Genomic DNA, 109,058 nt, shown 5'->3' with positions numbered 1-109,058 from the left:
AAAAAGAAATAGAAAGACAACAGAAAAAGAAATAAAACGATAATAGAGAGAAAAAAATTTTTTTAAAAATAAAAAATAAAAAAAACTATACCTCAGATGCAGCTTTATTCAGTGTTTTAACATAATTACATTACAATTAGGTAGTATTGTGCTGTCCATTTCTGAGTTTTTGTATCCAATCTTGTTGCACAGTCTGTATCCGTTCAACTCCAATTACCCATTATCTTAGCCTATTTCTATCTCCTGATGGTCTCTGTTACCAATGACATATTCCAAGTTTATTCTCGAATGTCGGTTCACATCAGTGGAACCATACAGTATTTGTCCTTTAGTTTTTGGCTAGTCTCACTAAGCATAATGTACTCTAGGTCCATCCATGTTATTACAACATTCATAAATTTATTCTGTCTTAAAGCTGCATAATATTCCATCGTATGTATATACCACAGTTTGTTTATCCACTCGTCTGTTGATGGGCATTTTGGCTGTTTCCATCTCTTTGCAATTGTAAATAATGCTGCTATAAACATTGGTGTGCATATGTCCGTTTGTGTCTTTGCCCTTAAGTCCTCTGAGTAGATACCTAGCAATGGTATTGCTGGGCCATATGGCAATTCTATATTCAGCTTTTTGAGGAACCACCAAACTGCCTTCCACAGTGGTTGCACCATTTGACATTCCCACCAACAGTGGATAAGTGTGCCTCTTTCTCCGCATCCTCTCCAGCACTTGTCATTTTCTGTTTTGTTGATAATGGCCATTCTGGTGGGTGTGAGATGATATCTCATTGTGGTTTTGATTTGCATTTCTCTAATGGCCAGGGACGTTGAGCATCTCTTCATGTGCCTTTTGGCCATTTGTATTTCCTCTTCTGAGAAGTGTCTGTTCAAGTCTTTTTCCCATTTTGTAATTGGATTGGCTGTCTTTTTGTTGTTGAGTTGAACAATCTCTTTATAAATTCTGGATACTAGACCTTTATCTGATATGTTGTTTCCAAATATTGTCTCCCATTGTGTAGGCTGTCTTTCTACTTTCTTGATGAAGTTCTTTGATGCACAAAAGTGTTTAATTTTGAGGAGCTCCCATTTATTTCTTTCTTTCTTCAGTGCTCTTGCTTTAGGTTTAAGGTCCATAAAATCGCCTCCAATTGTAAGATTCATAAGATATCTCCCTACATTTTCCTCTAACTGTTTTATGGTCTTAGACCTAATGTTTAGATCTTTGATCCATTTTGAGTTAACTTTTGTATAGGGTGTGAGATACGAGTCCTCTTTCATTCTTTTGCATATGGATATCCAGTTCTCTAGGCACCATTTATTGAAGAGATTGTTCTGTCCCAGGTGAGTTGGCTTGACTGCCTTATCAAAGATCAAATGTCCATAGATGAGAGGGTCTATATCTGAGCACTCTATTTGATTCCATTGGTCAATATATCTATCTTTATGCCAGTACCATGCTGTTTTGACCACTGTGGCTTCATAATATGCCTTAAAGTCCGGCAGCGTGAGACCTCCAGCTTCGTTTTTTTCCCTCAAGATACTTTTAGCAATTGGGGCACCCTGCCCTTCCAGATAAATTTGCTTATTGGTTTTTCTATTTCCAAAAAATAAGTTGTTGGGATTTTGATTGGTATTGTGTTGAATCTGCAAATCAATTTAGGTAGGATTGACATCTTAACTATATTTAGTCTTCCAATCCATGAACACGGTATGCCTTTCCATCTGTTTAGGTCTTCTGTGATTTCTTTTAACAGTTCTTTGTAGTTTTCTTTGTATAGGTCTTTTGTCTCTTTAGTTAAATTTATTCCTAGGTATTTTATTCTTTTAGTTGCAATTGTAAATGGAATTCGTTTCTTGATTTCCCCCTCAGCTTGTTCATTGTTAGTGTATAGAAACACTACAGATTTTTGAATGTTGATCTTGTAACCTGCTATTTTGCTGTACTCATTGATTAGCTCTAGTAGTTTTGTGGTGGATTTTTTCAGGGTTTTCGACGTATAGTATCATATCGTCTGCAAACAGTGATAGTTTTACTTCTTCCTTTCCAATTTTGATGCCTTGTATTTCTTTTTCTTGTCTAATTGCTCTGGCTAGAACCTCCAACATGATGTTGAATAACAGTGGTGATAATAGACATCCTATTCTTGTTCCTGATCTTAGGGGGAAAGTTTTCAATTCTTCCCCATTGAGGATGATATTAGCTGTGGGTTTTTCATATATTCCCTCTATCATTTTAAGGAGGTTCCCTTGTATTACTATCCTTTGAAGTGTTTTCAACAGGAAAGGATGTTGAATCATGTCAAATGCCTTCGCTGCATCAATTGAGATGATCATGTGATTTTTCTGCTTTGATTTGTTGATATGGTGTATTACATTAATTGATTTTCTTATGTTGAACCATCCTTTCATACCTCCAACAACCTACTTTTAAGACTTGGAAAAACTGATTATCAAATTTATATAGAAGGGAAAGAGAACCCAATTTTTTAGGATATAAAGATATCCTAAAAAAGAAGAGTGAAGTGGGAGGACTATCACTTCCTGACTTCAAAACTTAGTGTAAAGCCACAGTGGTCAAAAACAGGATGGCACTGGCACAGAGATAGAAGTATGACCAATGGAATAGAATCGAGAGTGAAGAGATAGACTACTAAATTTATGGACATTTGATCATTGATAATGTTCCCAAATCCACTGAACTGGGGCAGAATAGTGTTTTCAATAAGTGGGTATGGGAGTATTGGATATCAATTGCCAAAAGAATGAAAGAGGATCCCCACCTTACACCCTATACAAAATTTAATTCAAAATTTATTAAAGACCTAAATATAAGGTCCATAAAATTTCTGGAACAAAATGCAGGAAAACATCTTCAATATCTAGTAATAGGAGGTATCTTCTTAAACTTTATACTTAAAGCACAAGCGGCAAAAGAAAAAAGGACAAATGAGAATTCCTTAAGATCAAGAGCTTCAGTGCCTCAATGGACTTTGTTAAAAAGGTGAAGAGGCAGACAACTCAATTGGAGTAAATATTTGGAAACCACATTTTGGAAAAAGGCCTGATATCTTCTGTAACAAAAAGAAATTATACAGATCAACAACAAAAGAATAAACAATCCAATTATAACATGGGCAGAGGATATGAATAGACACTTTTCTGAAGAGCAAATGCAGATGGCTAAAGAGCACATGAAGACATGCTCATTTTCATTGGCTGTAAGAGCAAAGCAAATTGAGAAAAGAATGAAATATCACCTCACACTTATAAAAATGGCTGCTGTTAAACAGACAATTACAAATGTAGGAGAAGATGTGGACAAATAGGAACACTTATTCACTGTTGGTGGGAATGTACAATGGTGCAGCTTCTGGGTAAGACAGTTTGTTGAATCCTCAGAAAACTAAATATTGAGTAGACCTATGAGCTGGCAATTCCAATACTCAGTGTACACCCAGAAGAGCTGAAAGCAGTGACACAAACAGACATTTGCACACTGATGTTCATAGTGACACTATTCACAGTTACCAAGAAATGGAAAGAATCCAAGTGTCTATCAACAGATGAGTGGATAAGCAAAATATGGCATATACATATGATAGAATATTATGCAGCAGTAAGAGGAAATGATTTCCTGAAACATGACAATGTGGATGCACCTTGAGGACATAATGCTGAGTGAAATAAGTCAGTCACAAAAGGACAGATAGTTTATGATTTCATTATTATGACTCTGGTAAAAGTCATCTCAGAGGTTACACTATAGAAAATAGCAGACCTAGAAGTACACAAAAGCTGGAGACAGAGGAAGGCTACCCAAAGATGCTGAATCTAAATACAAGGGAACAGATAGAAGTGGTGATGACTAATTAGCAGGTTTATAAGTAACATCGCCATATTGAAGGTGAATATGATTGAAAGGAGGTGTGTAGTGCCATGTATCCCAATGACTAAATTGACAATTATAAATAAGTTCTCACACGAACTATTTCAATGACTTGATAGTGAACAAAGAGTCAATAGTAGAGGGATATGGGGAAAACTAAAAATGCAATCTGTGGCCAATAGTTAATAGGAAAATATCAACAGTACCACAGCACTACCAGGGGCAACTAACTCAGTGGGGAGGGACAAGTGATAAGGGGTAGTTTTGATTTGATAGTTGGTGACATTACGTTTGCTGTTTTTTTTGTCATTATGGACCAATGAAAAATGTCTAAAATTGAGAGTTCTGCTGATTGTACAACCAAACAAAGATACTATAAGACATGGTTTGCTTATTTTGGACATTATCCATGATGCCTCATGAATGAAATCTGAGGGCATAATGCTGAGTGAAATAAAAGCCAGACACAGAAGGATAGATAACTATATAATCTCGCTATTATGTCTCTGGTAAAGTTAAACTCAGAGGCTTACAAAGGAGATTACGGGGGATTTAGAGATTTACAGAAGCTAGAGATGCGAGTATGGTTACCCAATGAGATTGAACTTAAATGTAAGGGAACAGATAGAGATGATGGTAGTTCATTATTGGGGAAATAGTAGCATTGCCATATTGAAGATGCCTATGGTTGAAGGGTTGTATACAGTCATTTATAATTGTAAAGCTAATCGGTGGCATACAAAAGTTCTCACATGGACTACTTCAGAGGTTTGATCTTGTAAAAAGAGTCAATAGTAGAGGGGTATGGGGGAAAACTAATATTCCATGCTATGACCTATAGTAAACAGGAAGATATCAACAGTACCACAGCAATATCAGGTGTTAATACTTGGGGGGAGGGACAAGAGATAGGGGAGGTTTGGTGAAGCAGTGTTTATCGGTCCTTTGTCTCTTCGTAACAATGGAAACTGTCTAGAATTGAGAGTGCTGATGATTGTACAACCAAGTGAAGACACTATGAGATGTGGATTGTTTATTTTGGACATTATCCATGTTGCCCAATAGATGGAGGGCGCCAAAGAGCACAATGATTGAGAAGCAGAATGACAAACTGTGGTGTATACATATGATGGAATATAGTGTGGCTACAAAAAGGAATAAAGTTGTGAGGTATGAAAAGAAGTGCGTGAATGAACCTTGGGAATGTTGTGTTGTGCAAAATTAGCCAGAAACAAAAGAGCAAATCTTTTAGTATGGTCTCTTTTATTTTATTTTTTAAAACATTTTTAATTGTGGAATATAACGTGTACAAAGCAAAGAAAGAAAAAGCAATAATTTTCAAACTACACTTCAACAAATAGTTATAGAACAGATTTCAGATTTTGTTATGGGTTACCATTCCACTAGTTCAAATTTTTCCTTCTGGCTACTCCAAAACACTGGAGGCTAAAAGGAATTTTAATATAATGATTCAACCGTCATGTTTATTAACTCCTATCTTCTCTGTTTTACCTCCTCCTCTTTTGATCCTTCTCCCAATCTATAGGGATCTTCAGACAATTTCCATTCTGACTTTTTCATGTTGAGAAGAGGTGTAGACACTAAAGGATAGAGTGATGTAGTTAATTGATAATCTTGGAGAGGCTGGTCCCTCTGGGTTTCAGGATTTATCTGCCCTAGGAGTCCTCTGGGAATTATAGATTCCAGGAAAGCAAGCAGTGTATAAAACCTTTATAGAATCTCAGTTCAAGCCCTAGATGTTCTTCAGAGATAACAGAAGTGATGTTAGTTGGGGTGTAGCAAACCATGGCAAATAGCTCTAATCTAGCTAGAGTTTGCATAAGAGAAGCCTCCAAAATAGCCTCAACTCCATTTGATCCCTCTTGGCTAACAATGCCTTATTTTACTACACTTCTTTTCCCCTTTTTGGTCAGGAAGGTGTTGTCAATCCCATGGTGGCAGGGCCAGACTCATCCCCAGGAGTCATACCTCAGGTTGTCAAAGAGATTTTCACCCCTGAATGTCATGTCCTACCTAGTGGGGAGGGTAATGACTTTCCTTGCAGAGTTGGGCTGAGAGAGAGAGAGGCCATATCTGAGCAAACAAATGAGGCTTCCTGGGAGCAACTCTTAGGCCTTGTTATGGGTAGTCTTAGCGTCTCCACTACAGAAATTAGTTTCATAAGGCTAAGTCTCAAAATCAAGGGCTTGGCCTATTTTCTTTGGACACCCTAATGGTTGATTGGGTATCCAGAGTTTCCAATATAGGAAAGTTTAATAGTTCCATATATATATATATATAGATGGAAAGTTCCATCTATATATATATATTTCCCCCCTTCAGACCCTCAAGGGACTCTAAGTATTGTCTCTTTTAGAAAATACTTATAAGAAAACTGGTGCCTAGACTGTAAGCTCTTATAGCAGTCACACTTAGTCTGGAGTTGCAGATGTATTTCTTGACTCTGAAATGCGGTGCTATATATGTATAAGCTGGTATTTCCTGGAACTTTGGCTACCTCTCTGACTAATATTCAGAGCTGGAATACTATCAGCATCACTGCATGCAGTAATTTAAAAAAATTTTTTATTAATAAAACCAATCAACATACAATATGAACATTCTTTTTTTCATCACATAGTTGTATATTCATCATTTCTTAGAGCATTTGCATCAATTCAGAAAAAGAAATTTAAAAAACCAGAAAAAAATTCATACATACCATACCCCTTACCCCTCCCTTTCATTGATCACTAGCATTTCAATCTACTAAATTTATTTTAACATTTGTTACCTCTATTATTTATTTATTTTTAATCTGTTTGTTTTACTCATCTGTCCATAAGGTAGATAAAAGAAGCATCAGACACAAAGTTTTCATAATCACACAGTCATATTGCAAAAGCTGTATCATTATACAATCATCTTCAAGAAACATGGCTACTGGAACACAGCTCTACATTTTCAGGCAGTTCCCTCCAGCCTCTCTGTTATGCCTTAACTAAAAAGGTGATATCTATTTAATGCATAAAAATAAGCACCAGGATAACCTCTAGACTCTGTTTGGAATCTCTCAGCCACTGACACTTTATTTTGTCTCATTTCTCTCTTCCCCCTTTCAGTTGAGAAGCATTTCTCAATCCCTTAGTGCTGAGTCCCAGTTCATTGTAGGATTTCTGTCCCACGTTGCTAGGAAGGTCCACACCCCTGGGAGTCATGTCCCACATAGAGAAGGGGAGGACAGTGAGTTTGCTTGTCATGTTGGCTGAGAGAGAGAGGCCACATCTGAGCAACAAAAGAGGTTCTCTGGGGGTGACTCTTAGGTCTAATTTTAAGTAGGCTTAGCCTATCCTTTGCAGGGCTAAGTTTCATATGAACAAACCTTAAGATTGGGGGCTCAGCCTATTGCTTTGGTTGTCCCCACTGCTTGTGAGAATGTCAAGAATTCTCCACTTGGGGAAGTTGAATTTTCTCCCTTTCTCACCAATTCCCCAAGGGGACTTTGCAAATTCTTTTTTATTCACTGTTCAAATCCTTCTGGGATTTATTGAGGCATCACTCTGGACACACCTACAAAATCTCATGCCCTACTCAAGGTTCCATGTACTTATGGTGTTCAATTAAGCTGTCCATATAAGTTACATTAGGAAATCGCATGCAGCAATTTTTAAAGTAACTGAAAAAGAGACCAGGCTTCAATTAGAGATAAAAACAAAGCTGATCTGGCAAGGATTAAGGTAAATAAGAATACAAGGCAAAGAATATAGTGTATGTACTCTAGAACTTCACCTATTATGTGAGATCAAAGGCAGACAGGTTTATTGTGTCTAGAGCCTAATTTAATGTAACACTCTACATCATTTTCACAACCTAAACACAAAGAACCCAGGACAGGACAAGGCCTGGTAATTTGATATGGCTTAATGTAATACTGAGACACATCTGAGGCTATGGTGGTCTAATAATTTAAAAGTATTGATAGAATATTTTGTGGGACTGGAGAAAAAATATGGAACTATTAAATTTTTCAATCTGGGAAACCGATGGTTCTCTCTCAAACGTTAGGGACACCCAAGAATATAGGACAAGCCTTTGATTTTGAGGATTGCCCATACAAGAGTCATATCTGTAGCAGAGTAGATAAGACTACTTATAATTATGTCAAAGGGTTGCTTTCAGGAAACTTCTTTCATTGATCAGATGTAGCCTTTCTCTCTCTCTCTAAGCCCAACTCTGCAAGGAAAATCATTACCCTACCCCCTAAGTGGGAAGGACAGCCAGGGTTGAAAGTCTCCCTGAAAGTATGGGACATGATTCCTAGGGATGAGCCTGGGATTGACAATGCTTTCCAGACTAAAAGGGGAATTGAAATGTAAAAAAATAAGGTAGAAAAATAAGGCTAAGAGAGTTCAAATGGAGCCCAGAGGCTATTCTGGGGGCCACTCTTAAAGAAGCTTCAGCTAGATATTACTAATTTCTATGGTTTGCCAGACCCCAACCAATATCACTCGTGTTAACCCTAAAGAACACCTAGGGCTCTAACTGAAACTCTACAAAAATTTCATGCACTGTTTATTTTCCTGAAACTTACAACCTTCAGAGAGCTCCTAGGACAGATAAGTCTTGAAATCTAGTGGGGCCAGCTCTCCAAGGTTATCAACTAATTCTATTGCCCTATTCTATACTGTTGATACCCCTTTTCAATGTGAAAAAGATAGAATGGGCATACCCTAAAGACCCCTGTAGACTGGGAGTAGGATCAAAGAAGAAGGAGGAGTTATAATAGAGAAGATAGGATTTAACAGACGTGTATGACTGCTAAATCACCATATGGATGTTTCTTTCAGCCTCCAGTGTTTTGGAGCAGCTAGATATTAAAACCCGAATTTGAAATGACAATCCATACAAAAGTTTGAAATATGTTCTGTAAGTATTTGTTAAAATGTACTTTGAAAATTATTGCTGCTTTAAAAAATTTTTTTTTTACTTTTTTCATGTAAGTTGTATTTCACAATAAAAAATATTAATAAAAAAGACAGAAGCATCTAAGAAATCCCCTACTTTTGAATTCCACTTTTGTATTCCAGAAAATGGCTTACCACTTAGAACTGGCCCTTCCCCATATGACTTTGATAAGACAAGGATGCCCTCTTGTTTACCTAAGACAAAGCCAGACAGACCCTCCACAGTTTCATTCTTTGCCTCATAAATGATTCACTGAACTGCTTGACACCACTGATCAATCAGAACAAAAATGCCCGTGTAACTGAGAAATTAGGATTTAAGGGATAATTTTGACTACTGAATTGTTATATAGATATTCCTTTTTGCTTTCTGGTATATTGGAGAAGACAAAGGGAAATACCTGAAATCTCTAAATTGTAATCCAGCTGCCTTGATCTCTTATAATAATTGTATGGCCTTTATCTTCTGCCCCTGTGACTGTAAAAGCCTTGTGACTCAACTTCGTTTATACCCAGTTATCCAGTTTTTCAACTTTAGAGTTTTGTAATCACTAAAGACAGCCCCTAATGTTTATTAATGAAGGGTCCTGGGTCAATCCAGAACTAATCAACCCCAAGTCCAAAGTTATCTTGATAACCAAGACTGGATCTAACCAAAATGGGGTCACCTGGCATGCATAGTGGCTTAGACTTTAACCTATGGTCACTTATATCTCATTATAATACTAAAAATTATGCCCCTCATCATATTAAGGCTGCCATTTTCTTACATATGTTCTTTGACTAAGCATGTAATCAATCTATGCCTGTTAAACAAACTTTGGCTTAGTTTCTCCTTCTCTGGGACCTTGAACTTTAAGAGTGCCTCTCAGAAAATAGGTTGGTTCAGCATAAAATATTCTCTGATCCACTATCAGATCATGCCACCCTTTATCCCACTTCTATACACTCAGTTCTTTCCTCTTTATGAAAAGAGAACCCTTTATGCCTAACTTCTGATATGCTTGCTGATTTGCTGATCTTATAGTCAGAGTGACCTTCCAATTGCAGTAGTCCCTTTCCCTACATGCAATAATCCTTTTGAATAAACTCTCTCCATATCAAGCCTGGACTGTTTTTTTACTTTACAGTCCTCAGCAAAACATTATGAAGCAAAGAAAGTAGGTTATCCAGTGTTGTTATTTCATTTTGCAAATGAAGACATTTAGACTACCTTTGAGCAGTTAACTGGTTGATTTGAGTTAGAGTTAGAAGTGTAGTGGTACCCTTCTAAATGTAACCTTAAAACTGTAAGCAAGGAATGAAGTTGTGAGGCATGCAACTAGGTGAATGACCTTAAGGACTGTATGTTGAATGAAATGTCAGAAACAAAAGGACAAATATTATGTCTCACTCATATGGACTATAATATATAAACCTGAAGTCGAGAGTAGAGGTTGTCAGGTTAGGACCAATTGTAAAGGGTCCAAGATTGTAAACTCTTCTATCAGTCACAACTATTCAGGAGTTGTAACTGCTATTTCTAAATTCTGAACTACTAAGTTGTTTGTATATAACCTCCTCATTCCCAGAAACTTTGGGTATTTATGTGACACCTGAGACTCAGAGTTAGAGCTCTGAAACAATGAAAGTCAGCAGTACCCCATTCAGGAACTGTTTAAAAGTTGAAAAAGGGACCAGACTTTGACTACAGATATGAAGGAAGCTGATCTGGATAGTACTAAGGTAAACTAGAATACAGGGTATAGGATGATATGTTCACATTTTAAAACTTCAACGTCTGTGTGAGCCCAAAGGGAGAGATGTTTATTTGGTGCAAAATTTATATTTGTGTAGTGCATCACCTAATTTAACTTGTGTGGTCTGTTTAGTTGAACACCATAAGTACATGGAATCTTGAAATGTAGTGCAAAAACCAGGAATGAGGCAGCAGGCCTCCAGGAACGTTCCGTGAAGTTAGAACAGGCTGAGACTAAGGATCTGTAGTTTCGGGAAGCAGGTTTTATTTGCTATGGCCATAGGGCTCAGTGAGTAACCTCTGCAAGTCTGAGCCCCAAACAAAATGCAACCTTAGCTTTTATAGACTGTACAATATGTTAAAGACAAGGTAAACAATTGGCTGATTTAAGTTGAGAATGGCCCAGAGCTGGAACTGTTGAGGGGCCCCCACCCCAGGAATGTCTTCTTTTGCCTATGTGCATTTTTTACCAGTTCCTGAAGGCTAGGGGAGGGGGTTTCTATCCCAGGAAATGTGCCTTATCTCACTTGCCTGCAAGGAGAGGGGGTTTGGGGATTTTCCACAGACAGCACAGCTGAACTAGAAAGAAGGGAAGGCCTGCCTGCTACATTTCCCCCCTTTGATGCTTACCCCAACTTTTAGGGAGGGGTTATAGCATCACTTAGATTTCATTTTTATTTATTTGCTGCAGGTGTTGGTATGTTCTGATCTGAGCTGGGCATGGGAAACAATGTAGCCATGCAGGGTTTAGGCCCCTGTGAAGTTGGGGGGGGGGGGCAAAGGTCTGTGTCCTCCTCTGTTAGCCTCAAGTTTTATCCTGATGGCCCCTTTGTGACTGTGCCTGTCTTAGGTTGTTCCTCCCCTGAGGAATCTTACCCGTCTTTGGCTAACCAGCCATCTTCAGGTGCCAAGCAGGGTGGTATGAGGTGTGCAAGTGAGGGAGCAGTAACAACCCCTGGGAGGGTCTGATCTGTCTCTTTGACAGCCTATGCCCCCTGGCCTCTATGCCCAGTACCTGCTTTGGGGTTTTTTCACCTGCCCATGGGGCATTAGCTTTGGTTACATGCTTTTGGGAGCCCATGTTTTTTTCTTTTTCTTCAGTGAAGGCTTAGCTCATAACTTTTGGGCAAGAGATAAAGTTAGCACCAGCTCCCAGGAGGCCTTCTCAGTTTTGCCATCCTAGAGTAATGAAAACAGCATTATTGAACCTGGTGAGGTGGGATTATAGTATACTGGTGCATATTTTTAGTCAAGTACAAAATTATTTACTAGCAAGAAAGATGATAGAGGTTGTTTGCATGCAAAAGCTATACAATGCAAAAACAAGTTCCAGGAGGTAAATATTTCTAAGGCTAGGATGTTAATTTCCCTTAAGCAAGTTTCTTCCACACCTCATTGTGCTTTATCTGCATATCTCAGCTTCTATTGTAGTTCCAGATCCTGAAATCCCAAGTCTGCATTTCCTCATAGACTTGTGTCTGCAAGCTTGGGGTTAAACATCAAGCTTTTAACTCTTACAAACAGTGACTTATTTTCTACCCTAAAAACTTTTTTATAATATTAGTGTAGACACACACACTGAGCAGCAGCTAGGAAGGGGGAAGTTATCCAGGTAAGAGGGATTCCATCAAATTAGAGTAAAGTTGGTTTTCAGGAAGAACTCCAGGAGACCTATTTCCAGGAGGGCTGAAACTGCTAAACGAAAGACAAATACAAAGAACAAGAAAAGACAGTTAGTCCACAGACCCAGCAGGCTGGGATGTCCATGTGTTGATTTTCTAATTTTTGGCCCTGCATAGATCAGTCAGCTTCTGGGCTGACTGAGGCAGGGCTCAGAGGTCTCCTCAGGCTTCGGCCATGCATCGGCTAGCTGCTTCCGGTGAGCTAGAGCAGGGCAATGACAGTTACTCTGGCCTCAGTCGTGGGCTGGTTAGCTCATCTCAGCTGCGATGGAGAAGGGCACAGTGGCTCCCAGAGGATGGTGCATCTCAGGTGTTCAGGGATCAGGGGTGTACCCCCAGGGGTGGTCTGCAGTGGCCCTTTTGACCTGAGAGTGGTGAATTTATAGGATGCTCCTTACGGCTTTGACAGCTGTTGGGATTACTAAAACAACATGGTGAGGATCTTTCTATTAAGACTGGAGGGAGCCTCTTTTTTTTTTTTTTTAATTTTTTTTTCCTCTTTACAGCTTTTTTACCCATACCATGTTTCCTGGTTTGACCTCAGGTAAGGGAAGGTAAATTCTAAAGAGTTTGGATATTGTTTTTAATACCTCTCCTTTTAGTTCATTTAGAACTTTTCTTAACTTTGACCATAATTTTCCCTTTACAAACCTTTGACAACTTACTATATTTGTTCAGGCATTGTCCCACATTTTTCATTCTGCAATGGCCATTCATTTCATGTTAGGACAAAACTATTCTTTTTTTCCTCTCAGCAAAAAAATATTTTTTTATATCCTTCAAATTCATGTCACCACCTCAAGCAAACATTTCATTATACACAGTTATCAAAATTAAATTTGTTAGAATAATGTTCAATACTTAAAACACTCCAGTTAATGCATACTGAAATTCCAACATATAAAAATTTTTGTTGTTTGTTCATTTTGGCTTTTCCTTTCCCTGTATTCCAGTCTCCCATGTTTCCCAGCTTTGCCATTTTATGAAGTATACCAGAGTTGATTGTTTTGTAGCCACAGTGTCAGCAGGGCATTGCTTATTACACCTTTGCAAAACCAATGCCAGAAAGATAGAACTTTTTCCAGTTTGCCAATTAAATTTTTAAAAAGCAGTCTATATGATGGGGCAGGGTTGGTGCCAATTTTTGTAAATTTTATATAATCTGCATATTTCAACACCACTCCTTCAGCCCCTGCATCAGCAATTTTGACCATCCAGATAATTAATATATATATTTTTTCCTTTCCTGACAAAACTTTTTTATTTAAAAATATTTCTATTATCTGCTTTATGCTATACATTAACATCCTACTTATCAGGGTTCTAATCACAGTGGCAGTGGCTAATACCATATGTACTTTTCCTTTGTTAACTTTACCTTATCTTTCTTACATTTATATTGGGCTATATGGACTGTGGCCTTCTCAGCTATTGATTGGTAATTAAAACAATTTCTTTAAAAACAAAATTTTGATCCTGTAGTATTTACAGTTTTTCCTGTAATTCTACCAATTCCTTTTCATAGGCTTTTCCTGTTTTATTTTATTTTCCTAATTTTTACAGGGTCCTGTGCATTTTGCTCATTCCTCTGCAAGTGAGGAGTAAGGTAATTATCCCATCCTGGGATTTCTTGTTTTTTTTATTTTATTTTATTTTATTTTGAGCTTAGAGGATCTTTTCCCTAAAAAAATGACATTATTTCCTAATCTATGTTAAAAGCCCATGGCTTACTGTTAATTCACTTTAAGTAAACTTTGAAGAGGGCCTACTGACATAAAAATTCCCAAATGTCTTAAAGCACCAGAAAGTATAACCCAGGGAGACAAAATATTTAAATTTAAAACAATTCTGCATACAAAAAGACAAGAAAACAGCAACTTTCAATTTATCAAGTATGGTCCTAATAAAGCATCACAATATTTAGAAGAACATATTCCACAGTTTCTGAATAAATTTTTAAAGCTTGTGTCATTGATCTCTATTACTATGAAGCCATGCTGAAATGCGAATTCTGCTCCCAGTGCCAATTTTATGCATAAAAGACAACGTGATATTTGGGGCCATTTAATTTATAGGTTCGGATTCGTGGACAACACTGACTTCAGTTTCATAAAAATAGATTTTGTCAGGAAAGTAAGTAAAGAAAATAATTAAAAGATAGCAACTAAAAGTCTTTAAAAATAGAGCATAGTTATATTACCAGGTAAGATGGCATTATCACCTGAAGAGAAGTGCTGGAGAATTTCAGAAGCAGCATTATAACTTTCAGTAAAAATCCATAGCAATTTTGGGGACAGCATTCAGAGTCTCCTTAGTTAAGATACATAACAAAGCATAAGATTTTTTTTTTATTAATTAAAGAAAAAAAGAAATTAACACAACATTTAGAAATCATTCCATTCTACATATGCAATCAGTAATTCTTAACATCATCACATAGATGTATGATCATCATTTCTTAGTACATTTGCATTGATTTAGGAAAAGAACTAACAAAACAACAGAAAAAGATATAGAATGTTAATATAGAGAAAAAATAAAAATAATAATAATAATAATAAATAAAAAATACATATATATATAAAAGGAAAAAGAAAAAAACAAAAGACACAAACAAACAAACAAAAAAACTATAGCTCAGATGCAGCTTCATTCAGTGTTTTAACATTATTACATTACAATTAGGTATTATTGTGCTGTCCATTTTTAAGTTTTTGTATCTAGTCCTGTTGCACAGTCTGTATCTCTTCAGCTCCAATTACCCATTATCTTACCCTGTTTCTAACTCCTGCTGGTCTCTGTTGCCAATGACATATTCCAAGTTTATTCTCGAATGTCGGTTCACATCAGTGGGACCATACAGTATTTGTCCTTTAGGTTTTGGCTACTCTCACTCAGCATAATGTTCTCTAGGTCCATCCATGTTATTACATGCTTCATAAGTTTATTCTGTCTTAAAGCTGCATAATATTCCATCGTATGTATATACCACAGTTTGTTTAGCCACTCGTCTGTTGATGGACATTTTGGCTGTTTCCATCTCTTTGCAATTGTAAATAATGCTGCTATAAACATTGGTGTGCAAATGTCCATTTGTGTCTTTGCCCTTAAGTCCTTTGAGTAGATACCTAGTAATGGTATTGCTGGGTCGTATGGCAATTCTATATTCAGTTTTTTGAGGAACCGCCAAACTGCCTTCCACAGTGGTTGCACCATTTGACATTCCCACCAACAGTGGATAAGTGTGCCTCTTTCTCCGCATCCTCTCCAGCACTTGTCATTTTCTGTTTTGTTGATAATGGCCATTCTGGTGGGTGTGAGATGATATCTCATTGTGGTTTTGATTTGCATTTCTCTAATGGCCAGGGACATTGAGCATCTCTTCATGTGCCTTTTGGCCATTTGTATTTCCTCTTCTGAGAGGTGTCTGTTCAAGTCTTTTTCCCATTTTGTAATTGGGTTGGCTGTCTTTTTGTTGTTGAGTTGAACAATCTCTTTATAAATTCTGGATACTAGACCTTTATCTGATATGTTGTTTCCAAATATTGTCTCCCATTGTGTAGGCTGTCTTTCTACTTTCTTGATGAAGTTCTTTGATGCACAAAAGTGTTTAATTTTGAGGAGCTCCCATTTATTTCTTTCTTTCTTCAGTGCTCTTGCTTTAGGTTTAAGGTCCATAAAACCGCCTCCAATTGTAAGTTTCATAAGATATCTCCCTACATTTTCCTCTAACTGTTTTATGGTCTTAGACCTAATGTTTAGATCTTTGATCCATTTTGAGTTAACTTTTGTATAGGGTGTGAGATACGGGTCCTCTTTCATTCTTTTGCATATGGATATCCAGTTCTCTAGGCACATTTATTGAAGAGATTGTTCTGTCCCAGGTGAGTTGGCTTGACTGCCTTATCAAAGATCAAATGTCCATAGATGAGAGGGTCTATATCTGAGCACTCTATTCGATTCCATTGGTCGATATATCTATCTTTATGCCAATACCATGCTGTTTTGACCACTGTGGCTTCATAATATGCCTTAAAGTCCGGCAGCGTGAGACCTCCAGCTTTGTTTTTTTTCCTCAAGATACTTTTAGCAATTCAGGGCACCCTGCCCTTCCAGATAAATTTGCTTATTGGTTTTTCTATTTCTGAAAAATAAGTTGTTGGGATTTTGATTGGTATTGCATTGAATCTGTAAATCAATTTAGGTAGGATTGACATCTTAACTATATTTAGTCTTCCAATCCATGAACATGGTATGCCCTTCCATCTATTTAGGACTTCTGTGATTTCTTTTAACAGTTTTTTGTAGTTTTCTTTGTATAGGTTTTTTGTCTCTTTAGTTAAATTTATTCCTAGGTATTTTATTCTTTTAGTTGCAATTGTAAATGGGATTTGTTTCTTGATTTCCCCCTCAGCTTGTTCATTGCTGGTGTATAGAAATGCTACAGATTTTTGAATGTTGATCTTGTAACCTGCTACTTTGCTGTACTCATTTATTAGCTCTAGTAGTTTTGTTGTGGATTTTTCTGGGTTTTCGATGTAAAGCATAAGATTTTGATGAGGTACTGTCCCTTTCTCATAAGATTTTTCTCTTTCCTCTTTCTATGATAACTTCACATAGTAGTGGCTAAATTCCAATTAGCTTGTTTGACTAGGCCCAGTTTGGTCCTCTGGGAACTGGCTAGGGACCAAGAGGAGCTTCCTGGGACCTAGTTATTTTTATTAAAGTACACCTCTTTCTGAGAGGATAGGCAGTCCTCTCAGCTAGAGTGCACATTTTAACTATTTTGTTTGTTTTACCAAGGTTACACAATGGCAACATTAATTATACAGAACAGATTCTTTTCATGAAGTCAATTTTAAAACCGTTACATAGATGTTCTCCTTTTATTCTGAAATGTGTAAGATTTAATTTATAAGACACAGTAATGATAAGCTGTAATATAAGAAAATTTCTTCTTTTTATTCTTCCTAAAAGTGGTTCACTTTAATTCATACAGTTTCCTAAGTTGCCACGGTCCAGCTGCAGCAGAGGGAACGGGCTTGAAGGTGTGGAGGGTCGTCGGCGTGAGAAGAACACCAAGAGACAGCTTAGAGAATTTCTTTCTGAGAAGAGTTGCTTAGATTTATTTTTGCTTAACTGATTTTATACCCTTATTCTTGGCAAGAAAATAGGTATCACAGGATCATGGTTGTGTCATGACTTACATTTTAGGTAAAGTTACAGGTTCAGGGAAGCAAAGTGAAAGTACACGTTCTGATTTTCTTAGGAAAATTTACACAAGATTTCAATAGCAGCAAGATATTGGCTTAAACCGCAGACATTGTGTTTGTAGTTTTCTGAGTTTAGACTTTCTTTTCCTATTATTCTACAGGTGAGGCAATATGTCAAGACCTATTTTAATCTGGTTAAAGGTTAGCTTGTTTTGATTAAAAGGTTTCATTGTTTACTTAGATTTTTTATTGTTTTATAGCAATGGACCGGCGCCGTGGTGGGGAGTAAATTTCTAGGATGGCTCAATGCAGGGTTTTTAATCGTAAGTGTTTACTCTCTATGGGGTACTTTTCTGTGACTTGTTCTAAAAGCACCTCTGCCTGCTGCATCTGCAGCATGACTTGCTTAATGGGGGCGTCCCAACCTAATTTTTTCCAAACAGTCATTAACAAGGTTTTGCAATTTGTACAATTTGTATCATTTTTTCCAGTTCTTAATACAAAATTTTTTGCTTTCTGATTCATTTTGATATAATGCTTGGAGAACAACCAGCAACAAGAAACACACAATTAGTATCGTTAATCCCAGTATTTTTCTATTACACCATTTTATGCCTCGTCCTTTTTTGGGGCGTTGAAGGCCTTGCCACCGCCCTTCCTTCCAGGGAACCGTGTCAAACCGGGGAGGAAAAAGAGGACGCGGCACTAAGTCAGTCAGGGGTCAGCTTGATTACCCAGTCATTAGTGAAAGCCTTTTTTAAAATTAGAAATCATGCATTTCAACTGTGTCTTACTGGCTTCACCTCTCACATCTGTGGCACCAATGATTAGTGGGAGGGCTTGCAGACAAACAGCAAAGGGTTTTGAATAAACTGTTACTTCCTTCAGTCTGGCTGCTCCCCCATGGGGACATTGGGAATCTAAAAACCCAGTCAGCCCCCCCCCCCTTTCAGGATTGCTCACCCTGAGCCATAAGAGGTTTGCCACAAACTTGCAGAACCCGAACTCACTCATGGCCTGGTGCGCAGCCCAGGACTTCCTTTCATTCACACAATTCCACACACACACATTCCAACGCTCCCCCCTGCACCGCCACACACACACACACACACACACACATTCCAACGCTCCCCCCCTGCACTGCCCTTTCCAGAACTGAACCTGAAGACCTCTGTTTTCCCTGGTCCTCCCACTGGAGACCGGTACTCAGGTAGTTTGGGAGTTGGTCAGGCCCCCCTTCCACGCAGGCCCCCCTAGCCTTTTATGAGTGGGCTGAAACTGATGCACCCGGGTGCTTAACAGACAGACGGGCGGTGCTCCCAGAAACCTGGTTCCAGAAACTGTCCTGGATCCATTGCCGCTCTGGTAGTGACAGGTGCCCCATCCAGGGAGTTCAGGAATTCGAGAGAGGGGGAAATGCCCCGCTGCCGGCACTGGATTCTGTCGGGTCTCCAGTCAGGGTGCCGCCACCGCCGTGGGTGAGGGAGGTGACAGTACACCTGCCTCATATCCCGAACGAGCCCCCAGAAATGTAGCGCGAAAACCAGAAACGAGGCCGCAGGCCTCCAGGAATGTTTCACGAAGTTATAACAGGCTGAGGCTAAGGATCCATAGTTTCAGGAAGCAGGTTTTATTTGCTATGGCCATAGGGCTCAGTGAGTAACCTCTGCAAGTCTGAGCCCCAAACAAAATGCAACCTTAGCTTTTATAGACTGTACAATATGTTAAAGACAAGGTAAACAATTGGCTGATTTAAGTTGAGAATGGCCCAGAGCTGAACTGTTGAGGGGCCCCCACCCCAGGAATGTCTTCTTTTGCCTATGTGCATTTTTACCAGTTCCTGAAGGCTAGGGGAGGGGGTTTCTATCCCAGGAAATATGCCTTATCTCGCTTGCCTGCAAGGAGAGGGGGTTTGGGGATTTTCCACAGACAGCACAGCTGAACTAGAAAGAAGGGAAGGCCTGCCTGCTACAGAATAGGGCATTAGATTTTGTTGGTTTGTCCAGGTTAGTGTGATGCCCTAATATATCACAGAATAATTTGGGCAGTAAATAAAGAAGTATTTGCAAAATCCCCTTGGGGGACCATGGAGAAAGGAGGAAATGTTCAACTTCCCCATCTGGGGAATTCATGATATCCTCGCAAGCAGTGAGGAAAACCAAATCAATAGGCCGAGCCCTTGATCTTGGGGTTCACCCCTATGAAACTTCTTCCTGCAAAGGATAGGCTAAGCTTAGTTAAAATTATACCTAAGAGTCACCCCCTAGAGAACCTCTTTTTTGCTCAGATGTGGCCTCTCTCTGTAAGCCTACTCGGCAGGTGAACTCACTGCCCTCCCCATTATATGGGACACGACTCCCAGGGGTGAAAATCTCCCTGGCAACGTGGGACAGAAATCCTGGGATGAGCTAGGAACTGGCATCAAGGAATTGAGAAAGCCTTCTTGACCAAAAAGGGGAAGAGAGAAATGACACAAAATGAAGTTTCAGTGGCTGAGAGATTTCAAACAGAGTTGAGAGGTTATCCTGGGTTATATAGATAGCCCTTTTTAGTTTATGGTTTATTGGAGTGGCTGGAGGGAAGTCCCTGAAACTGCTAAGCTGTTTTCCAGTAGCCTTGATTCTTGAAGATGATTATGTAAAGCTATAATTTTTACAATGTGACTGTGTGGTTGTGAAAGCCTTGTGTCTTATGATCCTTTTATCCAGGGTATAGACAGATGAGTAAAAAAAAATATGGGTAAAAATAAATAAATAAGAGGGGGAACAAAAATAAATTGGGTAGATGGAAATACTAGCGGCCAATGGGGGGGGGTAAGGGGTATGGGGTGTATGAGATTTTTCTTTTTTCTTTTTATTTCTTTTTCTGGAGTGATGCAAATGCTCTAAAAATGATCATGGTGATGAATACACAATTACATGATGATACTGTGAGTCATTTATAGACGGTATGTGTGTGAAGATTTGTCAATAAAAATATTAAAAAAAAAAACTAGGCAAGCTGTGAATTTGAGCTTTAGTTTCACAGAGAAACAATATGTCACTGAAAGTGGGCACTCAGATATGAATAAGCTTTCATCTATTGCCCCAGACTTGGAGGCACCATGTTACAGGTATCACCGAGGATGTAAATCTTAAAGGAGGTAGTAAATAATTGAGATTAGGTCCTCCAGGCCCCCTGTTACCTGGTACCAAAGATGATTATCTTACTTTGTCTCAGTAACACGTATAAAAGCCATTGAAAATCACTGTGGGGAAGCAGATTTGGGAAGATTCCCCTGCCCTCTGGCTGGTGTAAATAGACTTTATTTTCCTCCTCAGCTATTAGGTGTCTGTCCATTTAGCCATGCTAAATGATCCAGATTTGGAGAGGCCTCATCTACAGAAGGAGGGAACTGCTCCTTCCACAGTTTCTGGGACCCAGCTCACATATACATGATGCTGGAAATGTCATGGGGGGCCTTTGGCAACTCTGCCTCCTCCAACTCTGCCTCACACCAAAGATGCCAGGGAACTCTCTGGTGTTCTCAAAAGCTTGTGCCATCAATAATGTATTAGTTTGCTAATGGCTGCCAGAAAGCAATATACCATAAATGGAATGGAATGGCTTTTTAAAAAGGGAATTTAATAAGTTGCAAGTTTACAGTTCTAAGTCTATGAAAATGTCCAAACTAATGCATTCCAGGGAAAGATACCTTAATTCAAGAAAAGCCGGTGGGACAGAAACACCTCTATCAGCTAGGAAGGCACGTGACTGGTGTCTGCTGGTCCTTGTTCCTGGTTTGATGCCAGAAGTTTCCTCTCTCAGCATCTGTAGGCCTTCACTCAGTACCTCTGGAACACAATCCTGGGTTCAGGCTTGCTTAACATCTCATGGGAAGCACATGGCGATGTCTGCTGAGTGCTGTCTGTGTCTAGGCATCTTCTCTCTCTGTGGGCATACCAAGCATCTCCAAACATCTGTGTCTCTGAAATAACTGTTCTCCAAGCATCTGTGTCAGCTCTGAGCATTCTCCAAAATGCTTCCCCTTTTAAAGGACTCGAATAATCTAATCAAGATCCACTGGAATGGGTGGAGTCACATCTCCTATCTAATCAAAAGGTTACACCCACAATTGGGTATGTCACATCTCTGTAGAGAGCATCTAATCAAAAGTTTCCACCCTACAGTATTGAATCAGAATTAAAAGAAATGGCTGCTCCCACCAGACTGGGTCAAGATTAAAACATGGCTTTTCTGGGGTACATAATAGCTTCAAATTAGAACAAATAGTAAGAAAGATGTGTGGGTTTTTTTTGTTTTTTTGTTTTTGCTTTTGCATGGGCAGGCACCAGGAATCAAACCCGGGTGTCCAGCATGGCAGGCGAGAACTCTGTCTGCTGAGCCATCATAGCCTGCCCTTGTTTTTTCTTTTATCAACAGATCCTAATTGTAAAATGGAGCTAACTGAGTGCTGAGATAGAAAGTCCAGTTCTTTTTCCTCTCTTTACCACTCCAGAAGCAAAATTAAGTGAGAAAACATGAAGGTATACCCATAGGTTCAGTGCAACTGAAATGAGAGCTGTTGAGTCTGTGAAAAGGCACTGTTGATATCCTTGCAGCTCTCCTCTCACTGAGAGTTTCCTCCATCTGGAATGTGGAGAAGGGTTCCCTTGTTTTAAAACAAGACTTTAAATGTTTTCTCAATGCCATATGAAGAAAATGGTAAATGTTCCTTTCCTCTGGCCCTTTATCTAGAGGGGAGGTGTGAATGTGTGTGTCCTAAAGTTAACTGAAGACTGACCTGGTGACCCCTCCTTAGGAGTTGTTTTCTGCCGGGAAGGAGGTCTGCTTACAGGGGCACTGTCCAGGTCCACCTGCTGGTGTCCCTCCTTCATGCTTTCATTCTCACACTAGCTGCTTTCATTTTCTGTTCCAAGGTGATAGCCTACGTCAATTTGGGCAGTAAAAGTAGCGTTTTGGTAACACTTGAGGAAATGAAAAAAGGTCCTAAAAAACCTTACTGTTTTTTTTTTAATGGTCAAACACTTGTATTTAGGATTTGCCAGCTGGGCTCAGTTTAGATGATGGCAGTTTTGTTGGCAACATCAAAAGCATCATAGTCAGGAGGCAGTCCAACACATGCCTTCTTCTCTTCATCAGGCCTGATCAGGGTGTTAACCTTGGCCATGGCAATGTCATAGAGCTTCTTCACAGCTGTTTGGTTGGGTACTTGTTGGCCTTGGCATCCACAATGAACACACTGTGTTGTAGTCTTCAATTTTCTTCATGGCTGACCCAGTGGTTGGAGGAACTTGATCATGGCATAGAGTTCGAGCTTGTTTCTCCTGGGGGTGCTCTTCTGAGGATATTTGGATTGTCTTCTGAGATGCAGCATCTTGGGCTGCTGTAATGAGGGTCAAGTGCAGATCTTTTTTGTGTGGCTATGGATGCCTTCCAGTAGTGCCTTCTTGGCTTTGAAAGGCTTTACTTTGGCTTTGGTTTTGGGAAGGGCAGGGGCTTCCTTCTTTACTTTCAGCACCGTCTTGGTGCTAATCCAATCAACATTCTATCAGACACCATTTCCCTTCTAGATTGCCCTTATAAGCAACAAATACAGTCAATATACAAAATTATTTAAAAAAATAAGTAGGGAACTCGTTTTGTCCCAACTTCTAATGAAACAATTTGGTCTATTTTATGTTGTATGCGTAAAACACTGACACTGTTTTTCTATCACTTCTACTTTCTATCACTTCTACTATCACAGCATCCCTTTTCTGAGAAGCTCAATGTGTATGGGATACCATCTTTTACTGAACCTCATACATTTTATGTGAAGTAGGAAAAGGGTAATAACTGTTAGCCTTACTGTCATGATGAAACAGAAGTGTGAGGTAGTTGTACCACTGATACTGGTTTATCCTAAAAGAACACCTGATATTGTGAAAACTGATACAAGATACAGAGTTGTTTAAAAGCCTTAGCTATTGTTTTAAAAGCCTTAGCAATTGTTTTATTTTACATCTTATGGAAAGACTGAGGGTCATTAATTTCTTACCATCTTGGCAGAGAAACTGAAAGACACCTTGCATGGTGATTAAAAGCTTGGGCTTGAAAAAATCACACTGTCCTTTCCTGTATCTGAGAGTTAGAATGATCTAGTATGACCCCTTAGATTTCAGTAGTCTTTGGTTGGTGTTCTAGTTTGCTAGCTGCCAGAATGCAATATACCAGAAACAGAATGGCTTTTAAAAAGGGGAATTTAGTAAGGTGCTAGTTTACAGTTCTAAAGCCAAGATAATGTCCCAATTAAAACAAGTCTATAGAAATGTCCAATCTAAGGGATCCAGGGAAAGATACCTTGGTTCAAGAAGGCCGATGAAGTTCAGGGTTTCTCTCTCAAGTGAGAAGGCATATGGGGAACACAGTCAGAGTTTCTCTCTCATCTGCAAAGGCACATGGTGAACATGGTCAGGGTTTCTCTCTCATCTGGAAGGGTACATGGTGAACATGGCATCATCTGCTAACTTCTTCTCCTGGTTTCCTGTTTCATGAAGCTCCCTCGGAGACATCTTCCTTCTTCATCTCCAAAGGCCACTGGCTGGTGAACTCTGCTTCTCATAGCTATGTCATTCTGCTCTGCTCTCTCTGAATCTCTTTCTTTCTCCAAAATGTTTCCTCTTTCATACTCCAGAAACTTACCAAGACCCACCCAAATGGGTGGAGACATGTCCTCATCGAATGCATCTTAACAACCACTCTTGATTAAATCACATCTCCAGGGAGATAATCTGATTACAGTTTCAAATATACAGTGTTGAATAGGGATTATTCTGCCTTTATGAAATGGGATTTAGATTAAAACATGGCTTTTCTAGGGGACATACATCCTTTCAAACCAGCACAGTTGGTAACAAATTTTCTGTGCTTCGGATTCTTTTTTTTTTTAATCATTCCATTCTACATATATAATCAGTAATTCTTAATATCATCACATAGTTGAATATTCATCATCTCTTAGAACATTTGCATTGATTTAGAAAAAGAAATAAAAAGACAACAGAAAAAGAAATAAAACGATAACAGAAAAAAAAATTATGCATACCATACCCCTTACCCCTCGCTTTCATTTCTCACTAGCATTTCAAACTAAATTTATTTTAACATTTGTTTCCCCCATTATTTATTTTTATTCCATATGTTCTACTCCTGTTGATATGGTAGATGAAAGGAGCATCAGACACAAGGTTTTCACAATCACACAGTCACATTGTGAAAGCTATATCATTGTTCAATCATCTTCAAGAAACATGGCTACTGAAACACAGCTCTACATTTTCAGGCAGTTCCCTCCAGCCTCTCCATTATATCTTGGATAACAAGGTGATATCTACTTAATGTGTAAGAATAACCTCCAGGATAACCTCTCGATTCTGTTTGGAATCTCTCAGCCATTGACACTTAGTCTCATTTCACTCTTCCCCCATTGGTTGAGAAGTTTCTCTCAATCCCTTGATGTTAAGTCTCAGCTCATTCTAGGGTTTTTCTCAGTCCCTTGATGCTGAGTCTCAGCTCATTCCAGGATCCCCGTCCCACGTTGCCAGGAAGGTCCACACCCCTGGGAGTCATGTCCCACGCAGAGAGGGGGAGGGTGGTGAGACTGCTCGTCGTGCTGGGCTGGAGAGAGAGGTCACATCTGAGCAACAAAAAGGCTCTCTTGGGGGTGACTCTTAGGCCTAAATTTTAAGTGCTTCAGATTCTTATACGTAAAATGAAAATAATAATTGTACCCATTTAATATAATCATTGCAAGGATTAAATGAAATATTGCACATTAAGGACTTGGCATTATGCCTAACATATAGTAAGGCATGATAAATGTTAGTAAAAAAAGTAGTGGCTAGATTTAGGTGGTTGCTTATAGGAGCCTTGTTCCAATTCTTTCTACATGAAGAAAAGATGTACTATTCCAGTGGACAGCCTAGCAGGAATTTGAGGAAACTCAAATTATTTATATTTTTAACCCTAAATTCAGACCTATCATTCACTGATAGTATGCCAAGCTTCTTTTCACCAGACACCTACATTTCATCAGAAATAGTTGATTAAATACATTTCATCAGAAATACATTCATATTTGGCTTTTCTATTTAGACCCCTGCCCGGCTGGCCCACTGGGGAAAGCAACCAGGAAGATAAACCGGTTTCACACACAGGATGTTAAAGAACTACGGTTGAATCAGATTGACAATAAGAATAACAGTATGAGGTGAGCCACGGTGGCTCAGCAGGCAAGGACACTTGCCTGCCTTGCCTAGAGGACCTAGGTTTGATTCCTGGTGCCTGCCCATGTAAAAAAAAAAAGAAGAACGGTATGTGTCTACATGATTTCATTTAATGGTGGAATGGTAGGTGCTCAGTAAAGGTTAATTTGATTTTCATGTGGAGTGACTTACTCCTTTTATTTTTTAATAATTAACAATTAATAATTCAGGAAGCAAATCAATTAACATCTGTAGGCAACAGAGAGAAGATGCAAAAATTGAATTCTGGCCCTCTGTAAGTCAGGACACCTTTGAGTTTGGGAGGCTTCTCACCCTTATATCTGATCTCCCACTGTGATATGACTAGTTCCTGGTAGAAGAGTTTCAGATGTCAAAATTTAGGGATGAATGTTGAAATAGCCAACCAGGAAATTTTTATATTATTAATAAAATAATATGAATTCCTAAATCCCAACAACATTTGATGTTCATAAGTGTTCATTTTAACACTTGTTCTTAAACAAGACATAAATTTAAGAAATACAGTATATAATTGGATAATACTAATTTAATGACAAATGAAAGAGCATGGATATTAAAATATGAGGCCTTTCTTTATTTTTCAGCAGAAATTTGCAGTTAAAAAGCCTGGGAGTAAATGGCCCTGGTTGCTCCTTTTTTCAAAGGGGCAAAATTTCAAAGAAATTTTTTTTCTCCCATTCCCTTTGCATCTCCCCCGATTCTTAGTTATTACATCCCAGGAGAAGGAAAGAGGTAAGCAATCTCTGAGCACCTGGAAAACCAGAGGAATCAAAATTCAAAGACTGATGCCAAAATTTTTGAGAAATAAATATTTTTTTCCACTTTGCCCAACTCCAATTCAATCTGGACTGTGTCCCAAAGGGAGATAGGGGGTGGGGAGGAGTTCTCAGAAATCAGACTAGAGAAGAACAGCCATGTGAACTCACCCAAGACTAAAACTAAGGCTTTAACCTCTGGACTTGGTCACAGCCCCAGCTGCCTGGAAGTGCACATCCCCTTCCTGTTTCTTTCAGTCTATCAGCTATCAGGTAGGACTAGGCTAATGATCAGAGGCACAGCTGGAGGTCAGAATGCCCAGAAGTGTTCTGTCCACAGCTCTTTAGTTGAAATTTGTCTCAGGGAGGCTTATTTTGGCTCATGGTTCCTTTCAATAGGACAAAAAGATGAAAATGGCAAATTGGGCAAGATGAACAGCAATTGCATTATTCATGTTTGATTCTGGCTTGGTTTCAGGGTTTTAATGAGTTAAAAATAAATACAATGCAACAATTGACTAATTTAATTCAGCTTGTGTTTACTGAATGTCTTTTCACTGCATTTGGGTAAGCTCAGGGTTGAGAACTGGCCTGTTCATATGGCTATCAAGAGGATTTTCAGAATAGTTAAGACCTGGATTAGGCCCAGACCAGACCTCAGGACTTGGGCAGATAAAATTCTATGGTATAAACATAACTGGGGGTGAGGAGGGGTGCAAGAGTAGTTCAGTGGTAGAATTCTTGCCGGCCATGTATGAGACCTGGGTTCGATTTCCAGTCCATGCACTTCTCAAAAACAAACAAGCAAACAAAGAAAGGAAAAGAAACAAACAAAAATTCAACAAATGGTGCTGCAATCATGGGCTGCTCATGTGGAAGAAGAGTGAAATGTGACTCCTAGCATAAAGCATACAAAACAACAACAACAAAAAAAAACCCCAGATTTTAATATAACTGGACCTGAATGTTGAACTAGATTTAAAGTTGTAGGTTCGGTTTAGGGTGACCTTTTGTCTAATGAGAGAGAGCATCTTGAGCTGACCTCTTCTCTGGTACTTATACATCATCTTGTAATTGTCTATTTGCTTCTCGAGTGATCCCGCTAGACTATTAACTCCTAGAAAACAAAGTTTGTGTCTTATTCATTGCCATCCCATGGTCTAGCACATTGTATGTACTCAAAAAATATTTGTCGAATGAAGGAACCAAATAATGTAAACGTTTAGAATAGTTGGAATCCAGTTAGCTCAGGAATCCATGATTATTTATCATGGACTATCATGGAATGATCTAGAAATGTATGAGAAGACCACAATCTACTATGAGGGTGGCAACTATGAAGACAAAAAAAAGTAATTGAGGAAAAGCTTGTTTTCTCATCTGAGAGACAGGGAGAGAGAGTAAGAAAAAGAATGAGCAGAGTAATTCCAGGCCCCCAGCAGGATGCGCTTTTTTTTTTTTTAATTATTGAAATGCATTGAGCTGAAGTAAGCTGAATTGCAGTATTTTGACCCACTTAGAGGGTATCTTGTAGAGTCAGGCTAAAGCAAAATCCTTCTCCTTCATTCTCTCCCTCAAATTAAATTTTTCTGATTACCCTTCCCCAGGTCAGTTTTTCTCCAGTCCTAAGAACATTAAGGAAGGATCTTAGAAGCTACTCTGGGTGTGGAGATCCAACCTGATTGGTTCTTTCCACCTAGAAGTCCCTGAAAGTCTCCAAGAGTCTCCTAAAAGACAGGATTTCAAACAGAGCCTTAGAATCCTGGTGATGCCAACCAAAAGTTCCAGAGGGAAGTTCGTAAGTCAAATACTCCCTGTGGTAAGATAAGATGGCCGAGGACTGACGAATTAACTAGGCTCCACAGATGAGCTGGAATAATGTACACTCGTCAAAAAGCATGTAGACCCCCTGCCATATGGAGACGTTCATCCTGCAGTTCTGTGGTCTAGCAAAACAGAGTGGGTTACAGTGCTGTGTGATCCAATTATTTTTTTAAAGATAGGTATGTCTTGCAAGAACAAAAGCAAAAACACTAATAAAGAAAGCTGTACACTGCAGTGCTTACAATGGTTATTTCTAGATGGTGATATTCCAGGCGAGGTTAATTTCCTTTTTATGATTTTCAATATTTTTTAAAATATCCTTAATAAAGTAAATACATAAATGAATATGTGTTTATTGCTGTGTACCTAAGTCTAATTTTAATGGACTATAATTAATTGTGGATTATTATAGGACAGAAATATAATGACACTAACTATAGCGATTGTGATGGTGATATGTGGGCATCTTCTGCTTTTCAGCTCCTACAACAAAAAAGAATCTCGATTCTTTTTTTTTTTTATTAATTAAAAAAAGAATTAACAAAACAATTAGAAATCATTCCAATCTACATGTACAATCAGTAATTCTTAATAACATCACATAGTTGCATATTCATCATTTCTTAGTACATTTGCATCGATTTAGAAAAAGAAATAAAAAGACAACAGAATAAGAATTAAAACAATAATAGAAAGAAAAAAAACAAAAAAAACAAAAACAAAAAACCTATACCTCACATGCAGCTTCATTCAGTGTTTTAACATAATTGCATTACAATTGGGTAGTATTGTGCTGTCCATTTCTGAGTTTTTATATCCAGTCCCGTTGTACAGTCTGTATCCCTTCATCTCCAATTATCCCTTCTCTCTTTTTTTTTTTTTTTTAATTAACGGAAAAAAAAGAAATTAACCCAACATTTAGAGATCATACCATTCTACACATGCAATCATTAATTCTTAACATCATCACATAGATGCATGATCATCATTTCTTAGTACATTTGCATTGGTTTAGAAGAACTAGCAACATAACCGAAAAAGATATAGAATGTTAATATAGAGAAAAAAATAAAAGTAATAATAGTAAAATCAAAACAAAACAAAACAAAACAAAACAAAAACCTATAGCTCAGATGCAGCTTCATTCAGTGTTTTAACATGATTACTTTACAATTAGGTATTATTGTGCTGTCCATTTTTGAGTTTTTGTATCTAGTCCTGTTGCACAGTCTGTATCCCTTCAGCTTCAATTACCCATTGTCTTACCCTGTTTCTAACTCCTGCTGAACTCTGTTACCAATGACATATTTCAAGTTTATTCTCGAATGTCCGTTCACATCAGTGGGACCATACAGTATTTGTCCTTTAGTTTTTGGCTGGATTCACTCAGCATAATATTCTCTAGGTCCATTCATGTTATTACATGCTTCATAAGTTTATCTTGTCTTAAAGCTGCATAATATTCCATCGTATGTATATACCACAGTTTGTTTAGCCACTCTTCTGTTGATGGAGATTTTGGCTGTTTCCATCTCTTTGCAATTGTAAATAATGCTGCTATAAACATTGGTGTGCAAATGTCCGTTTGTGTCTTTGCCCTTAAGTCCTTTGAGTAGATACCTAGCAATGGTATTGCTGGGTCGTTTGGCAATTCTATATTCAGCTTTTTGAGGAACCGCCAAACTGCCTTCCACAGTGGTTGCACCCTTTGACATTCCCACCAACAGTGGATAAGTGTGCCTCTTTCTCCGCATCCTCTCCAGCACTTGTCATTTTCTGTTTTGTTGATAATGGCCATTCTGGTGGGTGTGAGATGATATCTCATTGTGGTTTTGATTTGCATTTCTCTAATGGCCAGGGACATTGAGCATCTCTTCATGTGCCTCTTGGCCATCCGTATTTCCTCTTCTGAGAGGTGTCTGTTCAAGTCTTTTTCCCATTTTGTAATTGGGTTGGCTGTCTTTTTGTTGTTGAGATGAACAATTTCTTTATAAATTCTGGATACTAGACCTTTATCTGATATATCATTTCCAAATATTGTCTCCCATTGTGAAGGCTGTCTTTCTACTTTCTTGATGAAGTTCTTTGATGCACAAAAGTGTTTAATTTTGAGGAGTTCCCATTTATTTATTTCCTTCTTCAGTGCTCTTGCTTTAGGTTTAAGGTCCATAAAACCGCCTCCAGTTGTAAGATCCATAAGATATCTCCCAACATTTTCCTCTAACTGTTTTATGGTCTTAGACCTAATGTTTAGATCTTTGATCCATTTTGAGTTAACTTTTGTATAGGGTGTGAGAGATGGGTCTTCTTTCATTCTTTTGCATATGGATATCCAGTTCTCTAGGCACCATTTATTGAAGAGACTGCTCTGTCCCAGGTGAGTTGGCTTGACTGCCTTATCAAAGATCAAATGTCCATAGATGAGAGGGTCTATATCTGAGCACTCTATTCGATTCCATTGGTCGATATATCTATCTTTATGCCAATACCATGCTGTTTTGACCACTGTGGCTTCATAATATGCCTTAAAGTCAGGCAGCGCGAGACCTCCAGCTTCGTTTTTTCTCCTCAAGATGTTTTTAGCAATTCGGGGCACCCTGCCCTTCCAGATAAATTTGCTTATTGGTTTTTCTATTTCTGAAAAATAAGTTGTTGGGATTTTGATTGGTATTGCATTGAATCTGTAAATCAATTTAGGTAGGATTGACATCTTAACTATATTTAGTCTTCCAATCCATGAACACGGTATGCCCTTCCATCTATTTAGGTCTTCTGTGATTTCTTTTAGCAGTTTTTTGTAGTTATCTTTATATAGGTTTTTTGTCTCTTTAGTTAAATTTATTCCTAGGTATTTTATTCTTTTAGTTGCAATTGTAAATGGGATTCGTTTCTTGATTTCCCCCTCAGCTTGTTCATTACTAGTGTATAGAAATGCTACAGATTTTTGAATGTTGATCTTGTAACCTGCTACTTTGCTGTACTCATTTATTAGCTCTAGTAGTTTTGTTGTGGATTTTTCCGGGTTTTCGACGTATAGTATCATATCGTCTGCAAACAGTGATAGTTTTACTTCTTCCTTTCCAATTTTGATGCCTTGTATTTCTTTTTCTTGTCTAATTGCTCTGGCTAGAACCTCCAACACAATGTTGAGTAATAGTGGTGATAGTGGACATCCTTGTCTTGTTCCTGATCTTAGGGGGAAAGTTTTCAATTTTTCCCCATTGAGGATGATATTAGCTGTGTGTTTTTCATATATTCCCTCTATCATTTTAAGGAAGTTCCCTTGTATTCCTATCTTTTGAAGTGTTTTCAACAGGAAAGGATGTTGAATCTTGTCGAATGCCTTCTCTGCATCAATTGAGATGATCATGTGATTTTTTCTGCTTTGATTTGTTGATATGGTGTATTACATTAATTGATTTTCTTATGTTGAACCATCCTTGCATACCTGGGATGAATCCTACTTGGTCATGATGTATAATTCTTTTAATGTGTTGTTGGATACGATTTGCTAGAATTTTATTGAGGATTTTTACATCTGTATTCATTAGAGAGATTGGTCTGTGGTTTTCTTTTTTTGTAATATCTTTGCCTGGTTTTGGTATGAGGGTGATGTTGGCTTCATAGAATGAATTAGGTAGTTTTCCCTCCACTTCGATTTTTTTGAAGAGTTTGAAGAGAATTGGTACTAATTCTTTCTGGAACGTTTGGTAGAATTCACATGTGAAGCCATCTGGTCCTGGACTTTTCTTTTTAGGAAGCTTTTGAATGACTAATTCAATTTCTTTACTTGTGATTCATTTGTTGAGGTCATCTATGTCTTCTTGAGTCAAAGTTGGTTGTTCATGTCTTTCCAGGAACCCGTCCATTTCCTCTAAATTGTTGTATTTATTAGCGTAAAGTTGTTCATAGTATCCTGTTATTACCTCCTTTATTTCTGTGAGGTCAGTAGTTATGTCTCCTCTTCCATTTCTGATCTTATTTATTTGCATCCTCTCTCTTCTTCTTTTTGTCAATCTTGCTAAGGGCCCATCAATCTTATTGATTTTCTCATAGAACCAACTTCTGGCCTTATTGATTTTCTCTATTGTTTTCATGTTTTCAATTTCATTTATTTGTGCTCTAATCTTTGTTATTTCTTTCCTTTTGCTTGCTTTGGGGTTAGCTTGCTGTTCTTTCTCCAGTTCTTCCAAATGGATAGTTAATTCCTGAATTTTTGCCTTTTCTTCTTTTCTGATATAGGCATTTTAGAGCAATAAATTTCCCTCTTAGCACTGCCTTTGCTGCGTCCCATAAGTTTTGATATGTTGTGTTTTCATTTTCATTCGCCTCGAGGTATTTGCTAATTTCTCTTGCAATTTCTTCTTTGACCCAGTCGTTGTTTAGGAGTGTGTTGTTGAGCCTCCATGTATTTGTGAATTTTCTGGCACTCTGCCTATTACTGATTTCCAACATCATTCCTTTATGGTCCGAGAAAGTGTTGTGTAAGATTTCAATCTTTTTAAATTTGTTAAGACTTGCTTTGTGACCCAGCATATGGTCTATCTTTGAGAATGATCCATGAGCACTTGAGAAAAAGGTGTATCCTGCTGTTGTGGGATGTAATGTCCTATAAATGTCTATTAAGTCTAGTTCATTTATAGTAATATTCAGATTCTCTATTTCTTTGTTGATCCTCTGTCTAGATGTTCTGTCCATTGATGAGAGTGGTGAGTTGAAGTCTCCAACTATTATGGTATATGAGTCTATTTCCCTTTTCAGTGTTTGCAGTATATTCCTCACGTATTTTGGGGCATTCTGATTCGGTGCGTAAATATTTATGATTGTTATGTCTTCTTGTTTAATTGTTCCTTTTATTAGTATATAGTGTCCTTCTTTGTCTCTTTTAACTGTTTTACATTTGAAGTCTAATTTGTTGGATATTAGTATAGCCACTCCTGCTCTTTTCTGGTTGTTATTTGCATGAAATATCTTTTCCCAACCTTTCACTTTCAACCTATGTTTATCTTTGGGTCTAAGATGTGTTTCCTGTAGACAGCATATAGAAGGATCCTGTTTTTTAATCCATTCTGCCAATCTATGTCTTTTGATTGGGGAATTCAGTCCATTGACATTTAGTGTTATTACTGTTTGGATAATATTTTCCTCTAACATTTTGCCTTTTGTATTATATATATCATATCTGATTTTCCTTCTTTCTACACTCTTTTTGTCTTTTTGTATCTGATTCTAGTGCTCCCTTTAGTATTTCTTGCAGAGCTGGTCTCTTGGTCACAAATTCTTTCAGTGACTTTTTGTCTGAGAATGTTTTAATTTCTCCCTCATTTTTGAAGGATAATTTTGCTGGATATAGGAGTCTTGGTTGGCAGTTTTTCTCTTTTAGTATTTTAAATATATCATCCCACTGTCTTCTAGCTTCCATGGTTTCTGCTGAGAAATCTACACAAAGTCTTATTGGGTTTCCCTTGTATGTAATGGATTGTTTTTCTCTTGCTGCTTTCAAGATCTTCTCTTTCTCTTTGACCTCTGACATTCTAACTAGTAAGTGTCTTGGAGAACGCCTATTTGGGTCTAATCTCTTTGGGGTGCGCTGCACTTCTTGGATCTGTAATTTTAGGTCTTTCATAAGAGTTGGGAAATTTTCAGTGATAATTTCTTCCATTAGTTTTTCTCCTCCTTTTCCCTTCTCTTCTCCTTCTGGGACACCCACAACACGTATATTTGTGCAGTTCATATTGTCCTTGAGTTCCCTGATACCCTGTTCAAATTTTTCCATTCTTTTCCCTATAGTTTCTGTTTCTTTTTGGAATTCAGATGTTCCATCCTCCAAATCACTAATTCTATCTTCTGTCTCTTTAAATCTATCATTGTAGCTATCCATTATTTTTTCTATGTTTGCTACTTTATCCTTCACTTCCATAAGTTCTGCGATTTGTTTTTTCAGTTTTTCTATTTCTTCTTTATGTTCAGCCCATGTCCTCTTCATGTCCTCCCTCAATTTATCGATTTCATTTTTGAAGAGGTTTTCCATTTCTGTTCGTATATTCAGCATTAGTTGTCTCAGCTCTTGTGTCTCATTTGAGCTATTGGTTTGTTCCTTTGACTGAGCCATATTCTCAATCTTTTGAGCGTGGACAGTTATCTTCTGCTGCTGGCGTCTGGGCATTTATTCAGATTTCTCTTGGTGTTGGACCCAGCAAGGTTGTAATATTTTTCTGTGAAATCTCTGGGTTCTGTTTTTCTTATCCTGCCCAGTAGGTGGCGCTCGTGGCACACGTTTGTCTGCGGGTCCCACCAGTAAAAGGTGCTGTGGGACCTTAAACTTTGGAAAACTCTCGCCGTCCTGGGGGTTCGCTAGCCGAAGCGGCTTGAGCCGGCCCGGGGTCCGAACGCAGGGAGGGTGTCCGAACGCAGGGAGGGTTGCTGGTCGCCGCAGCCAGGGAAAGAGCCCGTCTGAATTTCCTAGTCGGCCCTGGGCAACAAGCGTGGCGGGAGGGCGCCTGCGGCAGCGGCCCGCCCGAGAGAGTGCACGTTCCCCGGGAGTCACGGGGTCACCGTTCTCCGCTGCCTGGGGGTTTCCGATCCAATTCTCTCAGTTGGTCCGGGGGCTGTGCGTGGTATGGGCGCCAGTCGCCTTGGTTTCAGGGGACCACCTCTCCAATTCTCCCAGCCCGCCCGGGAAGGGGGAAGGGAGTAACTCCGGCCGCTTGCCACCCCGCCCGGTAAGGCCCGCGCGCCTCGGCGATCTCACCCGAGCTGCTTCTCTCAGCCAGCCAGCCGTTCCAGGATGGGGTACGCTGTCTTTTTTATCTCTGTTGTGGCTTTGGGCGCTTTCTGTATCGTTTCTACTCCCCTAGTAGGTGTCCTGGAGAAGAAACTAAGATCCGCGCGTCTTACTAAGCCGCCATCTTCCAGGAAGTCCTCGATTCTTTTTTTAAACATAGATATTAACAGAGATAATTTGCTCAAGCAACCATAAACTTTGTCAGAGTCACTCCATCATCTTGGAGTGGGGCAGGAGGGAGGTCAAGGAGGGGGCAGGAGGGAGGTCAGACTCTGTGCGCTCAGATTTGGGGAAACCTGAGGTTCTTGAAGAGGAGCCTGCATATAATAGGCAACGTGCCCCCTTGTCTTAATAGCCATCAATCAGTGGGCAAGACTGGCTCCTTTGATCGGCTTCTTCAGAACTGAGAAGTCTCCTTTCTTCCTCGCCCCTTCACCCCCCCACCCAATCTCCCAACTCTTGCTCTTCTTTAACGGCATATTTGACGTCTCTTGCTCCTTCTAATAAATCAGAGCTGGAAGAAAATTATGTCACCTGATCCAAGTTTAAGGAGATTGAGCCAAGCAAACTTTGCAACAGGGTAGAGGCTACCTGCTTTAAGTCTCTTCTTTCCTTTTTAGACAAATCTAATAAGCCCTGATCCATCTATATTTCTGACAAGGGGACACATTATGTAAGTAGAAGTAAAAGCACTTCTGGTGTGAGGACACTAAATAAGAGGGTGTGAGACACTAAATAAGATTTAGTCTAGGGTCAAAAGGACATGTGGACATTATTCATTATACGACATGCCATTTTCTATTATTAATTCTTTCTTCTATTCATAAACATGTACTGAAGATCTCCTAGGTGCTAAGAGCACTTTGCTAAATCCTGAGGATAAAGAGACCAACAAGTTGCAATCCTCATCCTCCTGTCAAGCAGAGAAGATTAGTTACACAAATACTTACAAAACAGTGTTCTAAAGGCTTTAAAAGGGGTATACCAAGTATTAAGGAAGAACAGAAGAGGGAATCTAGCTCTCTAGTATTGCAAGGGTCAGGAAACACTGCCAAAAGGAAGTAAGCTTGTAACGAGTAATGAAGGATGAATTTAATAAACATTCTAGGCCAAGGGAACGGCAGGTGCAAAAGCCCAGAGGTACAGAGCAGCAGGACACTTGCAAGAAATGAAGATGACTAGTGTGCAGGGCATATTTGAGTGCAACCCTGTTTATACCCCTGGTATTAGTTTCCTAGGGCTGCTGCAACAGAACGCCACAAACTAGGTGGCTTTAAACAACAGAAATTTATGCTGTCATCATTCTGGAGGCTGGAGGTCTGAAATCAAGGTGCTGGCAGGACCCCTTTCCCTCCAGAGGCTGTAGGGGAGAATCTTTTATCTGCCTCTTCTGGTGGCTATCAGCATTTCCTGGCTTCTACCTCCATCATCACGTGACCTTCTACTCTTCTGTCTTTGTGAACTCCCTCTGACTTGCTGTCATAAAAACATTTGTCAATAGATTAAAAGCCCACTCCCTAATCCAGGATGATCTCCTCAAGATTCCTTAACTATTTTTATATCTGCAAACACCTGATTTCCAAATAAATTAATATTCACAGGTTCTGAGGATTAGAACATAGAAATATCTTCTGAGCAGCCACAATTCAACCCCTTGACATCGAGGGAAAAAAAGGTCCAATCCGTAGCCAGATAGCTTTGCTCTAAGTTACTTAACCATGCACATGGAATATAAAAGAATGTAAAAACTGTCCTTCACTTTGGGTTCCAGAGGCATGTTCTGACTCTTATAAAACCTCAGGGGAGTAGTTACTTGACCCTGTTCAACTCACCCCACCTGTAGCTCCCAGAAAGACTTGGTATCAACTCTCACAGTGGCCATGAGATCAACATCTTGTATAAACAAAGTCAGGAGACCCATCTTTCTTCTTCGGATCTCTCCATCTCCTCTCTCCTTCTCTATTTTTTGGGCCATGCAACCACTTTCTTTCCTCCTACTCCCTGCTCTGCCCAGTGTCCCACCTCTTGTTGTGTTCAGTCACTCAACTCCATTTGCTTCTGCTGCTGGCCTGGGTCAGGGACTTCAGATCATGTGGGTCAGAGATAGAGCCCATGAATTGGTCTCAGGGTCAAATATCTAAAAGACCATCAGTCCTTTCATGTGGTCTGGTTTAGCCATTTGCTAAAAGAAAATTTGTGACTTACTATATCAAAAGAAAGTTTGTTAAGGTCTTGGGAGCATTCTCACTCTGATAATGTGGAGCCCCTGGGGATTATGAGGAGGTTGAGGAGAAAGAAAATCCATTCTCCCATGTAGGAGGACCCATGGCAAGGTGTGCAACTGGAGAAGTAAGCACGGGTCATATTATGAAGGCTTCACCTGCCCTAGGAAGGAATTGAATTACACAATGATTCTCCCTCAGAGTTGGGGAAGAAGGGCAACCCCACTTCATGTAGTAATGGGTCCCTGTTACAATAGGAATATGCTATAGATCATGGGTGTGTTGGGGTTTCTATACGAGACATTAGAATTATAAGTGGGGAAATCACATGAGATGTTTTGTTTTTGAAAGATCTTGCTGGCAGCAACATAGGAGAAAGATTTGAGAAACAGGGACAAGGAGACTGGTTAGGATGCAGCTGTAGACCTGCAGGCAAGAGCTAAAGAGGTCTTGAAAGAAGGCAAATGTGTGAAGAGCAAATGCCAGCATTTCAGAAGTGACTGGTGGTAAGAGATTGAATTCCTGCACTACGCATTTGCCTAGATCCCTGCATTTCTCCTATCATGGTCTTCATCTCAGTGGGTTGGAATTATTGCTTTGATAGTCTTCCCAATCCATACAGACTGAAACCATATGTCTCTTCTTAGTGGCTGTGTTTCCAGCACATACCACAGCGACTGACGTAAAAAGTTCTCTAAAAAAGATTAGCCGAGTGAATAAACAAACAAATGAATGATTGAAATAGATAATGACTCACATATGGATGACTTAAATGACTGGAGTGGGTAGAGGACCTCTCAACCAAGGGAGGAAGTGCAACAGGAAAAGAAGATTTCAATCCAAAACAGTTTCATTTTCTTCATGTTGAGTTTGAGGTGTATGCTGGTTTGAAGCTATTAAGAACCCCAAAAAAGTCATGTCCTTTAATCCTTATTCAATATTTCTGACTGGAAACTTTTATTGTTTCCGTGGAGATATGACCCACCCAACTGTGGGTGGTAACTTTTGATTAGATGGTTTCTATGGAGATGCCTCTTCACCCACTCAAGGTGGGGTTATTATTAGAGCCCTTCAAAAGAGAACCATTTTGGGCAAAGCTTTAGAGTCACTGAAACCAACAGAGAGCCCACACAGCAAGAGATCTTTGGAAATGATAAAGGAAAACACCCCTGGGGGAGCTTCATGAAACAAGAAACCTGGAGAGAAAGCTAGCAAATGTCACCATGTTCACCATGTGCCCATATCTTACCAGTTTTAAATATTCCCAATATAATTTTGTGCCATATAGTAGCAGCAATAGGCTCCCAACAGTCATTTTTCTCCCCTAATGTGATTAAACCACCCGGGTTTCAGTTGATGCTTCAGCTAATAGGCTTTGCCATTTAGACCCTGTTGTAGGCTGAATGATGTCCCACCAAATACGTCCATATCCTACTCCTGAATAAAAGGGATTTCACAGATGTGATTTAGTTAAGGATCTTGAGATGGGGAGATTATCTTGGATTATGCAAATGGGTCCAATGTAACAACAAGAGTCTTTAAAAGAGGGAGGCAGGAGAGTCAGATTGAAGAAAAGATGTGACAATGGAAGCAGAGGTCATAGTCAAACAGAGAAATATGAAGAAGCTACGCTGCTGACTTGAAGATGGAAAAAGGGGCCACACACCAAGGAATGCAGATGCCTCTAGAAGCTCGACAAGGTGAGGAAACAGATTCTGCCCTAGAGCCTCCAAAAGGAATGAAGCCCCACTGACGCTTGATTTTAGCCTTGGGAGAAGAAATTTAAACTTCTGACCTCCAGAACAGTAAAATAATAAATTTATGTTGTTTTAAGCCACTAAGTTTGTGGCAATTTGTAACAGCAGTGATAAAAAACCAACACAGACCTTCTTTGTGAGAAGTTTGGATTTGGTTCAGCCTTAGTTGATGTGATATTTTGAACAAAGAAGATGCCAGTTCAGGAGATACATTGGTGGCCATGTAAATGGAAGAAGCAGATAAAAGCAGCATGAATGGATGAAAAAAGAAAACAGAGAAATCATCCTACAAAGAACAGCCAGAAAAGATGGATTTAGAGCCATAATGGCATTCAAGTCCCTGATTCCAATTCACTTTTGCAGGCTGGCTGCACCTCTGCTCTTGATTCCATTAAATGCCCATGTATCTTTCTGTGTTGAATTAATTTATTGAGATACTGATATCCTTGTTTATTGAGGAGAGAAAGAATTAGAATGGAGACGAGTTGCTTGTGATTTTTTTCATTGTAAAATCTGTGTTTGCACAATAAGTTTCATAAATTAATTTAAAATTAAGGCAACAAGGAAAAAATCTGCAAATTCAAATAAAGTTCTTGAATTCTAAACATTAAACATTAACATAGATACCATTTAATCAGCTGTCAAAACTGTAAATGTTCTCAAAATATCAAGTAGAAACTTATATCTGCATTGCTATAGTAATGACCTATGTTACTAAACATTTTCCTGATTTCCTCCCTGCTCCCCCATTCTTCCAACTGCCAACCCCTTTCAACAGGGGATGTTCGGTTTATATGCATCTTTGTGGCTGTAGCAGTTGTTAAATATTTTTAATATCATCCCTGCTTCTCAAATCCCCACCCCTGCACCCATATACATTCTATCTCTCATGTTCCTGCCAGCACAATGGGTTGGAGGATTAGAATTGGATTTTGTTTGAGTTGAAGGAAATTTACTAATATCTCATTCCTTGCATGCTGGAGTTTCTTAAAAATATGCATTTTTTAGCTTTAGCTAGCTCAAGTGAGTTTCAGTTACTGAAAACCAAAAGAACTTTAATTCAGAATATTTTAATACAGAAATGATTTTTTTTAAGTGCTGGAAGAGACTTTAAAAATCACCCCATCATTTGACAGATAAGGAAACTTTGATTCAGAAATCTAAAGAAACTTGTCTGAAATCAAGCAGATTTGTAAGAGCAGAGACTGTACATCTCCTTATACTCAATCCAGAGATCTTTCCCCTTCACTACTCTCTATCTCATACCCCTGGCATCATGCGAAATGAAAAATATTTGCATTATTCAATGGCAGGAGAAATATTTATTAGTGCTTGTACTCATCACCCAGGTTATTGTCACTGATAAGGAAAACCGCATTTTAGGGAGAGTTGGTAGTCAATTTGAACTGAACTTTATTGAATTGCTAAAAGGTTTTGACTGTTGCTGATGAACAGGAATTGCTATATCCCATGGTAGAATGGTTTAATTTGGTAATAATTAAATAAAGACAACAGTAAACTTGCTGGGACACAGTAAGAGGATTTTCTGCTCTTTGCCAAGCCCTCTGACCATCCCCACCTGATAAACTCCACCATACCATAACACACCCAGCAACTATCTTCCTTACCATCTGTCCTAGTTTAAATTTGGCAAAGGAAAGTGAAGAAACGTAGAAAGTCTTGAGTCATCAAGGATTTTGTGTATCACTGGTTCTGAAACAGTCTTTGATCGGCTGAGCCCTAGCAAGGATGCAGGGAACATGTGTCTTGCTGAGGACTGCCTCATGTCGAGCCAGATGCTTTGAGTGTAACAAAGGGAAACCTGACTATAGTGTGTAGGAACTCACCATGACTCCTAAAATGGAGCCCTCTCATCTGAGGGCATGTTCTAAACTTCAACTTGGTTGAACTCAGGTTTAATTGACCCTCCCAAAGAAGCAACCCTATATTTTGATTCTACATCAGTTACTAGCTTTCAATGCAACTATAGAGACATCACTGAATTCTTCTCCATTTCTGCTTATTCAAGCAAGAGCATACCATCAACTTACTTTCGAGTCTTTATTATTCAGAATCTCATGGCTTTGTCTATACTATATTTTTTTAAGTATTTTTTCACTTGTCAGCAAAATAGTTTTACCTAGCCAAATTACCATTGTCTACCCTAGGCCATACACTTCTTAATAGCAAACACTGTCAATTAATTTGTACACTGCTCAGAATGTTACCAAGATAGCAGCATGGAAACGTCCTTTAAAACTTTAAGTATAACTGCTTCATAATCATACTTCAATTCAATTAAGCAAATTTGTGGCTCTCTGCTTCTCCCTGGCACCTTTTCATTTCAGAGCTTGTTCTCCCTCACATGGCAGTGCTGACCACCACCTGCCCCACTTCCCCAGTCCTACAAGCAAAGAATGGATCCAGGCTGGCCAATCAGAATTTCCCATCCCCCTGGTGGCAGGGATGGATATGCAACCCAAGTTGTACCATTTGGAATTTTCTCTAGGACTGGCAGGAATTAATAAAAAGAGATTCTTTTCTCAGGATCTTCTGCTGGTGAGGACCATGTGAACCCAGTGCCATTGGGATACTGACCAACATTTTGAGAGAAATTGCCTGGGAAGAAGGCATGGACCTGGTTCTGACCCATGCAACTTAAAGAAATCTGCTGAAGGTGGTTCTGAAAAACTTCTGTTAGTAAAGGAGATAGTCATGGTCCCTTCTATTTTTCCTCCCTCCTCACTTGAATGCTGATGCTGTGGTTGGAGCTGTTCCTTCATCAGTTGTAACAAATGTACCACACTAATGCCAGGGTTAATGATAGGGTGGTATATGGGAACTCTGAATTTTAGGCTTGATTTTCTGTAAACAAACAACTTCCCTAACAAAAAAAAATGTTTAAGTGTACATAATGCATGATTCCATTTATAAAAAAATTCTTGAAATGCCAAAATTAAAGATGAAGAACAGATTACTGATTGCCAAGGGTTAGGAAGGTGGGAAAGAGGGAGTGTGTGACTGTGGTGGCAGCCACAGGAATCCATGTGTGTAAAAGTTGTGTAAAACTAAATGTTTACACATACACATACACCATGCATCCAAAACTGATGAAATTTGAAAAGGGTGGGTCACTGACTGCATCAATGTTAATTGCCTGGTTTTGATTTTATTCTGTAGTTACATCAGCTGTTACCAATGGGGCAAACTGGATGAATGGTACTGAGAGCTCTCTGTATTATTTCTTACAAATGCGTGTGATCCTTCAATTATCTCAAAAATTAAAAGTTAAAAAATATATAAAAAGATGGTAGCTTGAGTTTAAGAGGGTCTAAGGAAAAAGGATACAAGAAATTAAAGAAAGGATGGAGGAATGTGCTCAGAACAGGGGAGAGATTGTGACTGCTGAGAATATGGATGTTTGACCAGACATTTCAGCTGGAATGACAGTACTACACACTTCCTTCACATTTGCTTAATTCTACTTCAAGTATTTGAGGATCTGTGGTGAATCAGGTAACTTGAGAGGACGTTTTCTACTGGCTTCCCTTGAATTAAATTAAAAACTGGCTTCCCTTGGGAAAAAACGCTGAACCTACAAATACACTGATTTACACTGAAGATGTTATTTTATTTACTATTTATACATGTAAAAGACGAAAAAAGACACTGTATTAGTTGAGGTTCTCTAGGGAAACAACTGATAAAAAATAACTTTAAATATCATGAAATTTTTATAAGAATGGTCTCACGTGACTGTGGCATGCACAAGCACAAATTCTGTACGGCAGGTTGTAGGCTGGGAACTCTGGTAAAGATTTTCAGTGAATTACCTATTAGAAGCTTGGCGGCTAAAGTAGAGAAGGAAAATCTCTCTTCTGACTGCTGAAATCATCAGTTTCCTTTTAAAGTCTTCAACTGATTGGATGAGACATCTCTCATTGTTGAAGGCAATCTCCTCAATTGATTGTAGAGGTAATCAGTCATAGATGCAATTAACTTACTGATGACTTATGTCCATGAAATCAGGCCAGTGCTTGCTTAACCAAACAACTGGACACTATAACCTGGCCAAGGTCAAAAGTTTAGAGACTCTGATGAACTTTGCCCTGCAGATTTTCGAAACTGTATGGGTCCAGTGACCCCTATGTCCTTCTTCCCTATGGAAATGCGTGTATGTATCCCATGACTGTTCCTCCTTTGTATGTTGGCAGCAAATAATTGGTTATGAGTTTTCAAAGGTCCAGAACCAGAGGATAATTCTGCCTTAGAACAGACTATGCCTGTAACTAACTTCGATAGGAGTTTGTACATTTCTAACTTTGTATCTCATCTGCATTGCTACAGAAGTGGTTTAAGGACTTCTGATATTGTTATGGAACGAATGTATTTTGTATATGGGGAAAACATGTCTTTTTTAGGATCCAGAGGGTGGAATGTGCTGGTTTGAAGAGATGTATGTACCCTAGAAAAGCCATGTTTTAATCAAAATCCCATTTCATAGAGGCAGAATCATCCCTATTCAATACTGTGTGTAATTAGATCATCTCCCTGGAGATGTAACCTAATCAAGAGTGGTTGTTAAACTGGATTAGGGGAGATGTGCCTCCACCCATTTGGGTGGGTCTTGATTGGTTTACTGGGGTCCTATAAAAGAGGAAACATTTTGGAGAAGGAGAGATTAGGAGAGAGCAGAGAATGCTGCAGCACGAAGCAGAGAGTCCACAAGCCAGCAACCTTTAAAGATCAAGAAGGAAAACACATCCTGGGGAACTTCATGAAACCAGAAGCCAGGAGAGAAGCTAGCAGATGATGTCGTGTTTGCCATGTACCCTTCCAGCTGAGAGAGAAGCCCTGATTGTGTTTGCCATGTGCCTTCTCACTTGAGAAACCCTGAACTTCATTGGCCTTCTTTTGAACCAAGGTATCTTTCCCTGGATGGATGCCTTAGATTGGATATTTCATAGACTTGTTTTAATTGGGACATTTTCTTGGCCCTAGAACTGTAACTAGCAACATTAAATTCCCCTTTTTAAAAGCCATTCTGTTTCTGGTATTTTGTATTCTGGCAGCTAGCAAACTACAGCAGAGACTTTTCTAAAAATATTCAGTCTAAGTAACTGAACAACTGATTCTTACAATTAAAAGCAGGAGGGAACTGTCATTACTAATGGTACTTTTTCAAGGTAAGGTTGGACTTCTTAAAGTTTTTGCAAAGATTGAATATAAAAGTGTAAAATTCTGGTGCTAATTTATTATAAAAAGCAGCTCTGTCTAGGACCTTTCTTATTTGAAGAAGTTGAAATCTTTGCATTTTCTCTACCTCAGTGACTGAAATATTTCCTGAATAGGGCATATCGGTATTTAAAAAAAATTAAAATGGCCTATATAATGGTTTTTGTATGAGCTTTCAAAATTTCCAATAATTCTGTACCATTTGTTACATTATAAAGTACTTACATTAGAGAACATTAAATACCAGTTCAAACTGTCTTTATTAAGAAAGGGGCCAAAATGTTTACATGCAAAGATATATTTTCATGATTATTATTTTTGACAATAAAATAATTCAAGAATGATATACCCATATATGAAAATTTGCCTTTGTTAACTGAAAGTGCTGATTCCATATTTTGTTTTACATGCTTTGCACGAGGTTTCATTTTCATCTTCATCCAGCTATTCATAGAGTTGCTTGCTTGTTTTCACTTGTAATTTTCTTACATGCTTATTTTTTTGCCTTCCAAACTTGCTTTCTGTTCCAAATCCAGGTCAAAAATATTTGTCCCATTGCAACCTCTATTAAAGAACTATTGGGGAGTGGGAGACAGAGGTTCTGAAGTAGATGTATATGAAGCTGATTGATGTTTGGAAAACAGTCCCTCAGGGGTAGATTCCTAAACTGATCACCCCCTCCCAGAATTCCCTTTGTCCAGAATTCTTATGAGGTTCCAAAGGAACAATTGTTCAATGTTTGCACATCTTGGCGTGCTCTCAGAGCACTGTCCAAGAGAATCTGATTGACATTATTCCTGTTCTAGTTTGCTAGCTGATATACCAGAAGTGGAATGGCTTTTTAAAAGGGGAATTTAATAAGTTGTAAGTTTACAGTTCTAAGGCCAATTAAAGAAAGTCTATAGAAATGTCCAATTTAAGGCATCCAGGGAAACACACCTCGGTTTAAGAAGGCTGATGATGTTCAGGGTTTCTCTCTTGGCTGAAAGGGCACATGGCAAAGTCTGCTAGATTTCTCTTCTGGCTTCTTGTTTCATGAAGCTCCCCCTGGGGCATTTTCCTTCATCTCCAAAGGTCTCTGGCTGATGGACTCTGGTTCTCTTGACATTCTGTTGTGATTCTGCGGCTCTTTTCTTGTTCTCAAAAAAGAGCTCTCTCCAAAATGTCTCCTTTTTTATAGGATTCCAGTAAACTAATCGAGATCCAGGTAAGAATGGGTAGAGGCATGCCTCCATCTAATCAAGTTTAATACCCACAATTGACTGAGTCACATCTTCATGGAAATAACCTAATCAAATTTCCAACCTATAGTACTGAATAGGGATTAGAAGAAACTATTGATTGATTAGGCTTAAAACATGGCTTTTCTAGGGTACATAAATCCTTTCAAACCAGCACAATCCCTTACTCATCTTAATCTGCTTCCGAACCTTCAGGGCTCAAAAAACTCCTGACAAAAGCCCAATCTCATCTTCAGTGGCAAATTTCTTATATATGGCAGTAGGAAAGCAGTCTGCCTGTGTTCCAACTTCTTTCCTCATAAGAAAAGGCCCGGTTTGGGGGCCCCTCTTCATGGCACAGAACATCCAGAAACCACCACAGGCACAGTGGTGGCCAACGCAGCTCTGTGAGCCAGAAAGAAAGCCTTAGGCATTACTTGTTCCTATGAGGAGAGAAGCATTTTGGCGATAGCCTGCATTTAAAAAAAGAACAGGTGGAATATAAAAAAAGAATAGCTAGTGTATTGTACACTGAAAGAATGGATTGAGCATGTGAGAGAGAGAGAGAAACCATGTGGAAGGGAGAATACTATAGAGCTGAATTAGAAAGGAAGAGAGAAAGTGTGTTAATTGGTATTCTTTCAGTACAAGGGATAGAAATTCAACTTAACCCCATGAAAGAAAAAAGAGGTTATTTTTTGGCTGGCACAGATGGGAAGAATGTGAAATTATTTCACAGAACCAAATGACATGAACTGCAGGAAACCAAGATTTCAGTGATAGTAACTGGGAACTCATAACCACTGTCTCTTCCTCTCTCCATCAGTTTGGCTTCATTCTGTCCTGCAGAGAAGCCCTCTGAAAATGACGGTGGGGACAGCTTCTAGTAGATTCATATTCTCCCCCAATTTAGCAAGCCTTGTGGGTAGAGAGCAACTTTGTCTAGAATCTGGATATCAATCCTGGGGACTGACTCTGAGAGGCCCTGCTTTGGCCACATGCCCAGTCTTTGTTCTGAACATTTTACAAGGTTTCAGCTAGTGTGCTTGAGTTGGGATCTACAGAATATCCATTTAAAAGTGATTTAAATAAAGAGGATAATGTAATATTTTACTTACAAGAAGATCTGAGGCAGGTTAAGTTGGTTAAGTTAGTGTTAGGGTCTAAGGTTGGCTCCTCCATTATTCTCTTGGCTTTCCCTTCAAGGAGTCAACACTTCACATGGCAGTGCCCAGGGCAGGAAGAAGCGAGTCCTTGATCAGCAACTATATTTCAGAGTGAGAAAAGTTTCCTGGGAAAAATCCTCTTACATTTCATTGGTCAGGATTGTGTCATATGCCCAAGATCTGCCAATCAAAATAGATCATGGCATATGATCTGACAAGGTGAATGGCATGGAAAAGACTGGCTTATACCAATCAACATTTCCCTCAAGGCTGGAGAGGTGCCCATAAAGCACAGGGTGTCCAGTATCTACATACAATTAATGTTCTGACAGAAAGAACACAAGGAGAAATGATCAGTGTCAGACTGTTGAATGAGACAATGCAAAGTCAGCTTCATCGCTAGGGTGTTGGTCCTCAAGGCCAGTGAGTGTGTCTCAGTCCACTTGTGGGCATGCTCTGGGAACTGGTCTACATGCTCCCTCCCCGTCAGGGGGTGAGGGGAGAGCCGGATGTCATAAAACATGCCCAATTTACCCAGACAGTTTCCAGTGAATGTTTATATATTCTCAGGACCATAGGGGAAGGAATGTGCCGGCAGGCAAGCCACTCTCTGCTAGGGGATGTGTTTTATCTCCAAGCATCATAAGGGAGTTAAACCCTCATTTATCATCTGTCCTAAGCACTAGGCTAACAAAGTCCCAAGTACAGGGTTTATTTGTGGGTCACAGCGAAAGAAGGCAGACTGTGCCTGAACCATCTCCTCTCATAGTCAGGAGATAGGCAACTAACATATCTGCCAAACAATGAAGATGAGGCACTGTATTCATTTTCCACTGCTGCATAAAAATTTACCCCAAACTTAATGGTTTAAACTAACGCACATTTATTATTTCACAGTGTCTGCAGGTCAAGAGTTTGTACCTGGTTTAACTGGATTCCCTGCAAGAATGCAGTCAAGGGATGGGTCAGCACTGAGTTTCTCTGCAGAGGTTCAACTGGCACAGTCTGCTTCCAGGCTCACTCAGGTTGTTGGCAGAATTAATTTTCTTGTGGTCATAGGACTGAGGTCCCTGGTGTCTTGCTGGCTGTTGGCTGGAGGCCACCTTCAGCTCCTAGAGACCGCTCTCAGCTCCTGGAGATTGCCCTCAGCTCCTAGAGGCTGCCCACATTCCGACAGGCCTCCTGCAGTTCCTTGCCAGGAGAGCATCTCCAACACAGCCACTTCATTAAACAGCAAGAAGTCTCTAGAGCAAGTGTGCTAGCAAAACAGAGTCTTAAATAATAGAACATAATCACAGGAGTGACATCCTAATACCTTTGTCTTAATCTATTGGTGAAAATGAGGCACAGGCCACACTCACACTCAAGGAGAGAGGATTACATAAGGGCATGAACACCAGGAGGCAGGTGGTCTGCAGAGTCTGTTATCCACAGATACAATGGTCGGCCAGACCTGGTCATATATCAGCTTAGGTACCAGAAGAAGGGGGATAGGAAAACTTTCTAGGAAATTAAAAATACAGCTCTTCCAGTTCACCTCAAAATGAAAAAGGCATCCTGAAAACAGAATTAATGAGATCTGGCAACCATGAAGGAAGGTTTTGGTAAGGAAACAGATAAAAATGGCTCAGGGCTTTAGAATCAGTGACTAGAATGATGACAATGACAGTAACTGAATTTGGGAACTCAAGCAGAAGGAGAGTGGACTGGCTTGGAGCTATATACTCCAGAAAAACAGGCTTTTAAACTAATCCATTTCTGTGGTGTGGGCCCTTTGTAAATAAGATCTCTTAAAGATGTTACTTTGGTAAAGGTGCGGCCCAAATGAATCAGATTGGGCTTAATCCAGATTTCTGCAGTCCTTTATAAACAGGATGAAAGTCAGATAGAAAAAGAAGCCATGGGGATCAGTAAGAATTAGAAGTAAAGAGGACCCAGAAGAGAAGCCAGGAGAGGCCACATGTACATTGCCATGTGACAGAAAAGCCAACAACCAAAGATCACTGGCAGCCAGCCCCAGAACACTAGTCTTTTGGGAGAAAGCATTGCCTTGATGACACCTGAATTTTGGACTTCTCCAAACTTCAAAACCAGGAGCCAATGAATTCTCGTTATTTAAGCCAGTACACTGAGTGGTATTTACTTTGGCAGTCAGGAAACTAAAACAGAAAGAAAAAAAAGGAAGAAAAAAAGGAACATGAAGAGATTCATTGGGAATGCTTGTAGAATTTTGATTTTGTTTCCTAGGCTACTCCAAGCAAACACTATGAGATGGGTTAGCTTAAACAATGGGAATTTATTAACTTAATTTTGAGGCTCTGAACATGTCTATTATCAAGACAATGTTTTCTTTCTGAAAACCAGCTGCCAGCAATCCTTCGCTCCGCTAGGCACATTGTCACAACTGCTGGTCTTTTCCTTCCTGTCTCAGTTTTGTTGCTGTCAGTGACTGGCTTCTGTGGCTTTCTCCCTCTCTCTCTCTCTTTATTCTGTTTACAAAGGACTCCAGTAATAGGATTTAAGACCTGTCCTGAATGAGGTGGGTCACAACTTAACTGAAGTAGCCTCATCAAAAGGTACATACAGCTTCAAACCACCACAGATGTACACATGGATTTGTGTGTCTGTAGCTCAGTATAGAGAGAGAGATTTGGAAATCATCAACCTAGAGTTAGATGACACTTACAGCTGTGGGATAGATGTTTGTGTATGGAGCAGTAAGTGGCCATGTCCACGCTCCCCTGCTTACAGTATTTCAAATTTCCCCTCAAATTCCTTAAGCTTACAAGATCCTTCATGGTTTAGGTCCAGCTTACCTGTCTAGACTCTTTATAGGCCCCTCCCTAGAACACTATTAAACTCCTTAGAACACTATTAAACTACTTACGGTCTCTAAATAGGCCAGTGCTCCCCATTTTCTCTGAGCCCTTGCTTATCATTTTCCCACTGCATGGAGCACTGTTCCCCTCCACCCCCTATCATTGCTTTGTTATGTATCCTTTAGGTCTGCATGTAGTTCACACCTCTGGAAAGCCTTTCATTACTCCCTAAGAACAGTTAAGTTTCTCTGTGCACCCAGAGCATGGTACAAACAAATCTTTTCTGTAGCTCTAATGGAACTCTATTGGCATTACCTATTTATTTTCTCTTTTAGACCACAAACTCCTCAAAGGCAGGAATGGGGTCTAGTCCACTATTGTATCCTCAGTTCTTGGCACAGTCTTGAGTACAGAAGATGCTCAATAAACATTTTTTTTAATGAATGAGGGGTGAATGTTAACACATTTCTCTCTCAATTAGAACTCTTTTGCCTATGAATGTCAGAAAAGCCAATCCAATGTGGTTAACCAAAAAAATGACTTAACAACTATATAACCAAAGAAATCCAGAAATCATGTTAGCTTTAGGTATGACTTGATACAGAGGCTCAAGTGATATCACCAGGTTTTCGTTCTCCATCCCTTGGCTCTGATTCTTTTGGTTTAGCTCCATCCAGTGTTGGGCTGGATCTTCCTCATGATAGCATGATGGCTACAGCCACTTCTGCTCTCACGTCTTCATGCATTCAAACCGTGGGAAAAAATGGTTGCTTCAGTCCTGGAAATCACAGCAGAAGTCTCATGCAGTCTCAGTGAATTTGAGAGGCATCTTAGGCTCATTCATAACCAATCACTGTCAGACCAGGAGTGTGCAAGGCTTTGATTGGCCAGTCCTGAGTCAAATGCCATCTCCAGATCTGCTCCATAAGAACCACTTAGACTGAGAATGTGGAAGGGAGCTGGAGGTTGGGGACAAGGTAGAATTTCTAGACAATTTATCTGGAACTTTGGTGATGGGATTCTGGGTGACCCCTGAAAAGCAAATTTGTACTAAGCAAAGCCTACAATTCAGGGGAGAAAGGAGGACAAAGATTTAGGAAAGGAATCTTAGGTAAAGAAGTCAGAGAGACAGGCCAATAACTATGGATGTACAGTATCATGAAAGGAAAGGAGACTAATTTGTCTACCACAAACCATGTGACAAACTTTTCATATGATAACTCATTTAATCCTCATTATAACCCTGATAGAGAAACATTATTTTTCTCAGTTTATAGATGGGCAAACTGAGTCTCAGAGACGTTATATGATTTACCTAGCCTTCTACTAGTGTAACTGGAAAGGAGCTGGCACCTTTCTGTTTTTCTGAAGCCCCTTCCCTTTTGTGGACACAGGCCCTGATTAGATAGCAAGGTGTAAAAGCTAGCAAGAGGGTTGGTTCAGTTAAGTGCTAATTTGGTGATTAGTAAGTCACAACTGACTTTCACATTGGTCAGAAGAGCTGTGAGAACCAAAGGAATTGAGTAATGAACAGGAAGTTTGTCCATGAAAAAAAAGGATAAGGGTGGCACAAACACTGACCTCTTAAATATGTCTCTGCAACCACAATGTGAGCTCATCAAAGGCAAGGACCAAGAAGGCCTTGCTTGTTTTCATGTCTCCACCCTAGTAGAAGGTCTTGCCCATCATATCAATCACTAAGAATTTTTTAAATTAATGAGTGAATGATTTACTGCATGATTAGAAGAAAAACCGTATCCAAAGAGGAAAGGAAGGTAAATATAGAGTGGGCTTAGATCTGAACATGTTTCTAAGTCAAGAGGAAAGAGGTTGACAATGAAAGAAAAAGTTGATGATAAAGCAAAGTCCTCCGTGAGGTTCAAATCCCATGGAGGAATAAGCCTTGGGTAAAGTTTTTAATTCTTCTCCCCTCAAAGCAAGAGAGGGGGAGGAAAGTAAGGTCTGTGATCTTTAGAAAATCAAGCGTGGAGGGAAAAGAAACTAACAGCATTTCTGTCTTCCATCCTCAGTTCTCACCGTGAAGTAAATAGTAAAGCTTCTTTTTAACTAAACCAGGCTCAATGTTTTAATTAATGCCTCACTTCCTCAGTGCCAGTCATAAAATAGCTAAAATGAATGTATAAAATGAATTGAATAAATTAAATAAGCCGTTTAAAAAATTGAAGGCCTGCAGAAAGGGCAGCTGTAATAAATCATAATTTGGTAGCTTGCAGTGACTTCTGTTGGGTGCTGTGGGAAGGTGGAGGAAGGCAGCACAATGTGTACATGTTATCTGCTCTAGAGAATGCCTTTGCTGGGCAAACAGCACCTTATTATTTTCTTTTTTAACGCAAGCTTACACCCTACTTCTCCAGAACACCTGGGCTTGGGAAGTGATTATTAGGTTGAGTGTTTGTAATAACAGGCTTGTCGTGGGAAATTATAGGATTTGAGGTCTTAGAGGTTAGCAATCAGGAGGGATTTACTAAGCCGTCTCCCTTAGGCTGGTGCCAGGACATCCCTTTTAGCAGACTGACTCAGCCAGCATTGCCACCTGTTCAGCAGGTCGTAGAACTGGTCACACCACCTCTGCCCAAATGCCCCATTCTGCCCAACCTCCAGGGGTCCATGATACCAGCCAAGTCAGCAAAGCCCAGGGCTCCCAGGGTGTGGCCTCTAGTTGCTGGAGACAGCCTGTCTTTGAACTTTAATAAGGCTTTAAATCTTTCATCTCATAGAATGAAGTAACAGGGCAGATGGATCAGAACAACTGTGAAAGGAAAAGATAATATAACCCATGGTGAAACACTCACACCCCTGTTTGTGTTTGGTCTCCATCAGGAACAAGGAGCGAGTAAAGAGGTGGGGGTGGGGTGATAAGAGAAGAGCGTGTCATTTGTCTCCCTCTGGCTACCAGTGGGAACCTTTATTGATGTGTTCTCGTGAGGAGAGAATGGAATTTACTTCCACCTCTTTTTGTGTAGTGGGGGAATCAAGAGGTGTGCTGAGCTGGGCAGGGAAGCAAAAGCTTCCTGCACCTAGTCCTGATAAGCAGCCCAGCTTCAGAATCCATCTCCACACCACCTTGACAGAGATCCTTTGATTATTAGCCACCACTTTAAAGTATATATATATTTTTTTTACTGAGAAATCTTCACACACAAACATTGCAGACATGGTGTACAATCAGTGACTCACAATATCATAACATATTTGTGTATTATCACCATAATCATTTTCCAGAACACTTGCATCACTCCAGAAAAAGAAAAAAGAAAAAGAAAATATTCATACATCCCATACCCCTTACCCCTTCCTCTCATTGACCACTAGTGTTTCCATCTACCCAGTTTATTTTAACCTTTGCCCCACCTATTATTTAATTTTTATCCATATTTTTTAATTCATCTGCTCATACCCTGATAAAAGGAGCAACAGACACAAGAGTTTCACAATCCCACAGTCACATTGTAAACATTATATCGTTATACAATCATCTTCAAGAATCAAGGCTACTGGAAAACAAGCTCAACAGTTTCGGGTACTTCCCTTCAGTCACTCCAATACATCATAAACTAAAAAGGGGTATCTATACAGTGCATAAGAATAACCTCCAGGATAACCTCTTGATTCTGTTTGAAATCTCTCAGCCATTGAAAATTTTTTTTGTCTCATTTCTCTCTTCCCCCTTTTGGTCAAGAAGCCTCTCTCAATCCCACAATGCTGAGTCCCCGCTCATCCCAGAATAGCCACCACTTTTGAACACCTATACCAGGCATTGAATACATGTTCTTAGCAGTTATCACAACAATATTGTTAGGAAATTATTGTTATTAGTACTACTAATGATACTGTTATTGCTATCTTCATTTTACATAAAGGGCACTAAGATTTAGAGAAGCTAAATAATTTGCCCAATGTTTCATATCTTTAACAGTCTTGGGATTTTAAAGTTTTTTTATTAGAGTAACAAATATCCACCAAAATTTCCTGTTTTAGCCACTTTCAAGTATAAATGTCAGAGGTATTAATTACTTTTTTATCACCCCAAACTCTGTAACCATTAAGCATTAACTCTCCATCATATTTGAAATTTGAATCCAGATTTATTGCAAAAATTTGTGGATTATTATTGCTTTTACTACTCCAGCATTTATTGGCAGTTTTTTTTATGTTGCAACACATTCTGACAGATGACATTCACATGTATTATCCGCTCCCTTGAATGGATAGTTGTGATACAATTTCCTAAAAGTTGCTTGGGAAGTAAAGCAAATGTATTACAGACTACTGTGGAAAGGGGCATGATATTCATAAAAATACATTATAAAAATATAAGTAAAGTGTCCATTTAATGATATAGATACCCTATGCATATTTACTTCATTTATATTTGCTCTCCTTTTCCAACTAAAATGTAATAATTGAAATAACAAAAAAGAAAGTGAAAATAAATATAAAATTATAAATAAACACTACAATATTTAAATCTCAGTTGGTATTTAGAGGTTCTATCAGGTGCCTCTCTAGAGGCTGGGACAAAGATAAGCTGGAATGTGATTTACACATGCTATTTCTGAAGCTCTGATGACAACTTCATTCAAAATAACATATTTGAAAGCAAATGACTGAGAGTGCTGTCATTAAAAATAAAACCTGGCATCTGTTTTAATTTATAAAAAGCAAGTCATTCATAATTTCAATTATTTATTATTATTTTCAAAATTTGAACGCAACTGAAATAGAAGCAAACCCATGTATGGGTGTGAGTACCACAGTACTACACCATGCTACATGCAAATCTGATTACATCATGCCCTGCTAAATAGCTTTCAGAGGCTCCACATTCCCCTGAGGATAAAGAGTAAATTCTCCAGTCTAGCATTCTGGGATCTCCCTGAACTGGCCCTTGCAGTTTCCATTCAAGTAGCAAACGAATGACAAGCTTTTCTAGGCATCACACCCCCTGCTTCTGGGTCTGTGTAAATGCTATTCCTTCTGAGGAGACAATATCTTTCTCTCACTCTTGTCTTCTTTTGAAAACTTTAAGAATTTCCCAAGATAGAGTTGTGTCACCTTCTCTAAGAATCTCTTCCCGAAACCACACTCAGCCCATTCCCAATTTTTAGACTGACTTAGGCACCCTCCCCGCTGCCACACCCCCTTCACCCCTCTCTCCACCCCACCCCACCCCCTGCGTCCAATTCCTACAGCACCTCCATCTAAGCATGCTGTTGTAATTGTCTATTTACATATCTGTTCTCCCCACTAACTGTTTTGATTCTTAAGGCTGGGGATTGATTTTATATGATGTATTCCTCCCAAACAATAAATGTTAAACAAATGAATCGTGAACCAAAGAAAGAAAGAAAGAATAAAACTGTTGGCTTCTCTAGTCCACAATATATGTATGCTTTATACAACTTATAAGGACTGTTCACTTGTCAACACCAGAGAACGGATTTTGTATCCTGTCATGGGCATCTAAGTGTATTAGGTTAGGTAAAATTTGGGGGTCAGTATTTCAGGAACTGAGAATTATGCAAGGGAACTCTTATTAAGATTTTTAAGTGGGGCCTATACAGAATGTACAAGCTTATTGAAATTATATGCAAAATGATGTTTGTATGTATACTTAAGCATAAACCTGCCTTTATATTCTCTTGTTTTCCTTTATGATACAGGTCAACAATCATTCTTTGAAAGAACAAGTGGAAAGCAACCAGGTCTATTCCACACAAAACACCGAGGCAAGTTAAACAGGGAAGGAGGGAGAGGAGAGTCACCCTAAAATCCATAATAAAAAGTTCCTTTTGGCACACATGAATCAACCTAGCCTCCCCACCCCCCCTGCCTCGCCACACACACACACACACACACACACACACACACACACACACACACCTAGCTATTACTCAGGGCAGCACCTAAAAAGAACCAGTGAAAAGGACAGCTCATTTTTAACATAGTCGGGGGGGGGGAAAGGGCCCCTCCAAATCCTTATAATGCAAGGATCCCCACCTAGAGGGTTTCTCCTCCTTTGGGGAATGTTTACCCTCATCTTCCTTCAAGCATGTACTTTCACTACACATTAAAGTTTTGAGCTGTATACACTGGCTTATCTTTGGATTCTTTGGCTGTGTGCACTGACTAGCCCTCAAGTTCTTTCCTGCAGTTGAGTCAACAACTTTCAGAACATCAGCCCCTAGTCAAGGTCTCAACTTCTCAAGAATTCCCAGAGCTCTGCGGTGCCCAGCAGAGAATTCCTGGGCCTCTGCAGCCCGTAGCCTAGAACTTCTGTGGCTCTGCAGCATCCAGCCGAGAACTCCCAGGGCTTTCCAGCATTGAGTTTATTAAATTATTCGGCTGTACCCACTGATTTGTCCTTGAATTCTTTCCTGTGACTGAGTCAAGAACCTGCACAGCACCAACCACTGGTTGAGGTCTTATTCATTCAAGAACTCCCTGGGCTATCCAACTTCAGCACCATGGAAACACTTTAAAGCACTTTGAGGAGACTGAGGAGAGGACAGGTGATCATAAAAATAAAGAGATGGCAGCTCCAAAGAGGAGGTTATTCATGTATTTTAATTTATTAGGTTCTCATCTAGTGACGTGTGTGACCATCAAATAGGATATTAAAAATATGATATACTCTGTTACCGTTTTATTTCTTTTTCTGTTGTCTTTTTATTTCTTTTTCTAAATCGATGCAAATGTTCTAAGAAATGATGAATATGCAACTATGTGATGATATTAAGAATTACTGATTGTATATGTAGAATGGAATGATACCTTAATGTTTTGTTTGTTAATTTTTTTAATTAATAAAAATGTTAAAAATATATATATATTATATTTACCCATGAAAATGTGGTAGGGTCAAGTTTTACATTTTTTCCCCTTTTCTATTAAGGAGTCTGATTTGCCCTGTGTAAGCTGTTGAGGGTATTGAGGAGAGGAGAATTGAAAAATGTGGAGAAAAAAATTGATTTACATACAAAAAAATGATTTACAGAACAGAATATATCCAGAAGGTCAAGGAAAGGGTCTACTGGAGTTTTTCTGGCAATAGAAAAGGGAGCTTATGAGATCAGCAACTTGTATGAATGAAACCCAGGAGCTGTCCACTTGGGATTTTAGAAAATACTGTTTATAGTTTTTAGGACATGAGATGAAGTTTTCTTTTCCATTTTTCACCAGGCAAGATCTTGGAAGTCATATTTATGTTTCTTTTTCAGTGTGGGTCCCATGTGGCAGAAGCAAGAAGGCCCTGATTTATTTGTTCAGGTTACACAAGTTTATCTGCTTGTTCTGATATGTGGCAGCCTCAAGTCCACACCCGCCACCCCTATTTTTGGTCTGGTTGGGTAGGTTGAGAAGAGATGAGTCATGAAAGGTTAAACGACCTCTTGTCAACAGTTTCACTGACCAAGTCAGTTCCAGATTTTTATCTGTTTTGTGGGAGATCTTGTTCTACTCTCTAGGTGGGAAAACTTCCACAGGACAGCCCTTCAAGCCCCAGGATAAAAGATGTGACAAGTAGCGACACAAAGGGTGTCACCACTTTCTCCTGAGAATTTAAAAAAATGACTTGTTTTCTTTTACTGCTCAAATACAATCATAGCAATTTTTAAATGTTTGTAGTAGACACTGTGGTCTGTTGCCCAAACCAGCCTGTTTTCAGGACTGAAGCATTTATTCCTCTGCTACTGGGAGTGTTGATTCTAATAGCTTATAGCTGAGCTTCAATCCCTGTGATATATGCTTGGTTGAAAAGGGTTGCTTCATCTAAAGTCTCATCCTTTTCCCAGGGACAGCTCTCATCCAATAAATGTCATCATCCCCAATTTGGGGACAATTCTTTAGGGTCATCTGAGTTCCAGAGATTCTCATGCAACCTGCTGAGGCCTTTGTTGTGATGCCATCTTCAGTTGTTTGTCCCAGGAAGGATCGTGTTCTTTTAATTCCTAAGGGGTCAGACCTATTGTGAGTGGGATATGTTGATGAGGATATTTCAATTGAGATGTGACTACCCCATTCAAGATGGGTCTTAATCCCCTTACTGGAGTCCTTTATAAGAGGACAAAACACATAGAAGAAAAGAGATGAAATTAAGAGACACTCATAGAAAAAAAAGCCCTAGAGAAGCTAAGAGAGGACACACACGTTCACAGAGGAAGCCACTGAAGCCAGAAACTGAAAGCAATGAAACCCAGGAAAGAAGAACCAGCAGATGCCAGCCAGGTGCCATGTGACAGAGATATCCCAGATGCCATTAGCCTGTCTTCAGAGTCCAGGTATCATACTGTTGATATTTTGAATTGGACATTTTTTGGCCTTAGAACTATAAACTTATAAGCTAATAAATCCCCATTGTTAAAAGCCATCATCATGATGAATACACAACCGTGTGATGATATCATGAGCCATTGATTGTATACTTTGGATGGATGTTATGGCTTATGAATATATCTCAATAAAACTACATTTAAAGGGGAAAAAAGCCAGTTCACTTCTGGTTTATTGCATTTTGTCAGCTATACAAACCAAAGCAGATTTTGGTACCAGGAATGGGGTGCTGCAAGATGCAAATACTAAAAAATCTGGAACGACTTTAAAAATGCCTAAGGGAAAGATTTGGAAAGAATTTTAAGGAATTTGATAGAAAAGGTCTAGACTATGCTGAAGAGACTGTTGGTAAAAATATGGATACTAAAGGTACTTTAGACAGAAATGAGGCCTTAGACAGCAATGATGTATGTGTCAGTGCAGACTTGAGGAAAAGAGATCCTTGTTTTAAAGTGGCAAAGAATTTGGCAAAATTGAGTCCTGGTATCAGATGGAAAGCAGAATTTCAAGGTGATAACTGAGAGATTTAGCTGAGAAAACTTTCAGGCTAATCTGGAAATTAAAAGAGGATGGAAACAAAATAAATAAATAAATAGATAAATAAATAAATAAATATGATGGAACACATTCCCCAGAGATTGGGGAGAATCTGGCTGCCACCTCACTGTTCTAAGGGAGTTGAGCCTGTGCCCTATAGAGGGCAGAGGGTCTGGCTGCCACCCCAATGCTTAAAGAGGGTGGAGCCAAGAGCATGGCTCTTTCCCTAATGTTTGGAGATATTGGAGCCCCTACACCAGTGTTCGGAGAGAGCAGAACTGCTGCATAAGCCCTTGGAAATGCTGGGGCTGCCACTCTACTGGGCCCCGAGGACAATATGTCATTCTATAGATGGCTTTCAGATATGGACGTCTAATGAAGTATGCTCTGCAGGTTTTTGGAACAGTTTGGGTCCAGTGACCCCTGTTTAACTTTCAATTTCTCCTTATGGAAATGGGAATATTCACTCTACAACTATCTCTCCTTTGTTTATTAGGGGCAGCTAATATGCTCTAATTTTCACAGTTCCACAGCCAGAGGGGAATTTTGGCCCAGGACAGACCATGCCTGTAACTGATTTTGATGAGATTTTGTACTTAGTAGTGTAACTGAAATAATTTAAGCCCTTATGATGATGGAATGCATGTCTTTTGGGGGTTCAGAGAGTAGAGTATGGTGGAGTTATATACCCTAGAAAAGGCCATGTTCTTTTAGTCCATTCCTGTGGGTACAGGTGGGACCTGTTGATTAGGTTATTTCAACTGAGGAAAGGTCCCAAGGTGGATCTTAATCTTTTCATTGAGTCCTTTATCAGAGTCCAGCAGACTGTCTTCAGAGTCCAAGTATCAGTCTGTTGATGTCTTGAGATGGACATTTTCATGGCCTAAGAACTGTAAATTGTAAGTTAATAAATCCCCATTGTAAAAAACAACCCATTTCTGGTATATTGCATTTTAGCAGATTTAGCAAACTGAAAACACCATTCCAACCGGAGTCTTTCCTCAGTTCTGCTTCTTCACTTCCCTACAGGTATTGATCCAAGAGCAACTTTCTATAAACGTCCTGCCTGTTTAATCTGTTGCAGATTCTACTTCTCAGGAAATTCATATTGTGACAGTCTGTGCCAAGAGTGGTGTGAGAAAGCAGATGTTAAAGCTGAATCACCCACCAGCTGGCTGGAAATAGGACCCTATTGCTGGTGATTGGTGGAAAATATTTAAAGTCATTTTAAAGTCATATAAAGCTTTTAAATGACTTTATTTCTTTAACCATTAAAATACAATCGTATTACACTAAATTGACTTTAAAATGTTTTGCAATTGGGTGGGCTACAGTGGCTCTGCAGGCAGAGTTCTTGCCTACCATGCCAGAGACCCAGGTTTGATTCCTGGTACCTGCCCATGCAAAAAAAAAGGTTCTGCAATCATTTTGATAGATGTCATCATAGCATCCTTTTCTTAATTTTCTTTTCTTCTATATGCAGCATAAGAGACTGTTCTTCTGAGGAAACGTTCCATTTAGTGATCAAGAAATGGGAGCTGATCTATGAAAACACCCAATATGTATCCAAATTGTTGTGGTATAATTTCATTTGTAATTTGCATTTTAACAGCATATATGCCCAATCAATTTACTGGGAAATGTAATAAAATACATCTCTTGTTAAAAAAAAACAAAAAAAAACAATCATAGCAATTTTTAAATGTTTGTAGTAGACACTATGGTCTGGGATGCAATAGCAGTGTGATAGTTAACATTTTCACGGATAGCATACCTTTGGAAGGGAATGCACTGTCTAGGGCAATGGATCAAGTATTTGAAATGCATCAAGGAAATAGTAATTATAAGGATAATGGCTTCATATTGGTGTTCTGGAGAAGGCCAAGGGAGTGCTTGAGGGTGATTAATCAGCAATTAAAGGCTAAACATAACAGCCAAAGGGCCTCCTTGGCAGCATACAAAGAAACTATCATCTCAAATAGCTGGAAGGCAGAAAAACCTGAAGACCAGGTTCATAGCTTAATCAGCAGGGCTCCTGAGAAGGTTCAATTCTCAGTGGCAGATCTGCTACACTAAGGTAGTAAGATCTGCACTGAAACTCTTTAATCCCTGGATCCCCCCAAAGCCTCTGAACCTGAAGAAAGGACCCACTCAACCCCCATTAAAGGCTAGTGCTTGCTGTTTGTTTAACAATAGTGCAGAGACATCTGCCTTGAAAGACAAATATGTCCCATCAGGATCTGCCCACCACTTTCCCTTCTGGCCACTAGACCAATTACAATCTATTATAACCGATAGCATAACCATTAAGTCCAACAAACACAGCCAGAGAACTGCTGGGCCTACCAAAAGAGGAAAGGGATGATACACTGAAGGAGTTGCAAAAACTGGCCAATATGTACCAGTAGGAGCAATTTCAAGTGCTTTTTGGCCATTTATATGTCTTTTTTGGAGAAATTTATATTAAAGTCTTTTGTCTGTTTTTTAATTGGGCTGTTTGTGTTTTTATTGTTCAGTTGTAGGGTTTCTTTATATATCCTGGATATTAAGTCCTTATCAGATAATTGGTCTCCTAGTATTTTCTCCCATTCTGTAGGTTGTATTTTTACTTTCATGATGAAGTCTTGGTGAGGCACAAAGTTGTTAGAATTTTGATTGGGATTGAATTGAATCTCTGTAAATCATTTTGGGTATAATTGATATCTTAATATTTAGTCTTCCAATCCATGAACACAGAATGTCCACCCACTTATATAAGTCTTTTAAAATTACTTTTAGCAATGTTTTGCAGTTTTCTGTGTACAAGTCCTTTACATCATTGATTAGGGTTATTCCTAGATACTATTTTCTTTTAGTTGTTATTATAAATGGATTTTTGTCCTGATTTCCTTTTCAGATTGTTTATTGCTAGTGTATAGAAACACTACTCGTTTTTCATATTGACCTGGCAACTTGGCTGAACTCGTTTATTAGCTCTAGTAGCCTAGATGTAGATTTTTCAGGATTTTTGGCATATAGATCATGTCATCTGTAAACAGGGAAAGTTTTACTTCTTCCTTTCTAATTTGCAAGCCTTTTTATTTCTTTTCCTTGCCTAATATTGAATGAAAATGGTGACAGTGGGCATCCCTTTATCTTGCTCCTGATCTTAGATGGAAAGCATTCAGTCTTTCACCACTGAGTGTGATGGATTTATCATATATGCCCTTTATCAGGTTGAGAAAGTTTCCATCTACTCCTAGTTGTCTAAGTGTTTTACTCAAAAAGGGATGCTGGATTTTGTCAAATGCCTTTTCTAGATCAATTGAAATGATCAACTGTTATTTTTCTTTGCTTTGTTCTGTTAATGTAGTGTATCACCATTTGTGTGGTTTGGAACTGTATGTATCTCCAGAAAATCATGTTTTTAAAGTTAATTCATTCCTGTGGGTGTAAACCTATTGTAAGTAAGACCTTTGGATGAGGTTACTTCACTTAAGGTGTGGCCCAGGGTGGGTTTAATCCTCTTATTGAAGTCCTTTATAAACAGGATGAATACAGAGAGAGAAAGCAAGCCATGGAAGCAGGAGGCTGAATGCAAGGAAACCCAGAAGAGAAGGGAGAGACCAGCAGATGCTGTCATGTACCTTGCCATGTGGCAGAGGAACCAAGGATTGCTGGTAGCTGGTCTTTGGGAAGAAAGCCTTGATAATGCCTTGATTTGGATATTTTCATGGCCTCAAACTGTAGGATAATACATTCGTATTGTCTAAGCCAATCCATTCCATGGAATCTGCTTTCAGCAGCCTAGGAAACTAAACTGAATTTATTTATTTTTTTATGTTGAACCACACTTGCATACTTGGGATAAATCCCACTTGACCATGATGAATAAAACTTCTTTTAATGTGCTGTTGATTCATTGTACTAATGTTTTGCTGATTTTTTCATCCATATTCATAAACATATTGGTCTGTGATTTTCTTTTCTTGTGGGACCCTTATCTGGCCTTGGATTAGTGTGATGTTGGTCTCATAGAATGAGTTAGGGAGTGTTTCCTCCTCTTCAATGTTTTGGAAGACTTTGAACAGGACTGGTGTTAATTCTTCTTGGAATGTTGGAAGCCATCTGGTCCTGGGCTTTTCTTTGGTGGGAGTTTTTCATTACTGATTCAGTATCTTTATTAGTGATTGGTCATTTGAAATCTTCTAGTTCTTCTTGAATCATTGTAGGTAATTTTTGTGTTTCTAAGAATTTATCCATTTCATTTAGGTTTTTAATTTTTGGTCAATCCATTGTCTATAATATCCCCGTATAGACCTTTATATTTCTATGGAGTTAACAGTAATGTCGCCTTTTTGTTTCTGATTTGTTTTTTTTTTTGTACTCTCTCTTTTTTTAATCTGTCAGTCTAGCTAAAATTTTTTTCAATTTTACTGATCCTTTCTAAGAACCAACTTTGTCTTTCAGTTATTCCACTGTTTTTAAATAAATATTTCATTCATCTCTGCTCCAATCTAATCTTTCCTTCTGCTTGCTTTTGGTTTAATTTGCTCTTTTTTTTTTCTTTTTTTCTATATCCTTCAGTTATGAGGCCTCTGATTTGAGACATTTCTCCTTTTTTTCATGTAAGCATTTGGAGCTATAAATTTTCTTCTTATAACTGCCTTTGCTACATCCTTTAAGTTTTTGTATGCTATGTTTCCATTTTAATTCACCTGAAGATATTTCCTAATTTTCCTTGTGATTTCTTCTTTTGCCCATTGATTATTTAAGAGTATGCTGTTTAATTTTGAAATATTTGTGTATTTTCCAGTTCTCCCTCTATTATTGATTTCTAGTTTCACTCCATTGTGTTGGGAGAAGATACACTGTATGTCTTCAATTAAAAAAAAATTATTGAGACTCATTTTGTGATTTAGCTTATGGTTTATCCTGTAGAATGATGCATGTGTACTAGAGAAGAATGTATATTCTGCTGCTGTCAGGTGCAGTGCTCCATATATGTCTATTAGGTCTACTTGGTTTCGTGTATTAGACAATTCTTCTTGATATATACCTAGTATTGGGATTTCCGAACCATACGGAAATTCTATACTTAGCTTCCTGAGGAACTGCCCAACTATCTTCCCCAGTGCCTGCACTATTTTAGATTCCTACCAGCAATGAATGTTCTTATTTCTCCACATCCTCTCCAACAAAATTTTCTGTTTTTTAAATAATGGCTATTCTACTGGGGGTGAAATAATGTCTCATTGTCATTTTGATTTACCTTTCCTTAATAGCTAGTAATGCTGAACATCTTTTCATGTGATTTTAGCTATTTGTATTTCTGATTTGGAAAACTGTCCATTCATGTCTTTTGCCCATTTTTTAACTGGGTGTTTTTTTTATTATTGAATTATGAGATTTCTTTATATCCTGAACATTAAACCCTTATCAGATATGTAGTTTTCAAATATTTTTGTCTGTTGAATAGGCTGCCTTTTCACTTTCTTAACAAAGCCCTTTGATGCACAAAAGTTTTCAATTTTGAGGGGGTCCCAGTTATCTATTTTTTTCTTTCATTGCTTGTACTTTGGTTGTAAAGTCTAAGAAATCATTCCCTAGTACAACATCTTAGAGATGCTTTCCAACATTTTCTTCTAGTTGTTTTACAGTCCTGATTCTTATACTTAGGTGTCTGATCCATTTTAAGTTAGTTTCTGTATATAGTGTGAAATTGGGTCCTCTTTCTTTCTTTTTCATATTGATATCCAGTTCACCCAGCATCATTTGTGGAAGAGATTATTCTTTCCCAATAGAGTGGACTTGGTTACTCTGCTCACTCTGGAAAAGCACAGGCTGACACCACACCACACCATGGAGAGTTCAGGGAGGGGCCAGCAAGAGTGCCACAAGCTTCTCCTACCATTTCTTAAAGCTGTGCTTTCTTAATTCAACAGTGGCCCAGTGATGGAAACCTTTATTTTCTGGCATCCTGAGGAAGATGGCTCTGATAGGTTTTGTTAGTTGTTAAGAGTCTATGGGGGAACAGCACCCTGGGGCATCTTAGGTCACCATCTTGTTCAATAGTACAGATCCTACTTTGATTACTTTTTTGTAAAGAAATTTGGAAATGGCAGAATACCAAAGACAGAAACTTGTCAGAAGGATTTTAATATCCCTTTATTCTCTTCAAAATGAGCTGCCAAGCAATACCCAAGAGTGCTCAGATGCTTCTGCCCTACTCCTGCTATGTTGGAGTCCTCAACCTTCCTTCCAGGTTTTCCAAGGCACCAAAACTGACCAGTACAGTTCACTCAGTCTTGGGCAGATCGTGCTTGGTGATAGAGAGGTTGCTTGATATCTGAAATAAACACTTAGCTGACAGAAACAACAACTAAGCCAATGTGAAAAGGTATTCTAACCTAAAAAAATATTTTATGCTTCATGGTCTCAAAAAATTTAAAGAAAATAGGGTTAATTGACATTAATGCCACTGATAGTAGCAGACACTTTATAAATGATAGTTATTTTAACTTATTTAGGATTGGATAACTTGTTTTTCTTTATTTTATAGATATTTATTTATATATACAATGTGGCAGTTTGAAAGGATTTATGCACCTTAGAAAAGCCACGTTTTAATCCTAATCCGATCTCATGGAAGCACATATTTCTTTTAATCCCTATTTAGCACTATAGATTGGAAATTTGATTAGATTATCTCCATGGAGATGTAGCTTGCCCAGTTGTGGGTATTATTAACCTTGGATTAGAGGGAGATGTGACTCCACCCATTCCATGTGGGTCTTAATTAGTTTACTGGAATCTTTTAAGAGAGGAAGCATTTTGGAAAAAGCTAGAGATCCATGAGAGATGAGAGAGCCCATGCAGCTAGAGACTTTTGGAGATGGACACCTCTGGGGGAGTTTCATGAAACAAGAAGCCTGGAGAGAAAACTAGCAGATGTCACCATTTTCTCCACGTGCCTTTCCAGTTGAGAGAGAAACCCTGAACTTCACTGGCCTTTCTTAAGTGAAGGCAACCTCTTGTTAGTGTCTTAATTTGGACATTTTTATAGACTTGCTTTAATTTGGACTTTTCCAAGGCCTTAGAACTATAAACTAGCAACTAATTAAATTCCCCTTTTAAAAAAGCTGTCCTGTTTCTGGTATATTTATTCTAGCAGCTAGCAAACCAGAACAGCAATTTATATTTATATATGCATATTTATATTTGTAATGCCTTTCTTCTTTTGTTTTGAAGTACATGTTTTAGTGTTTAAAAATACCTTCTACTCAATGTAAAAAAGAATAATGAAATTAGAGGCTTAAAAGTTGAAGAGGCAAAAAAGTATCATTATCTTCAAGTGAGGTAACTGCAGATATGGAATACCCAAAAGAATCAACTATAAAACTATTTATAAACAGTCAAAATAGAGTGAGGTAGCTGTATTCAAAATTAATATACAGAAATAATGTAACTTCCTATATAAATACAAATAACTAGTCGGATATATACATAGAAATTCATATATAAAATATTTTTAAGGTAAAATACCTAGTTATAAATATAATAGGAGATGCATAATATCTTTATAAAGAAAATTTTAGGATATCACTGAAGAACACAAAAGATCATTTGAACAAATGTAAAGTCAAAGCCTGTTCTTAGAGAGGATGATGACTCAACATCCCTAAATTAATCTGTGAATTGAATCCATCACCTCTCCCCCAACAGTATCAGTATTTAAAAAAAAAATTTTTTTTTAAATGGGCAGGCACTGGGAATCGAACCCAGGTCCTCTGGCATGGCAGGCAAGCATTCTTGCCTGCTGAGCCACCATGGCCCACCCAGCATCAGTATTTTTTTAACTAGCAACCTGATCTAAAGTTCATATAGGAAAATAAGTAAGACTAACCCGGAAAATTTTGACTTATTTGTTTCTTATACTTCTCTCCTTGCATTGCTTCTGTCTGCAGGGCAGTTTATGGGAGGGCATGCCCGAGAAGTGCTTCCTTGTTCAGTTTTTCAGCTGCCACGTGATAGAATTGACAGTGACATGTAGCATCATAGTATGCTCAGAAATAATGAGGGGAGATTAGCTCTAGTGTATTTTTAAAAGTAAAGGTACAATTTTAAAAAATGTTTATTGTGGTAACAAATATATACAAAATTTGCCATTTTGACCATTTTAAGTGTATAATTCAGTGAAATTAATTACTTTCACAATATTGTGCTACTACCATCACCATCACTTACCCAATCTTTTCTATCACCCCAAACAGAAACTCTGTTCCATTAAGCAATACCTCACCACTTTCCCCTCAACCCAGCCCCTAGTAATCTCTAAAATCTACTATGTCTCAATGAATCTGCCCATTCTAGGTATTTCCTATAAATGAAAATATACCATATCTGTCCTTTTATTTCTGGCTTATTTTATTTAGCATAATATTTTCACTTCCAACCATGTCATAGAACATATCTGAATTTCATTCCTTTTTATTGTGGTAACAATTTATAACCCAAAATTTCCCATTTTAACCATTTTTAAATTCATGCTTTAATGACATTACACCCACAACATTATGCTACCATTGCCATCTTCCATTTACCAAAGTTTTTCATCACCTTAAACCGAAACTCTACTTATTAAGTAATAACTCTCCATTCTCTCCTCCCTCAACCCAATAACCTCTCTGTCTGTATGAATCTGCTTATTCTAGATATTTCATATAAGTTAATTCATACAATATTTGTTCTTTTGTGTCTAGTTCCATTTAGCATAACATTTTCAAGGTTCATCCATGTTGTAGCATGTATCAGATGAATAATATTCTATTGTACACATACATTTTATTTGTTCATCTATTGATGGATACGTGTTGTTTCCATTTTTTGGCTATTGTGAATAATATTGCAATGAACATTAGCAAATAAGTGTCAGTTTGAGTCCCTGTTTTCAATTCTTTTGAGTATATAGTTAGAACAGGAATTGCCAGGACATATGGTAATTCTATGTTTAACTTTTTGAGGAACTGCCAAATTGTTTAACACAGTGGCTGTACCATTTTACATCCTCACCAGCAATACACAGGGTTCCAATTCCTCTATATCCTTGCCAACACTTGTTATTTTCTGTTTGTTTTTGTTTTTGTTTTTTTAAATAATAGTCATCTTGGTGGTTGTGAAGTGGATCTCATTGTGATTTTGGTTTGTGTTTATCTAATGGCTTCAGCAACTTTGCATGTGCTTATTGGCACTTTGTATATGTTCTGTACAGAAATGTCTATTTAAGTCCTTTGCCCATGTTGCAGTTTGCTAAGCTGCAGGAATGCAATATACCAGAAATGGGTTGGATTTTTCAATTTTATTAGGTTACAAATTTACAGTTTTAAGGCCATGAGAATGTCCAAATTAAGACATCAAGAGGAAGATACGTTCTTTGGGGAAAGGCTGTTAGCTTCTGGGGTTCCCCTGTCACATGGGAAGGCAATAGCAATGTCTGCTGGTCCTTCTCTCCAAAATGTTTCTGGGATTCTATGGGTCCTTGCTTGTTTCTCCTGAGGTGTTTCTGTCTCTCAGCTCTCTCCAAAATGTCCCTGCCTTTTATCCTCTCATAAAGAACCCCAGTAAAGGAATTAAGACCCACTTTGAACGGGTTGGGTCACATCTCCATGGAAACAACCTAAGCAAAAGGTCCCACCCACAAAAGGAGTGTACCCACAGGGATGGATTAAAAGAACATAAGCTTTTCTGGGGCACGAAGCATATTCCATTTTTAAATTGGGCCATTTGTCTTTTTACTCTTCAGTCATCAGAGTTCTTTATATATTCTGGATATTAAACCCTTATTAAATATATGATTTCCAAATACTTTCTCCCATTCTGTAGGCAGTCTTTCCATTTTCTTCTTAATGCCCTTTGATGCAAAAATATTTTTAAGTTTGAAGTCCAATTTGTCTATTTTTTTTGCTCATGCTTTTGGTATCATATCTAAAAATTCATTGCAAATCCAAGGTCATAAAGATTTTCCCTATAAGATTTTTAAATAGTACATGATACATGAAAAAATAGGTCAGAGGAACTGAATAGAGAAGTCCAATATTCAACCCAATAACATATAGAATTTTGTCTAGAATAAAGGTGGCAAAGAGGGCATTAGTCATTTCATGGTGTTAGGAACCCGGTGCAGTGGATGCTGTGGTGTGCCACCCATATCCCCCCTTTAGGATCAAGGCACTGATTCCTTCAGATGCAAGGAGTGCCATTTGCTGAAGACTGATAGCTGAGTACTTCTCCAGGAATTGCTCCCAGTCAGAGGGAGCTGCCTCACCTATGGTTTTGTTCCTTCCTTAGTGGCAGCTCAAATCCAATAACTGGTTGAAACGGGGAGGCAAATGCCTATCCCCTTCACTCAATTTAAGAAAAGTTTGAATGACCACACTGGATCCAGAGCTCATGGAATTGGCTGCAGATTTGTTGCCTCTGAGTCTCAATTCTACTTTCTCTTTCAGCCCAGTTTTGCTTCCTTCACTCCCTAGGAGGTGCAGCTCCTGAGAGCACTCCCCAACACACTCTTCCTGCATTAAATCTCCATTTCACAAACTGTCTCTTGGAGAAGCCAACCTACACATGCTCTCTTCTTTTGCTGGATTCAATCTTCACATAGTACACTAAAATAAATTTTAGAAGAATCAAAGCTCTAAATGTAAAAAACATAACAACAAAAAACCTATAGAAGAAACTAGAGAACTTTTTGATATCTTTAATTCATCTAAGTATAAAAGAAAATGAAAAAGAGTTTCATTTTTCCATATTAAAATAAAATTCTACTTGGCAAAAACTACCAAAACGAAGTGAAAGAAAAATATATTTGCAACTTCTATTAGAATGAAGGATTAACATACTTACAAATTAATAAGGAAAAGATCCAAAGTCTGATAGAAAAATGGGAAAATGATAGGGACAGAGAATTCACAGAAGAGGAAATAAAATGGCTTTTATATAAATGCATGTTTAACTTTACCCACAGCAAAAGAAACACAATTTTAAATTCAAAACTCACACTGGGATATCACTTTTTACCTATCCAGTTAGCAAAGATAAAAAAGTTTGGTTTCAAAGAACCAATGAGGACTTCCGGAGAAGATGGCGGCTTAGTAAGACGCGCGGGTCTTAGTTCCTCCTCCAGAAAAGCAACTAAAGAAACAGAAACAATACAAAACAGCTCCCGGAGTGACGACAGAGACCAAAAAAGACAGCGTACCCCATTCTGGAACGGCTGAACGGGTAGGGAGAATCCACTGCTGTGAAATACCCGAGGGGTGCACGTTTTCCCGGCTGGGGTGGCTGGCGTCTGGGGTCCCCTCCACGCACATGGCTCCCCGGTCTGACTGGGAACATTGGATAGCAGGGCCCTCCCGTCACGCTTGGCGTCTCGGGCCAGCTGGGCAATTTGGACCGGCACTCCCCCAAGCCACGGCCAGCGACCCCCGCCTCCACGCGCGGTTTCCCGGGCCGACTGCCCCGCAGACAAACGACCGCCACGAGCGCCACCTACTGGGCAGGAAAAGAAAAACAGAGCCCAGAGATTCCACAGAAAAACCTTTCAACCAGCTGGGTCCCACACCCAGGGAGATCTGATCAAATGCCCAGACACCAGCAGAAAATAATGGATGACGCTCGGAAAATTGAAGATATGGCCCAATCAAAGGAACAAACCAATAGTTCAAATGAGATACAGGAGCTGAGACAACTAATGCTGAATATACGAACAGAAATGGAAAAACTCTTCAAAAACCAAATCAATAAATTGAGGGAGGACATGAAGAAGATATGGGCTGAACAAAAAGAAGAAATAGAAAATCTGAAAAAACAAATCACAGAACTTGTGGGAGTGAAGGACAAAGAAGAAAAAATGGAAAAAACAGTGGATACCTACAATGGTAGATCTAAAGAGACAGAAGCTACAATTAGTGAACTGGAGGATGGAACAACTGAATTCCAAAAAGAAACAGAAACTATAGGGAAAAGAATGGAAAAACTTGAGCAGGGAATCAGGGAACTGAATGACAATATGAAGCGCACAAATATACGTGTTGTGGGTGTCCCAGAAGGAGAAGAGAAGGGAAAAGGAGGAGAAAAACTAATGGAAGAAATTATCACTGAAAATTTCCCAACTCTTATGAAAGACCTAAATATACAGATCCAAGAAGTGCAGCGCACCCCAAAGAGAATAGACCCAAATAGGCGTTCTCCAAGACATTTACTAGTTAGAATGTCAGAGGTCAAAGAGAAAGAGAGGATCTTGAAAGCAGCAAGAGAAAAACAATCTGTCACATACAAGGGAAACCCAATAAGACTATGTGTGGATTTCTCAGCAGAAACCATGGAAGCTAGAAGACAGTGGGATGATATATTTAAATCACTAAAAGAGAAAAACTGCCAACCAAGACTCCTATATCCAGCAAAATTGTCCTTCAAAAATGAAGGAGAAATTAAAACATTTATAGACAAAAAGTCACTGAGAGAATTTGTGACCAAGAGACCAGCTCTGCAAGAAATACTAAAGGGAGCACTAGAGTCAGATACGAAAAGACAGAAGAGAGAGGTATGGAGTAAAGTGTAGAAAGAAGGAAAATCAGATATGATATATATAATACAAAAGCCAAAATGGTAGAGGAAAATATTATCCAAACAGTAATAACACTAAAAGTTAATGGACTGAATTTCCCAATCAAAAGACATAGAATGGCAGAATGGATTCAGCTTTAAGACAAGATAAACTTATGAACCATGTAATAACATGGATGGACCTAGAGAATATTATGCTGAGTGAATCCAGCCAAAAACTAAAGGACAAATACTGTATGGTCCCACTGATGTGAACGGACATTCGAGAATAAACTTGAAATATGTCATTGGTAACAGAGTTCAGCAGGAGTTAGAAACAGGGTAAGACAATGGGTAATTGAAGCTGAAGGGATACAGACTGTGCAACAGGACTAGATACAAAAACTCAAAAATGGACAGCACAATAATACCTAATTGTAAAGTAATCATGTTAAAACACTGAATGAAGCTGCATCTGAGCTATAGGTTTTTGTTTTGTTTTGTTTTGTTTTGTTTTGATTTTACTATTATTACTTTTATTTTTTTCTCTATATTAACATTCTATATCTTTTTCGGTTATGTTGCTAGTTCTTCTAAACCAATGCAAATGTACTAAGAAATGATGATCATGCATCTATGTGATGATGTTAAGAATTAATGATTGCATGTGTAGAATGGTATGACCTCTAAATGTTGGGTTAATTTCTTTTTTTCCGTTAATTAAAAAAAAAAAAAAAAAGAGAAGGGATAATTGGAGATGAAGGGATACAGACTGTACAACGGGACTGGATATAAAAACTCAGAAATGGACAGCACAATACTACCCAATTGTAATGCAATTATATTAAAACACTGAATGAAGCTGCATGTGAGGTATAGGTTTTTTGTTTTTGTTTTTTTTGTTTTTTTTTCTTTCTATTATTGTTTTAATTCTTATTCTGTTGTCTTTTTATTTCTTTTTCTAAATTGATGCAAATGTACTAAGAAATGATGAATATGCAACTATGTGATGTTATTAAGAATTACTGATTGTACATGTAGATTGGAATGATTTCTAATTGTTTTGTTAATTCTTTTTTTAATTAATAAAAAAATAAAAATAAAAATAAAAATTAAAAAAAAAAAAAAAAAAAAAAAAGAACCAATGAGGGTATGAGGAACTATATTGCCACCTCACTGAAGAAAAATTTGGCTAGTCCATCCAAATTAAAAGTCCACATTCCCTAGACTCAGAAATTCTATTCCTAGGAATTTATTCTACAAACATATTGCACTTATGAAATATTACCATGTTGTTCATTGTAGTATTTTTTTGTTCTAATAGACATGTGGAAACAATCTTAAACTCTATCAATTAAGCACGTGTTCTTAAATTTAATCCCTTCCTATGGTGTGAACCCATTCATTGTAAGTAGGACCTTTTAAGGAGATTACTTCAGTTAAGCTATGGTTCAGCCTAATCAAATGGGTCTTAATCCTATTACTAGAGTCCTTTATAAGTGGAATGAAATTCAGACAGAGTGAGAGAAAGCCATAGGAAGCAAGCAGCTGAACACTAACAGGACCTGGAAGAGAATAGAGAGTCCACAGACACTGCCATATGCCTTAGATTGCGACAAGCAAAGAACCGAGGATCGCCAGCAGCCAGCCCCAGAATGTCATAATCTTCAGAAAGAAAGTATCTTTTTGGCTTGTCTACTTCTTGATTTTGACTTCTTTCCGATTTCAAACTACGAGCAAATAAATTCTCATTGTTCAACCCAACTCATTTCATGGTATTTGCTTGAGCAGCCAAGGAAACTAAAACACAGGGTTAGTGCAGGATGGTCTGAGCCAGGAGCAGCATTTCAGAGGCGTGAGAAGGAAGAGCTTTCCTCTGCCAGGATGGGGAGCGCATCAAGGGGCTGAGGACACAGAGGGGAAGTATAAACCCAGGTTGAGGCCAGGGGAGAGCACCGCCACTGGGCTCTTTCTCTAGATAAGCAAGGAATGTGCCTCGGCTTTGGGAAAGTTCCCAGTCTTGACTGTTTACTTCTTAGAGGTTATGTGTGGTAGAAGGAGAAGCTCAAATTATGAGTCTGAGGAGGTAATGCCAAACTAGGGAGAACAACTTATAATATATGCTATTTACAAGACAAACTTGGAGAGGATTGCAATCGAGACTTCATAGATAATGCTTAGAAGATAATTTCATCATTCTGTGGCTAATTCTGTGATGTTCTATTAGGAATACAGAGCCTTATCAGTAAGCCATACTATAGACTCCCAGGGGTTTGTCATGCAATTAAGAGAGAGAAGAGAGACAGATGTGCAGTGGTGGGTGTTGAAAGCCTGAAGTCATTGTTAGGAAAATTACTAAGAAGGAAAGAAAGGCTGAAGATCCTACAGGAAAAGTAGGAAGCATGACGGTTCAGATCACGGGTTTTGCTACCACACACAGGATTCCAGTCTCATTATGGCTTGTCCTTGTAGATGTTGTATGAACTTTCAGGCCTTTAGTTCCTTCATGTATACAATGGAGATACAAAAGTGCCTTCCTCACGGAATTCTTTTGTGGATGAAAGGATCTAAAGTACATATGGGTTTGACACAAATCCAGGCACATAGTGTATGCTCAATAAATGCCAGACGTTATTAAGTTTATCACAATTCTCCCTTCTTCTCTTGGCTTAAAAAACTGAGATTGTGCAACAGGGAGACATCAGAGGGGCATTTCTTATTCCACAAATAGCAAGTAACTGTCAAACTACACTTTCAGGTGGTGTCAGCATTCCTCATGAATGTCATGAGGAACCAGCCAGTTAGACCTGAAGAGTGAGACAAAAGTCAAGGAGCCATGGGGCAAGACCTTCTATTTCTCACATGTCTCTTTCACCCTGAAACCAGTCAAAGTTAAGGCATTTTGGTGACTTCATAGCAACCATCTGCAAGGGGACAAAGGTGCTTTCTGCTCTGGTCAGAGGAAGAATTAATAAGCCTTTTTGTACTGTGACTTTTTCAGCCAGAATGGTAGGACTGGCTTCTTGCCTTGAGTCTGAATAGTTGCCAATAATCCATCTGACCCATTTTAAATTCTTAAGAGTAGCTTCAATGAGTGTGGGAGTTTGTGGGCACTGTTTTTGAGACTTTAGTCTGCACAAATAAATTAGATGGCTATTTAATATGGGCATGTTAACCTGTATTTGTAATACACTGGATAGGATGTATGAATTATTTAAAGTTGTGTGGCTTCAATTTTGTTTGATTTATGAGATGTTGGATGTATATGTATTTAAATTTAGAATGTTGGTCATCATTTGTTATGTAAACTTCAGCCTTAAAGCCACAATTTCTCATTTTTATAGCCAAGAATGCTTTTATTGCTCAAGATCACACTAAAGTCACCAATTTATACCCTTACTCAGCCAAGACACTTTGGTTCCACTTGGGAGGTTACTGGACCTGGACTTCCTCAGGGATGTCAGTTCTAAATTGTGGCCTCTAAATTGGGCTTTCTCACCTTGGTAAATTCTATAAACCTCCCAATATTTTAAAAATAAGTCCCTTCTATACTTAAATTAGCTAAAGTTGGCTTCTACTATAGAGAACTCTGCATGATATATACCTCTCATTTATCAATTTTTTAGTGTAAAATGTGAGTAGTGTTCATATTTTATTATTAACCTTAAATTGGACATTCTAATGGTAAATAAGCAGTCTAAACATCTTCCTTTCAAATAAATATCAAGAAAATTAATATTTGACCTGTTAAAATAAAATTGATTGCTCTGAGCTTGGTCTCTGCTCTTTGACCAGTTGCTCATCTACCCTGCAGTTCATCTCCCTCTCGTTTCACTGTGGCTCACCCCTATCGCCAGTGCTTCCCCATCACTCTTAGATCAGCTTTCAAGGCCCTCCACAGCATGGCCTGACCAACCAGAATAATTTGGTCTTCCATCAGTTCTCAGAGGGAATCAGACAGCCAGGCTAGTGTTTCCACTATCCCCCAGACCAGCAAAACTGTCCTCATAGCCTGGGTTTCTTCTCATGATGCTACCCCAACTGAGAATGCCTAGCCCACTGCTCTCCTTATATCTGAATCCCTCCTCCTACTTGAAATCTCTCCCAGCTCCTCCCTTTTTTTGTCCATGTCTCTTCTCTGGCTAACTCAACCACTTGCCACTCTTTTTTACACTGCATTATGGGTATTTTCACCTTGTTCTTTAACTGTTTTAGGAGTGTCTGCCCTTTCTTCACCCATCATTAAACAACTGTCTAATGAACACTCCCTGTCCGCCAGGCAATCTGATGGGCACTGGATATACAGCAGTGAACAAAACAGGCCTGGTCTCTATTATCCTATAGTTTATAGCCTTATTAGGCAAGATAAAATCTACATAAATAATAAATAAGCATAAAATCATTTCAAACAATAAGCACTACAAAAGCAAAAACAAAACACACAAAGACATCCCACATCAGGGAGCTGTGAAAGAATGACAGAGAGCACCTAAATTAGATAGAGTGGGGGTAGGGGCAGAGTGTGGTCAGAGTTCTGAAGGATGGATAGGAGTTTGGTAGTCAGGAAAAGGGTGGAGGAAGAATGTTCTAAGCCATAGCTTCTGGAACGGACCTGAGATAGAAAGGAAGGAGCTCAGTGAATTTGAGAAACTGATAGAAGCTGGTGGGGGCGAAGCAGAGGTGGTGAAAGAAAAGTGAGGAAAGATGAAGCCCCACTTACCCCTAGGCCTTGAACTCCTTAAGCCCAGGGACCCCATTTTTTTCTATGTATATCACCCATAACTCTCCCCGCTGAGCACTGAACATATTATGTAACATATAGTAGACACATTAATATATTGAAAGAATTGACTATCTCTTGATTCACAATCTTACTAAGATAGCAAGAGTAAAATACAGGTAACTAGAATAAAGTATTAAATAATGCATAATCAAGCAGAGCTATTTTAAGATTCTGATAGGTCCCAGGTACTCTTACACACAGAGGCCCTACTACCTCACATCATACAAAACATGTTAAAATGATCCCACAGTTTACATTAAACATTATTTGTATGTCACCACCTAAGAGAAGAGTTGGATTGCAGTTAATTAGTTTTCAAAATATCACATTTGGTGGACTTGTAAAGAAACATATTAATTTTAATTTTTTAAGTTTTTATTACGTCAATGTTTTTGGCAGATCTTAAACATTTTTTGTAGGCCTTAAAATGGCCTGTGGGTCCTGAGTGCTTTGTCTAATGGATACAAGGCCTGCAATCAGGAGCTAAACTGGGTAGAAAAAACATTTACTATAGGGATTCAGGAAGAGGAGCTGTCGGTAGGAGTTTGGGAAGGCTCATTTGTTGTATCTGATTAACTATTGATTTGCCTGCCCATCAACTGCAGCTTCTGGGAACTAGAGGAAATAAGAGGGTACTGCTACTCTAGCCACAACTTGGACCCCAAAGCAGAAAGCAATAGGTCAAAGTGAAACACTAGGAACACTGGTAAAAACAAACTTTTCTTTTTAAGAGTTTGGAATACCAAAGAATGGGCACTCAGATTTTAAGAAAGCAAACTTTACAAAATTCAGGGGAAAAAAACATAAGTCTGATTACATAGCCCAAGACACTAAATAGGGAGATATCTCCAGAGGGTAAAAGAGCTGTCAAAAAATACCAAACGCTGAGGTTACAATATAAACAATGGGAAAGGCAAGAAACAGAACTGAACAGACTGACTGGCTGAAATGCAAGCTCACTAATGTGTTCGGATTTGAAAAAGAGCATGTTGGGGAAAAGGAGACATCAATATAGTGAAAGTCACACCTAAAGAGGGAGTCAGCTTTCAAAAAACTCTAATAGTGGATAAAGGCAAGAATGAACTGAGACTCAAGAAAAAGAAGCACAATTCTTTTTCAAAAGGCAGCACACCATTGAAATGTAACTTAACAATGGTTAAAATGGCAAATTTTATGGTATATATATATATATATATATATATGTTACCACAATAAAAAAAAGTTAAAAAAAAATCTTTAAGCCAAGGTAGCATTGTAGAAAAGAGAGAGGGCATCAGATTCAGACAGACCTGGGCTTGAAATCTGGTCCTCCCATTCATTAGCTGTGTGACTTTGGTTAAGGTACTTAACATCTCTGAGCCCCAGATTCCACAGATGTAAAGTGGAGTGGAAAATGCCTGGATCATAGCGTTGTCATAAGAATGAATACCCAAAGAGGGTTTAAAGTATCTGACAAAGAGGAAAGGCCTTTTAAAGGTTTGATGGTGCATGGAAGGTACAAACATGTTGCCTAAGGGTAGAAGTTGTGATGGTAAATGGTGACAGTGAGAAGCTGTGTCATGCTGGAATGCCTGCATCACAGGTACTGATCTCATTGAATGGGAGGTAAGATCAGACAACTTCTCCAGGACTTTCCAACTCTGAAATCCCATAAATCCACATATCTATAAGGAAACAGATCTATTCATCTTAGCTGCTTTCTTGTTACTGTCAGCTTGGGCTCAGCACTCTTGCAAATATAGCCTTATTCAATCTTCACTACAACCTTCTAATTATAATATCGGTATTACTATTCTCATTCTATAATGCACACACTGAAGCTCAAAGAACTGAGTAATGCCTAAGGCTATACTGCTGGAGAATGATGGAATCTGAATTTGCACCTAGCACTTCCTGCCTTCCTTCCCAGAACCCCAGGTTTCCTGCTACAACTTTGTGAAGCTGAATGCTTTTCAAAGAAATATCAGCAGGAAGATATTGACAAACAAAATGAGTGGGGTATGTCTACGTGGGACATGACTCCCAGGGGTGTGGACCTTCCTGGCAATGTGGGACAGAAATCTTAGAATGAGCTGAGACTCAGCGTCAAGGGATTGAGAAAACTTTCTCCACCAAAAGGGGGAAGAGAGAAATGAGACAAAATAAAGTGTCAATGGCTGAGAGATTCCAAACAGAGTTGAGAGGTTATCCTGGAGGTTATTCTTATGCATTAAATAAATATCACCTTGTTAGTCAAAATGTAATGGAGAGGCTGGAGGGAACTGCCTGAAAATGTGGAGCTGTGTTCCAGTAGCCATGTTTCTTGAAGATGATTGTATAGTGATATAGCTTTCACAGTGTGGCTGTGTGATTGTGAAAACCTTGTGTCTGATGCTTCTTTTATCTACCTTATCAAGAGACGAGTAAAACATATGGAATACAAATAAATAATAGGGGGAACAAATGTTAAAATAAACTTAGATTGAAATGCTAGTGATCAATGAAAGGGAGGGTAAGGGGTATGGTATGTATGAATCTTTTTCTGTTTTCTTTTTATTTCTTTTTCTGAATAGATGCAAATGTTCTAAGAAATTATCATGATGATGAATATGCAACTATGTGATGATATCGTGAATTACTGTTTGCATATGTAGAACGGAATGATCATATGTTAAGAATGTTTGTGTTTCTTTCTTGTCATATTTTTTTTTTTTAATTTTAAATTAATAAAAAAAAATGAGTAGGGTATCGTGAGAGAACACTTAGTTTTGAATGAGCTTATGTCTCCAAGCTTGGACGAATTCTGGCAGGGGTGCTAACAGAATTTATATATGAGAAGACTGTTGGCAGTTTTTCAGAGACTGTGGAGCCAGAGAAAGATGCCAGAAGACTGTAGATGGGTACACACTGTTCTATTTTGTGAAAAGGGGAAGAAAGTTGATTCTTCCAAGCATAAATGTCAGTCCTGGGAAAAGTTTTATAAGGGCAATTCTTGAACAAAAAAAAAAAAAAAAAGAAAGGGGGTAATTGCTTGGTACCAATAAGTTTTCACTGAGACGAAATTATTTCAGATGAACCTCATTTCCCTTTTAAAGGACTGATATCTATGTGTAGTGTATTTTGCTCATTATCATGAACAAATAATTATAAATGTATTAACTGCATGCCAAATAGATGGATTTGTAACAATTTGAAAAAATATAGTTTTTCAAAATTAATGAAGACTTTAATTTCATTTTCATGGAAAATATTTTTTTGGTTATTCAATTTTAAAAAATGAGTTAATTGTAGATTTATATGCAGTTGTAAGAAATAATGCAGAAATCCCTGTACACTTTGCCCAGTTTCCCCAAATGGTAATATTCTCCACAACCCATAACATACTATCACAATCAGGATATTGACATTGATAAAATCTGCCAATCTTATTCAGATTTCCCCAGTTTTACTTGTACTTATTTCTGTATGTGTGTATTGTTCCATATAATTTTTAAAAATTTTTATTAATAAAACCAACCAACATACAATATTAACGTTCTTTTTTTCATCACATAGTTGCATATTTGTCATCATGATCATTTCTTAGAACATTTGCGTCAATTCAGAAAAAGAAATAAAAAGAAACAGAGAAAAAAATTCATACATACCATACCCCTTACCCCTCCCTTTCATTGATCACTAGCATTTCAATCTATTAAATTTATTTTAAGATTTGTTTCCTCTATTATTTATTTTTAATCCATATGTTTTACTCATCTTTCCATAAGGTAGATGAAAGAAACACCTGACACAAGGTTTTCACAATCACACAGTCACAATCATCTTCAAGAAACATGGCTACTGGAACACAGCTCTACATTTTCAGGCAGTTCACTCCAGCCTCTCTGTTATGCCTTAACTAAAAAGATGTGGTATCTATTTAATGTGTAAGAATAACCTCCAGGATAGCCTCTTGACTCTGTTTGGAATCTGTCAGCCATTGACACCTTATTTTGTCTCATTTCTCTCTTCCTCCTTTCAGTCCAGAAGTTTTTCTTAATCGCTTGGTGCTGAGTCCCAGCTCATTCTTGGATTTCTGTCCCAGAAAGGTCCACACCCCTGGGAGTCATGTCCCATGTAGAAAGGAGGAGGGCAGTGAGTTTGCTTGTTGTGTTGGCTGAGAGAGAGGCCACATCTGAGCAACAAAAGAGATTCTCTTGGGGGTGACTCTTTGGCCTAATTTTAAGTAGGCTTATCATATCCTTTGCGGGGTCAAGTTCCATATGAACAAACCCCAAGATTGGGGGCTCAGCCTATTGCTTTGGTTGTCCTCACCACTTGTGAGAATATCAAGAAATCTCCACTTGGGGAAGTTGAATTTTCCCCCTTTCTCACCGTTCCCTCACGGGGACTTTGCAAATACGTTTTATTCACTGCTCAAATCCTTCTGGGATTTATCGAGGTATCACTCTGGACAAACCTATAAAATCTCATGCCCTACTTAAGGTCCCATGTACTTAAGGTGTTTAATTAAGCTGTCCACATAAGTTATATTAGGAAATGCACTAGTCAAAATATAAATTTTGTACCAAATATTTTTTGCTTTAGTCTCACACATAAGTTAAAGTTTTAAAATACTAATTACCATCTATTTTAACACCCTGCATTATTGACATTCCTTTGTTCTTCCTCATGCAAAACATTTTTAAATTTGTACATTTAGTCACTATCATTATACACTCTAGGCATTCTTAGATTATACCATCTCAGTTTTTATTGTATAACTTTCCTTCTGTTCCATATAATTTTATCACCTTGTGTGGTTTTGTATATCTACCACCACAGTCAATATAGTGAATAGTTACAATATACAGTTATATATAACTCAAAATTTGTCATTTTGACCATTTTTAAGTATACAATTCAATAGCTTTAATTACAATTACAATTTTGTGCTACCATCACCACCATCTATTACTAAAACTTTTTCATCACCCAAAACAGAAAACTCATAAGATAAATCATTTTTAATGAAGGACATGGACCTTTGAATAAGTCTTGAAAGATAAAGGAGAGGACAGAATATTTGAGGTGAGAGAAGAGCAAAAGGAAAATCAGAGGGACAGGTGGATGTGGGATGTGGAGAAGGCATCTGGCCTATTAAAGGGGAAAACTGTTAAATTATGGAAAGGTGTAATTAAGTCTCTTTGGTAGAATGTGTAGCCATATCACAAAAAATAGTCTTGAACATCTGGGACCATATCCTTTGTACTATAAATAATATACCATCTAGCTCTTGGATTTTGTGCTTAGAAGCCATTCATACATTCACAACACTGGCATGTAGAAGGTGCCTAATAATTGATGAATGAGTAAATAGGCTATCTTTAGAAGTTGTGGTTTTGCATACTTCCTCCTCCCCCACTTTTACTTCCTATTCTTTCTGACTTTGCAGGTTCAGAATCAACAAATGTAAAATGGGGGAGTTCTATCATTACTCCCATGTAAGCTCCCCAAATTTTTCTTCAAACCGTACAAAAAGCATATGTTGAGTAGTGAAAAGAAAGAAGGGTATTATTTGTTAAAGCTACATTTGATCAGACTCCAAACTAAGACTGATGCTGGAGAGCCCTGGCAGTTCTTGGAGAAATCGAAACCTCAGCCAAGGGCTAGAGCCGTAAGAGTTCTTGTCTCAGCTGCAAGAAAGAATTTGACTAGTCAGTGTGTGCAGCCAAAGAATCCAAAGACTAACCACTGCGTACAGCTCAAAACTTTAATGTGTAGTGAAAGTACACGTTCAAAGTGGAGTGAACACAGGTGTTCTCCAAAGGAGAAGAAGCCCTTTGAAGTTAGGATTCCTGCATTATGAAGACTTGGAGAGGACCTCCTCTTTGGCTATCCTAATAAGGAATTGATGAGCTGCACTTTTCATTGGTTCTTTTTGGGTGTCCACCTGAGTAAGAGCTAGCTGTGCAGGGGTTGGGGGCTAGGTGTGCGCGCCAAAAGGTACTTCTTATTATGGGTCATAGGGTCACTTCCCCCTCCCTCCTTCTTATTTAATCTGCCTCAAGACCACGCATTGATTTATAGACTTTGCATCCATACTAAGTTTCAGGCAGGAGCTGAGAGACTATCCTCAAAGATCTAACAACGTGGTGTAGAAGACAGAGTAAAAATTACACATCAATGTGAAAAGCACTATAATGAGCCAGGTGAGAGGCAAGGAGCCACTCAATGTTTGAGTAAGTCAGAAAAGTCAGTAAGTCACAGAGGAGGTGCCACTAAGATTGGGCATGGAATAAAGAGTAGGCATTTCCAGGTAATCAATCAGAACCAGAAAAGCCCTGAAACATAGGGCAGCTTTACATATTCTGGAAGATAAATCTTTTCCTCTCCCCACCAGTATTCATTCATGCATACAGTCAGTCAGTCAACAGTTTTTGAGCACCTATCTCTATTTGCGAAAATAAAAAAAGGCAATCTTAGTTCCCTACCTCAAGACTTTCATAATCTAGTTGGAAAGGTCAGGCCCAGACACCGCAGAACCCACTCTGGAATTAGACTGCCTGGGTCTAAATTCCATCCTCACCAGCTCGCTAGCTTTGTCACCTGTGCAAGTAACTTGACCTCTGTTAGCCTCATCTTCCTAATCCATGAAATGGGGAAAATGATAGCACTTACCTCATAGGGTGGCCTTGCACACATTAAGTATTCAATAGTTATCACTATTAGTATTATTAATTTCAAATAAACTATTAATAGTTGTGAGATTGAATGAAAAGAAAAGCAGCACAGGATTCAATGTTAATCATAATCATATCCTTTCACAAATTTTTCATTCTTTTATCAGCTCAATTACCCTTTTTCCTTCATCACGCACAGTTATTTAAAGCTTTCTATATGTGTTGATGAAGAAAGGAGTTTCCTTAGGTAACTTTTCTAATGCCAAACACACATCCTTTTCTGGTCAATCGGTTCCCGTAGGTTTTTTTTTTTTTTTAACTTTTTTTTTTAATTAATTAAAAAAAATTAACTAACACAACATTTAGAATCATTCCATTCTACATATGCAATCAGTAATCCTTAATATCATCACATAGATGTATGATCATCATTTCTTAGTACATTTGCATCGATTTAGAAAAAGAAATAGCAAGACAACAGAAAAAAATAAAATGATAATATAGAGAAAAAAATAAAAATAAAAAATACAAAAAATATATATAAAAAGCAAACAAACAAACAAAAAAACTATAGCTCAGATGCAGCTTCATTCAGTGTTTTAACATAATTACATTACAATTAGGTAGTATTGTGCTGTCCATTTTTGAGTTTTTGAATCTAGTCCTGTTGCACAGTCTGTATCCCTTCAGCTCCAATTACCCATTATCTTACCCTGTTTCTAACTCCTGATGGTCTCGGTTACCAATGACATATTTCAAGTTTATTCTCTAATGTCAGTTCACATCAGTGGGATCATACAGTATTTGTCCTTTAGTTTTTGGCTAGTCTCACTCAGCATAATGTTCTCTAGGTCCATCCATGTTATTACATGCTTCATAAGTTTATTCTGTCTTAAAGCTGCATAATATTCCATCGTATGTATATACCACAGTTTGTTTAGCCACAGTTTGATCAAATGTCATCAGTTGATGGACATTTTGGCTGTTTCCATCTCTTTGCAATTGTAAATAATGCTGCTATAAACATTGGTGTGCAAATGTCCGTTTGTGTCTTTGCCCTTAAGTCCTTTGAGTAGATACCTAGCAATGGTATTGCTGGGTCATATGGCAATTCTATATTCAGCTTTTTGAGGAACCGCCAAACTGCCTTCCACAGTGGTTGCACCATTTGACATTCCCACCAACAGTGGATAAGTGTGCCTCTTTCTCCACATCCTCTCCAGCACTTGTCATTTTCTGTCTTATTGATAATGGCCATTCTGGTGGGTGTGAGATGATATCTCATTGTGGTTTTGATTTGCATTTCTCTAATGGCCAGGGACTTGAGCATCTCTTCATGTGCCTTTTGGCCATTTGTATTTCCTCTTCTGAGAGGTGTCTGTTCAAGTCTTTTTCCCATTTTGTAATTGGGTTGGCTGTCTTTTTGCTGTTGAGTTGAACAATCTCTTTATAAATTCTGGATACTAGACCTTTATCTGATATGTTGTTTACAAATATTGTCTCCCATTGTGTAGGCTGTCTTTCTACTTTCTTGATGAAGTTCTTTGATGCACAAAAGTGTTTAATTTTGAGGAGCTCCTATTTATTTATTTCTTTCTTCAGTGCTCTTGCTTTAGGTTTAAGGTCCATAAAACCGCCTCCAATTGTAAGTTTAATAAGATATCTCCCTACATTTTCCTCTAACTGTTTTATGGTCTTAGACCTAATGTTTAGATCTTTGATCCATTTTGAGTTAACTTTTGTATAGGGTGTGAGATACGGGTCCTCTTTCATTCTTTTGCATATGGATATCCAGTTCTCTAGGCACCATTTATTGAAGAGACTGTTCTGTCCCAGGTGAGTTGGCTTGACTGCCTTATCAAAGATCAAATGTCCATAGATGAGAGGGTCTATATCTGAGCACTCTATTCGATTCCATTGGTCGATATATCTATCTTTATGCCAATACCATGCTGTTTTGACCACTGTGGCTTCATAATATGCCTTAAAGTCCGGCAGTGTGAGACCTCCAGCTTCGTTTTTTTTCCTTAAGATACTTTTAGTAATTCGGGGCACCCTGCCCTTCCAGATAAATTTGCTTATTGGTTTTTCTATTTCTGAAAAATAAGTTGTTGGGATTTTGATTGGTATTGCATTGAATCTGTAAATCAATTTAGGTAGGACTGACATCTTAACTTATTTAGTCTTCCAATCCATGAACATGGTATGCCCTTCCATCTATTTAGGTCTTCTGTGATTTCTTTTAACAGTTTTTTGTAGTTTTCTTTGTATAGGTCTTTTGTCTCTTTAGTTAAATTTATCCCTAAGTACTTTATTCTTTTAGTTGCAATTGTAAATGGAATTCGTTTCTTGATTTCCCCCTCCGTTTGTTCATTGCTAGTGTATAGAAACGCTACAGATTTTTGAATGTTGATCTTGTAACCTGCTACTTTGCTGTACTCATTCATTAGCTCTAGTAGTTTTGTGGTGGATTTTTCTGGGTTTTTGACGTATAGTATCATATCGTCTGCAAACAGTGATAGTTTTACTTCTTCCTTTCCAATTTTGATGCCTTGTATTTCTTTTTCTTGTCTAATTGCTCTGGCTAGAACCTCCAACACGATGTTGAATAATAGTGGTGATAATGGACATCCTTGTCTTGTTCCTGATCTTAGGGGGAAAGTTTTCAATTTTTCCCCATTGAGGATGATATTAGCTGTGGGTTTTTCATATATTCCCGCTATCATTTTAAGGAAGTTCCCTTGTATTCCTATCCTTTGAAGTGTTTTCAACAGGAAAGGATGTTGAATCTTGTCAAATGCCTTCTCTGCATCAATTGAGATGATCATGTGATTTTTCTGCTTTGATTTGTTGATATGGTGTATTACATTAATTGATTTTCTTATGTTGAACCATCCTTGCATACGTGGGATGAATCCTACTTGGTCATGATGTATAATTCTTTTAATGTGTTGCTGGATTCCATTTGCTAGAATTTTGTTGAGGATTTTTGCATCTATATTCATTAGAGAGATTGGTCTGTAGTTTTCTTTTTTTGTAATATCTTTGCCTGGTTTTGGTATGAGGGTGATTTTGGCTTCATAGAATGAATTAGGTAGCTTTCCCTCCACTTCAATTTTTTTGAAGAGTTTGAGCAGAGTTGGTACTAATTCTTTCTGGAATGTTTGGTAGAATTCACATGTGAAGCCGTCTGGTCCTGGACTTTTCTTTTTGGGAAGCTTTTGAATGACTGATTCAATTTCTTTACTTGTGATTGGTTTGTTGAGGTCATCTATTTCTTCTTGAGTCAAAGTAAGTTGTTCATGCCTTTCTAGGAACTTGTCCATTTCATCTACATTGTTGTATTTATTAGCGTAAAGTTGTTTATAGTATCCTGTTATTATTTCCTTTATTTCTGGGAGGTCAGTGGTTATGTCTCCTCTTCCATTTCTGATCTTATTTATTTGCGTCCTCTCTCTTCTTCTTTTCGTCAATCTTGCTAAGGGCCCATCAATCTTATTGATTTTCTCATAGAACCAACTTCTGGTCTTACTGATTTTCTCTATTTTCATGTTCTAAATTTCATTTATTTCTGCTCTAATCTTTGTTATTTCTTTCCTTTTGCTTGCTTTGGGGTCAGTTTGCTGTTCTTTCTCTAGTTCTTCCAAGTGGACAGTTAATTCCTGAATTTTTGCCTTTTCTTCTTTTCTGATATAGGCATTTAGAGCAATAAATTTCCCTCTTAGCACTGCCTTCGCTGCGCCCCATAGGTTTTGATATGTTGTGTTTTCATTTTCATTCACCTCGAGATATTTACTAATTTCTCTTGCAATTTCTTTCTTGACCCACTCGTTGTTTAAGAGTGTGTTGTTGAGCCTCCATGTATTTGTGGATTTTCTGGCACTCTGCCTATTATTGATTTCCAACTTCATTCCTTTATGATCCTAGAAAGTGTTGTGTATCATTTCAATCTTTTTAAATTTTTTGAGACTTGCTTTGTGACCCAGCATATGGTCTATCTTTGAGAATGATCCATGAGCTCTTGAGAAAAAGGTGTATCCTGCTGTTGTGGGGTGTAATGTCCTATAAATGTCTGTTAAGTCTAGCTCATTTATTGTAATATTCAAGTTCTCTGTTTCTTTATTGATCCTCTGTCTAGATGTTCTGTCCACTGATAAGAGTGGCGAATTGAAGTCTCCAACTATTATGGTAGATATGTCTATTTCCCTTTTCAGTGATTGCAGTGTATTCCTCACGTATTTTGGGGCATTCTGGTTCGGTGCATAAATATTTATGATTGTTATGTCTTCTTGTTTAATTGTTCCTTTTATTAGTAGATAGTATCCTTCTTTGTCTCTTTTAACTGTTTTACATTTGAAGTCTAATTTGTTGGATATTAGTATAGCTACTCTTACTCTTTTCTGGTTGTTATTTGCATGAAATATCTTTTCCCAACCTTTCACTTTCAACCTATGTTTATCTTTGGGTCTAAGATGTGTTTCCTGTAGACAGCATATAGAAGGATCCTGTTTTTCAATCCATTCTGCCAGTCTATGTCTTTTGATTGGGGAATTCAGTCCATTAACATTTAGTATTATTACTGTTTGGGTAATACTTTCCTCTACCATTTTACCTTTTGTATTATATATATCATATCTGATTTTCCTTCTTTCTACACTCTTCTCCATACCTCTTTCTTCTGCCTTTTCATATCTGACTCTAGTGCTCCCTTTAGTATTTCTTGCAGAGCTGGTCTCTTGGTCACAAATTCTCTCAGTGACTTTTTGTCTGAAAATGTTTTAATTTCTCCCTCATTTTTGAAGGACAATTTTGCTGGATATAGAGGTCTTGGTTGGCAGTTTTTCTCTTTTAGTAATTTAAATATATCATCCCACTGTCTTCTAGCTTCCATGGTTTCTGTTGAGAAATCTACACGTAGTCTTATTAGGTTTCCCTTGTATGTGATGGATTGTTTTTCTCTTGCTGCTTTTAAGATCCTCTCTTTCTCTTTGACCTCTGACATTCTAACTAGTAAGTGTCTTGGAGAACGCCTATTTGGGTCTATTCTCTTTGGGGTGCGCTGCACTTCTTGGATCTGTAATTTTAGGTCTTTCATAAGAGTTGGGAAATTTTCAGTGATAATTTCTTCCATTAGTTTTTCTCCTCCTTTTCCCTTCTCTTCTCCTTCTGGGACACCCACAACACGTATATTTGTGCAGTTCATATTGTCCTTGAGTTCCCTGATACCCTGTTCAAATTTTTCCATTCTTTTCCCTATAGTTTCTGTTTCTTTTTGGATTTCAGATGTTCCATCCTCCAGTTCACTAATTCTATCCTCTATCTCTTTAAATCTACCATTGTAGGTTTCCATTGTTTTTTTCATCTCTTCTACTATGTTTTTCAATCCCATAAGTTCTGTGATTTGTTTTTTCAGACTTTCCATTTCTTCTTTTTGTTGATCCCATGCCTTCTTCATGTCCTCCCTCAATTTATCAATTTGGTTTTTGATAGGTTTTCCATTTCTGTTCGTATATTCAGAATTAGTTGTCTCAGCTCCTGTATCTCATTTGAGCTATTGGTTTGTTCCTTTGACTGGGCCATATCTTCAGTTTTCCTGGTGTGATTTGTTATTTTTTGCTGGCGTCTGGGCATTTAATCAGATTTCCCTGAATGTCGGACCCAGCAGGTTGAAAGACTTTCCTGTGAAGTCTCTGGGCTCTGTTTTTCTTATCCTGCCCAGTATGTGGTGCTTGTCTGTCTGCGCGTCCCACCAGCAAAAGATGTTGTGGCTCCTTTAACTTTGGAAGACTCTTGCTGCTGGGTGTGTGGTGGAGACAGAGGAAAGGTTGTAGGTTGGTTTTAATGGCTTCAAATTGTGAAGATATGAATTTCTTGAGAGAGGGATTCCACCTGAGTTGCGTTTCACCCCTCCCGCGGGGAAGGTTCAGGTGGTAGAGAGTCCTAAAAGCAGCCTGTTTCTGCGTTTGGGGCAGTTGTAACCTATGTAATCCCAGCGCTGAGCCCAGAGGCAACGAAACCTCCTTAGAAACAGCTGCAGAAGGCTCTGTTTTGCCCCCTTTCCTCTTTTTCAGTTAGCCCAATCGGCGACTTCCGCCTTGATCAGTTTCGCCTGAGCTGAGGGCCTATTTTTAGTAGTCAGAAGTTGTTCCTTAATGTCACTATTGGTGTTAGGTTGGGCTCAGTCTCTACTACTGTTGGAGACTCTTTCCTTTCCCTCCGGGAAGTCGCCTGTAGGGGAGGATCGCCAGCCGCCGCAGCTTGGGGAACCGCTGTTCCGATGCTCCCAGCCGGCCCAGGAAGCCGCGTGTGTGGAAGGGGCTGTGGTCGCCGGCCACCGCGGCTTTGGGGACCGCTGTTCCTAGGCTACCAGCCGGCCCAGGAAGCCGTGCGTTGGGGAGGGTCACCGGCCACCGCGGCTTGGGGAACCCGATCCAAAGCTCCCAGCCGGCCTGGGAAGGAGGGAGGGAGGGGCTCCGGCCACCAGCCGCCTCGGCCCGGGGAAGCGCGCGCCTCCCGGGGACCTCACCACAGCGGAGTCTCTTAGCCGGTCCAGCCGTTCCGGAATGGGGTACGCTGTGTGTCTGGTCTCTGTCGTGGCTCCAGGAGCTGTTCTGTACTGTTTCTAGTTCTTTAGTAGTTGTTCTGGAGGAGGAACTAAGACCCGTGCACCTTACTAAGCCGCCATCTTCTCCTAGTTCCCGTAGGTTTTGTATCAATTGAGGGCTTCGACTGGACTTCCAGAGAATACCTGTGAATTATGGGACTGAATGAGGTGGAGAAGCTGAGGGGCAGAGTTGGGGAGGAGTAACACCAGGGGATTAGACCTGAGGCAGAGCAGAGCACACCCAGGGGACTTTGCAGGCAGGTGAATCTGCTTTTGCAGGGACTGTGCCTAATGAGGGCTGCGGTCCCTCAGCAACTGGCTTTTGCTGATATGTAAGGAACGCAAGTCCATTGTTGATGAAAAGTATAAGTTTCCAAAAAGCTGGAAATCCAGATTTTTATATGACATCTCTTAATATTGTACAAGTTAGCATGTCATCTTTGCACCAAAGTCATCATAATCTTCTCTTTATGGTTCCAATTTTAATAAATGTGCTACCAAAGTAAGTACTCTCCTAATAATTTAATATTAGCAACTAATTTTTAAAAAATTTAAATAAAACTAATCCATAGGTAGTTTTGTGTCTATGGGGCTTGAGCTTGCAACTCTGAGAGCTATTCAGTGTTCCAGGTGTAAAGGGACTCACAGACCACCTGGTTGTTGTCCTCCTTTAAAGGGGAGAAAAATCTTCTCGCTGGAGATCCCTGGTTGTATAAGCAGTAGGACTCCTGACAAAAGCAGAGTCATGTTGTTAGTAGTTTAATTCAAGCACTCATTTATCTTTTTTTTTTTTTTTTTTTTTACGTGGGCAGGCACCGGGAATCAAACCCGGGTCCTCTGGCATGGCAGACAAGCATTCTTGCCTGCTGAGCCACCGTGGCCCTCCCTCATTTATCTTTTCACCAAAGGTCTTGGTGGCCCAGTTCACACACCACCGACTATGATTTCTGTGAGTTTTACTTTGCAATCAGGCAGAGAAATCTTAACTTCAAAGAGAGGAAATGGGAAGTTCGAACTTGCAGTATTTTGTTGTTTTGTTTGTTCTTTTAGTTTGGGAGTTTTTTTTCTTTCTCTTCTTTTACATCCTAGCTTCCCTTTGGTGAGAGCCAAGTTCCCTAACCGCAGAACCCAACTCAGGTGGTCCATAACAAGTGACACCCCAGCTCTGCCCCCCATCCTGTAGACCAGCCACCTGCAGCCATAAGTCGGCTTGAAAGAAATCTGACAAACTGGTTCACTTCAAGTGTTAGTGGCAGCCAAGTCAGTTGCCTAAGTATCTAAGATCCAAGAATTGTAATCCACTGTCAGAGCCTTGCAGTTATTAACTCTAGGATCAATTTCAAATCTCTATCTCTGAAAGTGCAGGCCCCTCAACTGATGGATGGGAGAGGTACTTAGGGGTGGTCTTGGGGTGGGGGGAAAGGTGGAGGGGGGCTGCCCTAAGGTTAAAAGAATCAGCAAATGGCCATCGGGAATTCCTCTGATTCCTCTTAAAATTTTTGGCAAATTGAAAATCATATAAAAATAAAAGTGACAAAATAAATCTGCTAAAGAAGCTTGGAGGAAGCAAAGGGAAGGGAGGAAGACAAATGCGAGAGGGAAGATGGGCAGGCAGGGAGAGGAAAGAGAGCAGAGGGCAGGGCAGACGCAAAGGGGGCAGTGGCCCTGGACTCCACCTTTGCCCGGGCGCAGTCTGTCGGTCTGTCGGTCCATGAGAGTGTAGGCTGCCAGGTTTGCGGGTGTGTGCGGGTGGGGCATGGGCTCCTTGTCCGCTACCGGGCCTATGATGCACTCAGGAGGCCGAGGGGATGGGATGCGGAGGCCTGCTGCAGCCCGCTGCAGGAGTTCGGGAACAGCAGCGCTGCTCAGAGCTGAGCCCTGGAATCAGGAAAGCCAGGTGCTTCAGATCGGTTTTCCATTCACTGAGAGTTGCAAGGACCCAGTGCAGGCCTCAAGGTTTTCAAGTTTAATAAAAGATTTCTTCCCTTAGAAACCACCGGGGTAGAGGGTGGAGATGGGGTGGAGTAGTCTGCAAACCTCAGGAGTTTAGAGCACTTAGTAAAAGTGCTCTTGGGACCAGGTTCTGTGAGAGAAGCTTCAAACCGAAATGGGAAATATGAAGTTCTTAAATTGTCTTCACCCATTTCTCTCTCCTTTTCTTAAGGTGTGTGTGTTGGGCGGCGGTGGGGAGGCTTGGAACCCTCATTTTTCTTCTTCTTTTTACCAACCGATTAATAGATAGAAAGGAAAATATTAGCAACAGGAAGACTTGCTAATACCCAGGCATTGGGGTGAAGAGGAAATCAGCTGGAAATTCTCCTTTACCTCCTCCTCTCCTCATAGGGTTCGATAAAATGGGTCCAGAACTGCTTAGAGGAATGTTGAAGTGTGGCGAGTCCTCATAGATAAGTTCTAATTTGAGTTAATAATAACTAAGGAGGAAGCAAGCCAACTCATTTGGCACAGATTTGTGAGCATGACCAGGAGATGGTATCATTGAAGGTGAATCATGGAGATGCTTTACATTGAAGGACATCATAAGGAAAGTGGAACCCAGACAAACAGAACAGAAACATGTTTCTTCTTTATCAATGGGGTTTGGCTAAATTATTTCTAAAGGGAAGATGTCAGAAAAGTTTAGTAATTTTCCAAACAGGTACACTGAGAATATACTATTACAATGAGAGGCTGTGGCATTGACTAATAAATTCTTTCCTATCCAGATAGTGTTTCAGGGGAAATATGTTTAACCACTACATGAAAGGAGTCATCTAAATCATTAAAGGCCTAAGTGCCAGAATATTCAGTCCTACCCAATTCAAGAGCCAACAGCAAGTGCAGGACTTACCAGTTATGAACTACCAAGAAAGGGAAAACTAACCACTGCATATCCTTTCTCCAAGTTGCTGATCCAATCAACAACATGGCACCTAGTGCAGCAATGGTCATCTCATTTTATCTGCTGTGCCTGTCATAGTTCCTAGCCCATAATAAAGTCTTGATTACTATTTGTGGAATGCACTGAGTTCCTAATGTTTATCACATTGTATTTATTATACTACCTTAGAATTAAGCTGGCATCTTTTGCAATTTGGCCCTTTAAATTAACTTGAGGATGTTGGCGCAGCAAGGAACTTTAGGGTTGGGTGAGTTTAACCTAATTGTTTTATATGAGTAGTATTTTTGTCATTATGATAAACTTCTTATTTCAATTTTGTAAAAGCCCATTAGCTGCCAAAAGGGAATAAGGAATAAATTTCCAAAAATGCGCAATTTGTTTTAGAGAAGTTTCAGAATCAAAAGACTACTTTACATGAAAAGCTGTAGAGAAGGTAACTGCCAAGCCCAGTCATAAAACTCTTATTCCACTTACATCAACTTAATACACGTGTTCTTAACAATTATGCTTGGATTATTCATGAAAATTTCATAAAACATTAAACAAAGCTAGCCATCATCAAGTTATTTCCCTGTTAACTATTTTTACAGCAAATGCATTTTACACAAGTATCAAAAAAAATCACAAAAGCAAAAAAACTTTTAAAAAAGTTAAATACATGGGTTTTTGTTTTACTGCTGTGCTTGATAAACATGAAGTAATGAATACCAAGCAACTCATTTTAATGCAGCGTTACTTGTACATTTGCTCGTAGATTGCCTAAAACATTTAAATACAAATAAAATGAGTATAGCAAAATAATGAAAGCGAACAGCAGGTAACTTTACAAATAATGGTATATGAACCATTTCTTCCCTTCCCCAGAGTAAATTGGTCACAACTTTGTCTAAAGGAACACTTCTGCAGCTGTAGTCAAAGGTACGCACGTTGAGATTGTATATGCCACAGATACACATGTAATACCCATGGGATATCTATTTCTACCGCAGCCTTGAAAGTGCTCCAAGCTTAATTAAGGTACCCACAATAACTATGCTTATGACTAGAACCAATTATCCCTTTTATCCCCCACCAGTACAAACCAACATGTAATAGGCAGTTTTCTTTGCTTAGACATAGAAGCAGTTTTAACACTGGCCATTGTGAAGCCACAATGTACCAAAAGTACTATGCCAAACATTTATAATTTGTATAAAAATTTCACATCCCCATATCAGCCACCTCGAGATGAAAACAGGTAACTCTCTAAAGGTTAACTGGTTCTACTCCCCTAATATTAAACATAAAAACCACATGGGAAATACAGAAATTCAAATAGAAGTAACATAAACCTGTCATAAATAGTAAACAAAATTATTGTTTGTTTAATAATCAAAAATAGTAAACAAAAAACTGTGGGACAGCATGGATGACAAATGGTCTACTGTGTAAACTTTAGAATCAGGCAGACAAAAATTGGAAGTCCGTTTAATTTCCCCCCTCCTCCTGCTTCAGCTTCATCTCCGTGGGTCTCCGATGTCTACAACCTCAAGTTGTCTCTCAGCAATTGCATTGTTAGCTGCTGTGTTTGTATAACTCTTCACCTAATGTATCAAGTTCAGCAATGGTTTCATCAAAAGCTGTCTTTGCAAGAGAGCAGACTTCCTCCGGGGAGTTCAGAATCTCATAATAGAACACAGAAAAGTTAAGGGTTAGACCCAATCGGATAGGATGCATCAGTTGCATTTCTTTTTTGCTGATTTCAAATAACTCTTGGTATGCTGGTTGTGACTGAGCCACAATCCCTTTCTTGTCATCACCAGCAGCAACCTCAACTAAGTAATGATAGCAGTCTCCTTTCATTTTTAAATAGAAGACTTGCTTTCTGCTTGTGAGGCATTGGGGATCAAGAATTTTTCCAAAAGAGACAGTACATCATGGTAGGTATCTCTTAATTCGGTTTCAATTTTCTCTGTGTTAAAAGCCATCTACTGTTTTTTCTCAGCACCTTCCATCTTTTGCTCAATACTTCAGTCGACCCTCCAAGAGGACCTACAAGCTCCTACAACATTTTTATAAGCAACTGAGAGAAGATTCCTCTCCTCATTGGATAATTCAGCTCCTTGCTCAGTTACAGACTTTATGCAGGCTGCCATGTCATCATATCGCTCAGCCTGCTCGGTCAGTTTGGCCTTCTGCACCAGCTCATTTTTATCCACGAGTGGATGTTCTGTGTCTGGAATAGGTGGCGGCGGACAGATGGTGCTCAGCAGTCTCTAACCTAATTGTTTCACAAGGAAAAAACTTGACATCTTTCCTAAGGTTGCACCACCTATGGAGCTAGGATATGCATGCCTTTTCCTGCCCGGTGTGGACACTAGCTAATAGAGAAAGAGCCGTGATATATCAAAGTAGATTTTCATTAGGAAAGAAACAGCAGGAGTGGCACTGCAGCACGGAGGAGAGGCTGCTGTGGCATCAGGAAGCCCTCTGCAGCCTCTTAGCTCCAGCATTAGGCAGGTCATAAGGGCAACTCAAGTGACTTGGCAATGCCCCAAGTCTCGGATCGAGAAATATTCAGTGCTGTTATAGCCTATTCTTCCCTGCAGTTGTTCGTTTCTGAAAACGCTAAGGAATAATTGATTTGTTCTTTTTTCCACTCTTGTGAAGCAGCTACTTCATAATAAAGACATTGAAATCTAGAGTGAAATTTTCTAATAAAAGCCAGGAGTCCGAAATGGAAAAAGATCTTTTCTTTTTGCCCCCAAAACCTAACTGGCCATTTCTTCATGTACTTCCTTGTGAGGAAACCAGATGATCAGGAAAGTCAGACTGGCTGGTGAAATAAAATAAAACTGATTTTTCAGGTCATTCCTTGATTTCAGTATTCGGGAGGGGACTGCCTGTAGACTTTGCCAAAGTGTTTGCTTGGGAAAGAGAGTCAGAAGACTAAGAGAAATGAAAAATCCTTTGAAAGGAGTCATTAAGGAAAGGAAGTCTGTCTCTGAAGAGAATAAGGCAAACTGATATCCACACTAAGAGTCAGTCTTGTTTTCTTTGAGCTGTTTTATCCTGCCTGACTGAATCTGTAAGAACAGGGGTAGAGGTTACTGATACATGGTTACACAGATATAATTATCTCTACATCCTCAGTCAGTTCATGGTGGAAGGCCTGCTATTCATCAGCTAATTCAACCTTGAGTTTTCTGGTGTCCCTACTCATCAAGGGATAAGAATTTAAGTGACAACCATTAGGAAAGGCATATACACTCACATATTACTCTATCCAACTTAGCCCAGTGACACCCACAACCCCCAAAGCATGCTCTATTGACCAAGCTCAGGAAGGGTTGCAACTTCTTGCACAAGCTGCCCTGGAAATGGCAGCCTCTGCTGCTATGCTTCTGGCCGAGAGTGAGGAGGCTGAGAAGGTAGCTGCACTGGCCCAGGCCATGCAGGTCAACCCAAATCAAGCCAACCTTCATACCCAGAAGACCAAGAGGCCATTTGTTCTCTGCTTATAGAGCCACAGAGGCCAGCTGGTTCTGCTGTTTTGGAATAAAGGCACAGGACCAGGGCTTCTCCACACTGTATTATCTTTGGCAGGACCTCTGAGCAGGCAGATTTGCCCCAACAGATAGAGTCAGGCCTTCCTGTCCCTGCATCTTCAAAGGGAAGTCACCATGTGAAATTGGCCCTGTCAGTGCCTCAGAAAATAGCCATTGGACTGTGTGAGCTCCCCTGTGCCTCTGCCCTGTATGACTGAGCTTTTAGGGGTGGGTACATCAACTGCCAGGCTTTCCTTCCATGAGGTTCTCAGGGCCATCTCTGTGACATTTTGGTGCCTCCTGGAAAACCAGCCTGACCTGCAGGAGATCATGGAATTGTTCTAGACCAAATATGGCTTCCAGTGCTGGGGCTATTGGAGACACACACATTGAGGCATCTGGCCGTATCTGTTGGGGCAAATCTGCCTGCTCAGAGGTCCTGCCAAAGATAATATAGTGTGGAGAAGCCCTGGTCCTGTGCCTTTATTCCAAAACAGCAGAACCAGCCGGCCTCTGTGGCTCTATAAGCAGAGAACAAATGGCCTCTTGGTCTTCTGGGTATGAAGGTTGGCTTGATTTGGGTTGACCTGCATGGCCTGGGCCAGTGCAGCTACCTCCTCAGTCTCCTCACTCTCGGCCAGAAGCATAGCAGCAGAAGTAGGAGGTAAACCTAAACTCAGAAGTAGGAGGTACACCACAGGGTCTGTCCTCATGGGTAATGAAGCCAACCTTTCCTGCTAGTGGCTGACAGCCCATACCAACAACCCATCACCTCCGAGGAGCTGTGTTTCAACGAGTGCCTCTTGGCTGTCTGGGACACAGTCGAGCAGGCCTTCAGGCAGCTGCGAGACCAGTGGCTATATCTCCAGGACACGGCACCCTGTCTGGCAGAGCAATCGCTGTGAGGTAGTCACCAGCTCTTGCTTTCTCCACAATCTGCATATTGACTGAGGGGAGGTCTTTTTGCCAGAATGGGACCAGGGCCTCTACCCTTGCTATGGTATAGGGCAGATCCAGCCTGTAGAGTGGCATGCAAACAATGGGAGCTGGGGTTCCAGGTGCTCCAAACCATCATTCGCCACCTGGCATTCCAGCCCAGCAGACACATGGTGAAATCTATTGCCTGTCCTTCCTGCTTTTTCTCTTGAATTTCCCCTTCATGCCTTTTTTCCTTCTTCTTTCCATGTTAACCATTCCCCCTTCCTTCCTGTGAATAAAGCACTATTGTTAATGTTTATAACACTTCAAGTATGCTGCGTCTTTTTATGTAGTGCCTGGAAAGGGCAGACAGGCTGGTCAAGCTGCAGAAGGGGAAGAAATTATTTGTACCATCCCAGGGGCCTATAAGAAACTTGTTACAGGTGAGTGACTGCTATATAACATGACCAATTTATAGTGGCACATCTGTTCATCTGTTGGTCCTAATCTAAATTTCCTGTGTTTAAAAAACATTTTTTTTTAATTAGAGAAGTGGTTTTACAGAACAATCATGCATGAAATTCAGGATTCCCATACACCACCCCACCAACAACTTGCATTGGTGTGGATCGTTTGTTACAGTTGATGATAGATCTTTCAATTTTCTTTTAAACAGTAGTAGCCAGCATTTATGGAGAGAGTCTATGTTCTAGGTAAAGCAATTTACATGAATTACCTCATTTAAAACACCCAATACACTGGCTTGTGAAATATGTCTTATTGTTATTTAACTAGAGAAATTATAGGTTTACAGAAAAATCAAGTAAAAAAAAATAGTCCTCTCATAAACCCTCTGATTATTGACACTTGACATTAATGTAGTACCTTTGTTACAATTGAGGAAAGAATATTAAAATAGCACTATTATAACTGTGTTCTGCAGTTTACATTAGGTAGCTGTGTTTTTTTTACCATATACCACCCTATTACTAACACCTTGCATTTGTGTTGTATATTTGTTATAATTCATGAAAGAACATTCTTATACTTGTACTTTTAACCTCAGGCCATTGTCCACAACAGGGTTCCCTGTGTTGTGTTACATAGTCCCATGTTTTATCTTCTAACTTTCATTCTAGTAACATGCAGACCCAAAATTTCCCTCTTACTTACACTCACAATAGTGCAGTATCATCACCACCATCCATTTCCAAACCTTCACATTCAACGTAAATAAAAATTCTGTACAATTAAGTATAAATCCCCATTCTCTACCCTCACTCTAATCTTAGTAACCTCTATTCTAGATTATAACTCTATGAGTATGCTTATTATAATTAGTTCATATCAATGAGATCATTCAATATTTGTCCTTTTATGTTCTAGTTTGCTAGCTGCTGGAATGCAAAATACCAGAAACAGAATGGCATTTAAAAAGGGGAATTTAATAAACTGCTAGTTTATGGTTCTAAGGTTGAGAAAATGTCCCAATTAAAACAAGTCTATAGAAATGTCCAATCAAAGGTATCCAGGGAAAGATACCTTGGTTCAAGAAGAGTGATGAATTTCACGGTTTCTCTCTCAAGTAGAAGGGCACATGGCGAACAGTCAGGGCTTCTCTCTCAGCTAGAAGAGAACATGGCGAACACGGTGTCATCTGCTAGCTTCCTCTCTTGGCTTCCTGTTTCATGAAGCTCCCCGGGAGGCACTTTCCTTCTTCATCTCCAAAGGTTGCTGGCTGGTGGACTCTGCTTCTCGTGGCTGTTGGTCTGCTCTCTCTGAATCTCCAGTCTCCAAAATGTTTCCTCTTTTATAGGACTCCAATAAACCAATCAAGACCCACCCAAATGGGTGGAGACATGTTGTCACCTAATCCAGTTTAACAACCACTCTTGACTAAATCACATCTCCAGGAAGGTGATCTGATTACAGTTTCAAACATACAGTATTGAAACCAATTATTCTACCTTAATGAAATGGGATTTTGATTAAAACATGGCTTTTCTAGGGGGCATATATCCTTTTAAACCAGCATATTTTGTGTCTGCCTTATTTCTCTCAGCGTAATGTCTTCCAGGTACATCCATATTTTCCCATGCATCAGGACTTCATTCCTTTTTGCAGATGAATAGTATTTCATTGCATGTATATACCACATTTTGTTTATGCATTCATTGGTTGAGGCATTTGGGTTGCTTCTATCTTTTTGTGAATAATGCAGTTATCAACATAGGTATGCAAATAACTGTTCAAGTTCCTGCTTTCAATTCACATTGCCAGGTCATATTGGAATTCTAGACATAGCTTCCTGAAAAACTGCCAAACTGTTTTCCACAGTGGATGCACGCTTTTACATTCCCACCAGCAATGAGTGAGTGCTTCTGTTTCTCCACATTCTCTTCAACACACCTGTAATTTTTAATTTTTTTTAATAATGACCATTCTAGAGGGTGTGAAATGATATCTCGTGGTTTTAATTTGCATTTCCCTAATAGCTAGTAATACTGAGCATCTTTTCATGTTCATTTTAGCCACTTGTATGTCCTTTTTGGACCTCTTACTAATTCTTGGGAAGATATAGTCTAGTGTCTTCCTAGGTGAAAGTCATCACCTGTGTCCGCAGCTTTAATGTTTAGCTAAACTTGTGAGATGTTAGGAAATGTCAGATTGCACATCCAGTTATGTTTGCATATATTACCAAAGCATACTGAGACAAAAAAGCAGGAGTATAAATGGAATGAAGAAAGTGAGAAAAAGAAGAAGTTAGAGAGAAACTGGAGGGAGAGAAAGAACAAGAAACAAGAGCTTCTCAACTTGATGTCCTGAAATTCTTGCTAATATCTTACATTGGTGGACTATCAGTCTGTGGGTGCCCTTGGGTGCTAAAATATGATATTTTACTTGGAAATTGTTCAATGCAGTGAAATAAGTGATCATTTCAAAAGGAAAGACATTTAGGAACACTGTACTAAATTGCTAACTTTTTTTGTTGTTGTTGAAGACGCAGAAGTCATCCCTCTAACATCCAGTTTGGCTCCTGTATTAGTTGGGGTTCTCTAGAGAAACGGAACCAGCAGGAAATATCCGTAAATACAAAATTTATAAAAGTGTCTCATGTAACCATGGGAATGTAGAGTCCAAAATCCGTAGGGCAGGCTGTGAAGCTGATGACTCTGATGGAGGATCCAGACGAACTCCATAGGAGAGGCTCGCTGGCTGAAGCAAGAAGAGAGAGTGTCTTCTCAATTCTCTTTAAATGCCTTCCATTGATTAGATTAAACATCACTCATTGCAGAAGACACTCCCCTTGGCTGATCACAAATGGAATCAGCTATGGATGCAACCAACATGATCATGATTTAATTCTATGAAATGTCCTCATAGCAACAGACAAGTCAGCACTTGTCCAACCAGACAAATGGGTACCACCACCTGGCCAAGTTGACACATGAACCTGACCATGACAGTACCCTTGAGTGACAGCCAAGAAGTTTAACAGTGATGGATGCCATCTTCAGATCCAGAGGAGGGCCCTGACTAGTCTAAACTATTCAAAATAACCCCATTTCCATGTCATAGTGATTGACTCAAGTATAATTCAATCAGAGAACAGCATTCCCATAGCTGCTGAGATTGGATTAAAGGTAGTCCAATCAGAGTGAGACCTGGACTTTTGTATGATGGTTTTAAGAACTGGCCTTGGTCTTTACTCTATCCTTGGTAGATTAAGGAACCACCACGAGTGCTCCTGGCAGTCACTATTAGACCAGCCAGAGAACAAAGTGAACATTTGGAGGCAGGCAGAAGTTAGAGAACTGTGGAAAAATTGAACCAAAGTCTGGACCAAACCATGCCTGGACAAATCCATGAAAAAGTGCTGTGAACTTAACAGTTATTGGAACCAGTAAACTTCCTTAATTGTTTAAGCCAGTTGAGTAGACTTTGTATTATTTGCCACCAAAATTATCTCAACCTGTGTTGTGTTTGAATAACTTAAGCTTAATAAAAAAACAAGCATGCCTCCCCAAAACACAATACATTCACAGCAAGACCTGTTACCTGGCAGGAAGACTGACAGATATATAGCCAGTCACATTTCAAGGACCAAAACTAAAATTCCAAAAGCTGAACCCCACTGCCTCATTCACACAGAATAAGAGCTATGGAATTTCAAGGAAAACAAGCCTTTATTACAAAAGCTGTTTGAAGATAAAGGAAAAATTATATTTAAGCCACAGATGAAATAGTTTGAAAGAACTACAGCTATTTTGATATAAACTTATGCTAAGCTGAGCAGAATAGAAACGAAGAAAAACTGATACCAATGTAAGGTCTACTGTTTGCCAGTTACTTTCCTTTATGTTATCACTAAATTCTTTCAATAATCCTTTGAGAGGGCTATTATCCCCTCCTCCAACTCCACCCCCATTTTACATTTGTGGAAACAAGCTCAGAGAGGAAAAGTAATTTGTTCATGATCATATAGTTATTTAGTATCAGAGGGAGGATTTGAACCCAGGTTATGCTTTCTGCCACCTTGCTGTTTCTTTATAATATTTAGTCTCCAGTGTTAGCCAGGGTTGGAGCAACTTAGCTGAAACTATCACACATGTTTCAGAATGCATTTAGCAATCATTTTGTGTGCTGGAGGCCTGTATTATTGCAGACTGTGCAATGTTTGGAGCTGTTTGTACCCCTGAAAAACATGTTCTTAAACCTAATCCATTACTGTGGGTATTAACTCTTGTAAATAGGACCTTTTGATGAGGATGACTTCAGTTAAGGTGTGGCCCCACCTGAATCAGGATAAGTCTTAATTCTATTACTGAACTCCTTATAGGGAAACCCACAGAGAAAAAAACTAGGGGGAGCAGTCAGAAGCTGAGAGTTGTCAGAACCTGGAAGAGAAGGGAGAAAAAAGGAATGGCCGCCAAGTGCATTGCTATATCTCAGAAAATCCAAGGACCAAGGATCACCAACAGCCAACCCCAAAATGCAACAGTCTTATAGGAGAAAGCATTGCCTAGCTGATGCCTTGATTTTGGACTTCTAGCCTCAAAACCATGAGCCAATAAATTCCTGTTGTTTAAGCCAACTCATTGCATGTTATTTGCTTTAGCAGCTGGGAGACTAAAACACAGACTCAAAGCTTTGGCTTTTTCATTATTACTTAATTTACAAACAAGTCTGGCCCTCTGCCTTGGGAATAGCAAACATAATGAAAGAATTGGAGTCAGTAGTGCTTGACTCCACACAACCTAACCAAACATAGGATGCCTTATTCTGGTGCATTGCCTCCTCCTCATTTCCCTGAAAAGATTCACTAACCTTCTGCCAATATGATAAGTGTTGGGGAAGATGAGTTTCTGAATTGTCATTCTAGGAATTGCCTATTGCAGCTGAAAGTTTACCACTTAGTCAAGCCCTCCCCTGCCATCTGCTTGGCTCCAAGACTGCGGTAAAGGTTGAAAGGAGCTGTGTGAATTACCAAGAATCACATCTATGATAGAAATTCCGTGGCATTAAATCTTCTCTCAGTTTTATAGCTTATCAGATGCTGGCTTCAGAGGACCACACTTTCAAGATCACTAGGAGTACCATCACAAAGTGGTGTGTCTTCAAAGGTAGCTCTTTCATCAATAGATCAATGTTCACAAAAATTCGTTCGAACCAATCTCATCATCCATGCTTGCAGGCTCTTCCAGCCTGAGCTCTGGGGTCAATCAAGTCTGAGAGAACTTATGATCCATTCTAGCAGTTTTAACTGCCTGATATCCTCTTGGTCTATCAGTGTATGTAAGGTGACTTTTGCAGTGCTGGGCTCAAAGTAAGTACTGTTTCTCAGTTCTATTTATAAGGCTCTTCCCCCATTTTTGTGAAAAAAAAAAAAAACCCAATGTTTTGTGCCCTTGCTCAAGTCTCTGTTCTATCAAGGATTGAAGTTCTTTTTATTATCAGTTCAGCTCTTGTCAAGACCTGGCTAGGTCTGTGACACTTGTTCCGTACCTCAATAGCATTTACTCCTTTGTTTGTTCATTGATTAATCCATTCAATATATATATGTTTATTTGTTGGAAAAGTTTGGGCAGGTATAATGCTAGGTGTTTGAGATTTAAAATGTTTTAGATCTTGCTCCCTAGAAGCAAAGATTGAGATAGGAATTATTATGCAAGTGATGTATTAAGGGAATGCTATAAGGGTGGTGGAGAGAGGAGAAGCAGAATAGAATAGTAGAAGAAGCTAGGCACAATATGATTTTATGGGGTATCCAGGAGAGTAAATTGCACCCTCTGGGTTGTTTACCCCAGCTGAAACAGGCTAGGCTGTTATACTCCTGCTGTCAGTCAGTGACCATCCCTGGGGGCCAGGGTGGGGGCAGGTTAATGTAAATTCCCTAGGACCTCAAGGCCAGGGCTAGTTGTCCTGGCAACATTTATTGTAAAGACCAGTCCTTCCTCACTGCTTGTAGTTTCATTTTTGTCATAAGTCAAGTGTCTGTATGTGAATGGGTTCTGGAGGTGACCCTTCTATTGTATTTTCTCCACGTAACACCTATCAATATCCATTGAATACAGACTGTTCTAGTTTGCTAGCTGCTGGAATGCAATTTACCAGAAACAGAACAGGTTTTAAAAAGGGGAATTTAATAAGCTGCTAGTTTATAGTTCTAAGGCCAAGAAAATGTCCCAATTAAAACAAGTCTATAGAAATGCCCAATCTAAGGCATCCAGGGAAAGATTCCTTGTTCAAGAAGGCTGATGAAGTTAGGGTCTCCCTCTCGGCTGGAAGGGCACATGGTGAAGTCTACTAGCTTTCTCTTCTGGCTTCTTGTTTCATGAAGCTCCCTGGAAGGTGTTTTCCTTTTTCATCTCCAAAGGTCGCTGGCTGGTGGACTCTTTGCTTCTATGTCATTCTGAAGCTTTCTCCAAAATACTTCTTTTATAGGATTCCAGTAAACTAATTAAGGCCCACCTGGAATGGGTTGAGAAATGTCTACCTAATCAAGTTTGATACCCACAGTTGATTGAGTCCCATCTCTATGGGGATAACTTAATCAAGTTTCTAATGTACAGTACTGAATAGGGATTAGAAGAAACTGCTGTTCTCACAAGGTTGATTAGGATTAAAATATGGCTTTTCTAGGGTACATAAATAATTTCAATCCAGCACACAGACTTTGAGAAATTCTGCTGTGGATCTAAGGACAAGAAACCTTGAATAACCCAATGGACCATTTTGTGAACGGGCATATTATCAGTTTAATTTAGAGATGGCCACATACAAAATAATGACCAATATTTCCTGGGCTCCACATTTGGGTACGCCTATGTGGCCTACAAAAGTACCATTTCTGGCATTTTTAGAAATTTATCTATACTTCAGTAACACACAGGGACTTCTCAGGGATACCATTTTCATTCCCCTCCTTCCCCCAGATTTATTTTACCAAATCAATAGGACAATATTTTGGGAAGAAAAACTCATCTTTTATTAGGAGCATCTTATCTTACATTCGTATGTCACCTAGGAGAGAAAGATAAAATATAAACACAGTAGTATTTAACTCTCAGGTGTTCTGCTTTTGAACAAACCTCTCTCTTCCTGTTAATGTCTGAGCTGGAGAAAGCCAAACTGCCAGCTCTCAAGGTAGTCAATTAAGACAATAAGTCAAAATGAAAGTGACAGTAGTAAGTAACCACTTAACTATGTTAGCATAAGCCAAGAGCTAAACAGGAAAAGTTGCGGACTCCCCCCATGTTCCATGATTTTCCTAGAAGACTAGTGCGGTTCAGGGTCAGATGTATGGGTGCAGACAGGGGTGGGTGGTTGGGGTAGGGGGACCAGATTGTCTTGTTGCTGAGGGAGCCCCTTATAAGCACTGCAGCTATCTTAGAGACTGGGACCAGGAAGGAAGAAAGAGGGCAGGACTAGGAATGGAAAAGTACTGAATACTGAGTCAGAGTGGAGAAAAGTAACTTCAAGCCTTGATAAGGTAGTGGGGATATGTCCCTGGAATTTGCATTTTGAACAGAGGTACTGAGAAAGGCCTCCACAGAGCCGTTCACTCCCACCCTGTCCCGCCACGAGGAGGCCTCGCAGTGGAGGTGTGTGGGCTAGGCATACAGATATTTATCAGAACATGGTCAGCAAGGGACAGGGGTGGGGTTAGGGTAGGTGGTGTCTGAGTCCTGGACTGCACCTTATCCAGATGGTACTCCCCTAAGGCCTGCCCCAAAGAGCTTTCGTAATTGCGTGTGGTCAGGCCTGAAAGATTACACATGGACTTTTTGGCCTGGAGCTGGACTCCTCACCTCCCACCAATTTGCTATTGCTTCACATAGGGTGCCTGATGTAAACTTAGCTTGATTTAATCCAATTAAGAAAGGCGAAAAACAATCGATTATACGTATTTGCCCACTGAAACCAGAGGCTTCTGTTTAAATGAGGTCTGACGCCAACAAAGTAATCTTGACATTCTGTCACTCAAGCGTTTAAAAACCTTTCTTTTATTTTTTCCAGCATGTTCTATTGGGATAAAAAAGATAGCATTGTGCTGAATCACAGATGAGGAAACTGAGGCAGAGAGAAATAAAGTTATTTAGCTAAAACCATGAAGGGACTAGTATAGACAACCCAAAATTCTACCGGTACATTGCTTTCCAATGAGTTCTGAGGTTTGTGGCAGTTACATAGCCAGACTCCCTGGAAAGGCAGAAGCTTTCCATTAGAAATGGTTCAGGCTTGTAATACCCAGGTTTCCACTTATATCTGCAGTCAAGTAGTGACCCAGCTGGTCACAGGAAAAGTGTGTGGGCTAAATGAAAGGTTGCTATCTAAATTATTACAGGATGGCCACCTCAAATTCTGAACACTATTACCTCAATAGCACAGAAAGTGTTTTTTTTTTCCAGTACTAGGGGAGTGATGGACTCAGATGTGGCCATGTTATGTAGTAAATATATCCTTTCTCCATTCTCTATCTGTGAAAAACCCAACAAGTAGGTATAAAAGAATTTCATTTGTTCTACAGCCAGTACAAAGCTTTAGGGACCTCAATTGATGATGTAATTCACAGTTACTCAGGGAGGAGCAAATGGGTTTAGAGACCTAAGAAATCACCCATAGCCACCGTATACTCATAGGCTTTCTTTTCTCTGCAGAGAGTCTAATTTCTCTACCTTTTGAGTGTAATTAGCTGTTTTTCTTCCAGTAGCATGAGCAATTATCCCAATGATTATTTATCCTGACCACATTTATATTTCCCCTATGCTAGTACAGTCATATTTTATTGTTATATTGGGGGAAAAAAAGGTCATTAAATACTTGAAATCAATATTTTCTAGGATAGCTATCCTATCCCTGACAAATCAGTAGATGGTGCCGAGGTAAAGGATAGTGAGTCCAACTTCAGCACGGACTAGGAGTTCCCTTTGAAAATGTTTCTCAAGCTTCCCTGGAATAGGAGTTACCTGGGGTATTGATTAAATATAGAGATTTCCAGGCCCCTTCTTTGGACATGCTGATTCAGTGGGATTGGAATGTGTCTCTGGAACTTGTATTCATAACAGTCATCAGGGAAGTATGGAAAAATTGCCTTATGAAGTATGATTTTTAGGAGGTGGTGTCAGAGATGGGGAGTTCCTGATTCTCAGATACCTCCATCATTCCCATGAAGGTATTTCTTTCTCATCACTTTCCTGAACCTCTATTCTGCACCTCCTAATAACTGCCATTAAGTTCCACGTGGATTTCTTGTGTTTACCTTAAATTCATCACATCCTATCACTATACCTCAGCTTACAAGTGCCAGGTACCTAGCAGGAATCTTATAAATAGTTGGTGAATCAGTTTTAAATATATTGTCTTAAATGCCTCTATCAAAAAGGAAGACCAAAAATTGAGGAATTAACTGTTCACTTGGAAAAACTAGAGAAGGAATAGCAAACTAACCCCAAAGCTAGCAAAAGGAAAGAAATAACAAAGATTAGAGCTGAAATAAATGAAATTGAGAACATGAAAACAATTGAGAAAATTAATGAAACCAGAAGTTGGTTCTTTGAGAAAGTCAACAATCTTGATAGACCCTTAGCTAAGTTGACAAAAAGAAAAAGAGACAGGATGCAAATAAATGAAATCACAAATGGAAGAGGAGACATAATCACTGACCCCAAAGAACTAAAGGAGATAATGAGAGGATACTATGAGCAACTATATGCTAATAAACTAGGCAATGTAGATGAAATGGGTGACTTCCCAGAAAGACACCCATTGAACAATCAAGATTGACTCGAGAAGAAATAGATGACCTCAACAAACCCATAACAAGTAAAGAGATTGAATCAGTCATCAAGAAGCGCCTCCCCGCAAAAGAGTCCAGGACCAGACAGCTTTACATGTGAATTCGACAAGGCATTCAGGAAAGAATTAGTACCAATCCTGCTCAAACTCTCAAAAAAAATTGAAGAAGAGGAAAGCTACCTAACTCACTCTATGAAGCCAACATCACGCTAATAACAAAGCCAGACAAATACACTACAACAAAAGAAATTTACAGACCAATCTCTTTCATGAATATAGATGTAAAATCCTCGATAAAATACTTGTAAATCGAACCCAGGCGCACATTAAAATAATGATACACCATGACCAAGGGGGATTTATTCCAGGTATGCAAGGCTGGTTCAACACAAGAAAATCAGTTAATGTAATACATCATATCAATAAGTCAAAGTGGAAAAACCACATGATTAATGGTGCAGTTAGGCCTAGCAGGGCTGGAGCATGGTCTCAAGAACTCAAGATGGGAACAGAATTACATCCCACCATGGGTGAAAGTTCCTGAAGACTTGAAAGATCCCAAGATGTTCCAAGTCCAGATGTGGCTGCTGGAAGCTATGTTTGGCACAGATGGATCTCGAATCCCATACATTGAGGAAGTGAGCAAGGCTGTGGTCAAGCTGAAAGCTCTGGAATCCTTGGACCTCACCAAGGTCATGGTTTACAGCAACTATTTGTACAAGATCCAGACCAAGTGGATACTCCAGTCCCTAGATGAGTGGCACCACCAGCGACAGGAGCAAGGGATACCCAGACTTGAGAAAGCCGTGAATGCCCTGGAACGAGACTCATGGATGCAGAGAAGCTTACTTGCAGCCAGCGTAACTCATGGTAGGCTGTGGAACATGTCAGGTGCCTGATTTAAACTCTGTCCCAGTCTGACAAATTAGAGAAAGACAACTAGTTCTTGGCTTCTGCCCCTACCTCTATAAATCCTGATGTGAATATTTGTTTCCAAGGTTGCTACTCTAAAGAATAAAGTTTTAAATTAAAAAAAAAACATTATCATCGCAGTTGATGCAGAAAAGGCATTTGACAAAATTCAACATCTTTCTTGATGAAAACACTTCAAAGTATAGGAATAGAGGGGAACATCCTCAAAATGATAGAGGGGATATATGAAAAACCCACATCTAATAACATCTTCAATAGGGAAAGACTAAAAGCTTTTCCTCTAAGATCAAGAATAAGACAAGGATGCCCACTGTCACCATTGTTATTCAACATTGTGCTGGAAGTTCTAGCCAGAGCAATTAGACAAGAAAAAGAAATAAAAGGCATCAAAATTGGAAAGCATGATGTAAATCTCTCAATGTTTGTTAATGACATGATATCATATGTCAAATATCCCTAAAAATGGCCATTATCAAAAAACAGAAACTGATAAGTGCAGGAGAGGATGTGGACAAAGATGACACTGATTCACTGTTGATGGGAATGTAGAATGGTGAAACCGCTCTGAAAGGCAGTTTTGCACTCAGGAAACTAAGTACAGAATTCCCATATGATCCTGCAATCCCATTACTAGGTATATATTCAGAGGAACTGAAGGCAAGGACACAAACAGACGTTCACACACTGATGTTTATAGCTGCATTAGTCACAATTGCCAAGAGATGGAAACAGCTCAAATGTCCATCAATGGAAGAGTGACTAAACAAGCTGTTGTATACACATATGATGAAATATTATGCAGCTGTAAGACAGAATAAAGTGATAGAGCATGTAACAACGTGGATGACCCTTGAGGACATTGTGCTAAATGAAATTAGTCAGAAACAAAAGGACGAATACTGTATGGTCTCACTAACATGAACTAACATTGATGAGTGAACTATGAGAGTTAAACTTAAGAACAAGGGTCATTAGGAGATAGAAGAAGGGTAGTTAGAGATTGGGCATTTGGTGCTGAAGGACTACAGAATGTGCAACAGGACTGATTGTAAAAATTCATAAAATGGATAGCACAATAGTATGTGATGGTAGCACAATAATATAAGTACACTGAATGAAGCTGAATGTGAGTATGGTTGAGGGACAAGGGCTGGGGGCATATATGACACCAAGAGGAAAGATAGAGGATCAAGACTGAGGCAGGATAACTTAGTAATGCCTGGAGTAGACAATGATGGTGATTAAATGAACAAATATAAGAATGTTTTTTGCACGAGGTAAAACAAGTGAATATCAACATTGCAAGGAGTTGAAAATGTGATCATATATAGAAAAAAATACAATCAACGCAAGTCAGGATCTAAAGTCAACAGTAACATTGTAATATGTTTCCACTGAATGTAACAAAGGCATTATGCCAAAAGTAAATGT

At 39.0% G+C, this 109,058-nt stretch overlaps 1 non-coding gene and 3 pseudogenes across 1 annotated transcript; 1 reads left to right on the top strand and 3 right to left on the bottom strand.

The window, feature by feature from the left end:
- Positions 1-22,541: 22,541 nt before the first annotated feature.
- Positions 22,542-91,587, bottom strand: LOC143683286 (large ribosomal subunit protein uL23 pseudogene; annotated as a pseudogene).
- LOC143685420 (U6 spliceosomal RNA) lies at positions 89,455-89,561 on the bottom strand. The gene has a single exon (XR_013176648.1). It is a non-coding gene; the product is annotated as a U6 spliceosomal RNA (small nuclear RNA).
- A 1,763-nt stretch (positions 91,588-93,350) lies between the features above and the next one.
- Positions 93,351-96,190, bottom strand: LOC143683285 (14-3-3 protein zeta/delta pseudogene; annotated as a pseudogene).
- A 10,956-nt stretch (positions 96,191-107,146) lies between these two features.
- On the top strand, positions 107,147-107,593 carry LOC143683284 (developmental pluripotency-associated 5 protein pseudogene; annotated as a pseudogene).
- Positions 107,594-109,058: the final 1,465 nt, after the last annotated feature.

Source organism: Tamandua tetradactyla, chromosome 5 (genome assembly GCF_023851605.1).
Source record: "Tamandua tetradactyla isolate mTamTet1 chromosome 5, mTamTet1.pri, whole genome shotgun sequence".
NCBI classification, from domain to species: domain Eukaryota; kingdom Metazoa; phylum Chordata; class Mammalia; order Pilosa; family Myrmecophagidae; genus Tamandua; species Tamandua tetradactyla.
Note: the sequence above shows the minus strand (reverse complement) of the source record. Positions and strands in the feature narration are given on the sequence as shown.